This window comes from Sitophilus oryzae, unplaced genomic scaffold, assembly GCF_002938485.1.
Source record: "Sitophilus oryzae breed Bouriz unplaced genomic scaffold, Soryzae_2.0 scaffold_1576_pilon_pilon, whole genome shotgun sequence".
In the NCBI taxonomy this organism is placed as follows: Eukaryota; Metazoa; Arthropoda; class Insecta; order Coleoptera; family Curculionidae; genus Sitophilus; species Sitophilus oryzae.
In genome coordinates, this window is record NW_022146254.1 from 14,747,895 (window position 1) to 14,892,073 (window position 144,179).

General features: G+C 32.6%; 4 protein-coding genes across 26 annotated transcripts in view; 3 read left to right on the forward strand and 1 right to left on the reverse strand.

Annotated features, from left to right (window-relative positions):
- Positions 1–1,874: 1,874 nt before the first annotated feature.
- On the reverse strand, positions 1,875–6,237 carry LOC115879358. Its single transcript, XM_030896141.1, has 2 exons — positions 5,956–6,237; positions 1,875–2,220 (listed from the first exon to the last, which is right to left on the reverse strand). Exons 1-2 carry the CDS (start codon positions 6,137–6,139, stop codon positions 2,000–2,002), a joined length of 405 nt encoding a protein of 134 aa, XP_030752001.1. The 5' UTR covers positions 6,140–6,237; the 3' UTR covers positions 1,875–1,999.
- An 11,853-nt stretch (positions 6,238–18,090) lies between these two features.
- On the forward strand, positions 18,091–44,336 carry LOC115879062. The gene is made up of 7 exons (XM_030895700.1): positions 18,091–18,503; positions 26,519–26,723; positions 35,182–35,271; positions 37,974–38,084; positions 38,160–38,271; positions 40,324–40,458; positions 44,096–44,336. Exons 1-7 carry the CDS (start codon positions 18,356–18,358, stop codon positions 44,165–44,167), a joined length of 873 nt encoding a protein of 290 aa, XP_030751560.1. The 5' UTR covers positions 18,091–18,355; the 3' UTR covers positions 44,168–44,336.
- Positions 44,337–46,512: 2,176 nt separating this feature from the next.
- LOC115879061 (sialin-like) lies at positions 46,513–76,481 on the forward strand. Of its 2 annotated transcripts, none has more exons than XM_030895698.1 (10): positions 46,513–46,897; positions 58,444–58,694; positions 59,118–59,342; positions 59,638–59,722; positions 59,921–60,087; positions 60,700–60,852; positions 60,913–61,045; positions 66,156–66,311; positions 75,936–76,021; positions 76,302–76,481. In XM_030895698.1, exons 1-10 carry the CDS (start codon positions 46,828–46,830, stop codon positions 76,479–76,481), a joined length of 1,506 nt encoding a protein of 501 aa, XP_030751558.1. In that variant the 5' UTR covers positions 46,513–46,827. The 2 variants fall into 2 exon arrangements, with proteins under 2 accessions (XP_030751558.1, XP_030751559.1); XM_030895699.1 differs by having other exon boundaries at positions 75,936–76,017; positions 76,302–76,473.
- A 66,930-nt stretch (positions 76,482–143,411) lies between these two features.
- LOC115879279 (collagen alpha chain CG42342-like) overlaps positions 143,412–144,179 on the forward strand; it is a 616,867-nt gene continuing 616,099 nt past the window's right edge. For all 22 annotated transcript variants that reach the window (XM_030895995.1, XM_030896014.1, XM_030895999.1 and 19 more), the window contains exon 1: positions 143,412–143,945. In XM_030895995.1, the coding sequence (XP_030751855.1) occupies positions 143,609–143,945 (337 nt within the window). In that variant the 5' untranslated portion in view covers positions 143,412–143,608. The remainder of the gene's footprint in view (positions 143,946–144,179) is intronic.

Consider the following 144,179-nt stretch of genomic DNA (forward strand, 5'->3'; position numbering starts at 1 on the left):
TTACTTTTTGATTATACATGTTCCTATACCTAAAATCAATCGTTTTTAAGTCATTTAAGATTTAATTATGAAGGAATATGTTCAAGGTTGTCTTGAAAAAGAAAAAAAAATATTATTTTTTTTGCTGCACCCATGTCTACTAAATAATAACCATCACTTTTATAATAATATACAGGGTTGTTCACCACATACGACACGGAGTATTGTAGCTAAACAAATAGATTTTTGCAAATTGTAAGTTTTGGGTTCATTGAAGGACTATTAGAGCTACAATTTAAAAACATTTTAATAAGATACAGAGTGTCCCAAATAAATAAAAAATATCAAAGTTTTATTTTTAAAACGGAACACTCTGTAGATTATTATTATTTTTAGTTTCTACAATTAAAATAAAGGTAAATTTGATTAGGGTTTACCGCATTTTAATCTTACCGTTTTTGTAATATTAAGTTTTTGTCAAAATACAGTAATAATTTTAATGCTTCATTTCCCTAGACGTATTTAAGTTTTTAAAACCAAATATTGTACTGAAGTATTTCTATTTACTAAATTTTGTGTTGCAATAATAGAAATTATACTACCTTATACAGAGTGTCTAAAAAATTATTTTAAATAATTACTAGCTTTAAACGACAATAACTTGTTTATTTTAAATAGAACACTCTGTATATTTTATGAGAATTAGATGCACAATTTAATTGTCTATCAAATTGTATTATACCATGTTTTATCTATCTCTTCAAGTTTTCGTAGAAAATGCATTTTCTTATAATTTAGAGCTCATTTATTAATATACCCATGGAATATTGACATTTTAGTTTATTTTTAAAGATGTAACATATTTTTAAAGAGTACAGATACTAATATTGTCGATACAATTAGTTTAATCCATTAAAAAGAAAAAACTGTTTAAATATTTGTTATAGAGGACCAATTAATATGATTCCAGTATTCAAACAACATAATAATAATAGCTCCGAATACTAAAAAACTGACATTTTTTGACGAATGTTTATTTGTGACAACAGAGAAGTTCATTTTCATAACTTATTACTATATTGATTTTTCATTCAAATCCACATTTATTTAGAATAATTTATTAACTAACAAAATTAAGTATGTAATTAATGAATATTTGGGTGGAAATAATGATGGTATATTTAATTAATAGTATACTGTTTTACAAAGATTTAAATAGTTTTCTTTTTATATACAAAATTGAGCTAGTAATAATATAATTTTTAGCACCTATACATTTTGTACATTTGTTGCTTTAAAAACAGTCTAAAATGTCAATATTCCATGGGTATATTCATAAAAGAGGTCTAAATTATAAGAAAATGAATTTTCTCCGAAAACTTGAAGAGATAGATAAAAATGGTATAATTCAATTTTATAGACAATTAGATGGTACATCCGATTCTCTCAAAATATACAGAGTGTTCTATTTAAATTAAATGATAGTTTATTGCCGTTTAAAGCTAGAAATTATTTAAAATAAATTTTTAGACACTCTGTATGAGGTAATATTATTTTTATTATTTCAATGTAATAACTGATCAATAAACAAACTTCAGTAAATATTTAGCATTAAAAACTTTGATACCATTGGAGAAATGAAGCCTTAAAATTTTAACTGCAATTTCGCATAATCGAAAATATTTCAAAAACGGTAAGGGTTAAGAGTGATAAACGTTAATCAAATTTACATTTATTTTAAGCAAAGAAACTAAAAATGTAATAATATACAGGCTGTCCCATTTAAAAAATACAACTTTAATATTTTTTATTTATTTGGGACACTCTGTATCTTGTAAAATATTTTTAAATTGTAGCTCTAATAGTCCTTCAATGAACCCAAAACTTACAATTTGTAAAAATCTAAACGTTTAGCTGCAATGCTCCGTGTCGTATGTGGTGAACAACCCTATAGACACTGATTTCTTTATTCTTTATTTTTTTTACATTTCAATAATTAAATGAATACTACATCTATACTTTAACATTGTGGCACAATGAGACCTGAAATGGATGGAACAATTATAACGAGTAAACGGGGTATCAAACACTGGCGAAACCACATTAGAATGGCGTCCACACCCAGAATAGCCCAGATTCCATTAAAGGTTCCTACAAGGATGAACATAATTGCGTTTAGAATTGATGTTTGGATTGTTTTCAAATTTTCTCCAATAAATGACAGGATGCTCCAACAAAAGTCTAAAAATAAAATAAAAATATAAATACTTTTTTCAAGAGATTACTTATGGAAAAGAGGCCAAACTAACAAAAAATAATAAAAAAATTGTGTGTGCACTATGTGCGCATATATATAGTGAAACTTCTTACTAACAGTTATTAAATTGAAGTATTTAAAGAATATACCGGGTGGCCAACTAAAAATGGACGCCGGCTGTATGCAGAAACTACTTGTCGTACAACTTTGGGAAAAAATTCTAATAAGTAAATCGACTAGGAGAAATCGCTAGAAATTATTTTCAAGTGCGAAAAATGTCCGCTAGAGGGCCTTTCTCTGATAGCCAATCAGAAAACAGAGTTTTTCTCAAAAAAAGCAGGTGAACAGGTATTTTAAATATTACTATTGTAATCATCGAGAAAGTTGTAATTTTTTTGACATAGACTATTTTGCTCTATCTCATAAAATAAAGTGGTGGGGGAAGGTTAAACTTGCTTTTATTAAAATAAGGATAACTCTGGTTTAGGTTATCCGATTTAAACAAACTACGGCTCGTTTAAATGTGCCTTTCTTACTTAATGATCTTCAGTATAAATTTTGTTTCCATAATTTTTTTCGTGGCTGTTAGGAATTTTTGGAGCTTCTTGGATACCACCAGATACCACTTACTTTAGCAGATAGAGACGCTGGAGCGGCATATTTCCATGGCCAGCTGGGTCATCGGATTCAATATGCCTGGGTTTTAATTTATGGGGTCGAATCAAGGACGAACATGGATAAAAAACAATTAAATGGTATTAAAATATATGTTTTGATATTTTGACGTAACCAGTTTACCTCTTTTTGTTTCCTAGCCTTCTACTATAATTTTTAGACCATATAATACTAAGTGGCAGCCTAACATGATTTGTTCTTTTAATATCTCCGGTTAGAGAGAAGATAGAAACTTGCGGTTTGCGCTGATATTTTGGAAATTTTATGCTCTATTTAACGGTGTAAAGAAAAATATAGCCTCCTATTTAAATTTTTTATGCAAAACCGCAATATCTGTTATGATGTCAAACAGCGCCCTCTGGCTACCACGAAAAAAATTATGGAAACAAAATGTATACTGAAGATCATTAAGGAAGAAAAGCTCTTATAAACGAGCCCTAGTTTGTTTAAATCGGGTAACCCAAACCAAAATTCTCCATATCAAAAAAATTACAAATTTCTCGATGATTATAATAGTAATATTTAAAATACCTGTTAACCTGCAGATTTTTGAGAAAAACTCTGTTTTCTGATTGGCTATCAGAGGAACGCCCCCTAGCGGACATTTTTCACACTTGAAAATAATTTCCAGTGATTTCTCTTGGTCGATTTACTTATTTGAATTTTTTTCCCAAAGTTATACGATAATTAGTTGGCCACCCGGTATATATTTTTTTAGAATGCTTCTTATAAACTTCAAAAAAAAAATAAAGTTAATATAAAACCGTATACTATTCTAACTTTATAATTTTATGTTTTTTTTTAATTTTTATTAAAAAACGATAATTCTATCACTCGGCCGGATAGCCTGGCAACTGTGGCCATTAAACCAAAATATTACTACATCTATATCTCTGACTACTCCTAACTGCTACTAACCAATAATTTGTTTTGTGTGATCTGTGGTCTGTTTTTGTTTAAATGTTTTGTTCAATATTCATGTTGGGGGTTTATTTTTAAATTAATGCTAATCGTTAGGCAAACTCACACATAATCAAAATTGTCACTCTAAGCCTAAGCCTAAATTGTTTTACACAGGGGTAGATTTATCCCGAATCAGGTAGCTGTGGCAACACTGCCGCTATGGCTGTTCCTCTCGCGCATCACGGCCGTCTCGCATGCGCCTCGCGGCCTTGAGTTTTTACTCCCAACACGCGTAAAGAAGCTCCAGTTCAAGAATAATATACACGGTGAGTTTCCTACAATGTTCTCTATGAGTATCTCGGAAACTACTGAAGATAGAGAGTGTTAAATGGGGAAAGAATTGTAGTTTTGTGGGGTCATAAATATGCGCCTTTCAAATTTTTGAGAAAGTTCATGGCTTACTAGATATTTCGAAAAAAACAAATTTCGGCTATTTTAAAAATTATCCCTAATTCCATTATAATCTATTTTAGAAAAAAAGTTTTCAGATAAAAGTTGTAGATAATGACATCCTTAATGAGATCGTGTTCTCTGTTTCTTTCCAAAGCCTGTCATTTTTGACATATGACACACGCTTATTTTTTTTTAAATGGAAACCATAGTTGGCCCCGACTTCATAAAAAGCGCCATTTTTTAAGCTTTTTAGCGATATAAGCTATAATATGTTTTCTTCGAAAAATTAGTGAGTTATAGCCAATTCTTAACAATTTTAAACAATTTTACTTAGTTAGTCATGGAAACAAGTTCAATCGTCGTTGCTCTCAGAAATGTGAAACTGTCACATCCAAACTTTTTAAATTATAATAAACAAAAATTGTAAATATGAATTTTTCAAATGAAGAAAAGCGTGTAGATACTCGCGCATCAATAAAGTCGTTCCAACATGACTTTAATTTTGACCCCCCCCCTCCATAATGAAAGAAATGTTAAAAATTATTTATATCATAATTATGCAAACTGAAGGATAGGAAGAGGTGGACCAATTGCATGGGCCTTCTCCGATCACCTGACCTATCCATTTTAGATTTTTTTATGCGGTATGGTTAACAATAAGGTTTATAAAAAAACTTATGAATTAAGAGTCGTTTTGTGAGAATAGATAGTAATTCAGTTTTAAAAAGATGCAACTCAAAACAATAGCGGATTTTATGAATATTTTCTAAAATAACTTAAAGTGTATGTAGTGATATTATTTTTTTAAGTTTTAGTTTGTGTAATGTTAAAGAACCGTTTAATAATATATTCTGACTTTTTATAAGTTATAAATCACAACAGAATAAGAATGCCATGCAATCTAAGTGAAATTAGTCAAGAAAGATAAGAATTGGCTATAACTAAATTTAACTTTTCTAACATGTCTTGAAAACCGTTCTCTAAAAAACGTAAGTAACGTTCACAGGTCAACGTATCCTCGAAAATGTATCGTCAAGATAAGTTGAACTAATAATCCTACACGCTTTTCTTTATTTGAAAAATTCATATTTACAATTTTTGTCTATTTTAATTTACAAAGTTTGGATGTGACAGCTTCACATTTCTGAGAGCAAAGACGATTAAACTTGTTTCCATGGCTAAGTGAAATTGTTTAAAAATTATAAGAATTGGCTATAACTCAGTAATTTTTCGAAGAAAAGATATTGTAGCTTATATAGCTGAAAAGTTTAAAAAATTGCCCTTCTTATGAAGTCATGGCCAACTATGGTTTCCATTTAAAAAAACATATGTTTGTGTCATATGTCGGAGGACACAAAACGGAGGACACAATCTCATTAAGGATGTGATTATCTACAACTTTTATCTGAAAACCTTTTGTCGAAAATAGCTTATAATGGAATTAGGGACAATTTTTAAAATAGCCGAAATTTGTTTTTTTCGGAATATCTAGTAAGCCATGAACTTTTTCAAAAATCTGAAAGGCGCATATTTATGACCCCACAAAACTGCAATTCTTTCCCCATTTAACCGACTCTCTATCTCCCATAGATCCCCCCATACCTACCCATAGAGAACATCGTAGGAAACTCACCCTGTAGATGGTATTCTTCTAACTACCCTGTTGAAATATCGATTTTGTTTCTTACCTTGAAATGGTGCTGCAAGTACTTCAACTTCTATAGATCGTACCTGTCGGGATGATGCAACAGGATGCTGCAGCGATACTGACGAAGTTCTACGTCCACAGTTGACTAAACAAGTAAAAATGACGAATATTAAAAACAGTATTGTAATTGTTTTGAGTAAAGCACGGCTTGCTAGTTTTTCCATTTTTTTTCTCCGTTAAAATGCTTATTATAAATGGAGGAAATAGACAGAATCTTTTACCAATTAGCTTTTACTACTCTACTGTTATACGATATGGGAAATATTATTATTGCTTAACAGAGATTTTTTTAAAAAGGGTAATGTGTAGAATAATATATTCCTCAATTATATTTTAATGTTTATACAGGGTTGTTCACCACATACGACACGGAGTATTGCAGCTAAACGATTATATTTTTGCAAATTGTAAGCTTTGGGTTCGTTGAAGGATTAATAGAGCTACAATTTAAACATATTTTTAAAAGATACAGAGTGTCCCAAATAAATTAAAAATATCAAAGTTGTATTTTTTTCAATGGAACACCCTGTATATTTTATTACAATCAGATGCACAATTTAATTGTCCATCAAATTGTATTATTTAATTCTTTCTATCTCTTAAAGTTTTCGTAGAAAATACATTTTCTTATAATTTAGACTTCAATATCAATATACCCATGGAATATTGACATTTTCGATTATTTATTTATTTTATTGACAATATAGTTAATTTATTTCATTAAAAAATAAAAAAAAACTGTTTAAATATTTGTTAAAGAGGACCCATTAATATGATTCCAGTATTCAAACTACATTAATTGACTGTTTGCGTTGATTAATAATAATTGCTCCAAATACTAAAAACTGAATTTTGTATGTGTATTATTTATTTTGTATATGGATTCACATATATTATATGGTTAAAAGTAAATTTAATTTTTTGACGAATAATGCTTATTTATAACAACAGGGACGGTCATTTTCATAACTTATTATTATATTGATTTTTGATTAAAATCCACATTTATTTAGAATAATTTATTAACTAACACAATTAAGTATGTAATTAATTAATATTTGGGCGGAAATAATGGTGGTACATATAGGTATTTAATTAATGGTATACTCTTTTATAAAGAATTAAATAGTTTTCTTTTTGTATACAAATGGGCTAGTAATATTATCGTTTTTAGCACCTGTACATTTTGCACATTTGTTGCTTTAAAAACAATCTAAAATGTCAATATTCCATGGATATATTGATAATTGAGGTCTAAATTATAAGAAAATGTACTTTCTACGAAAACTTGAAGAGATGGGTATAATACAATTTGATAGACAATTAAATTGTACATCTGATTCTCCTAAAATATACACAGTGTTCCATTTAAATTAAGAAGTTGTTGCCGTTTAAAGCTAGTAATTATTTTAAATAAATTTTTAGACACTCTGTATAAGGTAGTATTATTTTTATTATTGCAACAGAATAATTGATTAGTAAATAAGCTTCAGTAAATATTTAGTATTAAAAACTTTGATACCTTTGGAGAAATGAAGCTTTATAATTTTCACTGCAATTTCACAAAATTGAAAATATTTCAAAAACGGTAAGATTTAAGTGTGATAAACCTTAATCAAATTTACCCTTAGTTTAGTCGTAGAAACTAAAAATGTAATAATATACAGGTAGTTCCGTTTAAAAAAATACAACTTTGATATTTTTTATTTATTTGGGACAACGAACCCAAAACTTACAATTTGTAAAAATCTAATCGTTTAGTTGCAATACTCCGTGTCGTATGTGGTGAACAACCCTGTATATAGTGGTCACATTTTTTCAAATAATGGAAAATTTCTTATTTCATTATTACCTTCAAGGGCCATAGCAACAAACCTTAAACAAAGAACTATAATTCCGGTTTATAGTATTCCGGAATGACGTTAATGAACTTTGTTTCTTGTTTGACTATACATCTGCCATTTCGTGACATGTCCATTCGGTCACATGTCCCTGTGACCGTCGACCCAATGTATTTTGATCACGCATACAATCTCTTGAGCGCTGCTATGCTGTCTGTAAACATGGCTCAATAGATGAACTACCATAGCATATTATTGATGCTGATTTTTCCGCCCTGTATAGTCCACGGGCGTACAATAACAAATTAAAACGGATTTTATTTAAATCCAGGCACGTTTTCAGATTTTCATATCGCCTGGTTTTAAATATGCCCAAAGCAGCTTCAAGTGCCACAGCAATATACCGTTTATTGCTGAACATAAAAAATATACATAAAATGCGCTATAATTTTCGTGACATAGAATATTTTATGTGATTCTAGTTGTCTTGCTTGTTGAGTGTTTGTTTAAAAAATTTAATTTTATTTAAACTGATTACTAAAAAAGGCTCTAAAATGTAAAATTAAAAAATTGGCGCAGGGAGGCACGTATAGCCGCCCATATATGTTAATAAAAAGTTGGTAGGCTGTTCTTTTAGTTTGAAAGTAAAGAAATTTTCCAATTTTTTTTATCTCAAAAACTGCGACTTTGTTGCAAATATTATTCATAATCTTAAATTGAAAAAAAAATCCGCGTTTCGTTAGCTACTGTAATTTTGGAGTTACGATTTTGTAAAATTTTTAACCCCCTCCCATACCCCCTCCCATACCCCCTTACCAACCCCCCACCCCCACCAAAAGCTAATGGCCAGATTCTCGGGTGCCACAGTATTTTTGTACCAAATTTGGTTAAAATCGGTTTAACGGTTTTTGAGTTATCGTGTTACAGACGGACAGACAGACAGACCGACGGACGGACAGGCAGGCAGGCAACGGACGGACGGACGGACGGGCGGGCCGGCAGGGCGAAAATATTAACCGAAGCGACCGAAAATATTAATTCACGGGCGATGAAATCGCTCGTGAATTAATATTTTCGGTCGACGATAAAATACAATTTTATCGTCTTGTATAAAAAATAACTATTACTCTCTGTAGCTACGAAACAAAGCAGAATCGGACCTATATTGATATAAAAAATAAATCTTATTTTTAGATGACGAATCTCCCCACGAGAGATAGCATATGTTTTGTGAAACACCCTGTGTAAATGACGTTTTCGACTACAATACTTAAAAATTACCATGATAATTTTCCACAGCAACAAAATCACCAATTAAAAGTTTTATTCGTACATCAAAAAATACCAAGTAAATAATTCTAACTTTTGCACGTTAGTTCGTAAGTGTAATTTCTCAGCAAGTCCGACAATTATTCTCGTATAATTAATTTTTGTTTGTTTTTCTACGTTATACAAGAACATTACGTAGCTATACATACAAGAAAGTTATGTAGCTATTTATATATAATTAATGATAATTTTAATTTTAAGATGTCATAAAAAACACTCAGTATTATTTTTTTGTCTTTTGTCTATACAGGCATATGTAGTTAAATAATATTGAAGAGTTACGAAAAAGACAGCCATGATCGAGCCGGCTTTCAATTTTCCGATGGAAAATCTTTCATTATTTTTAATAGCATCGTCTTCTTTTTATAGTACCATCTTTTAATGAAGGTTGGCAACAATCGCGGCGAAACACTGTCTGTCCTGTGCAGCTCGAAACAGTTCGTGTGAGTTCAGTCCAGTCCAGTCTCGTAAGTTTTTCAACCAAGAGTGCTTGCGTCTCCCAAGTCCTCTTCTGCCTTCTACCTTTCCATCTATAATCAACTTCAGAAGCTTTGCTCTGCTATTGCGCATGACATGGCCTATAGGTATGCTCTCTTTCGTTTTTTTTATATTTGTAAGTAATTCCCTTTCCTTGTTAAACCTCCCAAGAACCTCTTCATTGCGTACATGATCTGTACAGGGTATTTTCAAGGGTCTTCTGTAGATCCACATTTCAAAAGCTTCTAACCGTCTCATGGTTCATTTTAATCATCCATGTCTCACAGCCGTATAAGAGGATTGAGTATACATAACAATGGACAAAACGCAGACGTATGTTGATGTTGAGTGATCGGTTACATAATAGGTTTCTCATTTTGTTAAACATTGATCTAGCCTGTTCTATACGCGATGGAACTTCTAAGTCGGGATCAAGGTCCGATGTTAGCCAGGATCCCAGGTATTTGAACTTATTTATCGTGTCTACGCATTGTCCGTATACTCGTATGTTGGTTGGTGGAATATTTCTCCTACTAACGACCATTATCTTGGTTTTTGCCGTGTTTATTTTAAGGCCTAATGAATCTCCAACTATGTCGTTTAGGCGTTCTTGAAGAGCTTCGGGGTTGTCAGCGATAATCGCGGTGTCGTCTGCATACCTAAGGTTGTTAATTGGGACGCCATTTATTTTTAATATTATAGCATCATCTAAGCTAAGCAATTATTAAAGCAAGTGACTATATCTGTAATGGGTGTGAAATTCGTCTTTTCACAGAAGAAGCCAAAGAAGAATAATTGGCAAGAATAATTTTATTGTCAAAATGCGCATCCAAAATTTAAAGAAAATATTTGGGTGAATTGTTTTTTATTAATTTCATTTCTTTTATCATTTTATCATATAAGTTTTCACTATGAATTTTAATGGTAAAAAATTGTGCATATCTAAGGTCTTATAGCTTTGGAATTATTGGGAATTTTAATAATTTCCACCATGGTTATATGGAAGCCAAACCTGGGTGCCGTACCGCCGACACATGAACGCATTAAACAAGTTGCAGCAGACAACTCTTAAGAATCCGGTGGTTCCATCATGTCTCAAACGTATCGGTCCTTGAAAAAGCTAACTGCGAGAGTATTGAAGTCATGGTTACAAAATCCCGCTTAAGATGGGCCGGTCACGTATGCAGAATGTAAGAAAACCGCATACCAAAATATCTGCTATACGTGACAAAATATCTGCTATACGTGGTGAGCTTGTAGACGGTAAGAGGAGGCCGGGTGGACAACTCAAAAGGTACAAGGACATTTTCCATGATAACATAAAGGGGATTAACATGCAGAATGAGTGGGAAGAAGCAGATCACAACAGAACTCAATGGAGAAGAATTGTAAACTCAGTTAACAGCGACAACCAAAAAGTAAAGAGGCAACAAAGCAATGAGATTTTTGAATGTCTGGAGCGGTAGGCAGATAACATCACGTATCGGGCTTTTGTCACAGAAAAGCTCATGAAAGAAAACGCCTTGCGTGACCATTTTCTGATGCGTGTCAAATACTCGTCAGCGAGTAATGGCAGTATGTATGTATGTATGTATGTTTTATTACTTTGTCTGTTATTATTGATGTGTTGTGTCCCAGTATATTTCTTCCACTAGATTTCCTTATAAAGTCATGTTGAAAGTGAATAATACGACTTATTTCTCACTAAATATGTTTTTTTTATTTAGCCTTTTGATTATATTCTTATCTTATTAATAACTAATAAAAATAAGACGTTTCTTTATGCGTCTTTTAACTCTGAATTCTTCTTTGTTTCTCCTGAATATTGATTCCATTAATCAAATATTTGATCATTAAGTCCAAGAAATTTAGGATTTTTACTGAAGTATTTTTTTCATTGAGATATTATCTAATAATTAAGTTTTTTTATAGGAAATTCAAAGAATTAAAATGCGTATGAAAATAATTGTTCGAAACAAACGATACAAGCTTTGCATCCGTTCGATTGTTATTTGACTTTGATCCTGGGTTTTTCTCGAATAATAACCCAACTATTGTACGAGTATTATATCCAAATCATCCTAACAAAGTGTATTTTTAATAACAACATTTCCATGACTCACGATTCTTTGCGTGATAAAATTACTCTTTTTCGGTCGGGTTATCATTAGTTTTTAATTATTGTTAAAATTAAATATACCGACTGTCCATATACATTTAAATAAAAACTAAATTCGCGCGGGCATTTGTAAGCACATAAATTGGAAATAGGCATTTAACCGATACATAGATATATCTCAAGGACTTCCTGATCGCGTCCATTTCTGTTGTCTCTTTTTTCCATTTTAATGCGTTCATATGTTGGCGGTACGGCACCAAGATTTCGCTTCCATATAACATGGGGGGATTATTATTGCTCGGTACACTGCAAGTTTCGTTTTTGTGCTCAAGTCATGTTGTAGACAACCCTGTATTTTAATCTCCAGAATGCTCTTGAGGCGCTGCTAATCCTGTGCTGAATTTCAGAGTCGATATTGACCTTCTCCGAAATCAAACTGCCGAGGTAATTGAATTTTGCGACATACACACACCGGAAAAGTCTAGAGATATTACAATTTTATCCAGCCATCGTCAGTAATTTTATTATTTGCATTTCTGATATAATAAAATTAAAATAAACAAATAGTTTACAGGACGTATTGGAAATAAAAATGCGAAATTTACCCAATTTTTCAAATTTACCTTGATTTTTATTAAACTGAAAAAAATACACACATTTTTTTTTATTCTAAACTGTGAATTTAAATAAAAGATAAAACCATTTTTACTTAATAAAGGGTATGGCCTCCTCTACTGTTCATTACAGCCCTACATCGTCTCTTCATGCTCGTGATCAGGTTGTCGATCTCTTCTTGAGGTACAGCCTGCCACGCTGCATTCACGGCCCGAACCAGATCCCTAAGAGTTTCACGAGGCATACCTATTCTCAAAATTCTTCTTTGGACCGCGTCCCATACGTGTTCGATGGGGTTGAGGTCAGGAGATTGTGCCGGCCAGGGTAAGATGTTTAATTGATGAGCATTGATAAACTCACTTACCACTCTGGCTGTATGAGGCTGTGCATTGTCATGCATGAGAATGAAGTTTCTCCCAAAATCATTGGCATATGGTAACACGACAGGCTCAAGAATTAAATCACGATATGTGATTCCTGTTAGAAATCTTTCAAGAAAAACGAGATCGGTTTTTCGGTCTAACTGGACTCCTCCCCAGACCATAACTGTTCCACCTTGATAAGGGTGCACTTCCTGAACATGATCCAACCGAATAAGATTTCCCGGTTCTCTCCATATCCTAAGCCTTCTCGAATCCGGATGAATTCCAAAGCGTGACTCATCCGTGAAGAGAACATTGGCCCATTGCTCATTCGACCACTGAACATGCTCTTGAGCCCACAAATATCGTACCTCTCGATTTCCTCTCGTTAAGGGTTGAGCTCTCCAGGAGCGTCTGCTTCTTAAGTTGACCTCTCTTAATCTATTGCGAACAGGGTCAGGACTAAAGGTTACATTATGTGTTTCCAGGAGAATTAAACTAAGCTCTGGTGCTGTAAGAGTCGGTCGGCGTCGAGCATTTAATTGTAAACAATGATCTTGCTGAGGGGTAGTAATGCGATGTCGCCCTGTGTGCCTTTCAGCAACATCACCACTTTCACGGTAGCGTGCACTTAATCGCGATAATGCACTTTGCGTTGTATTTAATGCTCTAGCTACGTCGATTTGGCGCATTCCAGCTTCGAGCATACCCATGGCCCTTAGCATTTCGTCTCTGTTAAGATGTCTATGCTCCATAATGTCGTTTAATACTAAACAGAGTTATTTGAATGAATTCTAGCCATTTATCATAAAAACATAGCCAGTACAGGTTAAATTCGAACAATTGATGCTAGGTGCTTTTTATACATTTGACAAAAAATGCACAAGCACTTCTGCAAATATCCCAAATTTAGAAATAACTAGTGTGACTACTTCGTTTCAATCGAAGTAGAAAGAATCGGCCTACAAATATGTGGTTGTTTATTCAAAACATTTATTTTTAACTTTAATAAAATGATATCTCTAGATTTTTCCGGTGTGTGTATTTCAATAGTTCTTCTCCGAATTTTTTGCATTGTTGTGATCTTCAGGGGGAGTGCACATGATTTTAGTTTTATCGATGTGCAGCTTAAGGTCCAAAGCCTCGTATGCTCAGGTCGTATAAGCGTTCAACATTTCTGAAGAATTAGGTTTTTGGATGAAGGTCTTGCTATGCCTGTGCCTTTGTCTGTTTCTCCAGTAGCCATTCTGCTTTTTCATGATCCAGACTTTAACTGTACTAAAGATCATACATTTGGGGATTCACATTCGTTACTGGGTCTGGACTAAGATAGGATTCTGATGATCCTTGCCTTGCTAGTTCATCGGCTTTTCGTTGTCTTGAATGCCGTTCGGTATCCAGAATAATTTAATTCTGTTCTAAAAAACTTTATGGTGTTCCTTTGCATAAACGCACGACCATTGGTGATTTGAAAGATAGATATATGTATTTTTTTAGTTAGTTATATTCTTTTATTTCACAAAAATAACGTTTTTTTGCCGATACTACTTAGTCTCCTTTTAAGATACCATAAAATATCTAACCACAAAAATGTAATTAAATCTCTTAGGAAAAAAAAACAGTAATCAAATATTGTAATTAGATTTAGCGAGTATAATAAAAAAAATGTATGGATATATTTTGTTAGTTATTGAGGTAACCTCGTTGTGACACTGTTACGCTCCGATGTTTGTGCATAACGCGATGAAAATTGATAATTCACTTTGTAATTGTGAACGGAATTAAGTTTTTACAGTTTTCGGATTTTTATATATTGTGTAATAACGATCTCCTCTTGATTTTTTCTGCTTTTGAATATATGCTTCTATACAGGGTGTTTCGGTTGAAGTCAACCAAAGAATTAAGTTAGCATGGAAGAAACTCAGTCATATTCTAACCTAGAATGACACTTTATCTAAAGAAGGAAACATTTGACCAATATGTACTACCAGTCATGGAAAGAATTGTAGTATTGTGAGGTCAAAAATATACGCCTTTCTGATTTTTGAAAAAGTTTATGGCTTAATAGATATTTCGAAAAAAAAAACAAATTTCGGCTATTTTAAAAGTGCTCCTAATTCCATTATAATCTATTTTAGACAAAAAGTTTTCAGCTAAAAGTTGTAGATAAAACCATCTTTAATGAGATTGTGTTTTTTCACTGTAAAAGTTCTTCGTTTTTTTCTAAAGCCTGAAATTTTTGACAAATGACACAAACATGTTTTTAAATGGTAACACAAATAATTGCCCATAACTTCATAAAAAACGTCATTTTTAAAGCTTTCTGGCGATATAAGTTATAAAATGTTTTTGTTTGAAAAATTACTGAGTTATAGCCAATTCTTATCTTTTTAGACTAATTTCACTCATATTCAAAGTATTTCAAAGCGTTAATATGTTTGTCCTCACAAAACTGCAATTCTTTACCCATTTCACCGACTCTCTAGCTCCAGTAGTTTACGAGATAGTCATAGAGAACATCCTAGAAAACTCACCTTGTAGATATCACATATATCACTAAATATATTATGAGTTTTAAATACCTAAAACTCATAAATCTAAAAACCTCCCTAAAATTTTCTATAACCTAAATCTGCACGTTAAATTCATTTTTCAATAAATTCATCTCTTATGAGATGTTCAATAGATCATTTTTAGCATAGCAAATTGGCGTATCTCAATATTACCACAAAAATACCTTTTTCATATTATATATTCACTTAAAAATTGACCTTATCTCCAAAACAAGAATTAAAAAATAATTACAACTAGCTTTTCTGAAAAGTAGCAAAAATCAAGAGGCGTCCTTTCGACATAAATCCGATGAATTGTGTGCCACCTCCAATTTTTTGCTTAAAATTATTATTTAAGTGTATACTTTTGACTGATAAAAAAAGTACCAAATTCAATATACATATTTATATTATATCTGACAAGCATATTTTTTTCTACCGGTGGTGCATCATCGTTTTGGAAACAGGAAATCGTATACAAATTTTGAACAGTCCTGATATTAGCTCCCCTATTAATTTTACGGAGAATTCGTAAATAGGGTTTTTAAGGGTCAGCCGTATGCTGGATATACAAACTAAAACCGCCCATTCTTCTTGGTGAGACAATTCCGTTTGCGGAGGAAGTTAAGTATCTAGGATTAAACCTGGACAAAAAACATAGCTGGACCTCGCATCTGGAAAAAATTATCAAAAAAGGCTTGCTGTGCTCTATGGGCATGCCGCCGAATTTGTGGTAGAAACTGGGGATTAAACCCCAAAAATATGTACTGGCTATATGTGACAGCCATCAGACCTATTATCACGTATGGCGCAGTTGCCTGGTGGCAGAAAGCGGTGACTGGTGCCTTTCATTCTACGCCGTCAAAAGCTATGGAAACTCTACTCGACTTACCTCCTCTTCAAATTCTTTTGGAGAGAGAGGCAAGATGGGCTACATATAGGTTTCTAAATATGGCACGAGAGAGCCAAGGAACAATCATGTTCATACAAAACCGACTAGTAGACGAACTACAATCGGATGAGATTCTGGGAATGGTCTCGGATCTCACACCACCAATCCAACTCATGACGCGCACCTACAACGTCCTGTTTCCGAATAGGGACGAATGGGATAAGCCGAGAAACGGCTTATTACATGCGGAAATGTGTTGGTACACGGACGGATCCAAAAACGATAAAGGATCTGGCGCAGGAATTTACTGCCGCAGTCCAAAGACTGAGATCTACCACAGTCTTGGAAAATACACCACAATTTTCCAAGCTGAGCTCTATGCTATTGAAACCTGTGTGCAACTGCTGGTAGAACAGCAATACGCCGGAAAAACAATAAGCATATTTTCGGATAGTCAAGCCGCGTTAAAAGTACTTGAGGCAACAAAAAGCACGTCTATGACGATTCTTCATTGTAAGAAACTACTCAATATATTAGAAGATAGGAACAAAGTGTCGCTAATATGGATACCGGGACATGTCGGCCTAGAGGGAAATGAACGTGCTGATTCCCTCGCCAAAACTGGTGCAAGCTCGCCATTCGTGGGCCCAGAACTGACACTTAGCGTACCAAAAAATCTCGCAAGAGACAGGCTCTGTGAATGGGTTAGGGGTGCAACGTTTCGGGAGTTTTATGACAGTCTGGGAATGGAACATGCCAAGACAATCCTAGCAGGGCCATCCAAACGTAAAGCAGATGAACTCCTAAAGGCTGGTAGGAACGGAGTGCGTACGCTTACTGCAGTATGCAAGGGCCACTGCCGGCTGAGATCACACCTACAGAGGATGGGACTGGTGGAAGACGCCGAATGCCGACTCTGTATGGAAGATGACAAAACGATGAAGCACGTTATGTGTACTTGCTCCGCTGGGGGCACGACCAGATTTGAGGTGTTTGGCAAATCCACGCTAGACCTATCAGACCTAGAAAACATATCACCCTCAGACATAACGGGCTATGTTAAAAGGCTGGGTTTTGAGGGTGAACTTTAGTGATCTTTTTCTATTAAACAGCTTGTAGGAACTGAGCCACAATAGTCCCACCTGGGATCCACTCTTAGTCAAATAACATGCTGGATACAAATGCCTAATTTGAACAATTTTGAACAAGCCGATTTTAAGTAATTTAAAAAAAACTGCATATATTTTTAAATTAAAACTGAACAGGTAACAATGCTAAACCAGCTAAATGTCAACGTACCTTCTCACAACGTCGCTCTCAGGGGTCGGGTAAAGCGGGTGAAGGTCGGGTAAGGCTTAGCCCGATCTAAGTCGTGTTAAGCCACACCTAAAATTCAAAACAGACGTGCTTTGATTAAGGCTTGATTAAGGTCTGTAGAGCTTCAGCAAGCGAGCCAATTTGTTACAAAACCATATAAATTATATATCACTGTAATCACAAAACTTCAATCTATTTCCGTATTGTAACGGAATTTTAAATTATGTCTTTTTTTGCTTGAAAATTTAGTCCAAACATAAGGAATATTTTGTTGATGTTTGACAATCAAAATTTTAAAAATAAAGAAGTTGTCTAAAAATGTGCTACAATACGGATATAGTATAATCCTTTATCTTTAAAATTCCTGCTTTATTTATGTACATATACCTGGCCAGTTTTACATAAAACGTTAAATGCCGAACGCTTATTTTGCTACCTTTTCGGACAGTGTATGCTTTCGACTGATATAAAAAAGTACCAAATTCAAAGGGTGCTGTGTAGGACAAGCACCATTTTTTCTATAAAAATATTGCAAATTCAAAGAGGACAGTCTGTGTAGTACCCGCAGACTGAACCCTAACCCTGCTCCCACTCTATAAACAACTGAATTGTTGCAAATTCTACATAGAAGCCCGCCAGCCGGCTCGTAACCTTGTTTTACTTTTACTTAGACACGAACGAGGCACAGCCGACCAAGTACTCGTGTCCCCCTCGCGGTACTCGCTTTCCGTTGCATAAAGATAAAAAACATCGCAATCAAGTGTAAGAAAAAAGACGAAGAACTATGACGAGAAGAACGCGAGCGTACCAGTGAAAGTGGTTCCTCGATCTTCGGTCGATTCGTTTCCTCCTGTGGTCTTCCGGAAAGATTTCGACATGCGGAAGGACAGTTTGTTGGTGTCCGGTACTGCCGCGTTGTGCTTGTTTGTTTGTTGCTGGACCGTTTGTGACGCGGCGCTGGAACTGGACATTAGAGTACCTAGAGTGGCGGATTTTTTGAATAGGGTGTCCAATACTACTTTTGGTAAGAGTCTGTTGGTTTTGGTGTATGTTTATTTATTTACTTTTTACTGTGTTAATATAAGATTATACCGGATGGTGTATCGACGTTGGAAATAGGGTTTCCGGCACCGGAGCTGTTTTTCGGAGACGGAAATTTCGGTACCGCGCCTCTTAGGTACCGGATTTCCCGTTTTTTTCTGTACTTTCGGTACTGACTAATTTTTGTTCATTGGTGGTGCAGTTCATCAATCAGAAAGCAAGGGATGGTTTTTCAAATTAAAATGGAGTTATTAAGTAATCAGTCATGAGAGAATTAACATGAACACAAGTAAAGAAAAAAGTACCTGTCTAGGTAACTTAAATTTCACATCAAACAACATAAACCAACTTAACTGAATTTGAGACAAAAGCCCTAAAATATTGAATTAAAAATGCAAATATCTATTAAAACATAACATAATCAATATTAAATGAACTTCAGAAGAGAAAAGAAGCAAGAACAATATTATTTAGAAGAGTTTGATTTCGATCGCTAGAAAGTATCAAAAGACTTTCTCACGTAACAATTTCTTAACAAATTCTTTGATGGCCAAAAAGATCTGAACCCTAATTGGTAGTATTAATTCGAGTTTCCAGAAACGTACTAAAATATTTTCGTTCAACCATTTTGGAGTTCGTCAATTAGCAAGCAAGATGGTTCTCAAAAGTAAAACCGATAAAAATTTGAGTTTCAAATGAAAGAATATCAAATTATTAAGTCATGATCAGTAAACATGAACACAAATAGGTACCTTAAAAATCACATCAAACAACATCAACCAACCTCGAAACCAACTTACAACTTAACAGTTAATATGGGAGCCAATATTTGGACAATTCAAAATTTGCATCGAATTTCTTAGGTTCCCAATGACGATGCACCACCCGGTAAAGATCAGAGAGATGGTAGAGATTACCAGTGAAAAAAAATGAACAAAAATATATCACCCATGCAATCTAGAGACTTTTTTTATTTCCTATATTCAAAAAAGTCTCTAAATTGCAATAAAATGTATAGTTATGCCCTGTTTGTCCCCAAATTAAATAAAAAGATATAAATTTATATTATTTAGTTAACAAATCTAGAGCAGTTGTGTTCTGTTCAGTGGGTATCATAGTTTATCTAAGTTATTCACTGAATTTACTGTTAATGTAATAAACTTATGTTTGAAGTAATATTAATGTAATTTTATTATCGATCAACCAAATAAAATTTCAATTGTTTTCGCTATATTTATTACTAATAAATAATTCATCCGTAACAAAAATCTGAAATTGATACATTATCGAACTACTTAGATATTTACTTGTAATCTAATTGAAAAATTTTGGTAAGTCATAGAAAAACATTTGTCTAAGTGTATGGCGTTTCTAGTTTTTAGCCTTATTAATATGATGAGATCCTGAACTTCATTCTGAGGTTCAAGCTACTAAACTAGTACTTATTTTTAAACAAATATAGAGGGTGTCTTAAGCAAGTGCAACTATTTCTAAAGGTAGTATATTTCGACACCAGAAACACGGTTATGAGGTTTTTTCACGAAAAAATTTTGAAAATTTGGAAATTTTTGATAAAATGTTTGTATTTTCTTTTAGTTTTTAGTTTAAAAAAAACTTATATCTTGATAATAAGGCAACATAGGTAGTACATTAAATTTACAGGAAAGAAAACCCAGAAACGATCCAGTGGTTCTCAAAATTTAAGCAAAAACTCTTTTTTTTTAAATTTTCAAAGTAGAATAACTCGGTTATTTTGGATTTATTTAAAAAACGGTAAAGAGAAAATATATTTCTTTTATCGAGATCTACCACCCCTGAAAGTATTTGCGCTTATTTAAGACTCACCCTGTATATAAAAAAGGCAATCGAATTTCAAAACTGTCAAAAATATAAACTATACTGTATATTCAGAAAACTAAGCACTAATCGATTTTATAAGGATTAAATACCGCATGTTTGAAGAAAACGGCGCCCAATTAGCGTGAAAATGACGATTGATGACATTCTTTTTACATAAAATAAAACAGCGCTCTTTATTTCCAAGCCATCTCTGACGCTGTTTCTTCGATTATGAGGTATTAAAAATAGAAGAAAATATGTCGCATCTAAAATTCATGCTTGAAGAACCCTATTATTCAGCAGTTTAGCCATGATATCTTTGTAAAAGGTTGAGTTCATGGACAATAATTATTGATGAGAGTTGCTTAATGCAATTAAAAATAAATACTAATTAATATACTTTGTCAGTTTTTGTTTTGTCTTATTTTAAGTATCTTGCAGAAGATAATTTCTTGCTGGCTATGACTACGCTCCCTGCGTCTATACAGGGTGAGTCTTAAATAAGTCCAAATATTTTTAGGGGTGGTATATTTCGACCCCAGGAACACGTCTATGAAGTTTTTTTTCGCAAAAAAGATGTTGAAAATCGTGCATTTTCTTTTAAATTTCCCTGTATATTTTTCGAGGACTTTTTAGAACTACCTGTTCATCGCAAATTTTCCTAATCTCTGATTTTATTCTTCATCTAAGGATATTATCATAGTTACAGCTTTTCTCTATGGTTACTCAAAGTGATGCAAATACAGAAAAAATCCGGTGGCTCTCAAAATTTTTCCAAAAAATATATATTTTTTTTAATTTTCAAATTTAAATAACTCGGTTATTTTGGACTTATTTGAAAAATGGTATAGATAAAATATGTTTCTTTAATCGAGATCTACCAGCCCTGAAAATATTTGCACTTATTTAAGACTCGCCCTGTATTAGTCGCTATTTATAGTCAAAGTGAAGTCAGAACTATTTATTTTCCAGTAAATCTACTTATTAAATACTAAACAATTATAACTAGAAAATATAACAAGCTATGTTTTTAAATGTATATTGAATATAATATAATACTTGATCCTAAATTAATCAATATAGCTACTGCCAATTGCTGTAAAATAGGTATTCTAAATTACTTTTTTTTAAACACAACATTTTATCTGCATGGAAAACATTATTGTAAAATTAACCATGTACATTTTGCATTAGTATTTGGAGCAACGTCAACTGAAAGGCACGATATTTTCAGAAAAATAGCCCATAATATTGAAAGTTAATTATTTAAAATAATTCTGAATAAATAATATCTGTAGTAAGAAGTAAATTTGTGAGAAATATGAATGTATGAAGCCCACCTCCTCAGTTATAATAAAAATACAGTAGATATGAAACTATTAATAACTTTTATGAAATTTTTGTGATAAAGTGGTATGAGTGTGTTCCCCAACTAAAAAATGATTGAATTCAAATTTGTTCCTATTTATCCAGATATTCTTCTTCGAAATATACCGCCTTCTTTTAACTGATGAGGTATTTTACCTCATCTTTTTTTTTTATAGAGGAGGAGGAAATCTTGCATAAGACGGAGTGTCAGATTCCTACTGACTAAAACCACCTCCCCTTCTCTACGACACCTCACGCCGGTACCGCTTTCACATTTCTTCGACGTGAGGACTGTCTACGTATTTCTACGTGCTTCTTCCTCTTTAGTTTTTATGATTCCTCTTATCACTGTATAGGCCAGAGTCCAGTTTTTTTTCTCCTCCTTTCAGGCTATTCATCATAGTTTCTGCTGTAAAAGGAATGTTCATAGCTATATAGTACTGATGTCTTAGCACCGACCATCTTGGACATTCGAACAAGGTATGTTGAGCATCATCTAACTCGTTACAGTATACACAGTGGTTTGTTGGTGATTTCATTCGATTAAATAGATAACTTTTGAAACACCCATGGCCCGACAGGGCCTGGGTGGTATAATAATCTACTTCACCATATGGCCTCTCTATCCATTCTCTAATATTAGGAATTAAACTATACGTCCACCTTCCATACTTGCCGTTGACCCATTCTTCTTGCCATTTTATCCATAGTCTATTTCGAGCTTCAGTTTTCAAAGTTCCTTGGTAGGTTTCAACTCGTTCTTGAACCAAGAGATGCATTGGGGGTATACCCGTTATAACGCGAACAGCCTCTGCAGAAATGGTTCTGTAGGCACTGCTGACTCTTATAGCCGCTGTACGCTGTATACTGTTTATTTTCTGCCTATATTTATTATTTTCCATTGCCTTGTACCATACAGGTGCAGCATATAGAAGTTGAGAGTGAATGACCCCCACTAGAACCCTTCTCTTAGAAGCTCTTGGTCCAGCGGCATTTTTACCTCATCTATTTAACTTAAAATACTTTTGTCTTTTTCTGTACAACTGAAGTATCTCTATACATATCTGATGGAAGTATGTAACTTCCAAACATAAGTAAATCTTTATTAGAATAAATAACAAAAATTTGCTTTGGTCTCTAAAGTATTAAAAGGTTTAGAGTTATATTATAAAGGTTTATTCAAACAATAATCACTTTTTATTGTTCAGTCTATCTTTAGATTGCTTCTAAGAGCTGCTGATGAAAACTGAATATTATGTTCTTTCTGCCTTATTATTTCTTTCTCTAGACAATAATGGATTGCGGTTATTCCCACCTGTAATTGAGATATCTTTGTAAAGGCTTACGTGGACCTGAAACAAGGAATGGCTTTCCTTGTTTCAGGTCTATTATTCCATTCCAACGTCTTCTGGCATTTTTGAGCTAGCTGTATACTACTTACTATATTCATAAAGACTTTGTGTCTGTTGCATCTATAAGTATTCCTAATTTCTGCTTTTAGTTCATCGATTAGCTTCCTCATCACATCTGCGCGACTGTCATTAAATTATTGTTTTAACTATTAAATTATAGCTAGAAAATTATCATTAAAACATATAGTTTGTTTCGAAATTTGTTTTAATATTGTTTATTACTTGGGTCTTTTGTCGTATTTACTCTATCTACTATTTTACGGTCTCTTTTGGTTATTCCCATCATATTTCGTTCCATTGCGATCCGCAGTTCCCTTATGATGTCCGTTTTAAGTGTCCAGGTTTCACATGCATAGGCCATGACTGGTAGTAGGTACACATGGGTCGAATCGTTGAATGTTTTCTTCTTTATAGAGAGTTTTTATATAAGGCCTGTCAATACATTGTTTCGCTGGGGCTTCTATTATTGCCAGGTTATATCGTGTCGAAGCCTTCTCGAAGTCTATAAAGGTTATGATTAGTGGAAGTTCGTATTCTTTTGTTTGGCTGATAGTTTCTGTTAGAGTATGAATGTAATCAATCGTGCTGAAGCCGCTTGTTCTCGAAGTTGTACAGCGTCTAGGTAATAGAGTCGTCCACAGAGTCAAATTCCTAAAATGGCAATCGGCTGGACACCTGGCAAAAAGAAAATACAACAAATGGACTACAAAAATTACAGCATGGTACCCACGAAGAATTAAAAGACCTAGAAGAACCTGAGATGGGACCATGATATTAGGAAATTAGCCGGAATATCTTGGGCCCGCATAGCCAACAATACCAACCATGGACCCAACTACAAGGAGAGTATCTAAATATGAGGGAGGCTACACCATAATTGGAAATGGTTGAATAAGCTGAAAAGGATGATGATTATGATTGTTTATTATATATTCTTCATGTTGTATTATAAAAATATTTATTTTGACTTACCTATTTAAGATTAATTCAAGGATTTCTTTATTATGTTACAATAGTTGTTTGCGTATATAAAATTACAGCATTTTTATTTCCTAATGCATAAAATATGTAGAGCTGTATACATTTTGATCACATATTTTTACTCTCCCTATTAAAATGTTATAAATCTTCTAAAATTTACATATAACTACTGTATTTCCTGAAGATTGGCTGTTGTTTATGTAGAAGAATTCCAATTAACATTCAATGCAACGAAGATATTATGTAAATCATAAAAAAATAACAATTACGAAACATCACGTGGGACGACTATCTAGAATACAAAGTTGATAAAATGCAAAAATGTGTGCCATTCTTCTTCTTGCAAAAGAACGCAGTAAATATGATGACGTTATTTGTAGAATGATGTAAATAAAACAAATGATACTTTTGAAATTTTAAAATATACAAGGTTACAATTTGAAAAGTATGTGGGATATATCTTAGACAAGACTGTAGAGATTGTAGATATAGAGAAGCTTGACAAATTAGGCAGAGAAAGTACTCTTGAGTGCCAGCTCACCAAGGGATAGAAGGTAATGAAAAAACAAACGATCTCGCTAGAAAAAGAGCAGACACTCTACTAACTGGACCAGAACCGTTCTGATTTCCGAATGGAAACTAACTTAAAGTAGAACTCAAGAGCCTGGAAGATTCCTCGAATGGAAATCCTCCAATGGTCTAAGACACTCGAAGAAATTGCTCAGGATCAACGACCGAGAAAAGTCGAAGATATTCTTGATTTAAGAAGGAAGGCTTAAGAAAATGTCAAAACTAATAGTTATCTAAAATGTTGCTTACTTTAGAAACCCATATCTCAAAGACTAATGGTACGATTGAAGATTTTACTGTGAGATTGGAAAGAGTCTTTTGTCTTTTTCTGTACAACTGAAGTATCTCTATACATATCTGATGGAAGTATGTAACTTCCAAACATAAGTAAATCTTTATAAGAATAAATAACAAAAAAATGCTTTGGACTCTAAAGTATTAAAAGATTTAGGGGTTCAAACAATAATCACTTTTTATTGTTCAGTCTATCTTTAGATTGCTTCTGAGAGCTGCTGATGAAAACTGAATATTATGTTCTTTCTGCCTTATTGAAGGAATATATGGGAAGCAATGAGCTTCTCAACGATTGTGCCACACAAGGTTGTTGTGATAAGGTAGGTTTGCACAAAAAAATAGGGTTTTACCCTCAATAGGGTAACAGGGTAAGCCAAAATAGTTTTTCATTTTAATTCCCACTCCAACCCTTTTTGTCTTATATATTACGTCATTTTTTTGATGGTGTTAAGTATTATCTGTCTAAAAGATATTCCTGATAGCTAACCCTAAGAAATATTATTATTTGAGAGATCCCTTACATCAGAAGTGGGATGTTTTTGTGTAGGGTGTACGAATTTGCCATAGTAAATTCTCGTACTTTTGGGGCAAAAATCAGTGCAGTAATTATGCCGCAAGGTAAAAGGAAAAATTCCTTTACGTCCATTTCATCTGGTACTAACACCACTGTTCAACATGTTCGCCTTAAAATTTTAATTTTTTTTGTTACTTTTTATAGATACTCTATTATTTTTTATTGTACCTTGACTTCAATAATTAATCCATTTACGTAAAACTAGTTAATAAGTGTCGTTTAGATTTAATAATTAAACACATTCCAAGTCCAAGGAATCAATAACATAGTACATATCCGTTTAAATGTAATGCAGGTCAATAATTTAGTTAATTAATAATTACGTAATTATTAATTTATTACGTACATAGATTCTTCTTTCTCTAAAGTAGTTTCCGTAAAGACGGGCTTTGCTAAATAAAATATACAGGGTGTTCCAATATTCCGTAGACATAGATCTACTATACGTATTTTTGAAATCAAAATAAGTTAATTGGATAGAATTTGCCTTTATACAAAAGTGCTTTGTTGGTCTGTTAGAGTGCAACAATAAAAAATAAGCCCATACGTTTATTAATTTAAAGTTTATGAAGCTAATTGTCAATCATTATTTGTGACACTGGTTGTGACAATCATTATTTGTGACACAATCTACATTTTAGCCAACTAGATTATCGCCCCTACTAGGAAAACATTTTTAAGAAAAAACAGTCCTCGACGACACTCTCCATATAATACGACAGCGATCTTCATTTATAGATAGATTTTCTTCATAGCCATCGCTGACGCCGTTTTTTCGATCATATTGTACCTATAAACTGTCAACTACATAACGTCATGTTTGTTATTAACAATTATTACTTGAAAACAGTTGCGAAAAAATAAATTAAAAGCTTTTCAGAGAAGAGTTTTTTTTTATAAAAATTGTTTATAAAAATATGTTTTTTTTGCAATGTATATTAAGAATCTTCTTTTTTTTAGGTATTATACGGGGTGGTGTAAATTTAGTTGGTAGAGCAGTAGACAGAGTGATAAACACTTTTGGCCGAGTAGAAGACAGATTGCGAGCTTTGTTAGAAGAGTTCAGAGGAATTATACTTAGAGGTATTCCCGAACTTAACATACCTGTATTGGATCCTCTGCACGTCAACAGGATCAACTTTGACGTCAATCATGATGCTGCCAAGTAAGTTATTATCATACTGTCATAATATATTAGGCTAAATCTTTGAATAAGAAGACTAAGGAAGGAGCATATCAAAAATCTTAGGTACACCGCGATGGGCCTCAAATATGGCTGACTTAAATTCCGGTTTATCAGTGTCGTTCTAATTTTATTTTAAAAATGTAAAACTATGATGTAGGTTAGACGTGGGGTAGACTCAATAATTTGTTGTTTTATTTTACGTTGTGAATAAATGTTGGTAGTTATTAAAATTGTTATAAAAATATAAAATTCTAATAAAAACAGATAAGTTATAATAATTATTTATTAACACAAACATCCGATACGCTACTGAAGCAGGTAAATCAAATTGACGTATCTAAATTCTTTGACATCTGATCTTTGACAAGTAGTAAATAAAAGCAAAAATGCAAGAAAAAATATATAATTAGTTAATTTAAGTGAATTTCATAAATGATCGGTTTATTACACGTATGTATATTATATAGTCACTTACTAGCGAAAAGTTGTTCCATTATTTCACTCGATTTTTGCCGAAATCTACCGCACGCTACACAACCAACTATTTTTCGATAAATCGCGATAGTGTCACTGTTAATTTAAGTTCTGCCACAATTTCCATCTAGATTTACTGCCTTTATACAACTATCAGTAGTAGAATAAATAATAAATAACATAAAATAAGCTCCGTAAAGACTGACAAATCCACAAAATTTCAAATCAAATTCAAATGTGTCAAATGAATCGTCAAACAGAACTGTCCCCACAAGGATCCCCACCCTAGAGTGCTTTTTCCGCCCACCATGCATGAATACATGGATAGCATTATGCTCCTTCCTTAGTCTTCTTATTCAAAGGGCTAAATCATAATTAATCATCTCTCCAGAGATATATTTTATTTTCTGTTTTTACATTTTCTTATACAGGGTGTCCCAGAAATAAGTGCAAGTATTTTAAGGCGTGGTAGATCTTGATAAAAGAAACATATTTTCTCTTTATCGTTTTTCAAATAAGTCCAAAATAACGGAGTTATTTTACTTTGAAAATTTCCAAAAAAAAATATTTTTTGCTCAAATTTTGCGAACCACTGGCTCTTTTCTGGATTTTCTTTCTTGCAAATTTAATCTACTACCTATGTTGCCATATTATCAACAAATTATGTTTTTTAACTAAAAAATAAAAACAAATCCAAAAATTTTTTCAAAAAATTCCGAATTTCCAAATTTTTTTTCACGAAAAAAAACCTCATAAGCGTGTTTCTGGGGTTGAGCTATACTACTAGTTAAAATACTTGCACTTATTTCTGGGATACCTTGTATATTTTTTTGTAATGTAAATTAAAAATAAAGAATTTCAAAAACAATTAAAACATTTAGGTATGTAGAATGTAGAATGAGTGGGAGGGGGTTAATCATCGCGACCTTAAAAGTCTATTGCAACCCATTTTGTCGAGGAGTGGACATTTAACTCCTCCGAGAATATACACCCTTTCACGGTTGGGGTTTGGTGTTGTCCCGAATCTATATTAGAGGTTGTAATAGTAATAGAGACAATTGTAGAGTAATAGAGAAAGTTGGATATATAATTTTCTCTATTACCTCTTTGGATTTGAGGCCAATTCCTATTGTGAGGACGTCACCATGGCTCTTCTCCCTCGAGTTGATGACTTGCCAACTCGATGTCCTTACATTGGAGCTCGGATAAAGATGGCGATACGTCCCTGTTTGCTTCTCGTTGTCGAGGTTTGACAAATTTTATGTCAATTTTTAGTAAATAACGTTTGCAGATTAACTTTACAGTCTTTACACACGTATTAACAGTCATCTTTGACGCCGTTTCTTCTTCTCTAAGTTTAAGAATTGGCTAAGAATTAAATTGTTATTGTGAATAATAATATATTCTCTAGCTATGTATATCTTTGTAAAAAAAATAATATGCAGAAATCTGATGATAATTGAAAGAAACTTGATGTGATAAAAAAAGTGTAATAGATGTAAAAATATACTATGATCCAATAGTAGTTAATGGTACATATAAATTGTCAAGGTGTAATACAGCAATAAATTATTGATTTATGTAAATAAAAAAATATATAACAATCAGCAATATTATCATACACACACTTTTTATTATTATTATTAATAAGATATCCTTATTATAAAAGTATTAAATCATTTACTTCTAATTAGAATTATGTTTGCCAAATAATTGAGAATTATAAAAAAGAGAGTGGATAAATTTAAGACATTGCTTTGAGGGGACATTATTTATAGTAGATATTATTACAGCATTACAGTCAAATTTAGTTTTTTTACCATTTTAACCTTGTTATTTTTTTTTGAAGCCTGTATTTTTCCCAAATTAACTTTTTTAGATACATATAACGAATACCAATAGTTAATTGCAAGAATACAAGCCAAAATGTATAGTTAACTTGCATAAAACAACTTGTTTCGATGTCTAGTTACCCCATTGCAAAGTTGACAGAATATTTATTATTATTATTTTGTATTTTATTCTGTAAACTTTACCCATTGTGTGAGCCTAACAAGAATATGCAAGTGCAAACCACATGGCCATATTTCAGGAAAATATTTTAACTTCTACATGGTAGCTCAAAAAAGGGTGAGTCGATCGGGATGGTTTTTTTAAACGGAACATCCTATATAATATTTCTTTGTTAGATGGAAAATTGAAAAATGAACATTTTTTAATGTTTAGCGGTTTTTTACAGTTTTTACCGGTTCCATTAAAAAAGGAAAAAAAATTATTTTATATTTTAGAAAGTTTGGCATAGAATTTTGAAGAAATCTGTATGGTTTAAGATTACGATATTTATAACAAAGTAAGTACAGACCACCTATATTAAATACCTAGTATAGTTTTGATTTCACGACAATTCTTCTATTTTTAATATTTTTTTTAAAAAGATTGAAAAAGATATTTTTATTTATTAATATTTCTGAAACAATCAAAACATCTTTAATAATATCTTAGGATTATGTAAAGTGATCAGAAAGGAAGCCAAAAATGCATTAAAATACAGGGTATTCAATTTTAAAACAATCATGCCGATCCACTCACACTTTTTTGAGTGGATAACAAAAAATATCTCCAAATCCTTCTAAATAAGGTTAACAATGAAAGCCAAAGACTGGGTTTAAAACTAAATACTAGAAAAACGTGGGATCCGGATCAGGAATGCAATGCAGGATCGAACAAGCAAGATCTACTTTTCTGAAACTTCGAAGATTTCTCACAGATAGGAACTTGAACTTCGGCCTTAGATACAGAATGGTGAAGTGCTATGTCTGGTCCGTTTTGTTATAGGGTGTGGAAGCATGGACAAGATGAAGTTTTAACTATCACAAGATGATTTTTTTTAGAATTTAGAATGAGTGGGAGGGGGGTTAATCACTTCGACCTTACAGATCCATTGTGTCCCCCTTTCTTGAATCATAACTCATCATACAGTCCCAGGGCTTTGACAAAAGCCAGTATCTGGGACGGTTTTATAGAGGGTAGTTCTCCATCTCCAATATCAATCGTACCAAAATTCATGGCACGAATGGTTGTCGTCTCGGCGCACTCAGTGATGAGGTGTACTGGTGTTTCACCATCTTCCCCACAGAATCTGCATTCGCCGTTTCTTCTTAGTTTCAATCTACTGAGGTGTTCATTGAGGAGACAGTGTCCTGTTAAAAACCCCGTGACAATCCGAAGATTGTTCTTACTCAGACCCAGGAAGATCTGTGATTTTTCTTGATCATAAGCCCTCAGAAACTTCTTCGAGTGTCTTAGACCATTGCAAGATTTCCATTCCAGGTTGCGGATGGAATCTTCCAAGTTCTTGAGTTCCGCCTTGAGTTGGTTACCACTTGGAAAGCAGAACGGTTCTGGTCCAGTTAGTGGAGTGTTCGCTCCTTTCCTAGCTAGATTATTTGCTTTTTCATTGCCTTCTATCCCTTGGTGAGCAGGCACCCAGTGTAGGAGGACTTTGTTTTCTTTGCCTAATTTATTCAGCTTCTCTATGCATTCTTTGACCAATTTCGAATTGATTGATACTGAGTTGATCGCCTTTAACGCTGCTTAACTATCAGATAAGATAGCTATTTCTTGTTTCCGATAGTTCCTATCTAAGATAAGTTGTACGCATCTCTCGATAGCGTAGATTTCTGTCTGTAGGATACTAGGGTAAGTGCCCATTGGTTCGGAGTAATTAGCTCTCGGCCCAAACACTCCGATCCCTGTTCCCGTATTGGTTTTGGAAGCATCAGTATACCAAGTTATGGTATGGTCTTGTAACTGCTGGGCAAGCGTTTCGCTGTTCCAATCCTTCTTATTGCTCAACTACATTGACATGTTTGTCAAAGTTGTACGTTCTTGGCATATCGTCCACTGGGAGTTGCAGGAGTGGTATTTCCTTTTTGAGGGTGTTCCAAGCCCCTGATCTGACAATTCTCCCAGTACTAATTCCGTTAGTGACCATTCTAATCATTGTCGCATTGGCATATCTACCAATGACAATGTGCAGTGGTGTTAGATCTAGAATGACCTCCATTGCTGCTGTTGGACAGGTTCTCATGGCTCCTGTGATGCAAACACATGCTAGTCTCTGGACTTTGCATAGGTTTAGCCTTGCCGTCCGTTGCTCTAGTTTTTTGTACCAGGCAACTGCTCCATAAGTAATCATGGGTCTTACTATCATGGTATACATCCAGCGCAAAATGTTAGGAGAGCAGCCCCATCTATTTCCGGCCAGTCTTCTGCATATCATGAGAGCCTTTATGGCTTTGCTTGTAGTATCACAAGATGATAGTTAAAACGCACCGAATCAGGAACATAAGAATAATATAATAAAATCCTCTAAACGTCATATAGTAATAATGAAATAAAATTATCTAAATTTAAGGATTATAAATTATACTTTTATTATATTCATTACCTAGTAATTATATCTAAAAATATTGACATATCTATAAATAAATATTGATAGTCCAGTTTTAATGATTAATGAATGAATCACTGGATTCGAACAAAATATTATTAATTGCCCAATTATTATTATAAATATTCAGTTTTAAATAAAATTCGCTAAATATTCTATTATTTACCGCTAATATACACTAGTTAATATTATTTTAGAATAATATATCAAGCAGTCATTGGAGAGAATGTGACATAACCACATTTGCGTATAAAATTTAGATTGCTTAACCTTGATGAAAAAAATCCTAAAAATATGATAGTTTTTTATGATATGTAAGCTGCCCTGTTAAAGTGTATTGTTGTAGATATACATTATGCAGGTAGCGATTATTATTGATTAGATATAATAATTTTTACCAACCAGAATTGCATTTTATTCCTGATAAAATAATCTCATTTTTTTGTAAATTATACAAACATTTAAGAATTATTTTTCCTCTAATTAATTTTAGTAATGTCAGGCACTGTCCCTATTCCTACAAACTTATTCTTCCTAAAGTAAATACTAATTTTTATTGCTTTGGGATATTGATTTCTCCCATGATAGAAACAATTTATTGATTGGGTATAATCTTTGATAATTTTCAATCTGTTGCCGCTAACAAGGGTAACAAAGCTTGCCTAAGTATAGTAAAAATGCATTTTTTTGAAAACTTAAAATAAATATATCTGGTTTTTGACAGTTATCAATTGAGCATATGGTGTAAAAACATTAATTAAACTGTCAGGGTTAGAAATATAAAAGTAATAAAATGAGCTAATAAGTTGTGTGCCATATTTGTCATGGTAAACATGTATGTATTATTATTTATTACTAATTTATGCTGAATTAGTTAATAAATAATAAATTCCTTCTTAAATATTATTAATCATAGTAGGACTTTAACTCTTAAGTTTAAATTTAAATTTTCGTATATACAGGGTGGCGCCTCTCATACGCCGCGGAAGCTCCAAGGAGAACGGTAGTTTATATCGAAATGAAATTTTCGCAGCATATGTAGGTTCATTGAAAGCATTTTATAAAAATATATAGAATTATACAGGGTGTTTCCAAAAAAAGTTACACATCAAAGTTGTGTTTTTTCTAATGGAACACCCTATATATTAATTGATTTTCGGATTTTAGGAAAAAAATAAAGGTGAGTTTTATTGAAAAAGCATATACCTAAAATCTAAGGATTTTGACATATTTCACATTTTGTGAAAATAAAGAGTAAATTTTAAATTTAGATAACAGCTACCTAAATTTTAGTTGACCTTGTATAGCCCAATATTTAATTACAGTAAACATTGTATGTTAAACCAAATTGAAATTTGACCCGAAAAGTTATACAGGGTCAAAGACAGAAACAAAATTAATATGGAACATTGGACACTTTTAAAAGCAAGTTACTCCTTTATTTTAAATAGAACACCCAGTATATTTTTCCGGTGTTCAATGGGGAATTTATGTATCTTTAAAATATTATTAAGGCTGCCTACCCCTCAGACAAAGATTTTCCCAGATATTTTAATTTTTATGATTTTGCGTCAGTAAATCTTTAATATTTGAACAAATCTAGGTGGCTGTGTGATATACCTTTTGTTAATTTAACAAGAATTAAAGATTGTAGAGTAAAATACACAAGGGACAATAAAAAGATACGCCTTTAAAACATATTTTAGATATTACAGAATTAAAACTAGATATAAACCTATAATTATGCGACAAAAATTAGCTAGATGAAATCAAATGCTCAAAATGCTTCCCTTCCTGTTTACTGCATAAAATGATTGTCTTTTCAAAAGGATCTTTACATTTTAAAAGGCATATGTAGAGTTCTACCTCGAAAAGCAGTTACAATAATTTCTCTCATGTTGTCGACACTAATTGGTCGAGTTTTGTAAACACTGTCTTTAACATATCCCCATCTCCGCGGCGTATGAGAGGCGCCACTCTGTATTATTAATATATTATGAATGTAGTACCTTTAAATAAGCATATGTATTGGATTACTAAAAGCATTAAGTGCATGTGATACTTTTAATAAATTTTTAAAAATGAAGTGCATAATCTAAAGGATGCGTCCTGGACTGGATAATGTACTTGAAAAACACATGTCTATGTTGCACTATTGAAGAGTTTTCCATGAATTTTCACATTTATTAAAAAAATGAGCAATTTGAGATATCTTTTTTTTTCTGGAGATGTAAAATACCTTTACGTACGGAGTATGGGACTCAATCTCTCCTTAAGCTGCCTGAAGGACACTACCCACTAAACATCACCCCCTCGCTCCTGCCACGTCTACCTGGACCCGCTGGACGCATCTCCTCAAGTAGACGCCGGACTGTTCTTTTTGTTTCATTACCCCTGCTCTTCGCTGTATTTTGCCTCTAGTACATTTTGGGCCAGTTTTGAGATGACTTCAAAGTTTTCTCTTCTTTCTGTTACCGATTTTAAGCAGGTATCTGAGGAGATGTTGCCACCAATCGTCATGGGTGCCTCACATCTTTTCTGTTCCCATCTTGGACAAGCAAACATTGTGTGTTCTGGAGTATCATTGGGTTCAGCACAGTATCGGCATTCCGCGACTTCCCTCTTTCCAATTTTACACAGGTAACTCCCAAAATTTCCGTGACCACTCAATATTTGAGTAAGATAGAAGTTTGCCTCTCCATGCTTTCTTTTAATCCACATATTTATATTTGGGATGAGCTTATATGTCCATCTTCCTTTTTGCGATACTTCCCATTCTGCCTGCCACTGCTGCACTGAGCGGTTTCTCTCCATCTCTCTGCTTGCCCTGGTTTGTACTTCACCCTTGAGAAAGAGTCGTTCTGTTTCTCTTGAGAGAAGATGCAGGGGCACCCGACCCGATATCACCAAGGCTGCCTCAGTTGAAGTTGTCCGGTACGCCGAGCAGACCCTCAAAGCCATGACTCTCTGTGCACCTTCAAGTCTTTTTTTATTTACGTGCATATTGGTTGCTTCGTTCCACACAGGTGCTCCATACATAATAATATTCTGGCACGCATATGCACGCATATTGAAATATCTTACATGCCGCGAAAAATGGTGGTGTTGCTTATTATGAATTTTTAAACTAAAGAAAAATAAAATTACTTAGGTAGTTATTAAAATTTTGAAACAAAATTGTAAATAGAAAAAAAACTGTAAACATCTCGTATTTCTTCTAGTAAGTGTTCTTATTGGATTCCATTAATGAAACTTGGATTCCATTAATGAAGCTCGAATTTCAGACACTCTGTACAAATACGTAAAATGCTTTCGGAAATTATTTTGCAAGTGAAAAAAAACCTTCATTTATTTGAAATGAACAAAAATGTATTGTTGTTATTGAATGTAAAAAAAACATAGCAAATGACAGATATTAAATATTACGTGATGTTCAAAGAGACATTACGACACGTCGAAGGAAATGAAGTCTGTTATGTCGATGCTAATATTTTCTTTTGCTTTTTTTAGGTTAAAAGGGAAAGCGGAGAATTTGACGATAAAACACATATCGAAGTTTCAAGTGGACAAGGAAAAATTTACGGACTTGGGAAGTTTCAGGTAAATTGTTCAAAAAATAAAAAAAAATTATATATTTTTTATAAAATGGTATTTTACCATTGACCGAAAAGATTAATTCACGAGCGATGGAATTAATTTCGGGAGACGAAAATGCAATTTTATCGTCGTGTATAAAACAATATTTTTTCCATAGCGAGTTACGTTTTAAAAAAATTCAGAAATTATTATTTCAAAGAATTTATTACGAGTAGAAAAAATATTTTGCTGGGTTGGCGTTGGTTTCTATGTAATTTGACAAATAAATAAAGCTGTCTCTTTAGTTGCCAGTTTTGAGTCAGTATTTTTTAATTCTCATTCGTGTCGATTGCTGATTGAATTGGAACCAGAACTGGCTCAAAACGAAATAAGTAAATTACCAACAGATATTCAGGCTGAGGCGACAAATGCCGTATCCAAACTACTTCCATTTAAATCCCGAATAACTTATAAAAAGGAATACAAACATTTTCAAAAATGTGCTTATTATTAAATGCTTAAGTGTAGAGGAATGGGAATCCCCCTAATAAATGAGGACACCCTGTACACCCTATTTTTTGCGAACGACCAGATAGTCCTAGCCCAAGATCACGACGACCTTGAATATATGGCAAGGAAGCTGATAGAGGAGTATAAGATATGGGGGTTGGAGGTAAATATCACCAAAATTGAATGTATGACTGTAGGGGGGCCGTGCTAAAAAACTGTGACAAATATAAATATCTTGGCTTAAAAATAATAATAATAATAATAATAATAATAATCGTCTTTATTGAAGAAAAAAAGATGTGTAACATTACATATATTATTACACATCATGCAACAAGGCAGGAGGGCAATATCTATGTTGAATGGTGTACTGTGGGATATCAATGAAACTCTAAAGCTAATAAGAAGAACATATATAATACGGTAGTGAAAAGAATAATAACTTACGGAAGCGAAGTATGGCAGTTGAAAAGCAGAACAGAGAACATGTTATTAGCGACCAAAATGGATTACTGGAGGAGATCTGCTGGAAAATCGAAAAGAGAACAAATAACCAACGACAGAATAAGAAAGATTATGGGAGCAGAACACACAATTGTGGACGACATAAGAACAAAACAATTCATATGATTTGGTCATGTGCAACGAATGCCCGATCGCAGAATACCAAAACAAATTTTACTGTGGACACCTCGAGGCAGAAATAAAAGAGGAAGGCCGCGACGAAGCTGGCGGGAGGGTGTGGATAAAGAACTAGAAAATAGAGAAATACCTGATGATCTCTGGCTAAATAGAGAGGAGGTTAGGTGATAGAGTAGGTAGGTAATAGAGTGGAGGTTAGGTTTCAAAATAAAGGGTAGTTTGCTTCATAAACGTTGGGTCAAAAGTCAACCATTAGGGAGATATCGCGGTACAAAGATGGCGGAAAAATAATGTTTTTATTTTTTATCTTGAAAACGAATAGAGATAGACTAATGAAATTTTATGGAAGCATTACTGTTATAAAAACACACTTTCTGGTAATTTTATCACTTTTTTAAAATAAGTGGAAGGGGTTGAAATAAATTACCTCTATCATTCTTGTTAACGAAATTTACAGAAAAATCTTATCAAATACATGCAAAAAAAATAATTTTGATAGTTTAGTTTGCTTAGAAACTTTTTTATAGCTTGAGTTTTTTTTTGATAAAACTGACCGATTTGAAATTAAAAAATAAAATGTAAAACATTACATGTCAGGACAAAAAACATTTTTAGATAAAGAATCTAGTGGGTTGCTGTGAAACAGTTTTATTTCGTAATAATATCGTTACATTTTCTTCTGAACGATAACCTCTTAAAAATTATTTACCAAGACAATTTTTAATTCTGTAAGTAATAATTCATGAAAGTACAAAATAATATCGTTAAAAAAATAAAAATGTTTTTTGTCCTGACATGTAATGCTTTGCATTTTATTTTTTAATTTCAAATCGGCGAGTTTTATAAAAAAAACAAGAAATAAAAAAGTTTCTAAACAAACTAAACTATCCAAATTATTTTTTTTGCATGTGTTTGATAATATTTTTCTTTAAATTTCGTTAACAAGTATGATAGGGGTAGTTTATTTCAACCCCTTCCACTTATTTTAAAAAAGTGAGAAAATTATCAGAAAGTGTGTTTTCATAACAGTAATGCTTCCATAAAATTTCATTAGTCTATCTCTTTTCGTTTTCAAGATAAAAAATAAAAACATTATTTTTCCGCCATCTTTGTATCGCGATATCTCCCTAATGGTTGACTTTTCACCCAACGTTTATGAAGCAAACTACCCTTTCTTTTGAACAAGGAATCACCCCCTGAAGTTTTTCGCATTTGTTTTGAAACACCCTGTATATATAATGACATTTTTCATCAATACGATGAAACAAAAATTGCTGAACTATCGCATATTTAATTAGAAAAAAACAAGAAGAAGAAGAAGTTAGAAGTTGTTATTATTAGTTATTGATCTCCCCTGTAGACGTACGTGCGAACATGGCTGGTACTACAGCATAAGACAATTTTTGGATGAAAACTCGTCGAGACTGATTCTCTGTACCTTTATATTCTTGGTTCATTTGTAGTTTTTTAGGACATTTGAAAAGAAAGTTAAAAAAAGTTGCAAAAAGAAATACTGACTCACTTATGAAATGAAAACTTTAATCAGAAAAATAATCTTTTTAAAACTATTTCAGATTCAAGCTGGATCTAAATCTGACGTTTCCCTACATCAAAGTGACCGGAAAGTATAAAGTCGACGGAAAAGTTGGCAAGAACTTCGTCATTTACGGAGACGGGCCCTTTTGGTAAGACCATTTCCTACACGTATTACATATACGATCTTTAATACATATTATGAAACGGTAAAATTACGTTTCCAGGTTGAACCTAATTGGTCTGAAATTGGGAACGTCCACCATCTTGAAGTTTACTTTGCCCGCCAAGCTGAGAGTGGAGAAGTTGAGCATCGATATCAAGTTGGCAAAGTTGGAGGTAAATAAATAAAGCTTGTATATTGAATGGAACTATTAATCTTGTTTGTGTAGAAATTGGTATTAGTATTATTAGATTAATGTTCACTGTAACGTAATAATATTAATCTACGACAATGTATGTCATTATGTATATAATTTAACATTGTCATTTGGATGTTATTATGGCTTTCATAATAGCACTAGTGATATTATGAATTCATAATAACACGCAATTTTAAAATAAGAAACAAGCAAAAAAAGGTACCTAAATACGTTTATTTATTGTAAACATTAATTATAACATTAGTACAACTGATTAAATTAATTCCAGACGATGACAGGTAAGTTGAATTTTCAGAAAGTAAATTTATTTCCTGAGTGCTTGAACTTGTCGAAGACCCATCATTGCCAGAAATGTTACCCAAAATATTACATGACACTTTTTTTTATTTTCTTTGGAATTTTCTATATAGCTCCCTGCAATTGTGTTAGAGCGCCAACCACCATGTCTTTTAACAGTTAATAAATCCACTCCTGAATCTGCAAGCAACGACGCAGAAGATCTACGGAAACAATGTCCAGTGTATTGTTGTGGATTTGGAAGACTTAGGAACAATGCTATTTTATACGGCATTTTCCCTAAAGTATTAATGCCAACGGGTTGCTTAATACATTTTCCATTTCTGTACTCCACAAAAAATCGAGTATGCTCTGTGTTGCTTGGCCGCATAGCTATATATATCTTCGAACCATTTCCACTATATTTATTCCTTCAACATTCCCTTTCGTTATAAAAAAATCTCGTGATATCTTTGTTTTCGTAAATGGAATAATGACATGAATGCATTGACCTTCATCTTTAACATTTTGCAGCTGCAGATTTGTCAACTCGATACGCCGGCAGGCTCCCGCAAGTCCCACTATCAATGAAACTTTTGTCAGGAAATAAGTTTTATCATCGGCTTCCAACAAAAAACGAGTTATGTCTTCTTTTCTTCAAATTCTCGATTTTTTTTGACCGAAATCCTTCCGATTTTCTTTTTAGAAATGCAATTAAATGGACGTACTTACTGATATCTGTATTTTTCTTCACTGATATAACTGAACGTAGCATGGAATAATATACCCAAAGTGATGAAGCTTTCCTATGTTTTGAAAGACGTTCAAAATATGCCAGGAGAACCTTTTCGTTACTACTATTCTTGATTCCTTTCCCTTTACACCAATCTTCAAGTTTTACATAGGCTTGCTCGTACGTTTGTCTTGATTTTTCGGGAAGTAGGGAATCGACAACGTTTTGCGCAATGCCTTCAATATCCGAAGGGACACTTTCATAATCAGAATCACCCATATTAATATTATTTTTTGCTTTTTGCTAAAACTGAACGTTTAACACAAAATTGAACATCAATAATTGAGTTGTCAAAGTCAAAATGGAAACAAGTTGAAATATTAAATAAAACTGATTTAAAAAAAACGCGACGTGACATCTTTATCAACTCATGTCTTCTGTACTAAGTATTCAATAATACCGGGTGATTTTTAAAAGTGGCTATAACTTTTTTACTTTTTTGGATAAAAAAACGAGATTTGATATACACTTACTGGCACCAATAAACCTAAAAAATAAAAAAAAATCCTTAAATTTTAATATATTTTGTTCTAGTAGGCCAATGTTGATGATTTTTAAGCAATATAGAGCTAGATTATTTGACTTTTTAGTATTTCTTTCTAAATTAAAAATGAAAGTTTTCATCTGTCAAGTATACGGGGGAAAACAAAATGTTGTTTTTTGGTTCATCTCAATAGCTATACTTTTTGTTGAAGATTTCCGCTTTTGAAAAAGATACATTTTGCTTTTGGTCCAAGGGTCCTAGTCAACAGACCTATGAATCTAGAAGACCTATGGATCATAACACTGACATAAATTAATCTCGTTTTTTTATCTAGTAAAAAGTTTTGATAATATTGAAAAATAATTGAAAATGACAAAATCAAATAATTTTATTTTATTACTTAAAAAAACTTTCATCTATAATAACTATTTTTTGATTACTTATTTATATTTTAGAATTACTTCAGTAACCTTCTGAACGACAAGGAAGTTGGTGATTTAGTTAACAAAGCCATTTCTAGGATGGCGCCAGAAGCTTTGGACATATTATGGCCTGGAATCAAACCATCTGTTGAAGAACAAATCAAAAAGGTATAAAACATTCATAAAAATTAAAGTAAATATATAAACCCAGATCACAGATTATACAGATTATAAACTTCGTTTTTTCTTAATTGTTTTTCGTGGTTCCAATTTTCAGAATCGGGCGCTAGTTAGGTTACTAGTTTGCGCATATATGCACGCCCACTTATGGCCTCTAAAATTGTGCACAGCGCCTGACCGGCCCAGTTATTTAGAGAGATATCTGAAAACCGAATAGCGTCATGCAGTATTTATGCGTACCTTATTTTGACAGTTACGATATGCGCGAGTCAATTTTTAACGCAACGCCCGCTAATAACGTTACCGCCTGACGTAATTTGCGGATCAATTACACCACGCTATTTCTAAATAACGTTTAAAATTGCTTAAATGGGCATGTGCGGGTATTTGACAACCGGGGCCGGCCGGCGAGATCTTTTATTTTAGGTTATGTTTGAATTGTTTTGAATTATTACTTTAGTTTTATTAGGTTATTTGATATTTAAGTAGCTGGGATTAGTTTTAATTAAATAAATATGGCCCAAAATATGGATTCCACCTCTTCCAATATTAAAGCCTATAAAAAGGCTTAGGTTTACATCAAATGACGATTTAGCCCTTCTAAGAGAATTTGTAGCCATAAACCCACTGGCAGACGTTGAACAATAAAGCACTGGAAGTATATAAGCACTTTAGCCCTTTAGTTTTAAAATAGTAAACAAAACAATTTCAAAGTTTTAAATTCAAAGTTAGGTTAAGTTTAAATAGCGGACGCGACGCGAACAGAATTCTTTCCGATCCGATAACTGTAAATGAAGAGAGTTAATACCACCTCACGTAAAGGAAATAACACCTGGCGTTATTAACGTCCATGCACGCTATTCGGTTTAGCGATATCTCTCTATTACGCTGTTTATTGTTATTTTACGCGAGTTTATTTTTGCGCACAGGAAATTTTACTCGTTTGTTCATCGTCATAAAAAACAATTTTCGTACCACGAATTAGGGATAAAATTTTTATCTGTATACATATAGTATACCTAATCTATGCCCAGAGTTTAAAGCCAATTTTAAAATATTTATTAAGGCTTCAATAGAGTAATTTTTTCAACATATTAAATATTTAAATCAAAAATAATGCATAAAAAATATTGGAGGAAAATATACGCCAATACCGTATTAGCTTCTAAATCGCTTCTTATTGCTCTTTAATATCTGTTTTGTATTTGCATTGGGGAGATTGACCTAAGCTTTTTTTAAGAAGCAAGTTTGCACGTTGAAGAAGTAATAGATAGATATTTGAAATATTCTTTGTATCTGTGATTTATTTGTATGGCCTGAAAGATTTTTTTTGAACATGTGTATTTTTTTCTGATACTAAAGAATATTTTCTTACATATGATATTTGGTGGCTTAAAGCCGGTCCTACACGATACTTCCAGCGTTGGTTCCAAACGTTGGCAAACGCCTTCCAACGTTGGACACATGAACATTTGCCACATCGTGTAGGAGACACACTTGTCATTTGCAATATTGTTGAAGTCTATGCCACACGTGTAGGACTGGCTATAGGTTTTGACAATATTGCAATTCACAAGTGTGTCTCCTACACAATGTGGCAAATGTTCATGTGTCCAACGTTGGAAAGTGTGACACATCGTGTGGGATCAGCTTAAATGTTTTAACTTTTGTTCAAAGCGGTACGGATTAAGCTACTTACCCCTACAGAGATACAAAAGATTTTAAGTTATTTTTTTGTAATTATATTTTTATAAATTTATACAGGGTTGTTCACCACATACGACACGGAGTATTGTAGCTAAATGATTAGATTTTTATAAATTGTAAGTTTTGGGTTTGTTGAAGGACTATTAGAGCTACAATTTAAAAATATTTTTACAAGATACAGAGTGTCCCAAATAAATAAATATCAAAGTTGTATTTTCTTAAATGGAACACCCTGTATATTATTACATTTTTAGTTTCTACGATTAAAATAAAGGTAAAGTTGATTAAGGTTTATTACACTTAAACCTTACCGTTTTTAAAATATTTTCAATTTTGTGAAATTGCAGTAAAAATTTTAAAGCTTCATTTCTCCAAGGGTGTCAAAGTTTTTAATACTAAATATTTACTGAAGTCTATTTATTGATCAGTTATTGTGTTGCAATAATAAAAATAATACCACCTCATACAGAGTGTCTAAAAATTTATTTTAAATTATTTCAAGCTTTAAACGTCAATAACTTGTTTAATTTAAATGGAACACCCTGTATATTTTAGGAGAATCAGATGCAGAATTTTATTGTCTATCAAATTGTATTATACCACTTTTTACCTATCCCTTCAAGATTTCGTAGAAAATGCATTTTCTTATAATTTAGACCTCATTTATCAATATACCCATGGAATATTGACATTTTAGATTGTTTTTAAAGCAACAAATGTACCAAATGTACAGGCTATTAATATTATCGTTTTTAGCAAAATGATAATATTACTTGCCCATTTGTATGCAAAAAGAAAACTATTTAAATCTTTATAAAAGAGTATACCATTAATTAAATATACCACCATTATTTCCGCCCAAATGCTAATTAATACATACTTAATTATGTTTGTTAATAAATTATTCTAAATAAAAAATGTGGATTTGAATCAGAAATCAATATAATAATAAGTTATAAAAATGCATGTCTCTGTTGTTATAAATAAGCATTTGTCAGTGTGTTACTTTTTACCACACTGTCTAATACACATACAAAATTCAGTTTTTTAGTATTTGGAGCAATTATTATTAATCAACGCAAACAGCCAATTAATGTAGTTTGAATACTGGAATCATAAAATTGGTCCTCTTTAACAAATATTTAAACAGTTTTTTTTTACTTCTTAATGAAATAAACAAACTATATCGACAATATTAGTATCTGTACTCTTTAAAAATTTGGTACATCTTTAAAAATAATCTAAAATGTCAGTATTAAATGGGTATATTGATAAATGTGTTTTAAATTCCAAGAAATTGCATTTTCTACAGAAACTTGAAGAGATAGGTAAAAAAGGTATAATACAATTTGATAGATAATTAAATTGTGCATCTGATTCTCATAAAATATACAGAGTGTTCCATTTAAATTAAACAAGTTATTGCCGTTTAAAGCTAGTAATTATTTAAAATAAAATTTTAGACACTCTGTATAAGGTAGTATAATTTTTATTATTGCAACACAATAAGTGATCAATAAATAAACTTCAGTAAATATTTAGTATTAAAAACTTTGATACCCTTGGAGAAATGAAGCCTTAAAATTTTGACTGCAATTTCACAAAATTGAAAATATTTCAAAAACGGTGAGATTAAAGTGCGGTAAACCTTAATCAAATTTACCTTTATTTTAATCGTAGAAATTAAAAATGTAATAATATACAGAGTGTTCCATTTAAAAAAATACAACTTTGATATTTTTTATTTATTTGGGACACTCTGTATGTCGTAAAAATATTTTTAAAATGTAGCTCTAATAGTCCTTCAACCAACCCAAAACTTACAATTTGTAAAAATCTAATCGTTTAGCTACAATAGTCCGTGCCGTATGTGGTGAACAACCCTATATATCTTATTATGTGTTTTTTCCCTTTTTAGTATATAAACCACATCCTGGAGAATGCCACAGTAGTCAATTTTGCAAAGAGGCTTTTCAATGTCATCGTCTAAACTTAAGGACTACATCAATAAGTCTTTTCGCAGGGTGTTTAAGAAGTACGATAGAACAATCGATTTTTGTGTTATTATTTATTTTATTTGTACTTGTCTTGTACAAGGAATAAGCTATGTAAATATTCTCTTAGGTTTATACAGAAATATATAGGTTAGTTTAAATAAATTAATGTGTTTTACTTAATATTTACTTATAATAACAATATTTACGCACTAGTATACTAATGTGTGTCAGGGATAATGCAGGTTAAATCAAAGAATATCAATAATCCTTTTGCAATAAACAATAATATATGCTGGTACACTGTGTGCATATTAATTAAATATGTAGTTTATAGTACTGCAATTAGTGCCTGAAATAATAGGTAATGATAAGTACTAATAAGGTAGGTAGATCATTAACCTATATTTAATTTGGACCAATGTGTATATTTTATTTTACTTATTTATATTTCAATGGTAAAAATAACTGTTTTTGGTATATGTGTTACGGTTAAGGTCCGATGTCCGGTTAATGTCAACATTACCAGTGACCTTTTTAAGTAAAAACGTACACTGAAAAAAATAATTTGTGAATTTAATAACAATATGGATGTTCTTGCCACCGATTATTATAGTAAATTTACCATCCGTTCTTTAGTTTTACAACTCGTTTGTAAAATCGCTGTATGGCTAATTTCTGGCATGTATGTAAATACAAAAACTAGCGTGTACCAGCGACTTCGTTCGCGTCGATTTAATCATTTGTATTGGTGATGATAAAAAGCAAAACAAGAATTTCCATTAACATACAAACTGGATAAAATTTTCTCACATTTATGTCAGCATGAAAAAAAAACAATATGGCGATATTATTATATAACTTGGTAATATTTGAGGGGTAGTTTCATCTCGTTGGAATTTGGCTTTCGAAAAATCCGTTTGCCAAAAATAAGCTTTTTACGTCAAGCAGTTTAAGCAGAATCGTGGTTTAGAAATTACCCAACTTAATAAACCAAATAAATTATGCTTGTTCAAGCGTTTTCCCGAAAGACTAACCGTTTTTAAAAACAAATATTGTAATTTGTAATATTTGAGGGGCGTTTTCACCCTCTTGGAATCTGAGATTCGAGAAACCCCTCCTTATCGAACCTCTACACCCCACAGTCAATCCGTTTACCAAAAATCAGCTTTAAACGTCAAGCAGTTTAAGCAGAATCGTGATTACTCAATGGTCATATTTTAAGAAATATCCTGTATAAATTTATAAAAAATCTTAAAAAATGTAAAACACCGAAATAAAATATACGTGTTTAAGAGTTTTTCCGAAAAACTCACCGGTTTTTAAATAAAAAATATTTTAATATTTGAGGGATAGTTTTACCCCCTTAGAATTCGAGTTTCGAAAAATCCCTTCTTATCGAACCTCTACACCCTAAAGTCAATCTGTATTCCAAAAATCAGCTTTTTACGTCAAGCTTAAAGCGCTTGGATCGTGATTAATCAATGACCAGATTTTTCGAAACACCCTGTATACATTTTTAAAAAATCTTAAAATATGTAAAAAAAGAAAATAAAATATACGTGTTTAAGCGTTTTTTCGGAAACTTGGCAGTTTTTTAAATAAAAAATATTGTAATATTTGAGGGGTAGTAGTTTCACCCTCTTGGAACTGAAATTTCGAAAAATCCCTTCTTATCGAACCTCTACACCCTAAAATCAACCTGTATGCCAAAATTGAGCTTCTTACGTTGAGTGGTTTGAGCAGGACCGTGATTAATCAGTATGTCAGTCACTTAAGGATTATATAAAATTAGTAGGTATATATTAGTATACATTGTTATCAGTTAGTACTTGTTAATTTTAAGGTTTAACTTAATATAATGTCATTTTAACAGAACGTCAACGGTTTCTTGTAGATGTATCTGTTTTAAAAAAAGTAAAGTGTTCTCGAATAGTTGAATTTAAATATTTTAAGTAGTTTTTTTCTTTATTCTTTGAATTTTTTTGCTTCCGACGACGGAAAGAGATAAACTTTCCGAAACGTTATGCATTTTTTTTTCTTTGTTAGGCAAATTTGTATAACTGTAAACATAACTTCTGACAAGCAGTGTCCCTTTAGGTTTAACGCAGAAGTGTTTACAAAAAACAACTATTTTATTTTGTAGATTTTCTTGCAGTGCAGTGGCGAAATACCCATAAAGGATTTTTTGGAAAAATAAAGGCTTATACCATAATATATATTACCATAAAATATTCTGGTAAAACCGTAAAACAGTTGATAAAAATACAGTAAACTTTTAAGTACCGAATTTAAGTACCAATTAAAAAACACTTTACGCTTTCGTCCACATACACTTCCCTGTGTTCTAAGTGAATGAATTCAGCTCCGCTTTATATCACCTAAGATACTTTATTTCCTTTATCCTACACCAGGCTCCCACTCGAGAAGCCCATCCGTAATAACTTCAATTACCTTATAAAACTCAAACTGAACTAGGCTATTACTCAGTTAACTGGTCCTTATATGGCTTTAAATAGTGCCAGCGTAAAGAATAAATAAAATTCTGGACTGTGAATATACAAAGAAACACAAAGGTGGGTTTGAAATATGACGGTGAACAAATGGAACTGGAAAAATATGTGAAAAATAAAAAGTTAATGGTGTTCGGGTTAGGATGGCGTCGAAATTGAGTCCTTTGAAGCGAGGTAGTGTTCAGTTACAAAAAGCGGCAAAGGTGGTAAACGGTAAGTTCGTTAAAGAAAATCCTTATTTAATTTCGTTTTCATGCATTTTTTTATTGTATAGCGAAGGTTATTAACCGCGTAGCCGTTGATCTTTATGCCGTCGTCTGTGTCCTTTAAGGCACTGTCAAAAATGGCCTCCGAATACAAATTAAAGAGGAGAGGCGACAAGACACAACCCTGTCTTACACCCTTCTCTATTGGAAAACTAGAGGTGGTTTCATTTCCTACCTTCACCGATGCTATCTGGTTTAAGTAAAGCTTTTTTATGAATGCCAGGTCGTTCCTGTCCACCATTTTCTCCTCTAGAAGTTTTATAAGTTCCGAGTGGTTGACACAGTCGAAGGCTTTCTGGTAATCTATGAAGCACACGCATACATTCTTTCGCTGGTCTCGACACTTCTGAAGAAGAACACTCAGACTGAATAATGCTTCCCTTGTGCCAAATCCCTGTCTAAACCCAAACTGTGTGGTGCTGATCTCCTTTTCACATCTGTTGTATATTCTTCCGTGAATTATTTTTGTGAAGAGCTTTAAGACCTGGCTCATTAAGCTGATCATTCTAAACTGGTCACAGTGGTCAGCATTGGGTTTTTTTGGTAAGGGTACGAACACCGAGTGTAGCCAGTCCTGTGGTATTTGACTCGACTCATATATGTTGTTGAACATTTGCACCAAGACTTCAATGTTTTCCTCGTCCAGCAGTTTTATTATTTCTATATAAATCTCATCTGGTCCTGCTGCTTTTCCCTGTTTTCCCTGTTTAATGGCCTTTATGATTTCTGACTTTAGTATTTTGGGTGCGGTTTCGCCAGCGCAATTATCCGTAAAGATTCTCTGTTCATTTTCGCGGAATAGTTGTTCGGTGTATTCTTTCCAGTGGTTCAGTAGGCTGCTAATGTCAGTTATGAGTTCGTTACTGTCATCTTTTATACTATTTGACTTGTAATGTTTTGTACGTCCTGTTGTTTCTTTTACGAGCTTGTGTATATTGAAGTGGTCATGCTTTTCTTCCATTGTCTCGATCTCAGTGCACTTATCTTCCATCCACTGCTCCTTAGCTCTGCGTATTTCCCTTCTGATTTGTTTATCAATTTCTTTGTACTTGGTTTGATCCCTATTCTTACACAGACCGCGCTCAGCCATCAGCGACAAAATCTCGTCAGTCATCCATCTCCTCCTTTTGTATGTAGGTGGTCCAACTATGTTATTTGTAGTGGTGACTATTGCGTTCTTCAAACGGTCCCATGTTTTTCCGACATCATCCGGTGGTTGAGGCAGGGTCCTGATTTTGGCAATTTCCCTATTTATTTCCTCCTTTGCTTCCGCTCTTATCTCAGCTTTCTTTAATTTGTTCATGTCGACTTTCTTTCTCGGCGCCCGTCTTAATTTCTTTAGTCTTACTTTTAGTGTTCCTATTACCGGGTTGTGGTCCGATCCAATATCGGTCCCTGGATATGTTTTTACTCCACTTAATCCATTTCTATATCTTTGGCTGATTAATAGAAAGTCTATTTGGTTCCTGACGACATAATCTGGTGTGTGTTGCGGTGACTGCCAGGTGTATAGCCTTCTTGGGGGAAGTTTAAACCATGTGTTTGCGATGATCAGTTTTTCTTCTTGGCAAAACTGAACTAACGTGTCACCTCTTTCATTGCGTTCTCCTAAGCCATACTCCCCGACCACGTCTGTCACGCGGCCTTGACCGACTTTGGCGTTAAAGTCACCCATAACCACCAGGATCTCCCTCTTCTTCACCAGTTTCATTAGTTCTTTTATTTCCTTATATAGTTGTTTTACTTCGTTTTCTGGCCTGTCTGTCGTTGGAGCGTAAATCTGTATGATGTTAAGATCTACGGGATCAGCCTTGAGCTGCAGGAGGGCTGACCTATCCGAATATGCCACAAAATTCTTTACCTTGTTGTTCACGTTTTTATTGACTATGAATCCAACCCCATTAAAGCGGTTAGGTTGATTGTTTCCGGAGTAGTATAGTGTTGCTTTTTCGGTTGTACATTGGCCGCTGTTCGGCCATCTGATTTCGCTAAGGCCCATTATATCTACCTTACAGCGTTCCATTTCTTGTGTTAAATTATCCAGCTTACCAGCCACATACAGGCTTCTTACATTCCAGGTTCCCAGCTTAAGACCTGGAGATGTGTCCACTTTCGGGTGGGTCCTAGCATTTTTTTCGTGGGTATTCTTAGCACCCCTTGGCTATTGAAAGCCTGCCACGGACTAGGGGCCATCATCTGTTGTACTTCTGCCATGGTTGTCATTCTTGGAATCATAGTGCAGTAGTTTTCCAGGGCTTTCTGCACCGCTGTTCAAACGCCGTTCCAATGGTTCCCATCGCGCCGTTTGATGCCCGTTGCGCAGCCGTTTAGTTTCCATAACACATGCCTGTGCACAGTTCTGAGATGCCAGCTGCCACACCTCAGTGCTTTTATTGTATAAGGTATATTAATTAAAAATGAAGTTATTGAACCAAACAAAAAAATAAAAATCTTAGAGAGATCCAATCAAAAATCGACTCTGTATGTATAGTTCTTGGAAAACAATTATTATCTCATTTATAAGAGCATTCAGTAATTTATAAATGTGAAGACAACATAAAGTCATTAATGAAACAAAACAACAAAAAAGTGACAGGATGTATTCCGGAAAGTTTCCTCCTTAGTTTCGGAGTTACAGGGTGTAGAAGTTTCATTTTTATTACGATTTTTTCAAAATAATTTCTGAAGTAACGTCAACATTTGGATGAAAATTGGTGTCTGGGAGTTTTTTGACATGAGAAATTTTACTTTGATGTCAATATGACTTCTAGTTGTAGAGGGTGCCACCTACACATTTTTTAACTGGTTTACAGGGTAATAACTTTTCGTCCATACCTGTATAAAACTACTGAGTAAAAGATATACATTTGCGACGTTTTTACGTAAAAAAGATCTCTTGGTAAAAATCGTGTAATGGTTCTAAAGATATTTAGAATCGAAATTATCAATACTATAATTATTATCATGTCTAATAAATATTTAGTCAGACTGCAATCATAAATTTGAAATGATTTTGTGTCAAAAGTTCAACAGAAACTGGTTCATTTTTTCGAAGAAAGATTTATGATTAATTTAAAAAAATAAAAAAAAGTGCTCAAATTTATAATTTCTGTCAAATAACTATCTACTCAACATGTTATTTTTTGTCAATAATGACATGTAATGACTATTTCCATTCTAAATATCTTGAGAACGGTTGCTCGTAGCGATTTTTTTACGTAAAAAATCACGGAAATGTATATTTTTTTCACTCAGTAGTTTTATACAGGTACGGACGAAAAGTTATTACTCTTCAAAATAGTTAAAACACATGTAGGTGGCGCCTCCTACAAATAGGAGTCATATTGACATCAAAATCAAATTTCTAATATCAAAAAACTCGCAGACATCAATTTTAATGCAAATATATATATTACTTCAGAAATTACTTGGAAAAAATCGAAATAAAAATGAAACTTCTACATCTTGTATCTCTGAAACTAAGTATTTTTAGGTATACATTTATACAAAGTTTTTCACTTATTTTTATCTGCTGAATATGCTGCCGAAGTTTTCGAAATACAGTTCGGACCACTCCGTATATTTTATAATTCGTATAGTATTAGAGGATGTTACTCTTTTGAACGTTAAAAGATTATTTTTCTCAACCACCAACTTAAGACTCGGATGCAAAAAAACGCAACAGAGAAATTTTTCGTCAAATTTAAAGTGTTATATATTTTTTATTTCCAGCCATATTTGCATGATTTTTTTAACAAACTGTATATAAATATATTAACTTTAATTCGTAAACTCAGTTTTTGGCATATTTGGCAATTTGGCATATTATACAGGGTTAATCGAAGGGTTGATTTTTTTACCTTAACTTTAAAACACCCTGTGTGACAATTTCGTGTGTAAATTTTCCTAAAATATCATTTTACGGTTAGAACCATGAATCCTAAGCATTTTGTTTTTTGATTCATGTCAACTCATCTTTTGGTTAATTTTTAAGAGCGAAATGAGCCTGCCATCATCAATTTGCAATTTTTTCAATTATCATTACTTTTTTATGTAATTTTTTAATATGACCAGGTAGCTTTTCGTGACCATTGTTGCAATTTCATATTAACAGCTATATTTTGTGTACTTATGATTCGACAAACTGTTAATAGATTCACATTTTTGCCTCGAACCTTCTGTTGTTTCAGTTTATACTATAATTAGATATAATTTAGTGGCATTATAGATTAATGAAAATTCCATTTAATATGTTTTGTCATGCAAGACTGCAACAAAGTTTATATTTTACATCTTATAAGTAAATGAATTTTAGAGCAAATTGGATCAAGACAAGTGTTAGCAGCATTCGTGTTAACTGGTTTTGTACTTTGCGGTGTAGTAGAGCAAAGCGCTTCTGTAGCTTTAAGAGCTAACAGTACTTCCAGTTACTCAGCTGCAGAATTTGCTGAATATGTCGAGAACACCAGTTATATAACAAGGTACTGCCAGCCACCCGAAGAAAGAAACGACAATGACAGCACCTACAGTACGTTACATGTTGTACGCCATATTCCTCACGAGGGAAAGTGTCAAGCGTGGTATCACACAGCTTGTGTAAATATAAGCAAGAAACAGTTGAATCAGATTGAAGCTGTAAAATTTCTAATTACTTGGTTGTGCACAGAATGCAAAAGTTCTTTGAAAAGAGTCTGGGAGGAGAACAGAAGTAGGGATGAAATATGCTTAAAATTGGAAAGTTTGGAGAAAAAGATAGAAAACTTAGATAAATCAAAGCCAGCGACATATGCTGAAATTTCTAAACGCAATAGTGTGAAGGAGCACGAAGATAAATATGTTTGTCATGAAAAGACATTATTTATAAAGCCTAAAAAGCAGCAAACTAAAGAGCAAACAATGAGAGATGTTAAACAACAAATTAACCCCACAATAGCTAATGCACCCATTAAATTCTATAATTACACTAAAAGTGGATTTGTAATCATGAAGAGTGATAATCCAACGAACTTAGAAAAACTAAAGTGTCATGTACAGAGCAAGTTGGAAAATAATTATGTGGTTGAGGTCAAAAAGCAATACAATCCTCAATTAATAATAACTGGCCTACCCAAAGAATACAAAGAGCCTGACGAACTTCTAGCAGATCTGAAAATATTGAACAGTCAGATTATAGACAGGAGTGACAAGATGAAAATAATGTTTGCAAGGCAGTCAAGAAAAACGAAGAAATGGAGTGTAATTGTTGAGACATCCGGAACAACTTTTAAAAAACTTGTTAATGTTAGACTAGATTTGGGATGGAGTTACTGCCATATTTATGAAAATTTGAAGTTGCTCAGATGTTACAAATGTGGAGTTTTTGGACATAGGATGGCTGAGTGTCGCGAAGTTCAAAGATGTAGCTACTGTGCGGGTAATCATGAGCGCCCTAAATGTGATTTTAAGGAAAAAAAGTGCGTCAATTGTGTATATGTGAATGAACATTTTGATGCAACACACACATATCACCATGATAGTGAAAGTCAAGAGGAATGTCCGATACTCGCAAAAAAGTGCCGGATTGCCAGAGAAAAAATAAACTATAACGCCACCTTAGACTAATTGAAAAAACATTATTGATTTGTTTTGTTGTTGTTATTATTGATATTGTCAACTATGAATATATTGAATGAGTTGGATGATGGTGTTGGCGTGGAGGACGAGCTGATGGCGGAAGGGGTGAGTGATGTTGCAGCATTTTTTAACGGTGAAAATAAACTGAACTTATTACACTTAAATATTCGAAGTTTAAAAAAGCATTTTGACGAATTTATTTTATACCTTCATGAAATCAAAACAGAAAATATCGATTTAATGATTTTATCTGAGACCTGGAACGTTGATGAGATTAAAGATTTTTCCATTAAAGGTTTTAAAACATTCTCTAATGACTCAAGACAAAATAAAAACGATGGAGTAGTTTTATATATAAGGGATACATTAGTTTCAAATGTAGAATATATTAAGCTTTCGGAAACAATTATATTAAGGGTTACTTTTAAAATTAAACAACACTGGTTTGGAGTAAATGGAATTTATAGACCCCCATCTACAAACATAGTAAATTTCCTAAATGATTACGATCAATTCCTTCGTTCCATTAATCAAAAAAACTTCAATGAAATACTTGTTGGCGATATGAATATCGATATATCAAACGATTTAGATAATAATGTAAACCAATACAAAAATATTCTGGCATTGTACGGTTACATATTATGCATAAATAGACCAACAAGAGTGACTCAAACATCGCAAACAGTAATTGATCATATATTTGTACGAAATAATATTCTAAAAAATAAATCTATGTTCCTGAGACCACTAGTTTTCGAGGACTCTTTGACTGACCATTATGCCATTGGGTTATCAATAGAATTACAACGCTATATTAAGGAAAACCCAAGAGAATCTGAAATTTATAAAAGGGTAAATTTTCATAATCTAATGCATTTACTGTCTACTGAAAATTGGGATAGTGTTTTTTACGAGATTTCTGATGTGGAAAAGTGTTATTCACAATTTATTTATTTGATTAAGGATTTTATTAATAGATCGACCTCAGTTTGCAAAAAATCAAACAAACATCGTAAAATAAAACCCTGGATCACGGTTGGCATTATTAATTCGATTCGTAATAGAGACAAAATGAAAAAAGATTTACGTAGGGACTCTTCGGCCGAAAAACAAGATGCATACAAGAAATATCGAAATTTGGTAACAAGAATAATTAGAGAAACTAAAAATCAATATTATAAAAATAAAATTAAAAAAGCTGACAAAAATGTTAAATTAATCTGGTCTACAATTAACGAGGCTACAAATAATATCACAAAAAATAAGGCACCTATCGCAAAAATTAGAAATTACGACGGAGAATATATTGAAAATAAACATGAATTGAGCAATATATTTAATGTTTTTTTTGCTAGCGTTGGAAAAGAAATGAACGCAAATTTTAAGAAACAGTTGGCAGTTGGTGCGCCGAATACATCAAATATAGAAAAATCATTCTATTTAGGCCCGGTTTCGGAGGCCGAACTAGTAGAATGTATTTCTACTTTAAAACCGGCTCATCAGCAGGACATGATGATATATCGTGGAATTTATAAAAATGGCTCACTTATATATCATAAAACCTTTAGCACACATAATAAATTTAGCTATATCAACTTCTAATATTCCATTGGATTGGAAATATGCTATCGTCACTCCAATTTTTAAAGGCGGAGATCCACTAGACATGTCCAATTATAGACCGATATCCTTGATTAGTAACAATGCAAAACTATTTGAGAAATGTATAAAACAAAAACTAGTGAAATATTTAGAAGCTAATAATATTATTTTTGATAAACAGTATGGCTTTCGAAGCGGAAAAAGTACTCAAGATACTATATTTTGTTTGACAAGTTCAATATTGCAAAATTTCAATTCAAATAAAAAAAGTTGTGTGGCAAAAGTGGCAGTATTTTTAGATATTGTCAAAGCATTTGACACCGTTTCTCATGCAAAGTTGCTAAATAAACTGGAAAATATTGGTGTACGAGGCGCGCCACTAGCACTTTTTAGGAACTACCTTTCTAATAGAAAACAAAAAGTAAAAATTGGAAACATACTTAGCGACCCTCAACCTATAACAACGGGAGTACCACAAGGCACAACTTTAGGACCGATATTGTTTTTAATATATATCAACGGAATAAAAGATGTGGCCACAAATGGCAGTATAATTGCATTTTAGATAATATTGTATTATTTGTAAATATAATTTTTCGAACATTGATACTTGCAAAATATACATATAAATTTTGTGAATTCAAATAATAATACATCACTATTAGTAGATATTGAATGTTTTTTGTTAAATTAGATCGATTTTCAAACCCCAAAATTTAAAATATATTTACATTTTACCCATTATCTTATGTACCTCTACATTATTTGTACATTGTAAAACATTTGCTGCATTTGTCTAGTTAATAATATATGCCAAAATTGTCCAAAAAATTCTATTTAAAAATAAATAGAATTTCTTATGCTAAATACCTCGGAATAAATGTAGATCAGCACGTGAGATGGAAGGAACATATTGATTTAGTCAAGAAAAAAATAAGAAGTATGTTCCATAAGTTTTATCAAATGAGGGAATTTTTGGAAAAGAATCTTTTGATTACTCTGTATTATAGCCTTGTGGAATCTATTCTCAGATATTGTATTATTGTTTGGGGATCAAGCTTTAATAACATTATAAAAAGTCTTGAAGTTTGCCAGAAAAAAATACTAAAAATAATCTTAAAAAGGAACAATGGATATCCAACCGAAAATCTAGTTTTAGAGGCTGAGGTATTAGATTTGAGATGTCTATATGCTCATTCTATTGTGATGTACCTCTATAATAAACCCGAATTACGGAGTGTACAAAATCATAACTATCTCACAAGAGCGGTAAGTAGTAAAACTCTCAGCGTTCCATGTTTTCACAGATCTCACGTACAGAGAACAGTACTTTATTTTGCACCTAAATGTTTAATGTAATTCCATATAACGTACGTATAATTAACCAGCAGAGAAAATTTAAGATTCTTTCAAAAAAATACATAACTGATAATAAAAGCGCGGTACACAAAATACTTGCATTGAACTAAAAATAAGTTTTAAAATTCATGTAACATATAATATAATTATATAAAATAAAAAAAAAATAAAATAAAACATATAAAATGTACATCCCGCTGGCCTCTCTCATCCCCGCCAATTGCCGCTCATTATTTGGGACACTTGTGCTTGTTTTATGTTTGTTTTAGTGCAGGAAATTTATGCACACTGGGTTTTTGAGTTTTTTTTTGTTTCGATTGTTGTAGTTTCAGTTTCAGTTTGCGTATTTATTGTTTTTTTTTCTTTCTATTGCACCTATGATTCATTTATTTAATAGTTATTACTTATTTGTTAGAGTGTCTAGCACACACAGCAATTGAATTTGCTAGGTGCTATGAAAAAAAAAGTAAAAGTATCTATCACAGCATTTTTGATACATCGGTGTCCGAAAATTACCAGAAATAAGTTGTTATAAAAATTTTCACATTCAAAGAAACATTCGAAGTTTTTCCTATATTTAGGTTTATTATATTATTTTTTTAGTATAAACTTGACTTATTATTATGCAGGTGTAAGAATAGTTAAAGAATTTTTTTTTTGTTTTTTTTTAGCACTGGAAAATTTAAATGCAAATAGATATTACGAAAAAAATAGCTTTAATTAATGTGAATTTTGTTTCAGTGGCCAATATACCCAGAACTTGTAAGTTGTAACAGAATACTGATATGAGTATTATCAAAGTCTAATTAACTATACCATATTTAAAGATAAAATAGTTGTTTAATGTATTTGAAGTAAATGAGCATAAATAGGTACTTAATTTAAAAATAGGGTCAAATTCTTAATTTAAATATTGTTTTGGTATCAGAACATAATTATTTTTTCTCTGAGGTCTTAACTATTCGCACAATTCATTTTTCAGTTTTTATTTTAATACTAAGTCAGGTAAAAATAAGGAAACTATAATCTGTTCATGTGTTTACTGAATTGCTACACTTAATAATAATTCTTTGTTCAAAATATGCCATCGAAAAACGCAGTCTCAATAGCATTTGAAATAATAAAAGATAAATTCTATTTGGGCCGTTGTAACAGAAGTTACACAAAAAAGTAATACGTCTTAAGTATTTTTATTTTATTTAAAATATACCTTTAAGGAAACAATTTACAAAAATACGCTTTGAAATCCTCAATTATGCTGTGTTCACACTATGCAGTGTCTACTGAATGCCTAAACATTTTAGATTGAGATGCGTTAGAGAGACACATGAAAGATGATTCTCAAACATAACCAGATAATTCTAAAAACTTTTCAATATGGGCTGCTTCGACTCTCGCCTGGCCACTATACGTAGTTAAATATAATATATATACAAAACATGAATTAATTTTTTGCCTGGTATTTTAGTTGAATTGATATTTCCGGAAATCTTTTCTTAAAGACTTTTTATATGAATATTTTAAGTAGATTTTTTAAGACGACTTAGATAATATATGTATATTTGCTGAGATATAATTATTGATATTTTTTAAGTTTTCTAATTATTTATCTAATTGTAATAAAGTGGGAAATCACAGGTATTTTATTATTACAGGTACAGGTAAATTATACCAGACCACAGGGTGGTAGACTTCACGTAGATATATGTCACTAATTTTGATATGTGAATGTTCAATGGTGCCAATAGGGTCAAAACATTTTTACGATTTTTGATAAACTGCGTTGCTGCTGAGTATTGTTGACAAGGAATGTTCCACCATCTTAAAAGACTAATTGACGTGTCTGATTATATTTCCGAAAAAAATATTTTAAATTGCTGAAAACAAAATAAGAATTACACAAAGTAGGAACTGTAGTTTACTGATTTCTGTATTAAATATTAATTTTTGACAAATTTTATGTCAATTTTTAATAAGCGACATCATTTCAAATACTATTATTACGTTTTTAATTGTAATCAACTCAAGAATATGTAGGAATAACCTACTAGCATTGAATAAGGCAATGTGCAGTGCAATTTATTTAACTAATAATTTGTACAACTTAAACACAATAATCAGCAGGAACAAATTGACCTGACATCTACCACATAATGCACATAGTAGACTAATGAGGCAAACTGGAATTGTAAAACTATTGAACTTCTAAATTTTTACCACGCATTTAGTTCATTAAACCTTTATATTATATATTTTTTTTGTAAAAATTGTAAATTAGTGATTTTCCTCGAATTTGCTTATTTAAAAAAAACAGGTCTGTCTTAGTTTTGGCTTATTTTCTACTTATATAAGGACTGAAAAGTTATGTTCATAAGCCACAAAATGTGAATCTCATTTCATAGATATTTGATGTCATCCATTAAGTATACATCATAAGGGATTTTTTGGATTATTTGGTATATTTGACTACTTGATTTATGTTTTATATAAAAAACATTATTAATTGTAAAATATAAAAATATATTAGTTAAAAAAATAATGTAAAGTAGTTATAATTCTTACTAATACTTCAAAGTTCACTACTTTTTAAGTTAAATAATTATATGTAGTAAATAATAATTAAAACATATTAAGTAAGAATCGATAATGGATTGTACTAGAAAGTTTAAAATTAATAATATAAGTTATTATTTAAGACAATCATGTGTGATAGAAGACAATGCAAATATAAATTAATAATTTTCAAAATGAAATCAAATATTTAAGAAAATCTTTCCCTTAGATGTACACTTGGATTATGACACATAGTTGTATTTAATTTGTTGTTAAGACAATATATGAAACTTTTTTCGTTGGATGAAATGAATAAATAAATAAATAAATAAATTTTACATCTTATAAGTAAATGAATTTTAGAGCAAATTGGATCAAGACAAGTGTTAGCAGCATTCGTGTTAACTGGTTTTGTACTCTGCGGTGTAGTAGAGCAAAGCGCTTCTGTAGCTTTAAGAGCTAACAGTACTTCCAGTTACTCAGCTGCAGAATTTGCTGAATATGTCGAGAACACCAGTTATATAACAAGGTACTGCCAGCCACCCGAAGAAAGAAACGACAATGACAGCACCTACAGTACGTTACATGTTGTACGCCATATTCCTCACATAGAGGTATGTAACATTTTTCATACCTAATAATTACTTTAGAATAGATATTTTATTTTGATCTCATTTTCATTTTTATCAATTAACTTTCTTACCAATCCAAAAATCCCAATTTTCTGCTCTTTTTTTGCCTTTTTTTATTTCCTGTTTGATCAATCAAGCCTTTTTTATTAGGTTTAGCATCCCCTCTATCATTTTGGTAGTCTTTTTCGTGTTTTCTTTCACCTTTGTTTGTTTTTGCCAATTTGGCCAATCTGGTATTCTCTCTATATGTCTCTCTCAACATTTTCATCTGTTTTGTCATCTATTTTCCTTACTTTATATCTTACCATTCTCTATTTTGTATGCTTTGGTCCTTGACTTCTTCTCTTCTCATTCTGCCAATATTTCCATTTTACTGATACCAGTTACTAGTAATGCTTTCTGTAGATTCCAATGACGAGAACTGATGAAACTGAAGCAGTACTACGTCAAGCGTTCATGTGGGGTACCCTGATGTCTCCTTTAGCTGCCAGTCGAATAGCTGCTAGAGTTGGAGCCGAAAGATTATATGGAGTAAGCGTTTTAGGAACTGGAGTAGTGGCAGTTTTGGTACCAGCTAGTTGGTTGACAGCTGGACATGTCACTATACGATTCGTGCAAGGGATATTTATGGTTAGTATCATAGGTTAGTATTTAGGTATAATAAGCTAGTAGTAAGTCTAATCTGTTGTCTGAGGGACTATGGATTTAAGACTAATGGGGCTAAAATGACAAAGCTGGAAGACAAAGGTAACAGGCATATTTTAAAGGTCTAAAATGGACTTTAACAAAAAAAATATAATTATAATAATGATTATAATTATTAATAGATTAACACTTTCGATCAGAACGACGTTAGAACTATCAAATGGCAATCTAAAATTTAATTTCTTTTTTTAAAAGGTTAAAATTAAGTTTTCTCTTTTAGGGTGCTACATGGCCAGCTGCACATATGCTTGCTGTAACATGGATTGAAAACAAGGATCTCAGTGGATTTGTCTCTCTATATGCTGGTAAGTCTTTTGTTAATTTAAATAAAATTTTTGCATCTCAATTTTGGTGACAGTCTTTTTAGACATAAATCTCTTTATCCATCATCCTCTATAATAAATAACGTAGCCTATATCATGCTTTTTAGTTATACATATAGAAATAGAATGCTTCTCTCAGATAAAAATTATGTGTTTCCATAAAGTGATGTTCTTTTATAGCTGTAAATTTAGGATATTCGGTGGTGGGAATCCTTGGTACCCTTTTAGTACGTAAACTTGGAAGAGACTGGCTCAGCTATGTCATATCTGGACTTGCTTGTGTTTGGTACTTTTTATGGTGGAGATTTGTCGAAGAATCTTTGCATCCCAATAGGCCAAAACGAGACGTAAGTTACAAACTAAAAGTATATACAGGATGTTTCCGGATTGTCTTTGCAAGAGGAAAAACTTTTTTATTATTGACATTTTGAGAAAAATGCATTCTTCATTAAAATTTTTGCTTGTCTTGAACTGGTCAATCCCGTTTATACTTTACAAAATTTCCATACGGTTTTAGAGAAAATTAAAAAACATGAAAATATAGCTGTCCTAAAAATCAAAACGCGTTTCTGTGGTAATATAATTCCGATTTCATTCTTAGATAGATTGTTATTGATAGAATTTTAATAAACGCCATATTTTTTGCTGTTACAAAATTTTAAAGACGCACAAAATAATGAAAATAGTTATGTTGAACCTAGCAGTCTCTCGTAATTTCGATCTGCTTGGATCGTTATAATCTATAATTTGTCCAATAATATCTATGAAGCACTAATTATTACGTTATATTTCATGTTAGTTTTCCAAAAGGGGGGGCTTTGTATAATTTTACTTATTTTTGAAGTTCTGCCTTTATTACACTTACATAAATATTTTTTTAAAATTTCTTCATAAATTGTACCATTTTAAAATATAATAACAATATAAATATATCAAAAAGACTAACAAGCTTGTTCTAGGAACATAGGAACTTGCCATGGAGGAAACTTCTAGCTTCAAAACCAGCATGGGCTTGCGGAGTGGCTGTGGTGGGTAGTCAATGGGCAGATGCCACGCTTATGTTGGGCGTAACAAAGTACCTGAAATTGGTGTACGGATTTTCAATCGAATATGTAAATAAAAAGAGATATCTTTATATAACTTAATGATCTTTAAAAGAGACTTTATTTCAGGAAGATATCTTGCAATCCATGCCTCACATAGGACATTTCTTCGCAGCCATTGCTTTCGGCGTTGTTGTAGACCATGTCAGAGAATCTGGAATAGTGTCCACGACCACTGCTAGAAAACTGTTTGTTTATATGTGTAAGTTATTAAGTTATTTAAACAATGAAAGGGCAAAAATATAGTTATTAAATTTATAATTAATAATTCTTAATACAATTTTTTTAAGTATGATTTTTAAACATTTTCTAGGTGTGAAAAAGTAATTTTTGATAAAACATTAAAAATATAATAATGATTGAATAACGGTTGAAGTACAGGGTGTGTCAAATTCAACGCTTAAATGGAAACACCCTTTTCTATAGGAGATAGACAAAAACTAATATCGGTGTCTGGAGCTCAATTTTTGTCAAAAACATGATGGTGAAAACCGCATATCGATATCTGTTACTGTTTCGGAGTTACGGGGTGTTTTCAAAAATATGCATTTTTAACAAATCGCTGTAACTTTTTTGCTATGGAAAATTATGTATTTTTATGAAAACATTTCCCAAGCACCTTTTTACGTAAAATTTAATGGTTTAAGTATAATTTTTTTAAAATTAATAATTTAAGAATTATCAACAGAAAATTTGATTTTTTATATGGGACACCCTGTATATTTTTAATCTATTGAAAATAATTTAAAATTACCTTTCCAAAAATATAGCATACTTGATATCTTGCTCGAATCCTCTTCGAGATATAAAAATTCGCCGGCTTTAAATAAGTAGGCTTTGAAGGGCACCGGCTGTAATGCAAAAAAATTCTAGCTGTGAGCATCAATTAAAACGAATATTAAACGAAATAATATTTGCTATGAGAGATGCATTGAATTTTATAACCATTTAAAATATATTTAACCAACATCAACACATTTAAACTATATCTAATAACAATAAAAATAAATAGCAAACCAAGACATGAGATTTTGCTACAGGTGTTCGACATATCGACCGTCTTCTGTTATGGACAGATGGGGCAGTTTTTGAGCATTTCTCGCGGAATTCATTAACTCAGTAGATGTGAAAAATACCCTCTCATAACTGCTAAGTATTTCTAAATCTTGTCTAGATTATACGGAAGAATAAGGATCCTTTATTCTTCCGCAAATATATCCATAGGATTAGATCCATGGGCACTAAGTCAGGCGGCGTCGACGGCCAACGGCTGGGATCTTGGTTAGCTATTCAATTATTCTTGAAATTGGCTGCAAAAATTTGCTGATAACTTCAGCGTTCAGAGGCGGTGCGTCGTCTTGCTAGAAAAATATGTTTTCGAGTTCCATTAAGGGCATATCATCAATAAGGGGTCCAAAGCATACTAGTTAACAGTGGCAAACTTTTAAAAATTCTGTATTTCGAAGGGGATTATAACAAAATATCAAGTGTGCTATATTTTTGGAAAGGTAATTTTGAATTCTTTTCAGTTAATTAAAAATATAGAGGGTGTCCCAAATAATATATCAATTTTTCTGTTGATAACTCTTAAATTATTAATTTTAAAAAAATTATACTTACACCATTAAATTTTACGTAAAAAGGTGCTTTGGAAATGGTTTCATAGATATACAAAATTTTCCATAGCAAAAAAGGTACAGCGATTTGTTAAAAATGCACATTTTTGAAAAACACCCCGTAACACCGAAACGGTAACAGATATTGATGTGCGGTTTTTACCATCATGTTTTTGATGAAATTTGAGCTCCAGACACCGATATTAGTTTTCGTCTATCTCCTATAGAAAAGGGTGTTTCCATTTAAAAGCGTCGAATTTGACCCACCCTGTACAGGGTGGCACCTCTTATACGACGCGGAGGCTTCAAGGAGAACGACAGTTTCTATTGAAATGAAATTTTGTAAGCATAATTAGGTTACTTCAGAGCACTTTTTAAAAATATAGAAAATTCTACAGGGTGTCCTCAAAAAAAGTTACATATAAAAGTTGTGTTTTTTGTAATCGAACATCTTATATATTAATTGATTTTTGGAATCTAGGAGAAAAATTAAGGTGAGTTTTATTAGAAAAGTATATGACTAAAATGTAAAGTTCTTGACTTATTTGACATTTTTTAAAACTGAAGCACAATTTTAAATTTCAATAAAAGTTACCTAAATAGGAATTTACCCGGTATAGTCTAGTATGTAGTTAAAATAACTAATGTATTTTAAATTAAATTAAAACTTGACCCTAAAAGTTATACAGGGTGAGACAAAATTAATATTGAGCATTGGTCACCTCTAAAAGCAATAAGTTACACTTTTATTTTGAATTTTGAAAAGAGAATAATTTTATGTAGTGAATAGGAAAAGAAGCATTTTGTACATTTGATTTCGTCTCGGATTTCGTTTAGCTATTGTTTTCACTCTACGTTTTTATACATATCTAGTTTGAATTCTGTAATAATGAAAATATGTCTTAAACATGAATATTTTATTTCCGTTGTATTGTATTTTACTCTTTTTTTATTCTACTTTACATTCTTTAATTTTTGTTAAGTTAACAAAAGCTATATAATAGTCATTCTAGACTTTTTTAAATAATAAAGATCTACTGACGCAAAATCACAAAAATTAAATTAACGAGAAAAATCTTTGTCTGGGGGGTAGGCAGCCGTAATAATATTTTGAAGATATATGAATTTTCCATTGAACACCGGAATATTATACTGGGTGTTCTACTTAAAACAATTGAGTAACTTGCTTATAAAAATGTGACCAATATTCAATATTAATTTTGTCTAACCCTGTATAACATTTCGGGCCAAATTTTAATTTGTTTTAAAGCATAATAGTTCTTTTAACTACACATTAAGCTTTACCGGGCAAACTCCAATTTAGGCATTTTTTTTATTGAAATATAAACTTTTATTGAAATAACAAAACATTGTTCTTTATTTTTAGAAAATGTTAAATATGTCAAAAACCTTACATTTCAGTCATATACTTCTCTAATAAAACTCACCTATTTTTCTCCTAGAATTCGAATATCAATTAATATACAGGGTTGTTCACCACATACGACACGGAGTATTGTAGCTAAACGATTAGATTTTTACAAATTGTAAGTGTTGGGTTCGTTGAAGGACTATTAGAGCTACAATCTAAAAATATTTTTACAAGATACAGAGTGTCCCAAATAAGTAAAAAATATTATAGTTGTATTTTTATAAACAGAACACCCTGTATATTATTCTATTTTTGGATTCTACGATTGAAATAAAGGTAAATTTGATTAAGGTTTATAACACTTAAACCTTACGGTTTTTGAAATATTTTCAATTTTATGAAATTGCAGTAAAAAATTTAAGGCTTTATTTCTCCAAGAGTATCAAAGTTTTTAATATTAAATATTTACTGAAGATTATTTATTGATCAGATATTGTGTTGCAGTAATAAAAACTTTACTACATTATACAGAGTGTCCAAAAATTTATATTAAATAATTACTAGCTTTAAACGGCAATAACTTGTTTAATTTAAATGAAACATCCTATATATTTTACGTGAATCAGATGCACAATGTAATTGTCTATCAAATTGTATTATACCATTTTTACCCATCTCTTCAAGTTTTCGTAGAAAATGCATTTTCTTATAATTTAGACCTCATTTATCACTATACCCATGGAATATTGACATTTCAGCTTATTTTTAAAGATGTAACAAATTTTCAAAGGGTACAGATACTAATATTGTCGATATAGTTCGCTTATTTAATTAAAAAATAAAAAAAAACTGTTTAAATATTTTTTGTTAGAGGACCAATTAATATGATCTTAGTATTCAAACTACATTAATTGACTATTTTCGTTGTAGTAATACTTGCTCCAAATAGTAAAAAAAAATAATTTTGTGTGGGTATTAGGCAGTGTGGTAAAAAGTAACACCTTATAAATTTTATTTCATTTATTGAATGCTTATTTATAAAAATAGAGACATTCATTTTCATAACTTATTATTATATTGATTTCTGAGCCAAATCCACATTTATTTAGAATAATTTATTAATTAAAACAATTTAAAATATGTAATTAACTAATTTTTAGTGTTTTTGGTAGGAAATAATGGTGGTATATTTAATTGGTATACTCTTTTACAAAGATTTAAATAGTTTTTTGTATACCAATGGGCTTGCAATATTTACCACCAGTACATTTTGTACATATTATGGTGCTATAAAAAAATATGAAATGTCAATATTCCATGGGTATAGTGATAAATGAGGTCTAAATTATAAGAAAATGCATTTTCTACGAAAACTTGAAGAGATGGGTAAAAATGGTATAATACAATTTGATAGACAATTACATTGTGCATCTGATTCACGTAAAATATATAGGATGTTTCATTTAAATTAAACAAGTTATTGCCGTTTAAAGCTAGTAATTATTTAATATAAATTTTTGGACACTCTGTATAAGGTAGTAAAATTTTTATAATTGCAACACAATATCTGATCAATAAATAATCTTCAGTAAATATTTAGTATTAAAAACTTTGATACCCTGGGAGAAATAAAGCCTTAAAATTTTTAATGCAATTTCATAAAAGTGAAAATATTTCAAAAACGGTAAGGTTTAAGTGTAATAAACCTTAATCAAATTTACCTTTATTTCAATCGTAAAATCCAAAAATAGAATAATATACAGAGTGTTCCATTTAAAAAAATACAACTATAATATTTTTTACTTGTTTGGGACACTCTGTATCTTGTAAAAATATTTTTAAATTGTAGCTCTAATAGACCTTCAACCAACCCAAAACTTACAATTTGTAAAAATCTAATCGTTTAGCTACAATACTCCGTGTCGTATGTGGTGAACAACCCAGTATACAAAAAACACAACTTTGATATGTAACTTTTTTGGGGGATATCCTGTAGAACTCTCTGTATTTTTAAAAAGTACTCTGAATTAACCTACATATGTTCACAAAATTTCATTTCAATACAAACTGTCGTTCTCCTTGGAGCCTCCGCGTCGTATGAGAGGCGCCACTCTGTATTTGTTACAGTGAAAGTCAGAAATCCAGTAACTGAAATATGCATTTTTAACAGGACATTGTCACAAGTTTGAACATCCTGTACCTTTAAAACAAAGCATTTTTATTTTTCATGAGAAATCAATTCCTGAAATTTGGCCGTCCATTTTTCGAACACCTTGTAGAAATTACTAGAAAACGACATTTTCAAAAACGTTAATTATTTGCAGCTCACTTTCCGCCAGCTGCCCTGATGTTTATACTCGGTTACACTGGGTGCGATCCTGCCGCTCCAGCCGCACTATACGTAGCTGCCCTAGCAATGACAGCTGCTACACCGGCAGGAGTGTTTTCCAGCGCTGCGGATATTGCACCTAATTTTGCAGGTTGGCTACAGCTATTTTGCATATTGTAGTTGTAATTTAAATTTTAGAATGTATTAGTGGTTAGTTCCCAAATTTTGTTGTGCTGTTTTGTTAATAGCACCGTACGCATACCCCTAGTAGATTATACACAGAACATACATTAAATAATTCGGTTTATTTCGATGTACAGGGTGGTCGAAATTTGTCTGTTTTAACAGGGAAACCCCATTTCCTGACTAGATACTAGAGCAAAACCGACATAGATGTCATGGGCTCGATTTCTGAGACACGTTTAATGGCTTAAACCGCTTGTTGATATTTTCACTGCCAACTGAGATACGGGGTCTTTTTGATTTTTTTACTATTTTGAAAATTGCCCATAACTTTTTTAATTCGCGGAATAATAAAATTCTGTAAAGACGTTCTTAAGGCACTTTTTAAGCACAATCCAGTGGCGTAGTCAGTCTTTTTCTATACTTGCTCTTTTTGTCAGAAATAATAAAAAATATAATTATTTAAATGAAAATCATAGTTGGCTATAAACTTACAAAAATGCTGATGTTTAACCCTTTGCAACGATATAAAGTTATGGGTATTTATTTCTAACAATGAGAGAAATATTAGGGTTCTTTATCTTTGTATCGAAGCGGGCATTGATTTTGTGTTGGCCTAGTTGCCTAATTATTTTTTATCGCAATTTCATATTCTATATTATTATTTATCTAAAAAATTAAAGACTTTTGAAAAAATAAATCAACATTATATATTAAGTTTTACCAATTACAATTAAAAGGCCATTAAATGAAGAATTTAGAGAGAATCGGATTGGAACAAGGGACCCCGTATCTTGGCCTGCTAGGTCCTGTGATTTAACTTCTTTCTAATTTTTTATGGGGAAAATTAAAAGACCTTATATATAAGGGAAAAACCATTGGGACGAGAGAAGAATTGCAGAAGGCTACTAGGCAAGCTTTTGGACTTCCACCAGTTCGCCTAATAGATCGCTGTAACTCTGTGCGCAAAAGACGTTTATTATGTATTCAACAAGGAGGTGCTCAGTTTGAACATCTTAGATGATTTTTTTAGAAAACTATATTCGTCACTAAAAAATACGTTTTTTAGCTTTGTTCTTTGTTTATTTTATCGATTTCAATTGTAATTACTAAAACTAATATAGAATGTTAATTTACCTTTTCAAAAGTCTCTAATTATGCAGATAAATAATAATATAGAATATTAAATTGCGATAAAATAATTAGACAACTAGGTCAACACAAAATCAAGGCATACTTCGATACAAAGATAAAAAACCTAATATTTATCTCATTCTTAGAAATAGGTACCCATAACTTTATATCGTTCGAAATGGTTAAACGTCAGCATGGGCAACGGCCCAGCTACGTCGAAACACCGGTTCCCATTAGAACACCGAAGTTAAGCGACGTAAGACGATGCTAGTGGATGGACGGGTGACCGGTTCGAAACTTTGCATCGTGCTGTTGTCCAAAAGGGAAAAGTGTAAAATCTATTGATACACACTGCTCATTCACGCCGGTTCAAGGCCGGATGAGATCGGATATCTCGTGAGAAAGAGTTAATTTAGACACTTCCTAAGTCGGTAGGCCATTGACCATGATATGGCCGAGGACCGCGGTTCGGATTCCGCGTAAACAAGTAGGTCCCGTCCAGTTTAGCCATTGCAGCAGAAAGGAGACGTTAACTTGAACCTCAAAACGTCAGCATTTTTTTAAGTTCATAGCCAACTATGATTTCCATTTAAAAATTATATTTTTTATTATTTCTGACAAGAAAAGCAAGCATAGAAAAAAACTCACTACGACACTGGATTGTGCTTAAAAAAGTGCCTTAAGAACGTCTTTCCAGAATTTCATTATTCCACGAATTAAAAAAGTTATGGGCAATTTTCAAAATGGTAAAAAAAATAAAAAGACCCCGTATCTCAGTTGGCAGTGAAAATATCAACAGGCTGTTTAGGCCATTAAACGTGCCTCAGAAATCGAAACCAATTTTACACTCAGAAGGCAGTCGCTGACAAACCCTGAAAAAATCAGCTTGCCCGCAATTTTTTTTTTCACTCTCTATACGGCAATACAATTTTACTGGATTATTAACATTTCGTATGAATTAGTGTCCCAAAATTCTTTGTTTCGGAAATACAGGGAGTAGAAGTTTCATTTTTATTTCGATGTTTTCAGAATTAATGTCAATATTTGGATGGAAATTGGTGTCTGGGAAGTTTGATGATCGATGCCAATACGACACCTACTTGTTGGGGCGTCATCTATATATTTTTTAACTGTTTTGAAGAGTAATAACTTTTCGTCTGTACCTGTATTTTTATACAGGTACCATTGGGACGTAGTATTTTTATACTGAGTGAAAAAATATATATTTCCGCCGTTTTTTACGTAAAAAAGGTCTTTTGGTAAAAATCGTTATAACTAACCGTTCTCAAGATATATGGAATGAAAATTATCAATGCATATATTGTTATTGACAAAAAAATAGGCATGCTGACTACAGTATGTTTCCGGTTTGTCTTTACAAGAGGAAAAACTTTTTTATTATTGACATTTAGAGAAAAACGTATTCTTTATAAACATTTTTGCTGAATTAAATCGAAAAATGCGGAAATGGCACTCTCGGTATTTTTTTACTTTATTTGATAGAAAATAACACTCTGAATATAGAATGACATATCATATGTCAACTCTTGACAATTTCGCATTTGGTTTATTTGAAATTATAACTTGCGGTTCGTAACTTTCGTTTCGTAACTTCTGTAAAATGTAGTTCGTTCGAAAATTTGATTCGAAATACCAAGTGTGTGGTATCAAATTATTCGTAAAAAAATGCTTTTTCTAAATATGCTAATGAGCCACCGTCGTTCGATTTGAAAAAATTGAGATATGATTAAAAATACGATTTGGGCATTTTTTAACCGGCAAGAACAAGACACTAAAAACATTGGACGATCAAATCTATTTTTCCACGGCTCCTTGATTAAGAATTAGTGTTTTTAACGTAGCCATGGCACTCTAGATTGGAAATTAAAATACGATTTTTTATTAAACAAAACTGTAAAAAGTTGACATATGATATGTTATTCTATTCAGAATGTCATTTTCTATCGAATAAAGTAAAAAAAATGAGGGTGCCATTTAAAAATCAAGAGTTGAAGTCATTTCCGGGGAAACAGGAAGTGACCAAAAACAATCGAATACGTCAATCAATCCTAATTTATGTCATATACTAACATACCAAATCTCGTTTTTTTATCAGAAAAAATTAAAAAGTTATAGGGGTGAGTCACTTTTGAGACGCACCCGGTATACAGGGTTGTTCACCACATACGACACGGAGTATTGTAGCTAAACGATGAGATTTTTACAAATTGTAAGTTTTGGGTTCGATGAAGGACTATTAGAGGTACAATTTAAAAATAATTTTACAAGATACAGAGTGTCCCAAATAAGTAGAAAATATCAAAGTTGTATTTTTTTAAATGGAACACCCTGTATATTATTACATTTTTAGTTTCTACGATTAAAATAAAGGTAAATTTGATTAAGGTTTATTATACTTAAACCTTACCGTTTTTGAAATATTTTCAATTTTGTGAAATTGCAGTAAAAATTTTAAGGCTTCATTTCTCCAAGGGTATCAAAGTTTTAATACTAAATATTTACTGAAGTTTATTTACTGATCAGTTATTGTGTTGCAATAATAAAAATAATACTACCTTATACAGAGTGTCTAAAAATTTATTTTAAATAATTATTAGCTTCAAACGGCAATAACTTGTTTAATTTAAATGGAACACCCTGTATATTTTACGAGAATCAGATGCACAATTTAATTGTCTATCAAATTGTATTGTTCCATTTTTACCCATCTCTTCAAGTTTTCATAGAAAATGCATTTTCTTATAAATTAGACCTCATTTATCACTATACCCATGAACTATTGACATTTTAGATTATTTTTAAAGATGTACCAAATTTTTAAAGAGTACAGATACTAATATTGTCGATATAATTCGTTTATTTCATTAAAAAATAAAAAAAACTGTTTAAATATTTGTTAAAGAGGACCAATTAATATGATTCCAGTATTCAAACTACATTAACTGACTGTTTGCGTTAATTAATAATAATTGCTCCAAATACTAAAAAACTGAATTTTGTTTGGGTATTAGACAGTGTGATAAAAAGTAACACCTTAAAAATGATATTTCATTTTTTAATAAATGCTTATTTATAACAACAGAGACTTTAATTTGATAACTTATTATTATATTGATTTCTGACTCAAATCCACATTTATTTATAATAATTTATTAACGAAAACAATTAAGTATGTAATTAATTAGTATATGGGCGGAAATAATGGTGTTATATTTAATTAATGGTATACTCTTTTATAAAGATTTAAATAGTTTTCTTTTTGCATACAAATGGGCTAGTAATATTATCGTTTTGCTAAAAACGATAATATTACTAGCTTTTTTCTTTACTATTTTTGTTACTAAATATTTGTGGTTTTGTTTGTTTTATTTATTTAATAAATGTTTTTATACTTTAATTAGAATAGTTTTTTTTATATTTCCAATTACATATTGCTTGTTTGTCGCAGAATATAAATTCTTTAAATTTTTGAGATTAAGATTAAAATATATAATTGATTTAAATATAAAAAGGGCGCACCAAAGAATGCTGCACGTAGGCGCCAGATACCCCAGAAACGGACCTGTTAAGTCTTGACAATGTCCTGAAGATTTTTTCTATGTATTTATCATAGATAAAGCAAGAGAAACCGTCAAATTCATGCAATACGTTGTTATCTTTATGAACTCTTTGTTTAAATAGATTAATCGCCTTAAATTGTGCTCTAAATTTGTCCAGATCCCGAAACTGCTGAAATCTGAACAAATATGCAAATAAATCTGGCAAGAGCCGTATTTTGTCTGTGAAGTGGTAGTTGCGCTCTAGCCCGGCGTCTGTCACGAAATATTGCATGTGATAAATTAAAATCCTCGACTGAATAATGACCAGTTTTATCATCTCCGCAGTTTCAGTCTCTGTAGGCACTTCACGCGGTGAATTTTGCAACAGTATCTGAATCCCGTTCCGGAAAAGGGGTATAGCTTTAGGCCGACCGCCCACGCTGAGACTGTTTTGGGGCCAACGTTGAAAATTTGAAAACCAGTTGAACTTGCAACTGTTTTGCAACATCGGTAGCGCATGTCAGTGTGAAGCCGCACACGAATCGATTTGAACGGGACCAGTTTGCTTCAGGTTTCAGTCACAAATCTGTTGTTCGCGACCATTCCCTGCGGTCGCTGTTGCGTTGCGAAGTTGCCTGCTTTTAAGCGATTTGGATTCCTTGGAACGTGGTTATTTTATATATATCAATATGGCTGATCAAGAACTGAACATAAAATTCGTCGGAGAGGTTGAGAAACACGAAGAACTCTATAACTATAAACTTCCTGGTTACTCAAGGAAAGACGTTACAGAGAAGGCATGGCAACGAGTGTCTGCTGAGGTGAATATGTCAGGTATGTATGTATGTATGTATGTCCGGTTTTACAGCGTCCTTCGTCGCCCTCCGGTCTCCATGCACCACCTCCGCCTATTGTCCCAATCTCCTGGTAGTAGGTTCCTTTCCGACATGGCTCTGTCGATTCCTTGATTCCAGGAGAGTTTAGGTCGGTCTCGTTTACGTCTGTCTGTAGGGGTCCACTGCAACACTTGTTTTGGTATTCTATCGTTAGCCATTCGTTGTACATGGCCGTACCACTGCAGTTGCTTTTATTGTATATTTTGTACAATGTTACCCTCCACCTTCATTTTTTCACGTATTCTCTCGTTCCTAATTCTGTCTAAACGGGAGATTCGGGTTGATCTTCGCCAGAAGTCCATTTCGGTCGACAACAACTTCTTTTTATGTTTTTCGCTTAACTGCCATACCTCAGAGCCATATAACATTCATTACGCTTTTCAGAATCGCGTTATAATTTTTTTTTCAGTGATCCGAGGTATCCCTAGACCAAAGCACCGAGTTCAGCGCTCCTATCACCTTTCTGCCTTTACCAATCCGTTCTTCGATTTCCTTTTCGCATCTCCATTTGCTTGCGATTTTTACTTTTAAGTACATATATTCTTCCCAAGCTTCAATTTTTATATTGTTATTTAATTTTAGGTCTTCCAAATCGCCACCAACACACATATATCTTGTTTTCTTCTTGTTTCTTCTTGCTCCAGTCCCCATTTCTCGTACTCCTCTAGCAGATTTCAGTTATTTATAAATATATTGTTTGATTTCAGCTGCTGAGTGCAAAGAGAAATGGCGCAACCTCCGCACCGTTTTCATGCGGAAAATGAAGCCTTCACCAAGTGGATCTGGAGCAAAGAAAAAGGCGTACTATTTGGAAACAGCCATGCAATTTTGTTTGCCATTCATGAAGACATTGGCACCTCTCACATCCGGAAATTTGCCGTCAGTACCACTGTCCTCAACCGATGACGATGTTGGAGCATTTGAAGACGCAGAAATATCTTGCGGCACTGATATGGATATTTCCCATCCTGTGCAATCCTCACAAATATCACCTACACATAGTTCTTCAGAACCACCCCAAAAATATGCACATTTATCACCATGTATTCCAGTAAAAAGAAAATCAACAGCGATCAATAAATCATCAGCAGCAAACGCAGACGAATCGGTGGCCGAATATTTCAAAGCTAAAACAGCAAAAATGCAACAGACTGAGGCAGAGACTAGGTCACAGAAAATAGACAGGCATGAGGCTCTCAAAATGTTCCTTCTTAGTATGTTACCGGAACTGGAAGAATTGAGTGATTCGCAAATTAAATGTTTTAAACGTCGAGCCTTATCTCTTATTGATGAAATATCCGCTTCGTCCCAGACATAGCACCAGACATCAAAAATGCTCCCACCAGTCTGATGCTTCATCAGCTCAGAACTCGCACTAAATGTTAACACTGCAGTCTGTGCCCTAACCAGACCCAAGACTCTCAAAAGTAATTTTATAGAACAATAAATTTTGTTTCTCCCGCATCCCCAGAAGGCGCAAAAGACATTAAAAAAAAAGTGCAGATTTAAAATTTATATACAAAGATGACATGATAACCTCTGTGTTGAATACCGTCTATGGTCTAGTTGATAAAATGTTGGTGATCCGTCAAGTTATTTTTAAATTATGATTTAAATAATTATTAATTCAGATATTCGTGATTTGTCGGAAAGTTCAGTGATTTGTGTTTATAGTTCCTCTTTTTATTAGTTTATGCATTTTTATATTTACAGTCGATCATCGTTTTCGTGTTAGATACTTTCGCGTGTGATACCTTTTTTTAATAAAGACATTTTAGATATTTTAGAAGTAATAAATTTATGAGTCAAATAAAAAAAATTGGCGCGGGGAGGCACGTATAGCTGCCCATACTAAAATATGCTAATAAAAAGTTGGTAGGCAGTTTTTTTAGTTTCAAAGTAAAGGAGTTTTTCCAATTTTGGTCCGCGGTTATTTCCCCTATCCGCCACCTGGGGTCGCGTCCGATGGGAGTTTGGAGTTCTCCACACGAATTTTCTCAAAAACGGACTACGGAAACACGGAATATCTCAAAAACTGCGACTTTGACTGATTTTGATGTTATTGCAAATTTTGTTGCAAATATTATTCCTAATCTTAAATTGAAAACCGCGTTTCGCTAGATACTGTAATTTTGGAGTTACGATTTTTTTAAATTTTTAACCCCCTCTCATACCCCCTTACCAACCCCCCATCCCCACCAAAAACTAATGACCAGATTCTCGGGTGCCACAGTATTTTTGTGCCAAATTTGGTTAAAATCGGTTTAGCGGTTTTTGAGTTATCGTGTTACAGACGGACAGACAGACAGACACCATGAAAATATTTTGTATTTAGGTCATTTATAAGTGTCGTTGAGTTAGCTGAACAAAAATTACAATTTACTAAATCTGCCAAGAATTTGGGATTACTTATAGATTATAATCTTCGCTTTGAGAAACATGTCTCTCAATGTATCAGAAGGTCTTACATCTCTTTAAAAATGTTATAGGTATCCGCATCGAAAGTTACTTTCGGAAACTTTAAAGATAAAGTTAGCTGAAGTACTTGTCTTATCCCATTTCAACTACTGTGACGTTATATATGGACCATGTCTGGAAAAAATTGACATTAACAGAATAGAGAAGCTACAAAAAAACTGCCTACGTTTTATTTATGGTATAAGAAAATATGATCCCATTTCGCATAAGTTAAAAGAAGCTAAGTGGTTGAATATGAAAAACAGACGTAAGATGCATTCATTGGTTTTATTTCATGGAGTTATTTCTAAGAAGTGTCCCCCATACTTGGTGAATAAAATAAAATTCAGAACAGATGTGCACAACTTAAATCTTAGATTTAAGGGACTTATTACTCCACCACTTCACAAAACAGCATTGTTCACTAGATGTTTCTCATTTAATATTTCCAAGCTTTACAACTGTTTACCAGCAGAAATGATAAACCTTCAGAGTGATGCATTTAAAAATAAACTTAAAAAACATTTTCTGGATAGTTCTCCTCCCTCTTAGTTTTTTTTTACCTCAGAATTATTTTAGTATAAATACTTTTCTTTGTGTTTATTTCCTTGAATTTCATACTAAATTTTCTTAGTCATAGGATTACTATATAATTTACTTATATTTGTAGATAAGTTACAGTAAAATAATTTAGCCACATAACACACATTTATGCTAGCTGATATTGTGATCTGACAGGAACTGAATTTAAACCAGTTTTAATTGTCTTCAGTTCCTTTTTTGCATGTTTTTTTTAATGTTATTTTTTATTTGTAAATTACATTTGTTGTAAATCATATTCATGCAAAATAAAGTATTATTATTATTATTATTATATGTCCACGCCATTTTTGATTAAAAAAATCGTATTTTATATTTCAATCTAGAGTGCCATGGCTGTGTTAGATTAGAAACACTATTTTTTAATCAGGGAGCCTTGGAAAAATATATTTGATCGTCTAATGTTTTTTGTGTCTTATCCTGGTCGGTTAAAATTGTCCAAATCGTATTTTTAACCGTATCTTAATTTTTTGAAATTGAACAAGGGTGGCTTATTAGTATTTGGAAAAAGCATTGTTTTACGAATTATTTAGTACCACACACTTGGTATTTCGAGTCAATTGTACTTATGAACCGCATGTAATAATTTGAAATAAACCATATGCGAAAATGTCAAAAGTTGACATATGATATGTCATTCTATACAAAGTGTCATTTTCTATCGAATAAAGTAAAAATATACTGAGGGTGCCATTTAAAAATCAAAAGTTGTAGTCATTTCCGGTGAAAGAAGAAGTGACCGAAAACAACTGAATACATGAATCAATCCTATATAATTTATATCTTATACCTACTAACATACCAAATCTCTTTTTATTATCTGAAAAAATAAAAAAGTTATAGGGGTGACGCACCCGGTATATTTTATTGTATATTTGATATTGATATTAAGTATCTAACAATAGCCATAATGACGAAAAAAAACTTAAAACCCCTTTTTTCTAGGAACTGTCTTTGGATTATGCCAAACTGTCGGTGCTGCAGGATTGCTGGCTGCCAACTATGTTGTTTCTGAAGGTCTCCACGGGTCGGTAAGCATCATAATTATTATTTTTTATTTTTTAGAATTTAACAGTCCATATTAAAATTTGTATGCAATACTTCAGTAGACGTAGACATATAAACTGGCATTTTAGTTCAAGATTGATCGTAACATAGACAGCTTCTCATGAGCTATTTAACGCTCTTGTTCAATTTATAACAAAATATAAATAATTTATTATATTATAATTATTAATACAAGTTTTTAGTGTTAATTATAAACTTACAACTATAGGAATCTTTTGAACTATTTATTTTTTCCAACTCTAGTTTGCTGGCTGGTGGAGATTGGTATTCGGTGCATCTACCGCCATTTTGCTTTCTACAGCAGCGTTTTTTATGATCTGTGGTAGCGGTTCAGTCCAGGACTGGAACGATAGTCAAAAAGAAAATCCAATAGAACTAGAAGATGTAGAAGAACCATCTAGATTAGATTCAGTTTTAGAGTGATAATAATTAAAATTATAAAAAGTTATTTTTTAATTATTTCTTGTTAATTTAATAAATAAAATTTATATTGTTATTGTCTTGTAAATCATTTATAATTACACATTAACAGTTTTACTAAGTACAAGAGTTGACTAAATCTGCTAAATCAACAAAATAAAAAGTTATTTTTGGTAAACACCACTGCGTTGAAACCAAAAAAAACCTCTCAAGCTGGTTGCCACAGCTTAACAGGATTTTATTGCTAGTTCAAAGTTACAAAGAAATAAGAAAGAACTATTTAAAATATCTAAATAAAGGTATTGAAGAACACTATAATTTTTAGCAGATATATTATATACCGTTGACGATCTACGTTCTATTCACCAGAATTATTTTTTTTTCATTTTATACGTATATTCTTTGAACAGTAGTTAAAAAGCCAGACATTTTTCAAGAAATGAATCAGCCACAAAAGTATAGAGATTAATTGAAAAAATCAGTTATGATCATTCTCAATTTTACAAGTTATACTTGTGGTTATATCAACGGTTATACCCCTTTTATACCGTGCTTTAGAACGTCTGGTGTTTTGTTACATTTTTCATTAAAAAGTTCCTTCGCCAGAATGTCAAGAAGTATTAATCTCCGTCTTCCACTTTTTCCTTTTTACGAAAACGATTTTATGGTTATATATTTTACAATTAATTACAATATTTGAGAATTGAGTAACTTTCACGCAAAAACTACTTAATGGATTTTAATAAAACTTTACCAATAAAAAATATACCGAGTGCGTCTCAAAAGTGGCTCACCCCTATAACTTATTAGTCTTTCAGATGAAAAAAACGAGATTTGGTATTTTAGTGTATCTACATATATAAAATGCTAATGTTTATCTGTGTCGTCTCTACTGAAGTAACGACTTGCTCTCCAAAGTTGCTTTTTTACTAAAAGATAGATGTAGAATGTAGAATGTTTAGGAGGGGAGTTAGTCACCGCGACCTTAAAGATCTATTGTGTGTTCCCCTTTCTTGAGCTATAACGAGTTATAACTCATCATACAGTCTCAAGGCTTTAACAATAGCCAGTATCTGAGACGGCTCCATAGAGGCCAGCTCTCCATCCTTGACATCAGCCGTACCAAAGTTCATTGCACGAATGGTCGTCGTCTCGGCGCACTAAATAGTAGTTGGCTCTCTCTTCATCTCCTTCCGTGTAGCTTCCGTCAGGTTTCTTAAGTGCCATGTTGGGGATGGGCCCACTCTTGGCCATAGCTTTGTGTAGTCTAGCTGCATAAGTAGTTGAAGTGATGTTTTCGCAAAAGGATCTGAAGTCAGACCGTTTTGCCCTTCTAATCTCCTTATTATACTCAGTTAATTTCTCGGTGTAGAGCTGCCATTCGCCGCTGTGTTTGGCTCTGTTGAAGAGTCGTCGGACCTCCGACCTAAGGTTGGCCAGCTTCTTGTTGTTACTTTTTTGTATGCCCTTACTTGTGGGGCAACTAGATTCATATGCATCCAATATTGCACCACTGACTTCCCTTGCGTACCATTCTAGATACAGGTGGTTCCTAGCCCTACCTGCATCTATTTGGTCCAGGTTCTCTACGAGATTGGTATGGTATAGTTCTTCTTGGATTCCTTCGAGTTTCCGTTTGGAGTATGATTCCTCCTAATTTGAACTCGATGATTCTGTGATCTGATAGGGAAGGTTCCGTTGATACCCTCCAATCTTTCACGTAACTAGTTACACTAGCACTCCCGATTGTTAAATCTAATACTTCCGCCCGCGTTTTTGTCACAAACGTGGGAGTGTTCCCTATATTGAGAACTTTAAGATTGAATGCTAAGAGGAATTCTAGTAAACACTCATCTCTAGTGTTAGTATTAGTGCTTCTCCATACCTCATTGTGCGTATTGGAGTCACATCCCAATAGCAGAGGTAGTCACAGTTGGCTGCAGAATCGCGCGTGCTCCACTACTTCCGGAGGCGGTGTCTGCCCATCACCCGGAAAGTATGCAGAGGCAATCACGATATTTTTGCTATAATCCTCGATATTTAGTTGAACCATGATTGGAACAAGATCTCGGGTTGTAAATTCTGAAACACATGTGTAGTTAATGTTGTTTCTTATAAGAATACAAGCTCGGGGAAATTCCTGCTTGTTATCATATATTACACTGGAATTTTTTCCAGACAGCCCCTTAATTTGTCCCTGATATACCCAGGGTTCCTGGGCTAGTACCATTGCATGTTGGTTTTTCTCAAAGAGTCTTGCGATTGTGGTAGAAGACCCCTTTGCATGGTGCAAGTTTATCTGGGATATCCCATGCATCATGTTTCTATCGAACCAAACCAAACGGTAGCTTGTGTCGCTTGTTGGGTCTAGAGGTAGACTCCCGACCCTTACTAAAGGAGGTGATAGCTTGTGTACCACTTGTGGAGGCTAGCCTCTCCTGTAGTTCCCTTTGGGTTAGTCCCTTGGAACTTCCATTCATAATGTTCCCAGTGTTACTAGGGGGTTTCCCCACAGCTTCACCGGTGGTGTTATTATGATCGTCCGATTTCATAGTGTTCCCACGAGTCGCTAGGGATAGTCGGTCCACTTCTACAGAGCCCCGCATGTAGAAGTAAGGGGTAAATACAATGGGGTGCCCCCTGATGCCCCAAGGTTGAGACCAGTAAAGGCTAGTCCTCTTTCTAGCCACGCATCCCTTTGACTTGGTCCCGCCATCGTAGGATTTAGGTTTTTGGTGAGAGTTTTTTCCTCTTGGTCCGGGCGGTTAACATATACGTATTACTTTTTACAAATATACTCAGCCTAATCTCCAAAAAGTGAAGCCCAAACAGTGAAAGAACAATATGGAATTCTGCATAAGTCTATTTCACCCGGATATTCATTTAACTGAGCATGCCTCACCTGAAGAAGTTTTCATTGGTCGATGTTTTTAAAGGGAAGTGGTTCACTGACATTTCCCCTAACCTTCAATTTGATTTATATTTTTATTATTTATAACACATTATCATGGAGTTGGAAAAATATAAAAAAATAGTTGGAAACAATAAACTAAACAAAATCACTCTTTTACGCGCACAAATAAAAAGTAATACAAACAGAACTAAAACAACAATCAATCGGAGTTTGGCGCAATCGCAGTTCAATCCATATCCGGGTGAAATACACTTATGCAGTTTTAATATGGAGCTGGGTTATGTTGTCTTTTTCTTACGGCACAGAAATTGCACACGGGGTTAAATAGGGAACCCTGAGTATATTTGTAAAAAGTAATACGTATATGGCGGTTAAGCCAAGACCCCCACACCCTCTACCCGCGAGATTTGACCACAGTCAGTAGAGGGTGCCTAGTATGACGGATAGGGGTAGCCCCGTCCGGCATCGTTATATGTCTTGGTGCAATTCCCTGGCCACGACACTACAGCTAGGGACAAGACGATGAGTGAGATACTTCTTAGACCAAGCCAGGTGCTAGGGGGATTCCCTCCAGCACCTGACAAGGAGGTTCCCCACCAACGACAAGGTCTTGCATCTCCTAGGGGAAGAAAAGATAGATAATTGGCTCTTCTAAAAACTGTCGTCGCCGGATTTTTTGTTTTTCATTTAATTAAAAAAATAAAAGGTATATTATATTAATAAAATTCGAATTTTATGCGGATGAAGCCACAGAAAAAAAATAAGTAATAAAATAGAGACAAAAGAATTTACAATTCACATCCATTATAGTCAGTGGCGTTTATGGTGGCGTTAGCCTAAAAATATTTCAGTGCCGGACACCAGCACCAAATTTGGCACACGCTTTCTAGAGGTAATAAGGCTTCAAAAATTGCCGAGAGACAATCTCTCGCATCTCCGGATCATCCTTTGATGACGTCATCAAAATGGCGGACCAAATTTTTAGCATGAAATTGGATTATCACTTGTAACTTTGTTAATATTTAACCGATTTTAAGTTTTAATAGATCATTTTAAAGCTTGAATAATTTGCTAAAAAAAACTATATTCCGTTTTTTTTTGTAGGAGGGGTAGTTTCCCCGCATCCCTTAAAATTGGAATAAATAAATGAAAAATGACGGTTTTATTCTAAACAAATTGAAACGTTAAAACAACAAAACAAAAAAATTTGTTTATTACGTATACTACTCTTAATTTTAACTATTTTTTGCCCCCCCTCCCCCATCGACACATCCCCTATTAGTAGGTAGACCAAAAACTAAAAAATTGTCCGAATTAATCCAGACGTATGGAAACTCTACGATTACTTTTTATACAGGGTGTCCCAGAAATAAGTGCAAATATTTTAACTGGTACTATAGTTCAACCCCAGAAACACGCCCATGAGGTTTTTTCCGTGAAAAAAAAAATTGAAACTCTAAATTTTTTGGAAATTTTTTTAGTTTTTAGTTAAAAAACATAATTTCTTGATAATATGACAACATAGGTATTAGATTAAATTTATAAGAAAGAAAATCCAGAAAAGATCCAGTGGTTCTCAAAATTTTAGCAAAAAATCATTTTTTTTTTAAATTTCCAAAATAACATAACTTTGTTATTTTGCACTTATTTGAAAAGCGATAAAGAGAAAATATATGTTTCTTTTATCGAGATCTACCACCCTTTAAAATATTTGCACTTATTGCTGGGACTCTGTATAGTAAAGTTTGTTTATATTATTTGTATTAGGTTTTTAGTATCTGTGCATTGCAAATTTGGCGAAATATACAGGGTGGTCCGAACTATATTCCGGAAACTTCGGCAGCATATTCTGCAGATTAAAATAAGTAACAAAGTTCTTATAGATGTAAGTCCTAAAATGCTTAGTTTCTGAGATACAGGGTATAGAAATATCATCTTTATTTCGATTATTTCCAAATAATTTCTGAAGTAAACTCAATATTTGGATGAAAATTGGTGTCTGGGAGTTTTTTCACATTGAGAAATTTTGATGTCAATATGACTCCTACTTGTAGAGAGCGTCAACTACATATCTTTTAACTGGTTGGAAAAGTTATAACTTTTCGTCCGTACATGTATAAAACAACTGAGTACAAAAATATTTGTGATTTTCAACAGAAACTGTTTTATCATCATTTTTTCGAAGGAAAATTTATCATTAACTTAAAAAGAAATAAAAAGTCCCCAAATTTCAGTGAAATACTTAACTATTTACTCAGTATGTTTATTTGTCCGTGTCCAGCGTCCAGCGTCCAGCGTCCAGCGTCCAGCGTCCAGCGTCCAGCGTCCAGCGTCCAGCGTCCAGCGTCCGCGTCCAGCGTCCAGCGTCTAGCGATCCCGTCCAGCGATCCCGTCCAGCGTCCGCGTCCAGCCTCCGCATCCAGCGTCAGCGTGCAGCGTCCGCGTGCAGCGTCCAACTTTGATGTGTTACTTTTTTTGGAGACACCCTGTATAATTCTATATATTTTTATAAAATGCTTTCAGTTAACCTACGTATGCTGCCAAAATTTCATTTCGATATAAACTACCGTTCTTCTTGGAGCTTCCGCGGCGTATGAGTGGCGCCACCCTGTACATTCGTTTTGTAGAGAAAGTTTTGTTTATTTATATTATTAGTTTGAGGTTCTTAGTTACTGTGCATTTCAGATTTAGCGAAAAATTAGTTACTAAAATACCTGCCATCACACTTTTGTTGAACTTATTTAATTTCGCACACCGTTCGAGACACAAACTTTACATTTTGTTTGAGAGACTTACACGCCAGTCTGAATATAATAATTGGTTTTATTCATTGGTTCATGTAAATGCAAATTAGGCCATCTGAAGAGACGGAACGCCGCATTCGAGTGGTTCCGACGCACACAGTACTCGTATTCATTTCTCATTAACGGTCTTCTATTTGCGGTTATTATCATACCAAATGCCGCACCTTCAATAAAAAGCACTTCTTTCAGATACGAATAACATTTCAAGTTTAATATGATCAAAAATTTTTGTGATTTTCTAGCAAACTACATTAATTTATAAGAAAAATTGTCCCAGATTCTAAATTGTCTTATAAATTACGTTAATGTTTCTGTTTTCCAAAGAAAAAACGACACCGACAAATTTCGACCCGTTAATTAAACGCGGAGACGTCTTGCGGAAACGGCCCATTATTTACGTAACGCTCGGTATTATAAAGGGTATTGTTGTCACATTGTCATTAAAACACCCAACTTAACACGACAAAGAGGTACTTAAACCGTGCCTTTATTGTAACTTTAACAGCAGTAATGGCGGGCTATACGTTATTATATGAAAATTCCTTAGTGTCTTTATCTCTTTGAGGTTTTTGTGCCTATTAAACATTTAAAGCGACTTATTATTAGATACAGGCGCAAAAATGGAGTCCCTTATTAACATTTTTCTCTTCAATATCCATAATTTAACGGAAAAAGAAAGAAAATTACATATACTATGTAATGATTCATAGCTATTTGTTTAATAGATATCAAATTGTTCATACGGAAAACAGGCAATCTACTAAAAATAAAATTCTGAGAGGTGTGCCTCAAGGAACCATATTGGGCCCATTACTTTTTAATATTTATGCAGCACAAGTTTCTACGGAAGTGGTTACATCTAAAACATACTTTTACGCAGACGACACAGTTAAGTTATTCATTCTATCCTAATGACATAGATAATGCTAATAAAGTCTTAAATAGTGATGTAGATAAATTGGTTAAAGCTTCCAGTAAACATGACTTAATTATTAATCCTAATAAATCTTCAGTGTTAATTTTTGGTTATAAACGCTAAGAAGTACAAAGTAAATTAAAGATAATGGTTGACAATAAAGAATTAAGTGCTGTGTCGTGTGCTAAGAATCTGGGAGTTGAACGGGATGTGGATCTTAGATTTAAAAAACATACTGCAAAGCTACTTCAGAGAGCATATTGTAACCTTAAGATGCTTTACCCCCATCGTAAAATACTTGATATACCAACTAAAATAATATATATATAATTACCGATACATTAGTTCTTAGTCATTTTAATTATTGTGATGTATTGTATGGGCCTTGTTTAGACGTTAGAGATACCGCCAGAATAGAAAAAGTTCAGAAATCTTGTTTGCGTTATATATATGGTATTCGGAAATATGATAGAATATCTCATAAACTTAAGGAGACAAAATGGATGAACATTGCAACTAGGCGTAGACTGCACTCTCTGACTCTGTTCCATTCAATTATAATAAATAAAAGTCCACCTTACCTTTATGAAAAAATACAGTTTCGTACTGCTATTCACAATTTGAATTTGAGGCAGAGGGGTCTCATTTCACCCACTCCGCACCGATCTGCATTGTTTGAACGATCTTTTACATTTAATATTTATAGTATGTACAACAATCTAGATGTTAAGTGTAAGAACTGCTCTTTGGGTGAATTTAAGATAAAAGCAAGAAAAATACTTTCTGAATATTGATTAGGTTGCATGTTGCGTGTGGTGCTGTTTTTTCTATCTGATTTTTGTGGGAAATTTTAGATTGCCTTTAGTTGTTTTTGTTTTTATTATATTTAAATTATTATTTTTATATTACTTTTTTTTTAACTTTGAGGCTGGAACTTGATCAGCAACTGTTGTTTTTCCAGCCTTTTTGTAGTTTGTAAGATTATATTGTTGTTTTTTGTATGATAATGTTTTTTAAACTCATCTGTATAAATTTGTTGCCATTGTATATATACAAACTTCAATAAATATATTATTATTATTATTATTATTATTACTATTACATATAAAGGGCAGCATAGCAGAACCACAGATTAGGTATACTATATGTATACAGATAAAAATCTTATCCCTAATTCGTGGTACAAAAATTGTTTTTTTATGACGATGTGCAAACGAGTAAAATTTCCTGTGCGCAAAAATAAACTCGCATAAAATAACAATAAACAGCGTAATAGAGAGATATCGCTAAACCGAATAGCGTGCATGGACGTCTTCGAGCAGCATCGAATTTCGTGGCGGTGCAGAGCGCCGACTTCGTTTCACGAACACTCGATCTCTGCGTGTGGTTATTTTATATCTGTTATTTTTTAAAAGCAGTAACGGTTGCGTTATGTTATTTCTAAATAATTGTTATAAAATAACAGATAGTTAAATAACAACCCATCACTAGTTTACTAGGTATTTTAAAACTAAAGTTTTTAAAACAGTGGGTTTAGGACGACAAATTCTCTTAGAAGGGCTAAGTTGTCATCTGCTGTAAACCTAAGCCTCTTTATAGGTTCTTTAATATTGGAAGAGGTGGAATCCATATTTTGGACCATATTTATTTAATTAAAACTAATCCCAGCTACTTAAATATCAAATGACCTAAAAAAACTAAAGTACTAATTCAAAACAATTCAAACATAACCTAAAATAAAAGATCTCGCCGGCCGGCCCCGGTTGTCAAATACCTGCACATGCCCATTTAAGCAATTTTTAAACGTTATTTAGAAATAGCGTTTGGTGTAATTGATCAACGTGCAAATAACGTCAGGCGGTAATTTTATTAGCGGGTGTTAGGTTAAAAATTGACTCGCGCATATCGTAACCATGATAAGGTACGCGTAAATACTGCATGACGCTATTTGGTTTTCCGATATCTCTCTAATAACTGTGCCGGTCAGGCGCTGTGCACAATTTTAGAGGCCATAAGTGGGCGTGCTATCTGCGCAAACTAGTAACCTAACTAGTGCCCGATTCCGAAAATTGGAACCACGAAAAACAATAAAGAAAAAACAAAGTTTATAATCTGTATAATATGTGGCAGAACATTACAAACGTTTTCATTGAGGGAAATTAACTACATGCAAATTGGAGGAGTTTGTTTTTCACGCCGAAGGAAATACCTTGTTGATGTCAAGAATTTACGTTAGACACGATGACTTTGCCTTTCCTTCAGGCAAAACAATTTGTTCATATATCGCTCTTCCACAAAAAATGCGCGCAGTGAGATGAAATCTTAGAATACGTTCGCAAAAAATATTTTCACTCAAATTTCTTACATACCTATTTTATTTTACAAAATTTTAATAAATTTGATTAACATAACCTATAGCTGGTTAAATACATTACAAATAAACTTTTTTTTAACTATTTTACAATATATTTTTATTTTTCCGAATATCTTCGAAATATTCGGATATTTTTAAATTGCACTTAAATTGCACAAATTGCATTGCAGTTTGTCAGTAAGAAATACCTAACAGTTGTACTGCATTTAGTTTTTTTTTCAATCATCATACGAAAAACATTTCTATTTGTGTTGTGAAATCATAAAAATTTAAAAAAAAATGAAGAAAGACTTTAATTTTTGTTTTTGCTGTAATAATTCTCACAGTAGAACCACTGTATTCATTCCATTTTGTGGTGGAAGGAGATGTAATTTTAAACAAAAATGCAAAGCTTCTGAAAAATCAAGGGAACATTTTAAATAACGCTATACATTTTTACGACTTTCAATTAATGTTTTTCCTTCAATAATGTTATGCAAACTCAGGGGATACCTGTTTATTTTTTGTTGGTTTAAGATTAATAGTGCTTGTTTTCGAGTTTACCACAAGCATAGCTATAGAAAATATAAAGGGGATCTACATATATAAAATGCTAATGTTTATCTGTGTCGTCTCTACTGAAGTAACGACTTGCTCTAGAAGGTTGCTTTTTTTACTAAAAAAAAGGTAGCTAATTGGCTCTTCTAAAAACTGTCGTCGCGGGATTTTTTGTTTTTCATTTAATTAAAAAATAAAAATAAAGAGTTTTTTTTTCCTGATGTTATGGCGGATGCGCCAGGCTTCAACTAGTTATCACAGAACAGATACAAATTTTTTTGTATCTTTATGTATAAGATTTGTATCTGTTCTGTATAGTTATTCTCTAAAGTGTTTAGAATGATTGCATAATAACTTTCAGGTTAACAATATTTCTTCAAAAATTGGCGCCGGGAGGCACGTATAGCCGCCCATACTAAAATAATGTTAATAAAAAGTTGGTAGGCAGTTCTTTTAGTTTCAAAATAAACTAATTTTTCCAATTTTTTTTATCTCAAAAACTGCGACTTTGACTGATTTTGATGTTATTACAAATTTTGTTGCAAATATTATTCCTAATCTTAAATTGAAACCCCCTTACCAACTCCCTACCCCCACCAAAAACTAATAAATAATAGCCAGATTCTCGTGTGCCACAGTATTTTTGTGCCAAATTTGGTTAAAATCGGTTTAGCGGTTTTTGAGTTATCGTGTTACAGATAGACGGACAGACGGACAGACGGACAGACGGACAGACGGACAGACGGACAGACGGACAGACGGACAGACGGACAGACGGACAGACGGACAGACGGACAGGCGGACAGACGGACAGACGGACAGACGGACAGACGGACAGACGGACGAGACGGACAGACGGACAGACGGACAGACGGACAGACGGACAGACGGACAGACGGACAGACGGACAGACGGACAGACGGACAGACGGACAGACGGACAGACGGACAGACGGACAGACGGACAGACGGACAGACGGACAGACGGACAGACGGACAGACGGACAGACGGACAGACGGACCGACGGACCGACGGACAGACGGACAGACGGACAGACGGACAGACGGACACCATGAAAATATTTTGTATTTATGTCATTTATGACCCAAAAAAACTTAAAAACACTAATTAATAATTTAAAAAAAAAAACGATCTTTAGCCTACCATACCTGTTGGTATGGTCGGCTAAAAAAGTCTTATTGGTATTTCTCCACTGTAAGAAAATCTACAAAATAAAATAGTTATTTTTTTGTAAACACGCTGCGTTAATCCAACAGAGACTAATTGTCAGCAATGGTTTACTAATAAATAAATTTGCGTAACGGACAAAAAAATTATTAACGTTTCGGGAAGTATATCTCTTCCTGTTGTCGGAAGCAAAAAAACACAAAAAACAAAGAAAAAAGCTATTTAGAATATCTAAATGCAACTATTCGAGAACAATTTAGTTTTTTTTCAAACAAATAGGTGCATCTATAAAAACCGTTAAAATCATTTTTTAATTTACAAGTCAAAAAATGACAGTTAATTTTTTTTGACAGTTTTTCTTTAATTTTTGTTCTGTTAATTTTAACGGAACGTTACTAGAAGCTGCCTCCTAGTCCCCCCCCCCTAGTTGCGTCACTGTCGAAATACCAAATGTGTGCCTAATCTAACCTAACCTAAAATAATAATCTAAATCTAACCTAACCAAATTATTCGTGAAAAAATGCTTCTAAATATGTTAATGAGAAACACCCGTTCCAATTGAAAAATTGCGTTATGATTAAAAATACGATTTGGGCATCTTTTAACCGGCCAGGACAAGACACGAGAAACATCTAGAACGAGAAACAAAATCTATGTTTCCAATACTCCTTGAATAAAAATTAGTATTTTTAACCCAGCCATGACACTCCAGATTGAAGTTTGACACTGTCGCTTTAAAATATAATTTTTTAAGGCGATAATGTCAAAAGTTGACATATGATATGTCATTCTATTCAAAGTGTCATTTCCGAAGAAACAGGAAGTAACCGAAAATAATTGAATACGTCAATGATTATGTCATATACTAACGTACCAAATTAACGTCCTGATTTATGTCATATACTAACCTACCAAATCTTGTTTATTTATCTGAAAAAAATTAAGAATTTATACGATTTAGCCACTTTTGAGTAACACCCGGTATATATAAAATCAGCGGTAAAGTTAATTACTTCAGGAAAAAACAAAATCTTGATTAGTACGAGTCTTTCGTTACAGATCATTAAAGTAGACAAGAAACATCACTAAAAGCACCTCAAATTCTCCTACGAAACCTTAATTACCATTCTATTCCTCACATATACCGTATCTAATCTAACTTTTCCGTATCTAATACGCATCACGAGGCGTAAAACACCGATAAAAATCATCGTATCGCACATTTCCATTTATAAGGCTCCATCTCGATGTCTATACTCTTCTTAATATCTTTGAAGCCTGAGTATAGTAGATATTTCCGATTTTATCGATAGCCACTATCTATTCAATGAATCGACAGATGATTTCCTTGTATCGTATTTCATTTTAACGAACACATTTTCTGATTATGTAATTATACAGGGTAGTCCAAACTGTATTCTGGAAACTTCGGCAGCATATTATATTCTGCAGATAAAAATAAGTAAAAAAGTTCGTATAAATATATGTCCTAAAACGCTTAGTTTCTGAGGTGTAGAAGTTTCATTTTTTATTTCAATTTTTTCGAAATAATTTCTGTAAGTAACGTCAATACTTGGATGAAATTTGGTGTCTGGTAGTTCTTAGACCTGAGAAATTTGATTTGATGTTAATATGACTAGTACTTGCAGAGAGCGCCACCTACATATTTTTTAACCGGTAAAAACTACTGAGTAAAAAATATACTAAAAAAATCTCTTGGTAAAAACTGCTACGAGTAATGGTTCTCGAGATACTGGGAATTGAAATTATCAATACCTGTCATCACTGACATAAATTAAACATGTTGACCAAATAGTTATTAGACTGAAATCATAAATTTGAAATGTTTTTGTGCCAAAAGTTCAACAGAAACTGTTTTATCATCATTTTTTTGAAGAAAAAATTATGAGATATATATGACATTTTTTACGTAAAAAATCACGGAAATGTATATTTTTCCGGCTGTAGTTTTATACAGGTACGGACGAAAAGTTATTACTCTTCAAAACTGTTAAAACCATAGACTTAAAATAAAATATAGACTACACTATTTACATCTTAACGCGGTCAAACAATCTTTTTTGTAAACATGTTTACCTCTGGGTACAGTCGACCGAGCCTTCCTCATCCAGCCTATGTTGTCACGTCTTTACTATTATCAATATTTTTTTTCTTGTTATACACATATATTCAGATATTAATACTACATTTTAATAAAGTAGGTTTTAATATTCCATAGATGTATTAAATAGTCCTTATACTACTAAATTATAAGTCGGATACTATTTAAAAAGGATAGGTTCTTTACAATATGACAACACCGATTAGAGGCGAGGTCGCCTATTCATTCATTTATTACCTTGTAGAACGTGTCGCACGTGTGCGGTAAAGCTTTGTTGCCGCTATCTCCCCGGATGGATTAAAGCATTTTCTTAGCTTGTAGTCCTTAAGTGTTTATTTTGTTTACTTTTTCTGTTCAAGAACTATAAAATATGGTTCGCCAGTGCCAAATTTGCAAGATATTTGACTTAAATAATCCATTTAAGTTTTGAAACGACTTTCTACCGGTAGGCAACTTTCAATTTACCCATTAGGAGTCAGTGGCGTTGTTGTAGAAAGGCGCTTATTTAGATAATATTTTAGTAAAATGTAAAATCTGAATTTTTTCTCTTACATAATCATTTATATAAAGGCTTTTGTAGCAAAATCATAATTATTATAACCCTGTTAATAATTAATAATGTTTTTATTAAAAATATATTCCGGTTTATTCTAAAATTATCTTCAGAATCTAAAATAACATACAAGAATTTTTAAATGATATTACATTATGGAACAATAATTTTTAATATACCGGGTTCGTCTCAAAAGTGGCTCACCCCTATAACTTTATTATTTTTTCAGATAAAAAAAACAGATTTGTATGTTAGTAGGCATATGACATAAATTAGGATTGATTGACGTATTCAATTGTTTTTGGTCTCTTCCTGTTTCACCGGAAATGTTTACATTTTTTGATTTTTAAAGGCACCCTCGGTATATTGCTACTTTATTCGATAAAAAATGACACTCCGAATAAAATGCGATATATCATGTCAACTTTTGACATTGCCGCTTAAAAACAAATCGTATTTTAAATTTCAATCCAGGGTGCCATGGTGTTGTTAAAAACACTAAGTTTTAATCAAGAAGCCTTGGAAAAATAGTTTTGATCGTCTAATAGTAAATAATAGTTTCGTGTCTTGTCTATTGTCTAGGCCGGTTAAAATGTGTACGAATCGTATTTTTAATCATATGTCAATTTTTTCAAATTGAATAAGGGTGACTCATTAGCATATTTGGAAAAAGCATTTCTTTATGAATAGATATATTGATACCAAACACTTGGTATTTCGAGTCAAATTGTCGTTATGAACTGCGTGTTACAATTACAATTAAACCATATGCGAAAATGTCAAAAGTTGACATATGATATGGCATTCTATTCAGAGTGTCATTTTCTATCGAATAAAGTAGAAATATACCGAGGGTGCCATTTAAAAATTTAAAGTTATAGTCATTTCCGGTGAAACAGGAAGTGACCAAAACAATTAAATGCGTCAATCAATCCTAATTTATGTTATTTACTAGCATACTAAATCTTGTTTTTTTATTTGAAAAAATAAAAAAATTATGGGGATGAGCCACTTTTGGGACGCACCCGGTATAATAAAGACAGTACAGAGTTAAATAAATGTAGTTTTTCATTTTATCTACTTCTTATCACCTTCCTTGCTTTAATGGAACAGATTTATGTTTTCTCTAATTTACATAAATAAGACATCACTTAATCAGAAAACAAAATTACAACAATCATAATTTTTTTTTCTCCCTGTCGCCGATTCTATTATATCTGTAGAATAGATCCTATTTTGATTAATATTAGGGGTTGTAAATGTTTGACTAAAATTAACATTTTTTTTAATAATTTCAAAAATTACGTAATTTCGATTATGAAATTTCTTCTATAACATGTATTTTATTATTTTTATCCTTTTTGGACTCTAAGACGTTTTTTCTAAACCTTTATTTAAAAAAAAAACTCTCTAAATCTTAATAAAATATAAAAAAGTTTAAATACGATATATTTTTAATTTAATTATAGCTTCATTAAAATAAAAAATTACCCGGCTATGGTACGGAGAGTTCAGGTGTACTGAGGAACAAAAGACAGTGTTGCATTCCTCGTCAGTGTCGTCAGGGAACGACCGTTACGACGGAGACAACATATCTATCGCTCGTGTCGCACTCGTTAGAGCCAAAAACAATAACACAACAATAACAAGACAGTGTCTGACCGCATGTTCCAGCTATTTATGAATGAGATGCTCAGTCTATATTTTATTTTAAGTCTATGGTTAAAACTCATGTAGGTGGCGTCATATATTGATATCAAAATTGAATTTCTCATGTAAAAAAACCCCCAGATACCAATTTTCATCCAAATATTGACGTTACTTCAGAAATTATCTGAAAAAACTCGAAATAAAAATGAAACTTCTACACCATGTACTTATCACCACAACTACGCTTAATTCTTAATTCTGTAGTATAGAGTGTCCCATTTTTGTGGGTTCTATGGAGTTTTTCGTTTATGATATACAAAGAAGTGTTTTTTTACATCACTGTTCTAGAATATGATCGAAAAAAAATGGCGTCAGCGATGGCTATGAAATGAAGATCGCTGATGTCATTTTATATCTCAAATTACATGGGGAATGTCATCGATCGTCATTTTCACGACAACTGGACGCCGTTGTTTTATACATTCTACATTCTACAACATACCAAATCTCGTTTTTTTTATCTGAAAAAATAGAAAAGTTATAGGGGTGAGCCACTTTTGAGACGCACCCGGTATAGATTAGATTAGATTCTTAGAGGTGGCTTTCGGCCTGATCCACTGCGACCTTCTCAGATCTATTGTGGTCCTCTTCTGATCCTTAGATTACATTCTCCAGTCCTATCCTTTTCACAAAGTTTAGCAACTTGGAGACTGAACTCTCCATGTAGCTCCTTGGCAATGGCCTATCATTGCCTATTACCGGGAACCGCACATTTGCCAGGCTTTCACACCGACATAAAATGTGTTCTGACGTTTCTTCTTCAGATTGGCAGAACCTACACATAGCTTCGTCTGTCAATCCCATCAGCTTTAGATGCCTATTTAGCTTACAATGCCCTGTTAGTAGACCTACTTTATTGACCTACATATGACTGTCTTTCTGTCCTTGCTTATCAAGTCTACCGTGAATTTTGGCGAATGTTCTACAATGAGCCTTTTCGCCTGTCTCTGCCCTGGTGAGTTTCTCCACCATTCTAGAGATTTGTTGGCCATCCATCGTTCCGTGGCCATTCTCGTGACCGCCTTTGCAACGTCGCAGAAGGGTTCTGGGCCTATGAATGGCATTGATGAGCCTTGCTTGGCCCTTTCATCTGCCTTTTCGTTACCCTTGTGACCCTCGTGCCCTGGCACCCAGGCCAACGTAACAGTGCTACGTTCGCCCAAAGTATTCAGAGCACGCACACAGTCCCACACTAGTCTAGAATTGACGTCCGCGGAGCTGAGTGCCTTTAGCGCCGCTTGGCTGTCTGTAAAGATGGCCACAGAACGATTTGTTCTTTGTTGCCCTATTATATACCACCGGTATACTTTAACAGAAAGTATGAATATATTGTTTATTTTCAATGAAAATGTGTTCTCAACTCTCTAAAGCAAAAAAAAATGATACCTTGTCAAATAAATGTTTATCCGCCATGCGAAGTAAAAGAATCGTAGCAAAACAAAGATAGAAAATAAATAAAATCGGGATACAGCTGAGGAAGATATCGAAGACCGAAGACACGCATATCTTAAACTAAACAAACAGCAAGGTAAGAGCGCTTTTTGAATAAGGAATTTTTTGATTTTATTCCTATGTCAAGACGGGTTAAACCTTGTTCCTTTTTAAGGATAAAGTGTGGCGTCTTTAAATTTACATATTTACATAACTTTACAGTAAGGATTCCCTGGAAAAGGCGAGAGAGCTTTAGGAGTACAGTATTTTGTGTTACAAGGACTTACAGATAGATATAAATAACTCTTCTACGAGCTCTTCTATATTTGGTAAAATAGTTTTACTTATACTGAGTGACCAACGATGATTGAAATAGTTGGCAATATTGTGTTATACTATGTTTTTTTTCAGCTAACATTTCGACAGACGATGACAGAAAAAAAGCAGATGACGTCCATACCAATCTATTTATTTCATTAAAAAAATTCTATAATATTTTTTAAGTTAACTATGGATGTGTTTATACAGGGTGAGTTTTCTAGGATGATTCTAGGATTTCTCTATGGGTATCTCGGAAACTACTGAAGATAGAGAGTAGGCTAAATGGGGAAAGAATTGCAGTTTTGTGGAGTCATAAATATGCGCCTTTCAGATTTTTGAAAACATTCATGGCTCACTAGATATTTTGAAAAAAACAAATTTCGGCTATTTTAAAAATTGTCCCTAATTCCATTATGATCTATTTTAGACAAAAAGTTTTCAGATAAAAGTTGTAGATAATCACATCCTTAATGAGATTGTGCTCTCAGTTTTTTTTTCAAAAGCCTATCATTTTTGACATATAACACAAACATATGTTTTTTTTTAAATGGAAACCATAGTTGGCCATGACTTCATAAAAAGCGCAATTTTTGAATATTTTCAGCGATATAAGCTATAATATGTTTTTTCGAGTTATAGCCAATTCTTATCATTTTTAAACAATTTCACTTAGTTAGCCATGGAAACAAGTTCAATCGTCGTCGCTCCTAGAAATGTGAAACTGTTACATCCAAACTTTGTATATTAAAATAAACAAAAATTGTAAATATGAATTTTTCAAATAAAGAAAAACGTGTAGGATTATTGGTTCAACTTTTCTTGGCCACACACTTTCGAGAGTAATATGTTGATCGGTGAACGTTACGTTTTTTAGAGAATGGTTTTCAAGACATGTTAGAAAAGTTAAATTTAGATACTTGCGCATCAATAGAGTGATTCCAACATGACTTTCATCACCGTTGGATTGGGACTTCTCATGTTAATAATTTAAAAAATGACATTAGTCTGCAATATGTAAAGAGAACTCATTTTGGCAGATGTCTTTTTAATTAGTTATTATTAAGAATGTATTAGATTAATTCTTGTTGTTCATTATGATTCCATAGATATAAATATAGATTAATTAATTCGTTATTAATAAATTCTTTTTATCTACGTCAGTAAGTTAGGCTTTAAACTTACGCATTTTGAGTGAGTTAAGAGCTTCTTAACTCACGCATTTTCATTACCGGACTCCTTGTTTAGATGACTACCAAAGAGAAAAAATATTTTGTAAAACATTTATTTTGCACTAAATACAAATAAACTGTTCTATTGACAATAATTATAAAAACATGAAAACTTATTTATTATAAATGTTAATGATACAGTTTGAACAATCTTTCAAGTAAATGCCTGATGAAGCATATATATTCATTTTAGTCCCTATAACATAGGATACAACATTTTAATGAACAATGCTTTCTATAAAATCAATATAATGAAAAACATACGAAATAATATACATGTACTGATTTCTTTCGAAAATCGACAACTATGAAACTATGAACCCTTCCCGGACACAAACGGTACATTGTGAGACAGGAAATTGTAGAGTGAAACAAGCCCTATAACATAGGATACAACATTTTAATGAACAGTGCTTTCCATAAAATCAATAAAATGAAAAATATACGAAATAATATACATGTACTGATTTCTTTCGAAAATCGACAACTATGAAACTATGAACCCTTCCCGGACACAAACGGTACATTCTGAGACAGGAAATTGTAGAGTGAAACAAACCCTATAACATAGGATACAACATTTTAATGAACAGTGCTTTCCATAGTTGTGTACTTTTCGGTGTACCTGTTTTGAAAAGTAATAATTTTTCGTCCGTACCTGTATAAAAGTACTGAGTGAAAAAATATACATTTTCGTGATTTTTTACGTAAAAAATGTCTCTTGATAAAAATCTTCAACATAAAAATAATGTTTTACTATTTCAGTTAAAGACAAAAACCATATCAAATTCTATTTGTTATAGCCGTATTACTATTTGATATCCTTTTAAAGTATTTCTCTCACGATCCCTTTTCCATATATCAGTGCATTCAATCGAATAACACTACGTGAATATCTCTGGCCCGCGTTATCTAATCCCCTTTTATTTTTTCCTTTTCTCTTTTGTGCTCTTGTGGCGGTGTTACATGCAGAACTCGACTAGCGTAAAGAAAGATAATACGAGATGCGGCGAACACGTATGAATAATAAAAAATAGTGTGTTTTACGCTAGCGCTCTGTTGCATTATATTATTTATATGAAATTTTAGTAGGTTTTCTGAGAGGGTTGCTAAAATGCAGACGCTGTTTTACTAGAATAATATGCGAGATGCAAAAACGTAAAGTATATACCTATAGTAGGGTGTTTAAAAAAGAAGATTCGCGTCTGGAGTTACATCAAGCTTCATGGACCTATATCCAGGTTCCAATTCTGCTAGATCTATACAGGGTGGTCCGAACTGTATTCCGGAAACTTCAACAACATATTCTGAAGATAAAAATAAGTAAAAAAGTTCGTATACATTTATGTCCTAAAATGCTTAGTTTCAGAGATACAGGGTGTAGAAGTTTCATTTTTATTTCGAGTTTTTTCAAATAATTTCTGAAATAATGTCAATATTTGGATGAAAATTGGTGTCTGGGAGTTTTTTGACAGGAAAAAATTGATTTTGATGTCAATATGAATCCTATTTGAAGGGGCTGCCACTTTACATGTGTTTTAACTGTTTTGAAAAGTAATAACTTTTTGTTCGTACCTGTATAAAACTACCGAGTGAAAAATTATACATTTCCATGATTTTTTACGTAAAAAATGTCTCTTGATAAAAATCGCTACGAGCAACCGTTCTCAAGATAATTTAGAATGGAAATAGTCAATACATGTCATTATTGACAAAAAAATAAACACGTTGATTAGATAGTTATTTGACTGAAATCTGTGAAATAATAAATTTGGAAACTTTTGATTTTTTTAAATTAATCATAAATTTTTCTGCAAAAAAAATGATGAATGTTGTGTATTCGCTATACATCATTTTTTTTACAGCATTCACCTTCTAATAGAATCATATCAATTATTCTCTCTGATGTAGGAATTGTTTTCATTTTCGGCAAATTTCTGATATTTTTTGTGTGTGTGTGTTTTTACTGACACAAAATGATAACTGGTTGTTAGAGTTGAACTAATTAGACAGTAAATTTCAATTTAAGTTGGTCTTATTGAAATTAAAAAAAATGTTCTTCGTTTTTAGAAAATGTCAAGTAAGTAAAAAATCTTACATTTTAGTCATATACTTCTCTAATAAAACTCATCTTTATTTTTCTCCTAGAATCCGAAAATCAATTAATACCTAGTATATTATATGTTCCACAAAAAAACACATTTTTGATGTGTAACTTTTTTTTGGGGACACCCTGTAGAACTCTCTATATTTTTAAAATGTGCTCTGAATTAAGCTACATATGCTCACAAAATTTCATTTCAATACAATAAACTGTCGTTCTAATTGGAGCCTCCGCGTCAGAAAGGAGGCTTCAATGTATATCACCCTGTATGAGTAGCATGAGAGGCGCCACCCTGTATATCTATGAAAATAGTTTGAAAATGTGTGCTGCTATTGCTCGCATATTTTACAAAATGTATTTTAAAAAACTATATTTTTTTGAAAAGAATTTCTTAAAATGAAGAATAATAAACATTATTATTTAATAAATTATATTATTTTATAAAAGAAATATAAAACAATATTATTAAAACACACTGTAATAACTCATAACATTCATTTTTACAAATATACGCATAAAAATCATAATTTTTGTCTATGATCATTTATTATAGTCATTTAAACGCATGTATACAATTATTTTGAACAATTTATTTCATAAACTACACATAAAACACCAAAGAACGAATTAACAAATATAAATTTTAATAATAAATTATTTTTTTCATCCAAGTTAAGCTTAAACATTAATGAAAAATTAGTCTAAACCCTGCCTTAGCTCTTTCCACTCTGCTAGCATGCGGCGCAACGCTTGGAAATTTTGAAAAGTTGGCCGTGGATGGCTCGGTTGCTAGGACAACTGAAACAAAAAAACTATCAACGTCGAAAAAAGTTCATGTCATGTTTTTCTTACCAACAAGTTGAATATTTTACTTTACTGCGCTTAAATTCATTTTAAAACGTGTTTTATAGCGTAAAATAGTGTTTTCTCGTGTTATTGGACTGATTTTAAGGTGCAAAAGTGATTTCGGCAAACCTTCAGGTAAGTTTTAGCTTGTTTTTAATATTTTTCTGTGCGAATTTGTTTATATTGTTTCCGATTTATTAAACGGTATTTTTGTGCAGTGTATTTTTAGTAAGAGTATTAAATTAAATTAATATGAAATTGGGGTGTATAGTACCTAGTGTTTAAAAATACCGAAACCAAATAATATTAAACGAATAAATAATACGTATTATTTTAGATATATGTAATCTGTGGATAAATATGATATAACTATATTTTCTAAAATTCTATTAGGGATATCTTTTGGGTGTCAATTGAACTTACATCCTACTAACTCTGTTTTTATACGGAGTATACCAAATCGGGTTGTACAATGTACAGGGTGGCGCCTCTCATACGCCGCGGAAGCTCCAAGGAGAACGGTAGTTTATATCGAAATAAAATTTTGGCAGCATCTGTAGGTTAACTAAAAGCATTTTATAAAAATATATAGAATTATACAGGGTGTCCCCAAAAAAAGTTATACATTAAAATTGTGTTTTTTCTAATAAAACATCCTATATATTAATTGATTTTCTGATTCTAGAAAAAAAAAGGTGAGTTTTATTAAAGAAGCATATAACTACAATCTAAGGATTTTGACATATTTCACATTTTGTGAAAATGAAGGGTAAATTTTAAATTTCGATAACAGCTACCTAAATTTTAGTTGACCTTGTATAGCGTGATATTTAATTACAGTAACAATTGTAAGTTAAACCAAATTGAAATTTGACCAGAAAAGTTATACAGGGTGAGACAAAATTAATATGGAACATTAGTCACTTTTAAAAGCAAGTTACTCCTTTATTTTAAATAGAACACCCAGTATATTTTTCCGGTGTTCAAAGGGGAATTTATATATCTTAAAAATATTATTAAGGTTGCCTACCCCTCAGACAAAGATTTTCACAGATACTTTAATTATTATGATTTTCCGTCAGTAAATCTTTATTATTTGAAAAATCTAGTGTGGCTGTGTGATATACCTTTTGTTAATTTAAGAAAGATTAAAGATTGTAGAGTAAAATTCTCAAGGGTAATAAAAAGATACACGTTTAAAACATATTTTAATTATTACAGAATTAAAACTAGATATAAACCTGTAATTATGCGACAAAAATTAGCTAGATGAAATCGAATGCACAAAATGCTTCCTTTCCTGTTAACAGCATAAAATTATTGTCTTTTCAAAAGGATCTTTTCATTTTAAAAGGCATATGTGGAGTTCTATCTCGAAAAGCAGCTACAATAATTTCTCTCATGTTGTCGACAATAGGTGGTCGAGTTTTTTAAACACTGTCTTTAACATATCCCCATAAAAAAACAGACTAGATAAAATCAGGAGCATTTAAGGATTCGATTAATTATCATATCAATTCTCTTTAAATTATCGAATCATATCAATTCTCTTTGATGTAGGATAAGATTGCATTTTCGGCAAATTTTTGAGATTTTTTTTGTTTTAACTGACACAAAACGATAACTAGTTGTTAAAGTTGAACTAATTAGACAGCTATGTTGAAGTATCGTCAGACATATCACAGCTACCCCTATATTTTATCAAATAAGCAAGATCTATTCACACTAAATGATGAAAATGAAAATATCTAAGATTTTTATCGTATCTAATAACTTTTAAAGGTGACGAATGTTCAATATTAATTTTGCCTCACCCTATATTACCCGATAGTTATTTTAACTACATATTAGGCTATACCGGGTAAATTTCAATTTAGGTTGGTTTTATTGAAATTTAAAAATCGTTCTTCATTTTTAGAAAATGTCAAATAAGTAAAATCTTACATTTTAGTCATATACTCTAATAAAACTCACCTTTATTTTTCTCCTAGAATCCGAAAATCAATTAATAACTATATTATATTTTCCATTACAAAAACACATCTTTGATGTGTAACTTTTTTTGGGGACACCCTGTAGAACTTTCTCTATTTGTAAAATGTGCTCTGAATTAAGCTACATATGCTCACAAAATTTCATTTCAATACAAACTGTTTTCTGCGTCAGAAAGGAGGCTCCAATGTATATCACCCTGTATGTCTAGAATGAGAGGCGCCACCCTGTATATCTATGAAAATAGTTTGAAAATGTATGCTGCTATTGCTCGCATATTTTACAAAATGTATTTTAGAAACTATATTTTTTTGAAAAGAATTTCATAAAATCAAGAATAATAAACAATATTATTTAATAAATTATATTATACTAGCGTGTACCAGCGACTTCGTTCGCGTCGAATTAATCATTTGTAATGGTGATGATAAAGCAAAGCAAGAATTTCCATTAACATACAAACTGGATAAAACACCCGGTACACCCAACTTTTGTATTTTTAACATTTTGAGTAAAATGGATTCCTTATAAAAATGTTTGCTTGTTCTAAAATGGTTCATCCCGTTTATGTTTTTTAAAATTTCCATACTGTTTTCTGAACAATTAAAAAAATATGAAAATATAGTTGATTTTTTCCCTTGAAAGTCCTAAAATTCAAAACGCGTTTCTATGATAATATTATTTCGTTTTCAATTTTTGATAAATCGTTATTATTAATGTTGATTAACATCATATATATTACTAGCGTGTACCAGCGACTTCGTTCGCGTCGAATTAATCATTTGTAATGGTGATGATAAAGCAAAGCAAGAATTTCCATTAACATACAAACTGGATAAATTTTTCTCACATTTATGTCAGCATGAGAAAAAACAATATGGCGATATTATTATATAACTTGGTAATATTTGAGGGGTAGTTTCATCTCGTTGGAATTTGACTTTCGAAAAATCCGTTTGCCAAAAATAAGCTTTTTACGTCAAGCAGTTTAAGCAGAATCGTGGTTAAGAAATTACCCAACTTTTTTGACCACCCTGTATGATTTTTTAAAAAATTTCAAAATATGTAAAAAACCAAATAAATTATGCTTGTCCAAGCGTTTTTCCGTAAGACTAACCGTTTTTTAAATAACAAATATTGTGATATTTGAGGGGCGTTTTCACCCTCTTGGAATTCGAGATTCGAGAAACCCCTCCTTATCGAACCTCTAAACACCCCACAGTCAATCCGTTTGCCAAAAATCAGCTTTAAACGTCAAGCAGTTTAAGCAGAATCGTGATTACTCAATGGTCATATTTTATGAAACACCCTGTATAAATTTATAAAAAATCTTAAAATATGTAAAACAACAAAATAAAATATACGTGTTTAAGAGTTTTTCCGAAAAACTCACCGGTTTTTAAATAAAAAATATTTTAATATTTGAGGGATAGTTTCACCCCCTTAGAATTCGAGTTTTGAAAAATCCTTTCTTATAGATCCTCTACACCCTAAAGTCAATCTGTTTTCCAAAAATCAGGTTTTTACGTCAAGCGCTTTAAGCAGGATCGTGATTAATCAATGACCAGATTTTTCGAAACACCCTGTATTCAATTTTAAAAGATCTTAAAATATGTAAAAAAACAAAATAAAATATACGTGTTTAAGCGTATTCTCGGAAACTTGACCGTTTTTTAAATAAAAAAATATTGTAATATTTGAGGAGTGGTTTCACCCTCTTGGAACTGGAATTCCGAAAAATCCCTTCTTATCGAACCTCTACACCCTAGAATCCACCTGTATGCCAAAATTGAGCTTCTTACGTTGAGTGATTTGAGCAGGATCGTGATTAATCAGTATGTCAGTCACTTAAGGATTTTATATATTAGTATAGATTATAAAAGAAATATAAAACAATATTATTAAAACAAATTTTAGTAACTCGCAACTTTAATTTTTACAAATATACGCATAAAAATCAATAATTTTTGTCTATGATCATTTATTATAGTCATTTAAACGCATGTCTACAATTATTTTGAACAATTTATTTCATAAAATACACATAAAACACCAAAGAACGAATTAACAAATATAAATTTCAATAATAAATCATTTCATTCATCCAAGTCAAGCTTAAACATTAATGAAAAATTAGTCTAAACCCTGCCTTAGCTCTTTCCACTGCTAGCACGCGGCGCAACTATCTCTATATCTCTGGGCGCAACGCTTGGAAATTTTGAAAAGTTGGCCATGGATGGCTCGGTTGCTAGGACAACTGAAACAAAAAAACTATCCACGTCAAAAAAACGTTCATGTCATGTTTTTCTTAGCAACAAGTCGAATCTTTTAATTTACTGTGCTTAAATTAATTTTAGAACGTGTTTTATAGCTTAAATAGTGTTTTCTCGTGTTATTGGACTGATTTTAAGGTGCAAAAGTGATTTCGGCAGACTTTCCGGTAAGTTTAAACTTGTTTTTAATATTTTTCTGTGTGAATTTATTTATATTGTTTCTGATTTATTAAACGGGATTTTTGTACAGTGTATTTCTAGTATGAGTATTAAATTAAATCAATCTGAAATTGGGTGTATAGGAGTGTTTAAAAATGCCGGAACCAAATATTATTAAACAAATAAATAAACGTATTTTTTTAGGTATCTGTGGATAAATATGATATTACTATATTTTCTAAAATTCTATTAGGGATATCTTTTAGGTGTCATTTGAACTTATATTTTACTAACTCTGTTTTTATATAGAGTGTATCAAACAAGGCTGTATGTATAGAATTCTACCACATATTATAAAGTTAAATACAGATTTAGTTTGTTTTGATTATGTTATTATATCAGATTGAAAGCTATTATGATACGGGGGTCAATTTTAATAATATATTTTCAATTTTCTATAATATTTCTTGATAGGGATATGACTATGACATACAGGGTGATGGTCACGGCCATGGCCCGTTATATAGACGTTTACGGAGAACTGGTGATAGGATTTTTTTAAAAATTTGGATTTGTCCATAAAGGCACCTGCTCCACCTGTCTAAATTATTTTCAGCATTACAGTGTTGCCGCTTCATACTAAAAGTGGTAACATATACTACTTAGCGTGAATAATCCTATATTTAGTATTTCAAAGCTAAATAATATTGTAACTGCTATACAGTATAATTGTACAATATGATCGAAAAAAAACGGCGTCAGCGATGGCTATGAAATGGACATCGCTGTCATTTTATATGTAAAATTATATGGGAAATGTCATCGATCGTTATCTCCAAGCCCAATGGACGCCGTTTTTTTCGATCATACGGTATTATGTGTTAAATTATATTATGTTACTTTCTAAATAAACAGTATTATTATTCGAAACAATAAAGTAACTATATGTTTGTTTTTAGCTGTTCTGTTCAATATCATCATAACACAGTATTTTTTAAACCATTGTTTCTATTAGCTCTGAAACTAGATAGTTTTTTACTATTTCCAGGCGCACATATACACTCTATTGACCTACTTACAGAATTTAAGCCAGAAGAACACTTGAGACCGGCTCTTTTATCTACAGTGAGAAAAAAGAAAGCATAAATATGCCGCCACTTGAAAACATTAAAAAAACAGTCTCCACTAACAGTAGACCTGTTTCTGGAATAAATTTGAATTTGAGAAAGATATTTTTTAATATTATATGGATAAATTGATATTTTTACTATCTTAGTTTAACTGTGTGTAGGTATTAGAATTTTAAAATTTTCTTATTGTTAACTGTTTTTTTAAAGAGTAAAACAAATCATTGTCCAAGTATACCCGGTGTTTCTCAAAAGTGGCTCACGCCTATAAATTTTTTATTTTTTCAGATAAAAAATCGAGATTTGATAAGTTAGATCATGATACTATATGACATAAATCAGGATTTATTGACGTACTCTTCCTGTTTCACCGGATATGGCTACAACTTTTGATTTTTAAATGACACCCTCGATATTTTTTACTTTATTTGACAGAAAACGACACTCTGAATAGAATGACATATCATATGTCAACTTTTGACATTTTCGCATATAGTTTATTTGAAATTGTAACATGCGGTTCATAACAAATTGATTCGAAATACCTACCAGATGTATGGTACCAATGTTTTCGTAAAAAATGAATTTTTCAAGTATGCTAATGATCTATCCTCGTTCCATTTGAAAAAATTGAGATATAATTAAAAATACGATTTTAGTTTTAATCATATATTTTTTTATTCATTTTTCCAAGGCTTCCAAAAATTAATGTTTTTAATACAGCCAAGGTACTCTAGATTAAAATTTAAAATACGATTTTTTAAGCGAAAATGTCAAAAGTTGACATATGATATGTCATTTTATTGAAAGCGTCATTTTCTAACGAATAAAGTAAAAAAATACCGAGCGTGCCATTCAAAAATCAAATGTTGTAGTCATTTCCGGTGAAACAGGAGGTGGAAAATAATTGAATACGTCAGTTAATCCTAATTTAGGACATTATGCTAAACCTACCAAATCTCATTTTTTTATCTGAAAAAATAAAAAGTTCTAGGCGTGAGTCACTTTTGGAAAACACCCGGTACACGTATCTTTTTTATTATTAACATTTTGAGTAAAATGGATTTTTTATAAAAAAAAATTTGCTGGTTCTAAAATAGTTCATCCCGTTTATCCTTTTTCAAATTTCCATACCATTTTCTGGAAAAATAAATTGGCTGAAAACATTTGCTGATAACTTCAGCGTTCTATGGCAGTGCCTCGTCTTGCTGGAAAAATATGTTTTCCAGTTCCATTAAGGGGCAAATCATCAATAAGGGGTCCAAAGACTCCAAAGCCTACTAGTTAAAAGTGGCGAACTTTTAAAAATTCTGTATTTCGACGGGGACTATAAAAATATCAAGTGTGCTATATTTTTTGAAAGATAATTTTAAGTCCTATGCTATTAATTAAAAATATACAGGGTGCCCCAAATAAAAAATAATTTTTTCTGTTGATAACTCTTTAATAATTCGTTTTAAAAAAATTATACTTAAACCATTAAATTCTACGTAAAAAGGTGCTTTGGAGATGTTTTCATAAAAATACATAATTTTCCATAGCAAAAAAGTTACAGCGATTTATTAGAGATATCGAGGTGCGGTTTTCACCATTAGTTTTCGTCTAGGTATCTAATATATATTTTTATATATTGTATATCGTTCGTCTATTCTAAACCACAAAATAAAAATTAAGGTAGTTAGCTATAATGGAAAGTTGAAACTAGTACAATGACGTAGAGAATAAAATATAAAAACTCTTAACTAAGTATTAAAACCCCCCCATTTTAATTAAATTAATTTTTCTGCAGTCTCTTATATACCTACATCACACCAAAATAACTTCATTATTCATGTAACACATAAAAAATAATGTAGTAAACTAAGTTCTAAAATACAGGCATTAATTCCGCTCGTCCTGCATTCGTACGCTACGTTAAACAAGCCAACTCGCGCCACAGCAGCAACAGCAGAACCCAAACAAGCAGGAAGTTTGCAATTTGCCTGCTCTTCACACAGCAATCGGCTTAAAAGAATCGACTACGTGTCGTATGTGAACTTGTTACGTAATCTGTTTGAAATGTGTGTGAACTATAAAAAAATGCTTAACTAAAGCTAAATTACTTCTAATTTTGGCATATATAGGGTGGTCCGCACTGTATTCCGGAAATTTTGGCAGCATATTCTGCAGATAAAAATAAGTAAAAAAGTTCGTATAAATGTATGTCCTAAAATGCTTAGTTTGGGAGATGCAGGGTGTAGAAGTTTCATTTTTATTTCAATTTTTTCCAAATCATTTTTGAAGTAATGTCAATATTTGGATGAAAATTTGGGTCCGGGAGTTTTTTGATATGAAAAATTTGATTTTGATGTCAATATGACTCTTTTTTGTAGGGGGCGTCACCTACATGTGTTTTAACTGTTTTGAAGAGTAATAACTTTTCGTCCGTACCTGTATAAAACTACTGAGTAGAAAAATATCAATTTCCGTGATTTTTTACTTAAAAAATGTCTCTTGGTAAAAATCGTTACGAACAACCGTTCTGAAGATATTTAGAAAGGAAATAGTCAATATATGTCATTATTAACAAAAAATAAACACGTCGAGTAGTTAGGTAGTTATTTGATCTGAAATTATAAATTTGGGAAATTTTATTTTTTTAAATTAATCATAAATAAATTTACGAAAAAACGATGATAAAACAATTTTTGTTGAACTGTTGGCACAAAAACATTTCAAATTTAGGATTTCAGTCTAATAACTATTTAGTCAACTCATGTTTAATTTATGTCGATGATAGGTATTGATAATTTCGATTCCAAATATCTCGAGAACCATTACTCGTAGCGATTTTTACCAAGAGATCTTTTTTACGTAAAAAACGTCGTGAATGTATATTTTTTTACTCGGCAGTTATATACAGGTACAGACGAAAAGTTATTACTCCTCAAACTAGTTTAAAAATATGTAGGTGGCGCCTTCTATAAGTAGGAGTCATATTGAAATCAAAATCAAATTTCCCATGTCAAAAAACTTCCAGTTACCAATTTTCATCCAAATATTGACGTTAGGTACTTCATAAATTATTTGGAAAAAAATGGAAATAAAAAATGAAACTTCTACACCCAATATCTCCGAAACTAAGCATTTTGACACATACATTTATACAAACTTTTTTAATTTACTTATTTTTATCTGCAGAATACGCTGTCGAAGTTCCCGGAATACAGTTCAGACCACCCTGTATATGTATTGTAACATTTTTCATAATCAAATAAAACTTAAAAAATTACGCTTTTTATAAAGTCATGATGACCAATAATTATGGATTCCGTTTAAAAAAAAATGTTTGTATCATATGTCAAAAATGACAGGCTTTTGAAAGAAACGAAGAACACAGTCTCATTAAGGATGTGGTTATCTACAACTTTTATCTGAAAACTTTTTGTCTAAGAAAGATAATAATGGAATTAGGGAGCATTTTTAACATATCCGAAATTTGTTTTTTTCGAAATATCTAGTGAGCCATAAACATTTTCAAAAATCCGAAAGGCGTATATATTTGTCCTCACAAAACTGCAATTCTTTCCCCATTTAACCGATTCTGTAGGTCCAGTAGTTTCCGAGATACCGATAGAGAACATCGTAGAAAACTCACTCCGTATATTTCAATATCTTTCTAGTTTTAAATATGTGATTTTCTGTTCAATAATGTCTATTGTCTACTATGTCAGTGATTTGCAGTGCATAAAATATCGTTTTATCTACGTCGTGTGTTAAGAAGTTCTTAACTCACGCATTTTGAGTGAGTTAAGAGCTTCTCTCACGCATTTTCATTACCGCACTCCTTGTTTAGATGACTACCAAAGAGAAAAAAATATTTTGTAAAACATTTATTTTGCACTAAATTGGAAAAATATGTTATGAGTACCTTTTCATTTCCATAGTTGTGTGCTTTTTTTTCGGTGCACCATTTTTCATACTTATACAGTATGTATATTCATACTTCTGTTTCGATCTTGCTGGAAGCAATCCAGAAATGGCTCTGAATGCCTCTTCTTCAATGTCAGAGGGAATACTTTCCGATTCGCTCATTTTTTAAACTAGTGACATCAGTATTATTTACTGTCATATTGACATTGCCATGCATGTGGTGTTATTTGAACAAAGATATTAAGGTAACTGATTTTTAGGATAGCTATATAGTTACGTACAATAATTTTTAAAATTTATTGTGTGTTTTTATAGTTGGACGTAGATAAAATATTGTACAGGGTGAGTCAACGATAGAGTAAAGTCCATTATCTCATTTGTTTCGAGGTTTACAAAAAAATGTTTAATATAAAAGTTATAGGGAAGGTTAAGATACACATTTTAAAATTATTACAGAGTATATAGGGTGCTTCAAAAAAGTGTGGCGGATATAACATATGTTTTTAAAGGCAATAGCCTATTTTTTATTTTATTTTTAGATTCTGCGTAAAATTTTATAACTTTTTTATATATAATGTTATATACCTAAAATTAACAGTTTTTGAAATATTTAAATTTGTTTAAACAAATGTTAAATTGCAGTGTGGTAAAAAAATGCCAGTAGTACCATTGTTTCTGAAGTTGGAATACCAAAACTTGGTATGATAGTTCTATAGAGATTAAAAAGAAGATATATGTTAAGATATTTTAGTTAAATGCTACAGGGTGTTCAAAATATATTTATGAATTTCAACTACTTAAAATTAAGAAATTTCAATTTTTTTAAATAGTACACCCTATATATTATCATTTTTTCTGATAGATTTTACAAAACTCTTCAACTTTTATAAGTATGTCATATACCTATTTTTATTAGTTCGCGATTTATTCCAGTTTTTTCTATTTTTACCCATATTTTTAATGCAATTGCGCTATAACATAGTTGCCATGACAAAAAGTAATAATTATCACAATTTCATGTCCGTTAAGCAAGTTAAGAACAAAATTTGAATTTTAGTTTAATTTGTTGTAATAAGTATAAATGGTAGAGATAATAGTTACAGATTTTCTTCAAATGAATTAATCAATGTGACTGATATACACGGACAAGCCTAGAAAACCACATTTTTTGGTTCAGTACTACATATTATATAGTACTTTGCTAACTACTATAAGAATAGATGTATGTTATCTAGAAAACATCTTCAGTGTGTAATGGGACGGTTTCGCGGCAATAGTAAATTGGCTTTACCAAATTTATAAACCAGAATTACTACGAGAAAAAAATTTACTGTATGTCGAAGAAAATTCCTATATCAGTAGTCTTTAGCAATTAGGTAATCTAGTATTACGCTAATCTGTGGCTATTCGCCTCGACGAAAAATCCCAAGTGTCATTTATCATAATATAGAAATACACAAGAAATTCACTACTGCAATTTAGTCTATTTGAGTAAAGTTAATTAATTTTAACTTATACCAGGAATTGTAACTAATTATGAAGCTACTTGTTAAAGGTTTTGTTTTGTCATGGCAACTATGATTTTATAGAGTAATTGTATTAAAAATATGGGTAAAAATAGAAAAAATGGGAATAAATCGCAAACAATTAAAAATAGGTATATGACATACTTAATAAAAGTTGAAGAGTTTTGTAAAATCTATCAGAAAAAATGATAATATATAGGGTGTCCCATTTAAAAAAATTGAGATTTTTTAATTTTAAGTAGTTGAAATTCAGAAAAATATTCACTCGAAACGCTAAAAGTACTTGGAAGAAAATTATAATAAATCGAAAAAAATTTAAGATTTTAACACCCTGTAGCTACGAAACAAAACAGAATCGGACCTATATTGATATGAAAAATATATCTTATTTTTACCTGAGGAATCTCCCCACGGGAGATGACATATGTTTTTTGAAACACTCTGTATATAGTTTTGACAGTTTCGGAAACTGTGGTTTTACTATTTTGACTACTCTTTTATGCCCATCTCTGTCGAAATAGCGCCCTAAAAATAATATTTTCCTTCCAAAATGCACTCCGCATTTCCGAAGCAAATGTGTGTTCTCGACTACCACGACATCCATTCATTTCGCATTACCAGGGCGCACAGAAACTGTTCAAAAAAAAGCTGCCTGACTTTCTTTTGCACCTTACTTTTCTTCTTAGACCATTGAAGCAAGTAGACCTAAAGTAACATAATTACCTTAATTAGTTTTTAACAACCGTTAGTTATTGGCATTACTTGCCTTTGTATTTTTTAATTATTACCAGTACTCTACCATTGTTTTTTTTTCTGTAATTTCTTCAATTTTTTTTTAACTGAGTTTACAATTCTCCATTGCGTTCATTACGTTTTGAGTTGTCCACCCGGTTTCCTCTTGCCACAAGGCTCAGTACTAGGCCCTATTCTGTTTCTTCTTTTTATTAACGACATTGCTAACATAAAAATCAGTGGTAAAATATGTCTTTTTGCGTACGACACTAGCTGCACTTGGAGCAACAAGGACGTCACGGCACTTCATAGGATTATATCAAATGACTTAATCACCATTAAATCTTGGTGCGATTCGAACCTCCTGAGTCTCAACATTTCTAAAACTAAAGCTTTGTCGTATAAAAACTCGCTGCAGCCTTTTGTACTTAACAAAACCACCGTTAACGTCGTAAAATCTGTAAAATTCTTAGGGCTTGTTGTAGACAATTAGTGTTGCATTTAAAAAAAACATATGTTATAGCCGCCACACTTTTTTGAAGCACCTTGTATACTCTATAATAATTATAAAATGTGTATCTTAACTATCCCTATAACTTTTATATTATACATTTTTTTGTAAACCTTGAAACAAATGAGATAATGGACTTTACTCTATCGTTGACTCACCCTGTACAATACACGCGAGTTAACTCCATTAAGATACTTGTGTGGTTACACAACTCGTGCTACGCACTCGTTGTGCAACTTTCACACGCGTATCTTAATGATGCTGTTAACTCACTTGTATCGTAAATATCTATTCCATGTTCTGAAACAAAATTACTCTGTGTAGACAAAGTAGATTGTAGACATCCTTTATTATAAACTCACCCTGTACACATGTCGTTATTAAAAATCATTAAAAATATGTAAGGCTACCCTTATAAAAAATATAATGGAAAAAAATATGGAAAAAGGGAGTTTATTGGGAACTTGACTCGGGCTGGTAATGACCGTAATCCAATCAGCGCTGGACTGGCCAAATTGGGATCCTGTGGGAAAATTGAATTCCCCCAAGTCAAACTTCCGTTTTGGGCGAGATCGCATATTGTGAGCGGAATGGGGAAAGTTGTGTTTTATCGGGTTGCAGCCGGGGGTCGGGATAATGGAAACTGGGATAATATCGGAAAATACCAATTTAATATTTAATGTAAATTAGTTTTAATTTATCAGAAATGGGCAGAGAAGGTTGTTTGTTGGTATACAATATTGTCAGAAACTAAAATTAAAGTTGAGTTTCGAACAAGAATTAAAAAAGAATATGTTTATTATTATATGGGCTGTTCATACTTTACCCAATTATTATATGGGCTGTTCATACTTTTACATATGTTAGTCCTAGACATATCGTGTGGTGCATCGGAATGCGGGACATAGGAAATCTCTTGTTAATTTTGAAAAGGTCAAAATTATATCCTCAGATGATTGATGCAAATGTTGTATTAGTTTTTTTTAAGAGGCGCTAAAGCTGTACTTTTATGTAGAATTTCGTTTCTATACTATCTTTATAAATAAGGAAGTACCGTATGATCGAAAAAAAACGGCGTCCAGTTGGCTGGGAAATGACGATCGATGACATTTCCCATATAATTTTACATATAAAATGACAGCGATCTTCACTTCATAGCCATCGTTGACGCCGTTTTTTCTCGATCATACGGTATTTTCCCTTAATATATAAATTGGTTAGGTTGGGTTAGGAGACATACCAAATTGTCATAATACCATTAGGGCGCTTAAGCAATATTTAATTATGTTCTACTAATTCATGAAAGTTTGTGTCTTTATTTTTGCTGTAAATTCCACAAATCATGCACTATACCGGGTGCATCTTAAAATTGGTTCACCCCCTATAACTTTTTTATTTTTTCATTTAAAAAAACGAGATTTGGTACATTAGTTGCGGCGATTTTTTAAAAGGTTAGGAAAAATTATAAAAAAAGATGGTAAAAATTAAAAAGAAAACCGCAGCGTACGGCTGCTCTTTGTCTGGTGAACAATAGGTGTAGGTTCATTTAATTATTTTTGCATATTGTTGGGCACCACTTAATTTAAGCCAAGTTAAGGTGATATTTAAAAAATTAAGAAAATTACCACAGGCTAAAGATGTTCAGTAATGATATATCTCCAATTAAAACAACAAAATTTAATAAAAAACTATGTACATTTATTAATAATTAAATAACTCCAGTTTGAAAGTGAATTAAAAAGTCATTTATAAAAAACAATAAATTAATATTATATTGATATAGCGAAACTTAAATTAAATATTACTAAATATAAATCATCAAACGTAATCGTTTGTTTAAGTTTCATCAAAAAAGAGGTTTCAATATAAGGTAAGTTTCAGTAGAAAGTTAAGAAAAAGGCAAAAAGATTCTAAAGCAAAACGTAAATGAGTACTTAGCTTTTGCTCTGAAGCTGTAGTCAATCAGTGTTGATTTGGTGTCGTACTGGGGCCCATATCCATTACGTAACTGCTTCAAACCATCAGAAAACTTGTAAATTTGCGGAAAAAGGGAAATCTCGTCAATTTCACACCAGCCTCCAACAGGGAACCTTCACGGAACCATTCAGAAAAACCCAAAAATGTTCAAAATCTTCGGCTCAAAAAAAACTACTGCTAAATCTTCTTAAAAAAACTCGTCCAAAAAATTACTCCAAAAAATTACTCCAGAAAACTCCCAAAATGTCAAATCTTCCCCTTAAGTTGGTAAGGGACACACCTATAATAAATGATTTTTTCTCTAAGTATATGAAAGAAAGTAAAAGAAAAAAATATAACTTACTCGTAGGGCTATTCTCCGCCACAAACGATGTACAAAAAAACTTCTCTGGGAAGGTGAAAACCACCCTGGGACTTCTCACCAGTGGTCGAAATGGAAGTATCGAAAAATCCGAATAAAACGTTAAAATTCTGCCAGAGATTATCTTTTGAAGACAAAAAATCAACACACACCAAACTGTGCTCGAAATAAGGAAACTTCAGGAAAGTTATTAATAACATTTAAAGAAAAATTTAAATAATAATATAAATGGCAACCCTGCGCCACCACATTGAACGGCATTCACGGTACTACCAAAATTGCAGCGGTACCGACTAGGGATGGGCATTATTTGCTTAAATTCTGCTAGAGATGTAGCGCAAAAATAAGAAATTATTTTAGGCTGCTACATAGTATATGACATAAATTAGGATTGATTGGCGTATTCAATTGTTTTCGGTCACTTCCTGTTTCACTGGAAATGACTACAATAACTTTTGATTTTTAAATGGCACCCTCGGTATATTTTTACTTTATTCGATAGAAAATAACACTCTGACTTTTGAACAACTTTGTGCATATGGTTTATTTGAAATTATAACTTGCGGTTCGTAACGAAAATTTGACTCGTAATACCAAGTGTATTAAAATGCGCGTACTGCGCCACGGACGCGAGGCACGCGCGCACCGATTCGCCTCTATTGGTACATGTTTTCAAGTTGCGCGCGCTCCGCGCACAAACCATGCCGCAACCATCTCCAGTCGGTTTTTCGACGATTCGCTTTCTATGTTCGTTGTTCAATTGGGACGGCCGGTGAAGATACCGCACGCATTTATCAGTGACTATGTGTATTTTCTTTGAATAAATTACCTTTTTTTTGTGTTTTTCGTTGAATATTGTTTATTAATGGAGTGTTTAAAGATTCGCACTACTCATCGCTAAAATTCCGTAATTCTTCTCGGACGATAGAGACATGATTAACGACTAAACGAATGTTCGCGGGATTTCTATGGATCGCGGGATGTTCGTTAAAACAATAAAAGTAGCGCGCGGTCAACGCTCGGCGCGCGCTTTCGCGGCACAGCGCACCAATGTATACGTACCATAACACCAAAGGTTCTAACCCCCAACTGTAATTATCACATTGTAATAATCAATCTTTTACGCTTTTTTTGTCTTTGTAATTGGCTCCTGCACAGGACCGGCGGAAGGAAAATATTGAGACCGGGCGAGTACCCTATCTGGCGCCCCCCCCCTCCTTAACAGTTATTATAACTCTCTTTTTCCTTCAGTCCTATACTTTAACTACAAACTAAGCATATTTATGCTACTTTAACAATAAATTTTCACTTAAAGATACTTCAAAATTCTTCTCTTCGTTCAATCTTAGTCTGCGATTGTTGTTTTTTCTACACCGGTCTCGAAAGTGACTCACTCTTATAAATTTTTTATTTTTTTAGATAAAAGAACAAGTTTTGGTATGTTAGTATATGACATATATTAGGTTGGATTGACGTATTCAATGGTTTTAGTCACTTCCTGTTTGACCGGAAATGACTAAACCTTTTGATTTTTATATGCACCCTCGGTATATTTCTACTTTATTCCAAAAGAAAATGATATTCTGAGTAGAATGGCACATCATATGTCAACTTTTGACATTTGCTTAAAAAATCGTATTTTAAATTTTAATCTATAGTGCCAGGGCTGTGTTAAAAATAAACAAATTATAGGGGGAGAAACTTCTGAGACGCACTCGGTATATAGAAGAAATAGAATTCCAACTTCGGCAGTCTCGTTCTGGTATAAGTGATCTTCGAAAACATAACAGTATTTAATTGCAAGCAGTTGCATTATTTTTGTTATATTTTATTATTAAGAATTTAAGAAAATGTTTCTTTCTTTTCACAAACAATTACATATTTAGTGCAGAATCAGTATTATGATCAGACAGTTTTGTCGGCTGCAAAATGAGGATCAGCCAATTCATTTCTTTGTGAGAAATTTTTCTTTGTGTGAGAAAATTCTGCGATTTTGCTACCATTTTCAGTGTATTACTATATATTATATTCAATCCGGAACAATCAAAAACCACCAGAAGATTGATATCTTTCCCACTACTATTAATAAATTAATTTAATTAATGAGGCAAACTTATAAGTTTATTTTTTTGATAATAAGGATATCGGGATCCTCTTCAGCTTCTTGCGAATGAATATTTGCCGCATATCACTTTAGGGCATATCAGCCATTAATAACAAATAAAGGGTGTGGATAGTAGAAAAAGTGCAATTTTGAGCGGTCAGTCTAAAACTGTTAATTTTGCTGGCTCTTGACCCAAAACAGTTTGTTTAGAAATTTATAAAAACGAGAATTATAGAAAGAAGGATTATTTACAAAAATTTGTTAGCTTTTGAGTTATAAAAATGCCTCGAACAAATCCGATTTATATTTTTTTATTTAATTTTGTTTAATATTCTTCCACGAAAATGAATCCGCAAATCCCAGTTTCGGATAGAGCACTCAAAAAATATATAGAATTGAAGAAATCCAAACTATCCCAAAGCTTTCGTTCTAAAGATTTTTTGAGCATAATTTCAGTATGAGTTAATTATAATAGGATACATCATACATCTGGGATATAGTATAGTGTTTATAATGTTTAGTCAGATATTGTGATAAGTTTAGTCAGCTAATGTGTTAATGTGGAAATTGACAGTACCGATTAATTATTGAAATGAATATTCGTTACTATTTGTTTAGATTACTGTTTTTTAAATATTTTAGTTGCTGTCGTGGCGCCCCTCGTTTCTGGCGCCCCGGCTGCCCGTGTCGCCCGGCCCTTCCGCCGGCCCTGCTCCTGCAATAATAAAAGCACGAGAAGTGTATTTTTTGTATTTAAAAAATTTTTCACTTCAAGATCATTCGATTAAAACTGACGATATGTTTGTGTGTCTAGCGAAAGCACAGTTTTCCTTCAGTTCACAAACTGACAATCCCAAAACTGAAGATTGCATCGTTCTGCATTGTGTGGTGGCCTGACAAAGTTTGGATTGAGCCGGTGAACTGCATGTGAATAGGCACCTTTTCTTTGATGAAAGGATTTCACAAAAGAGTCTCACAATGTCCAAGCGAATATTTTTCACAAAGAACACGTAACTTGCAGCTTAAAAATATCGACAAAGCAAAAAATCCGAAGCTTTCATAAAAGTCAGTATATCTGAGACGGTTTTACAGAGGTTAGTTCTATATCTCAAATATCAGTTATACCGAAGTTTATGGCACGAATGGTTGTCGTCTCGGCGCACTTAGTGATGAGGTATTCTGGTGTTTCGCCATTTTCCTCACAGAATCTACATTCTACGTAGTTTCTCAGCTTAAATTTACTAAGGTGTTCATTGAGGAAACAGTGTTAAAAACCCCGTGGCAATCCGAAGATTGTTCTTTCTTAACTCAAGGAAAATCTTTCATTTTTTTCAGTCGTAAGCCCTGAGAAATTTTGCCGAGTGTTTTTGACCGTTTGAGGATTCCCATTCCAGGTTACGGATGGAGTCCTCCAGGTTCTTGAGTCCTGCTTTAAGTTGGTTTCCACTTGGGAAGCAGAACGGTTCTGCTCGTTTGCCTTTGTTGACGGTAGATCGTTTGCTTTTTCATTACCTTCTATCCCTTGTTGGGCTGGTACACAGAGTAGGAGGACTTAGTTTCTCTAGGCATTCTTTAACCAACTTCGAATTGCTGGATACTGACTTGATCGCATTTAAGGCTGCTTGACTATCGAATATTATGGCTATTTCTTGTTTCCGGTTCCTATATAAGATAAGTTGTACGCATCTTTCGACAGCATATAGTTCTGCGTGAAGGATGCCGGTGTAGGTGCCCATTGGTTCGCAGTATTTAGTTTTCGGCCCAAATACTCCTATCTCTAATCTCCTAATCACTTACTAAAATATAGAAAATGAACAGTCAAAATAACAGTTCTATTTCAACCTGCCTCTATCTCATTCTCTATTTTAATGAATACGTCTTTTACGTGAGAGAGTTTAATTTATTTTTTAAACGTACTGAAAATAAACACATCCAAAATTTCCCAACGGGATTCTTCACATACCACCAAAGCGTCCCACCAATAAAGTTTAATATAATATTAAGCGCAGTTAACAGTCGACCGTTCACGAATATAAAATCCGATATTATCATGAAAGCTGACTTTTATCGCTCCAAGACACTACATAGAAAGCAGATACCGATCTCGACGTCTCCGATTACTGTGATGATTAAAGAAACAACTTAATACAATGCGTCGAATTAACCGCTTTACCTGTTTTTGTTAAAACTTTTTTTTAAACATATAATGTCACATACAAATCTGCTTTACTTATTTCCTACGTATTTATTTTTTGTCAATCATATCATGTATTGACTATTTCCACTCTAAATATCTTGCGAACGGTTACTCTTAGCGATTTTTAACAAGAGACATTTTTTACGTAAAAAGTCACGAAAATGTATATTTTTTCACTTAGTAGTTTTATACAGGTTAAATAAATAAAGTTATTACTCTTCAAAACAGTTAAAACACATGTAGTTGGCGTCTCCTAGAAATAGGAGTCATATTGGCATGAAAATCAAATTTCTCATGTCAAAAAACTCCCATACACTAATTTTCATCCAAATATTGACGTTACTTCAGAAGTTATTTGGAAAAAATCGAAATAAAAATGAAACTTCTACACCCTGTATCTCCGAAACTGAACATTTTAGGACATACATTTATACGAGATTTTTTACTTATTTTTATATGCGGAATATGCTGCCAAAGTTTCCGGAATACAGTTTGGACAACCCTGTATACAGTGCTGTAAGCCAATAAATAAAAAAAGTTTCACATGATGCGTACTTTATCTGTGAGGCACTGTATATTTTAACAATCATACCTTAATATTTATTATATACCTTAATATTTATTACATTTTTTAATATACAGGGTGAGTCTTAAATAAGTGCAAATTTATGTGTTTTTTCAGGGCTGGCAGATCTCGATACAGTACATCTGCTGGATCTGTGTCTATGAATGCGGGCAAAAAACATTTAAATAAACAGCAATATATTTTATACGTCGATTTGACGAGTGCGTCACCGCAAATCGCTCCGCCCTCTCACTTTATTTGCTACTTGCAAATTTGTCGAATTTTTATTGATGGGACGCGTCGTCTAATTTTTTACGAAAAACATCGAGAAAATATCGTTTCCCCTCACGGATACCCCGGAGCTACAGAACGGACAGACGTACTGTACAAGAAATATAATTTATCTTTATACCATTTTTAAATAATTCCAAAATAACCAAGATATTTTACTTTGAAAATTAAAAAAAATGCTTTTTTGCTTAAATTTTGAGAATCACTATATACATTCAGGGTTTTCTTTCTTGTAAATTTAATGTTGCCATATTATGAAGATATTCTGTGTTTTAACTAAAAATTGAAAAAATTCAAAAAATCCCAAATTCTCAAAATAGATTTTTCGAGAAAAAAAACTCATACACGTGTTTGCGGGTCGAAATATACCCCTAAAAATATTTACACTTATTGAAGACTCATCGACTCCTATCTATAAACCTCAATATAACCTCTATTTAAAAACAGATGTTATCCTAAAACACCTTCCTTACTCGAAAGGTCCCACTGCAAACAGTCCCATTTCCACCTTAATCCTTAATCTAGTCCTAATTTCATACGAAACCAGGACCTCCTCTCCTGAACTAACTCCTCTTATATGCGCCGTTCTGTGTGCGTGAGTTTGTTATCTTCGGCCAGGTCAAAAGCCCCTTTCATGAATTATTAAACGGACTACGTCTCCGGGGATTACCCCCTTTTAAGCTTCGATGCTTCTAGTGGTTTAAATTGGCACTGTGTACTGATTTTATCCTAGTAATGTATATTTTTTACCACTGATAACACTGTTGTGTTTTTGCGTATACGATCACTTTTAATTTCAACTTTGATAATCATATACAGGGTGTCAAAAAATAGCGTATCTAATTAGCGATTCTACACATAAAAAAATAAAAAAGTTCCTATATAAATAAAAATGAAACTTCTACACCCTGTATTTCCGAAACTAAGCTAATTTTAGGATATATACATTTATATGAACTTTTTTAGAATATGCTGCCGAAGTTTCCGCATTACAGTTCGGACCACCCTGTATATTAAATAATAGTAATAATGAATATTAAGGTATGATTGTTAAAATATATAAAAAATATCTTATGAAATACAACTTATACACAAAAAATCTACTTAATATTCAAGTATTTTCTAACAAAAATTGCAAATCTCCGCACAGAGCATATAGTTTTCGCCATTGTAGTAGTACCTTTGATGCTCAAGTGCGATTTCTGCGCTTTGTTTGTCAGATGGAAAGATCTAGAAGAGTTGGCCTGATGATGGGGATAAATCCCTGGAAAACTGGGATGGCTTGGTTTGGTGAGGTTGTTTTTTAGTAGTTTATTAGTTTCCTTAGGTCTAAAGAAATTAATGCGGAAATTAGCACACTTGTAGGAGTTAGGCTTCTTTATGTTTTGCATACTATGTATATTTTATATAGAATCCTACCTGACTTTAAATTTCATCTACGGTTACATAGGTGAAGCAGGTTTGATTATTTAATGTTCTAAAACAATAATTAAACACATCATTAGATAATGTATTAGTATATATGAAAATAAAATGGGGAAAAGCTGCTGGCCTAGGGCATATACCGCCTGAAGTATTAAAACGCGTGGTGCTTAACAAACCTGACTATACACTGAAATTGTATAACTCTCTTGGGGTAGCTGCTATTTTTCCAGTAGAATGGAAGCTAGTAGATCTTGTTCTTTCCAAAAAATAATAAATTGCCTTTAGATAATTCTTTCTATAGACCTATCAGCTTACTGGATGTGGAAGGTAAGCTGTACGAACACCTAATACTTAACAGATTACAAATTGAATTGGACAGAACTGGTGGTCTTTCACGAAGACAATATGGATTTAGAAAAGGTCTACAGACAGATGCAATTAAAAAAGTTATAGAAATTGCCAAGCGCGCTGCAGGTTTTGCACATGCAAATAGAAAACTATGTTCTATGATTACACTTGATGTGAAAAACGCTTTTAATAGTGCACCGTGGAATAAAATCTTAAATGAGTTGAGAACTAGATATATCGATGAGCATCTTATACAATTAATATCATCATATCTAAGTGAAAGAAAAATAAAAATTGAATCTTGTGAGACCTACGATTGTGTCAATTTATGGTTGTGTTCCTCAAGGATCGGTCCTTGGTCCAACCTTGTGGAACATTCTGTATGATAGTTTGCTAGAGACCCGCATGCCAGATGGAATTACACTCGTTGGTTTTGCAGACGACATCGCCATGGTTGTAACAGCTAGTAGTGAGGAATCCTTGATGAATTTGACCGACACCGGACTAATACGAGTAACAAAGTGGATGAGGAGGCAAAACCTTCAACTTGCACCTCATAAAACTGAAGCAGTTCTACTAACGACCAAGAGAAAAATAGCTAGACTATATTTTAATGTAGAGCAAACAATAGTTAATCCAAGTACTCGTAGTGCCATTAAGTATCTTGGTGTATGGCTGGACTCAAAACTGACATTCGGGGTACATATTGACAAAACTGTTGTTAAAGCGCAGAAGACGATATCGGCATTGACTAGCCTCATAAGGAATATAAGGGGTCCCAAACCCTCCAAAAGGCGTATTCTGGCAAGTGTGGTACATTCGCAATTACTGTATGCAGCACCGGCATGGCATACTATAACGCAGAATAAAAACAACTGCAGAAACTTAATAAGAGTGCAGAGAACAATATGCATCAGAGTTTGCTGTGCATACAGAACAATATCTGGTGAAGGTGCTTGCGTTGTAGCTGGAATTCCTCAATAGAGCTTCTAATAAAGAAAGACACGCAACTTACTGTGGGTTGCCAAGGCAAGAACCCCGAAGTAAAATGATTATTGAGTGGCAAAATAAATGGGAAAATGGAAAACATGGCAGATGAACACATAAACTTATCCCAAACATTGAAAAGTGGATTACTAGAGGCTACGGAGAAGTAGACTACTACATAACGCAAGCGTTGTCGGGTCATGGGTGCTTTGGTAAATATCTGTTCGAAAAAAAAAGACCACACCTTAGTGTATATATTGTCATGCCGAAGATGACGCAGAACATACTCTATTTGAATGCCTTAGATATAAAAATAGCTTAGTTGGCGGGGAAAATGCCTGGGACAAAGTTACAATGATTATAAGACATATTATGGAAAATAAAGAGAAGGAGTCCCAGATGATGCAAAGCCTGATAGAAGAAGATTAAGGACAACGAACGTCCGGATTGAAGAAATGCGAAAGCGGATTCCAATGCGGTTCTGTGGCAGGGCAGAGGATGGTTTTTTTAGCCGGTAGGAATCCGGCACTACCCTTTTGAGGTGTCTTATGCAAGATTTGTTCCCTCCTCAACAAAAAAAAAACAAAAAAAAGATAATGTATTATTTTAGTAATATTGATAACATCTAATTTGCCACTTATTGATGTGCTAGAAAAGGTCTTCGGCAGAACTTAAACAATTAATAGTATTTCTTCAATTCTTATAAAGAAATTCCGATAAAATGGCTATAGAAATGTGAAAATTTTCCCGTAAATTCCACTCCAGAATGTAAATCAAGCTTACTGGCTTGATAAACCTTTACGATACGCGAGGGTGTCCTGTAAAATTTCAGCTGAAACGAGGGAGGAATAAAGTCAGGAGGAGCTCAGGGTCGCATCGGGATACTGGGGAAGAGGCGGTGCTGAATGTCAATCGGATCCTTATTGTTGCGGTTAGAGAAAATCGAACCGTTCCTGCCGGTTTAATCAGACGGTTTAGACGTTGAATGGCATGGTCGGTGTTAAAACGACAGTTTTGCTGTAGTTTCTATAAGAAAGGAAGACTTAAAGTATAGGCAGTGAAAATTTTAATCGGTTATTAAATGGTTCTCATTAAATTTCTATGATTAATCGTTGTTCATCGACTCTTACATTTGTCATTTGTGATAATCATCTCATATAAAGATTAATATACTAATTATACCCTTCATGTACAGAACATCGGACCTGCGGACAGTGATGGCCAAAAACGCGAAAAGTGGCAAAAAATAATTTCTTAACTTAATACTAGATTTTTAAAATTTATTTCTGTGAAATGAGGTTACCCAAGAATATACCGGGTGCGTCTCAGAAGTGGCTCACCTCTATAACTTTTTATTTTTTCAGATAAAAAAAAACAGATTTGGTATGTTAGTATATGGCATAAAATAGGATTAATTGACGTATTCAATTGTTTTTGGTCACTTCCTGTTTCACCGGAAATTACGACAACTTTTGATTTTTAAAAGGCACACTCGATATATTTCTACTTTATTGGATAGAAAATGACACTCTGAATAGAATGACATATCAAAGGTCAATTTTTGACATTCTCGAATATGGTTTATTTGAAATTGTAACATGCGGTTCATAACGGCAATTTGGCTCGAAATACTAAGTGTGTGGTATCAAATTATTCGTAAAAAAATGCTTTTTCCAAATATGCTAATGAGTCACCCTTGTTTCATTTGGAAAAATTAAGATATGATTAAAAATAAGATTTGGGCATATTTTAACCGGCCAGAACAACACACGAAAAACTTTAGACGATCAAATTTATTTTTCCAAGGCTCGTTGACTAAAAATTAATGTTTTTAACACAGCAATGGCACTCTAGATTGAAATTTCAAATACGATTTTTTTAAAGCGAAAATGTCAAAAGTTGACATAATATGATATGTCATTGTATTCAGAATGTCATTTTCTATCGAATAAAGTAGAAATATACCGAGGGTGCTATTTAAGAATCAAAAGTTGTAGTCATTTCCGGTGAAACAGGAAGTGACCAAAAAGAATTGAATACGTCAATCAATCCTAATTTATGTCATATACTATCATACCAAATCTCGTTTTTTTATCTGAAAAAACAAAAAAGTTATAGGGGTAAGCCACTTTCGAGACGCACCCGGTATATGATTTTTTAAATTCAGAAAATTGAATTATCTTTAATAATTATCTCAATAAATGCACTAGCGAGCAACTAAAATACTTAAATATTATTACGAAGCCACGATTTCAATATTATTTTAATGCGATCAACATGAACTGTAACCGGGACGGTGTGAAAAACATAGTGAAAATTTCTGATTTCTGCCGTATAGAGCGCTGCGGTCGGAATTTTTTGAAATCAACTGAAATGGACCAAGCCTATAGACCTATAGAGTAGTTTAACCTATTTTATACAAAATCATAAATCTCTTTAATCTTACGGTACTTTTTGATGCACTCGAAACACTCTATTTAAACAGAAAACGTACAAACAAACCAAAGGCGAAGAAGTAGTTTTATGTAAATACCGAAATCACCTTAAAATTGTAATCAGATTACTTCGTAAAACTGCCTTCGAACGATCGCTTATCGCAGCCTTTCTTTCTTTTTTGTTTCTTATAGGAATGTCCTTTTTTCGGTTAAATTATCGATATATTTACAGTAAAAAAGTTAGGACAGCACTTCAGGGACATAAAGAGCCATTATTACTACCCCTTTCCGGCCTTTCCTGTTCAAGACATTCTAATAAGGTTGCGATGAGTTTTTTACAACGGCTATTAAGCTATTTTGTACACTTCGGATTAAAAGAGGTTCTAAAAAGCACAATGTTTGACTGCAAGGTCTGCTAGTAAAAAATTTTAAGCTTAAAGTAGCACAACACAATTCATTTAAACCAAAAACTCGTAATACAAAACGACTGACTATGTTAGGAGATAAATAAATAAATTTGGAAACTTGACATTTTTTACAGCAAAGCTGAATCACCAGCGGGAAATTTAAATTCCAGTTAGTCAGTTCGGCTCCGAATATATCCATGGTTGGCAACAATGAATTTAAAAATCGCGCTCTCGATTACGTAACTAAAAGTTTAATTGCTATCGCTTATACCGGGTGTTGCATCGTCGGACGGGAGAGGAAATCCCATGTAAATTTTAATGGGGTCAATTATTGGCTTCCCTAATTATTTTAGAGAATAATTCTATTTAAGTTTATTGAAGAACACTAAAACCCATATTCAAAAGAATAACTTCAGATATTTTTGATTAGCCCTTTTACGAGTTATCGCCGATTTCTTTTTAAATATTTCTCCTTTCTTATGGCCCTGTATTTACTTATGAGCACCAGTCAAGGTAAAAGATAACTGTCAAATGAAGTTGTCATTTCAGAAATTTACCTATTTAGTGCTTTATTATTATTGAAAACTCATTCCTACATCGGAAATTAAAGTAAAATAAAGTAATCAATTACAAGGTTAATTATTATTAATTAATTAATTATAGTATTATTACAATATTCAATAACTTATTAATTTAGGTACTATTAAATTGTTAGAACTTTAGGATTTAAGAAGATGTTCAAATATTCCTCCATCGACTGCTAGACAATAACCCAGGCGATCATAAAATTCCCTTCTTACATTCGCTAGTTGGTAAACTGAAATTCTATTGCATTCGGTAGAAATAGCATTTTTTAACTCGTCTAGATTTGGGTATTTTTTATCCTTGTATATCCTGTATTTTAAATGGCCTCAGAGAAAGAAATCATTTGGCGAAATATCAGGAGACCTTGCTGGCCAATTTACTGTATGATTTAGGCCAATAACGTTTCCGTTAAAACTATTGCCTAAATATTCCCGAACAGCCAGGGTACTATGTGCCGGGCAGCCATCCATTTGGTACCAAACTTCCTGATTTTCCCTAGCGGAATCATGTAAAGCAGGTAAAATATGATTTTCGAGTAGTTCCAAATAATATTCTGCATTTAAATTTCGCGTAAGAAATAATGGCCCGATAATATTGTGTCCGAATATTCCTGCCCAAACATATACTTTCTGTGGATATTGCGTCCTTGTTTCGACAAACCTGTGTTGGTTTTCTTTGTTCCAATATCGATAATTTTGAACATTGGGTTCATTATTTAAGGTAAACGTGCATTCGTCAGTGAAACATATGTTTTTTAAAAATTCCCTATCCGTCTTTGCTCTTTCTATCATATCAAAACAAAACGCCTGCCGCCGTATTTCGTCCCTATCTCGTAGCTCTTGGTGCTTTTCATATTTGAAAGAATATTATTTATGTCGTTTCAAAATTCGAAACGCTGTAGTGTGATCTACTCCTATTTCATTCAAGTTTTCTTGTGCTGATCTTTCCATCGTTCTCTTCCACGCACAATAAAACTTCCAAGTCGGTATCATTTCTTGCATCTTCTCTTTGTTCCTACCTTGCTTCACATCTGCAGTTATTTATTAGGGTACCTTTGGTCTCAAATCTCTGGATATTCCTTGCGATTGTAGATTTTCCAGGTATCGGTCTATTCGGATACAGAGCAGCAAACATGTCCGACACCTTTTGATAACTATTTCCTTGATAATACCATTTAATCATCAATACTTTTTCTTCGGTAGTGTAATTCATGGCTAATATTTTCGATGTAGGTATGAGTTTTTAATAATAATAATAAAGCACTAAATAGATAAATTTCTGAAATGACAACTTCATTTGACAGTTATCTTTTACTTTGACTGGTGCTCATAAAAATAAATACAGGGCCATAAGATAGGAGAAATATTTAAAAAGAAATTGGCGATAACTCATAAACGGGCTAATCAAAAATATCTAAAGTTATTCTTTTGAATGTGGGTTTTAGTGCTCTTCAATAAACCTAAATAGAATTATTCTCTAAAATAATTAGTGAAGTCAATAATTGACCCCATTAAAATTTACATGGGATTTCCTATGTCCCGCTCGACGATGCAACACCCGGTATATGTTACGGCTAAAGTGGCTACTTAGCTATTTTGCAAAAAGCGCTGTTTTTTTGTTGATTAGGTGTCAGTTTGTGGTGTTGGTTTTGCTATTTGTTTGCAAAATAGCTGGCTAGTTTGAAAACTAGCCAAGTATCCATTTTAGCAGTAACATATATACTTATATCGATTTGGTAATTTTAGAAGTGTGGTTTGAATTTTAACGTATAAAGCTTGATTTTCATGCATCCGTTGTTCGACGATACGTTGATACGATATTAATTTTATTGGTTGAATTTAAAGACTTTGATTGGTTAGAAACGGTTAACCAATCGAAGCCTTTAAATTCAACCAATAAAATTCATATCGTATCATCGTATCGTCGGACAACGGATCCATGAAAATCAAGCTTAAGACAAAGAATAATATAAATGACCAGTTGACTGACAGGGAGACAAAATCATAAGCGGCATACAGTGTTGCCGGTTTTTACGTTTGTAGGAAAATTTGTGAAGAAAAATAATAAACTATTTTAAAATCTTTCACGCATACCACTGAAATAAAGATAATATATCTAAACTAAATATAATCTTTGACATCTCTAGTAAAATGAGTAACTAATTGTGAAAAATAAGTTCCCAACCCTAGATGCAACATTTTCCATAAACGCCTATTTATGCGGTTTGAACTTTTGATGGAAAATCCGGCAATACCGCATAGAAGAAATGTATCAACCCAACTTTTATCTCTTTTTAATACATTTGATTTTCCGTTTTTTTTACGCGTTAAAATCCAGTCCACACTTATATGGGTCTACTATACTTTGAAGATATCGAAAATTTTAGAACATTCCTAAACTCACTTTTTTTGGTCCTGCTGTTGTTAAATAAAAACACGGAACATCTTAACTCGGCCTTTTCGAGATTTTATCTAAATAAGTTCGGGCAAACTACGGTCTTAGTAATGTTTCGGATTCTTGGCGTGGGGTGTCAAATTTATAGCCGTCATTTAACCGTCAAAGATATTCACGACTTTATTCGCCTCGTTCATTTGGATATTTTAGAAGAATATTTGTAGAAGAGATTTATCTGAATATATTCAAGAATGAAACACATACATATGTCCAAATATTCGTTAATTTCATTGATACAGGGTGTTTCAAAAAACATGTACCATCTCTCGTGGGGAGATTCCTCACGTAAAAATAAGATTTATTTTTCATTTCAACATAGGTCCGATTCTGCTTTGTATCGTAGCTACAGGGTGTTAAAGTCTTAATATTTTTTCGATTTATTATAATTTTCTTCCAAGTACCTACTCTTAGCGTTTCGAATGAAATTTTGAGGGTAAAAGTTACTATAAGTGCTATATATTTTAATGCTAAAAAAAGTGTCGATAGTGATTCATCAGGGACGTGCATATGGGTTATCACTAGAATATCTTTCAAAAAAAAAAACATGTGCGCCACTGACTTTTTTCTTTTGATATCAAAATTGTGTGGGCCGTTTAATGCCAATTAAAAGTTACTTCTTGATATTTTGTCGAATTCGGCCTCCTTGATGAGATAAACGCAATTTTATTACTCACAATTAATAAAATTAAAATAAAAGTAAAATTAATAAATTATATATTTTACCTAATTCTCTTATTAAATATTATTACTATTGGTCCAACCTATAGCAATTTCAAATAAAAAAATAATGGTATTTAAGATAATTACAAAAAACCTAATTTTAAAAAGTTTTAACATCCTGTAACTCTAAAACTATGCATTTTCATACCAATGTTAGTAGAATTTTTTTCATATGTTTTGATGAGGAATCAATGAGTACTTATTTCAAACTTTCGCAAGTTAATGATATTAAAATTTTTTACAGGTTGCTATTAGACTTGGAAGAAGGCAGATTAATAAAATTGCGTTTATCTCATCAAGGAGGCCGAAATCGACAAAATATCAAGAGACAACTTTTAATCGGGATTAAACTGCTTTTATAAAACATTTTTTTAGCTTTAAAATATGTCGCATTTACAGTAACTTTTACCCTCAAAATTTCATTCGAAACGATAAAAGTACTTGGAAGAAAATTATAATAAATCGAAAAAATATTAAAACTTTAACACCCTGTGGCTACGAAACAAAGCAGAATCGGACCTATGTTGATATGAAAAATAAATCTGCTTTATATGTAAGGAATCTCCCCACGAGAGATGGCACATGTTTTTTGAAACACCCTGTATATGTTTTTATTTTCATTTATGTTGGGCCAAAACAAATCAACTTACTGTTTTTATTCCACGCTGTTTTATTAAATAAATCTATAAATTAATGATAAAGGTATTAAATAAAATAATTATTTCTAAAAAACAAAACGAAAAATTTGTCAGATGCAGGGAAAATCCAATTAATTTATGAATTTGGCCGCCTATTTCAGGAGCCAAATGTTTTTAATTAAAATTTTATATTACAGTAAATTACAGATACGCTGGTGAAAATATGTGTGTATATTCTTATCGATTTAAATAAATATTTTAATAATTTCAAGTAATTATACAGGGTTGTTCACCACATACGACACGGAGTATTGTAGCTAAACGATGAGATTTTTACAAATTGTAAGTTTGGGGTTCGTTGAAGGACTATTAGAGGTACAATTTAAAAATAATTTTACAAGATACAGAGTGTCCCAAATAAGTAAAAAATATCAAAGTTGTATTTTTTTAAATGGACCACCCTGTATATTATTACATTTTTAGTTTCTACGATTAAAATAAAGGTAAATTTGATTAAGATTTATTACACTTAAACCTTACTTTTTTTACCCATCTCTTTAAGTTTCCGTTGAAAATGCATTTTCTTGTAATTTAGAACTTATTTATCAATATACCCATGGATTATTGACATTTTAGATTATTTTTAAAGAGTACAGATACTAATATTGTCGACATAATTCGTTTATTTCATTAAAAAATAAAAAAATTTGCATACAATGGGCTGTATTATCGTTTTTAGCAAAACGATAATATTACTAGTCTGTACATTTTGTACATTTGTTGCTTTAAAAACAATCTAAAATGTCAATATTTCATGGATATATTGATAAATGAGGTCTAAATTATAAGAAAATGCATTTTCTACGAAAACTTGAAGGGATAGGTAAAAAATGGTATAATACAATTTGATAGACAACTTAATTGTGCATCTGATTCTCCTAAAATATACAGGGCATTCTATTTAAATTAAAGAAGTTGTTGCCGTTTGAAGTTAATAATTATTTAAAGTAAATTTTTAGACACTCTCTATAAAGTAGTATTATTTTTATTATTGCAACACAATAACTGATCAATAAATAAACTTCATTAAATATTTAGTATTAAAAACATTGATACCCTTGGAGAAATAAAGCTTTAAAATTTTTACTGCAATTTCACAAAATTGAAAATATTTCAAAAACGTAATGTTTAAGTATAATAAACCTTAATCAAATTTACCTTTATTTTAATCGTAGAAACTAAAAATGTAATAATATACAGGGTGTTCCATTTAAAAAAATACAACTTTGATATTTTTTATTTATTTGGGACACTCTGTATCTTGTAAAAATATTTTTAAATTGTAGCTCTAATAGTCCTTCAACGAACCCCAAACTTACTATTTGTAAAAATCTCATCGTTTAGCTACAATACTCCGTGTCGTATGTGGTGAACAACCCTGTATATGTACATACGTGTTGCAGTATAAAGATTTAGAAAAACTACACTCCGATGCAAAAAAACGCAACGGATAATTTATTCGTCAAGTTAAACATTTTTTTTTTATTTTTAGCCCTATTTTCATGATTTTTTTAGCAAATTGTATATAAATCTATCAACTTTAATTCATAAACTCAAATTTTTATAAACTTTAGTATTTCGGCTTATTATACAGTGTTAATTGAAGGGTTGTTTTTTACCCTAACTTTTAAACACCCTGTGCAATAATTTCGTGAGTAACTTTTCACAAAATATTATTTTTTCGGTCAGAACCATGTCTCCTGAGCATTTTATTTTTTGATTCATGTCAACACATGCTAATTTGAACGATGGAAAGATCAGCACAAGGAAACTTGAGGATGAAATAGGAATAGATCAGACTACAGCGTTTCGAATTTTGAAACGACATAAATAATATTCCTTCAAATATGAAAAGCACCAAGAGCTACGAGATGGGGACGAAATACGGCGGCAGGCGTTTTGTTTTGATATGATGGAAAGAGCAAACACGGATAGGGAATTTTTAAAAAACATATGTTTCACTGACGAATGCACGTTTACCTTAAATAATGAACCCAATATTCAAAATTATCAATATTGGAACAAAGGAAACCAACACAGGTTTGTCGCAAAAGGACGCAATATCCCCAGAAAGTAAATGTTTGGGCAGGGATATTCGGACACAATATTATCGGGCCATTATTTCTTACGCGAAATTTAAATGCAGAATATTATTTGGAACTACTCGAAAATCATATTTTACCTGCTTTACATGATGCCGCTAGGGAAAATCAGGAAATTTGGTACCAAATGGATGGCTGCCCGGCACATAGAACCCTAGCTGTTCGGGAATATTTAGACAATAGTTCTTCAGTCTCCTGATATTTCGCCAAATGATTTCTTTCTCTGGGGCCATTTAAAAAACAGGATATACAAGAATAGAAAATACCCAAATCTAGGCGAGTTAAAAAACGCTATTTCTGCCGAATGCAATAGAATTTCAGTTTACCAATTAGCGAATGTAAGAAGAGAATTTTATGATCGCCTGGGTTATTGTCTAGCAGTCGATGGAGGAATATTTGAACGCCTTCTTAAATCCTATAGTTCCTAAACTAAGTTCCTGATTAATAAGTTATTGAATATTGTAATAATACTATAATTAACTTTGTAATTGATTACTTTATTTTACTTTAATTCATATTAATTTGTATTTATAAATACATCTTTAAGATTTCCGATGTAGGAATGAGTTTTCAATAATAATAAAGCACTAAATAGGTGAATTTCTGAAATGACAACTTCATTTGACAGTTATCTTTTACCTTGACTGGTGCTCATAAGTAAATACAGGGCCATAAGAAAGGAGAAATATTTAAAAAGAAATCGGCGATAACTCGTAAAGGAGCTAATCAAAAATATCTAAATTTATTCTTTTGAATGTGGGTTTTAGTGCTCTTCAATAAACCTAAATAGAATTATTCTCTAAAATAATTAGGGAAGCCAATAATTGACCCCGTCCGACGATGCAACACCCGGTATAGACGGAAGTAAGAAGAAGTTGCACTTCAAATATGCGCACGTAGTGCACACATAATTTTTTTTGGTATTAACTCTCTTAAAACCAAATCACAGATTTATTTTTTTCACAAAAGATTGCATTGAATTTAACGTATAGAAAAGCATACCTTTACTAAGAGTTACTACTAAATTGCAGCGACGCACTAGAGTAAGCTTTCTGTATTTTATTACAGAAATAAATAGGATACTCTTGCACATTGAAAAAATATCCCGCATCACAGAACACTACGAACAGGTAATATATCCGCCGTCAAACCAATTTAACGCATTCCTGCCTTTATCAGCGTTATAGGCGGTAGCATTTGGAAAATTAGTAAACATAAACAAAACGAAGCTTTCGACGTTTCTGGCATTCCGAGGTTGAGGAATTACCGTGGAGACTGTAATCATTGTTTGTGATGAAAGAGAAACTATAATGTCTTATTTCTTCAAGAAAAATATTGTTAAAGATACTTTCGAAAAAGTGGTTAGTGTTGACCGAGGTGTTAACCAATATCAACATTTTGTCAAACCATTTATAATTAATAAAACAAATTGGTTATATTAACCCTCAGATGCAAAAAAACGCAACGGAGAATTTTTTCGTCATTTTGTGTCAACGATACAGGCTTGGTTTTAATAAATATTAGTAACACTAACAGAACTAAGGATATAAAAAAATAACTGAAATAACTAATTGTACAAGACATAATACCACAGTTTAAAGTATATACAGGGTGTTTCAAAACAAATGCGAAAAACTGTAGGGGGTGATTCCTTGTTCAAAATAAAGGGTAGTTTGCTTTATAAACGTTGGCCCAAAAGTCAACCATTAGGGAGATATCGCGGTACAAAGATGGCGGAATTTTAATGTTTTTATTTTTTATCTTGAAAACGAAAAGAGATATTATGATATGATATATAAATGAAATTTTATGGAAGCATTACTGTTATAAAAACACACTTTCAGGTAATTTTTTTACTTTTTTAAAATGAGTGGAAGGGGTTGAAATAAACTACCCCTATCATTCTTGTTAACGAAATTTAAAGAAAAATCTTATCAAACACATGCAAATGCTTTAATTTGGATAGTTTAGTTTGTTTAGAAACTTTTATACCTCTTGTGTTTTTTTTTGATAAAACTCACCGATTGGAAATTAAAAATAAAATGTAAAGCATTACATGTCAGGACAAAACCATTTTTAGATTAAGAATCTAGTGATAATAACGATAATAATAATCATCTAGATAATAACGTATTGCAGTAGAGTAATGTCAAATAAAATAATATTAGGAACATCCTAAAAAGTAACAGCGGCCGACTAGATTTTTTCCTAAAAAAATTACAGCAGCCCACTAGATTCTTTATCAGAAAATGTTTGACATGTCCTGACATGTAATGCTTTACATTTTATTTTTTAATTTCAAATCGGTGAGTTTTATCGAAAAAATACAAGAGATAAAAAAGTTTCTAAACAAACTAAACTATCCAAATTAATTTTTTTGCATGTGTTTGATAAGATTTTTCTTTAAATTTCGTTAACAAGAATGATAGGGGTGGTTTATTTCAACCCCTTCCACTCATTTTAAAAAAGTGAAAAATTTACCAGAAGGTGTGTTTTCATAACAGTAATGCTTCCATAAAATTTTATTAATCTATCTCTTTTCGTTTTCAAGATAAAAAATAAAAACATTATTTTTCCGCCATCTTTGTACCGCAATATCTCCCTAATGGTTGACTTTTGACCCAACGTTTATGAAGCAAATTACCCTTTATTTTGAACAAGGAATCACCCCCTGAAGTTTTTCGCATTTGTTTTGAAACACCCTGTATAATACTTTGTATTTGACTAGACGTCGATTCTTAAGGTGGGTATTCACTTGCAACAAAACACTCCGAACGAACGTACGTTGCGCCGAACCGAACCGAACGCGCCAAACATTTTTCGAAGCTTGTCGGTAAACGGGATTTGCTCAAAAGAATTTGTTCGTTGGCCGGTGTTCAGTGGATACGGCAGTTTTGAACGTTCGTTGTGTTTGTGGTGCTTTTAAACTGTGCCTAGCTATGGAGTGGAACAGAGAAAAGTGTTTAGAGTTAATTGATGAGTTTGAGAAGCAGCCTATTTTATGGGACCCGACAAATAGGACATATTATAACAAAGTAAAGAAGCATGATGCTTGAGTGGCAATTGCTAATAATATAGGGTGCACCGCAACTAGAACCTACTAAGCATATTAGATTCTCAAAATCCTCTAAAAAAGGCCATATTTTGACGGCGCAAAAAGAGGCGTCTTGCCCACATTTTTCGTTCTTTCCTTTTTTTTTCTCTTTTTTGTTACCCGCTAATGCCTCTATAATTAAAAAAAAACACCAGCTGCTATGGTAATATCAGATGCATCCATGTCGACAAACACACTAACACTGATTACTGGCGGGAACGCAGCGAACACCGCAAACAGGCGGAACGCTCCGCGCAAAATATTTTGTTGCACGTCGTTCAGAGTGCGCCCGGAAAATGTTTTGTTGCAGATTGTTTGGAGTGCGCGGCGCGTTTGGTTCGTTCGGAGTGTTTTGTTGCAAGTGAATACCCACCTTTACATATGAGGCTGCAAATATACTGTGTTATTTTTTCTCATTCTTCTTCAAGGGCCAAGCGAATATTCATAATTTCGGCCATCTTCAACAAGATCAATTACTTTTGCGCAATCTTCGACACTAAGAACTATATTAAATCGTACGCAACATTAAACACCACAGCCACCTCGTCATTATGAAGAATAACATCAAAAACTAACGATAATTGAAAAAATTGCAAAATGTTTATGGAAAGTTCATTTATGCTCTTAAAAATTAACCAAGGGATGTGTTGACATGAGTCAAAAAGCAAAATATTCAGGAGACATGGTTCTGACCGAAAAATAATGTTTTAGAAAAATTTCATCACGAAATTATGGCACAGGGTGTTTTAAGGATAGGGTAAAAAACAACTCTTCGATTAACCCTGTATAATAAATCAAATACTAAAGTTTATAATAAACTGAGGTTACGAATTAAAATCGAAATATTTATATACAGCTTGCTAAAAAAATTAAGGAAATAGGTATAAAAATAAAAAAAATATAATATTTTAAACCCTAGACCAAAAATTTTTCTGTTGCATTTGTGCATCTCAGTGTATTTACTCTTTTTGTTAACTCGTAAGTTGACTTGGTTATCAATTTTTTCATATTTTTTATTCTAATATTGGGCAACGGCATAGCTACCTCGAAACACCGGTTCCCATTCGAACACCGAAGTTAAGCGACGTAAGGCGATACTGGTGGATGGACGGGTGACCGGTTCGAAACTCTGTGTCGTGCTGTTGTTCAAGGGAAAAGTGTAAAATCTATTGATATACACTGCTCATTCACGCCGGTTCGAGTCCGGATGAAAATCGGATATCCCGTGAGTAAGAGTTGATTTAGACACTTCCTAAGTCGGTAGGCCTTTGACCATGATATGGCCGAGGACCGCGGTTCGGATTCCGCGTAAGCAAAGTAGGCCCCGTCCAGATTAGCCCTGGCATCAAAAAGGAGACGTTAACTGAAATCTTTACTTTATTCTAATATTGAAAGGTTTTAACCTAAAATCAATTTTTAAATAAAAATACAACAATAAAAAAATAATTTTCTATTGATATTTTACAATAAAGTACCGAAAATAAGAAAAGAGCGAATATTTTAGAATTATTCAGAAAATCACGTTACGTCAAAGCCAAAACTTGTAATCTCGTAGACATGCGGAATTTTCTCGGTTTAGCAAGAAAATTCTTCTGCCATTTATCAGTTTTCTTTATGCTATTTTTCTCGCTTTCGTTTTTTCTTGTTAAAGTGATGATTCGAATAACGTGAGCTGTGTTCGATAATCACCCACAGTGAAATTAAATATGTTCTTGTCTTTAATTTACAAATTTTACACTAACAACTTATTGGTCAGATATATTCTTGAGTTATAACAAGTTATAACTCATCATACAGTCTTAGTGCTATGACAAAAACCAGTATTTGAGACGGCTTCACAGAGGCCAGCTCTTCGACATCAGCCGTACCAATGTTTATGGGACGAATGGTTGTCGTCTCGGCGCACTCAGCAATAAGGTGTTCTGGTTTTTTCCCATTTTCCCCACAGAATCTACATTCGCCGTTGTTTTTCAGCTTCAATCTACTGAGGTGTTCGTTGAGGAGACAGTGTCCTGTTAGAAACTTCGTCATAATCCGAATATTGTTTTTACTTAAATCAAGGAAAATCTTTGATTTTTCTCGGTCGTAAGTTCTAAGGAACTTTTTCGAGTGTCTTAGACCGTTGGATGATTCCCATTCCAAGTTAAGGATGGAGTCTTCCAGGTTCTTCAGTTTCTCTTTAAATTGGTTTCCGCTTAGCAAGCAGAACGGTTCTGATCCAGTTAGAGGAGTGTTCGTTCCTTTTCTAGCTAGATCGTTTGCTTTTTCATTGCCTTCTATCACTGGGTGAGCGGGTACCCAGAGTAGGATGCTTTTATTTTCTTTGCCTAATTTGTCCAGTTTCTCTAAGCACTCTTTGACCAACTTCGAATTGATGGTTACTATTATATTAATTGGTGGTTACCATATTGAAGAAATTTTCATTCTTTGATTGCTAAGGAAGTTATAGTTGTTGGATATAAACCAGCTTTATCTATTTCCAATAAGGTTCCTTGTGGAGAACCCGCGAGCTTCCGTCCACTTTATGTTGGGCTGCATGGAAAACACATCTACATCTGACTTGTCCTATATTTGTCGTAATGGGAAAGTGTATTGGTTTTATTTAATATGTGCTTTGTATAAGGCATCTTCAGCATCCGACGAAATAACCATATTTCAAAGGCTTCAATTTTCCTTATTCTAGTCTCTTTCAGGATCCATCAGGATTCCATTCCATATAAGAGCACAGAACAATATATTCAATGTTAGATCTATTGCAAAAGATTTGGGCTTGCTCTATCCTTTATTCTCCACATCCTGATACAAATCCTCACTAATTGTTCTATGTCATTTAGGTTTACTTTTTTTTAGATATTGTGAATGATAAACTAAAAACATTAAAAAATCAACGTAAACTAAAAAGTATAAAGTGTAATTGAAACCACTAATTGCAAATGTTAGCAAATTAATGTGTTTACGTTTTATGGAAATAACTCTACAAAATGGGTATTAAAGAAAGCAAAACATTTCACGATATTCCTCTACCTTAAGTAAGTATTCCATCTCGGATAGCGTGACAAGATATCATTTTTCAGTTTGACAAATATTGTTCGAGAAATAGGAGAGCCTGGAACACGGAACGCAGCCTCACATCTGACGGTATTGCCTAGTGCAATCTGGCAAATATTCGCCACCGCTGTCATTGGGGCTGTCGTCGCTCGCGAAGAAAAGCGATATTAAGCAGAGGGGTCGGTTTTGGGAAATTGCAGCTAATATTGAATTCGAGAGCGGAGTTTACCAAGTTTCGGTTTTCTAATCGATTTATCACTCCTAAAACTGCCACTGAAACAATGTTGACTTTTATTGTGCAGATAAAAACTTGCAGTTCTGTTTGTACTTTATACAGAAACTAAAGTAGCTAAAAGTAGCTCAAATAATAAGAAGTAGCTGAAAAGTTATAGTAGCTAATAATAAGAAAATATTTAATTTTTAAAGAGAAATACAAAAAAAAATCAGATAAGGCGCGTTTTGTTGCAGTATGAAGCATAATATGACGGGTTTTGCTACAGCAAGATATTTGCATCTTAACTTGAAATTATTAGGTAAGCTATTTTATTAAAAAAAGGGATTTGAAATGGATAAAACGTCAATAGTAATATTATACTTCTGTAAAAATACTATGAAAAAATGCAGGAAATTCCAACAATAATGACAATAAAAAGCCAACATAAGTGGATAAGACGGATTTTACTGCAGTAACGTAATTTCTAGTGTATTTTATATAGGAATAGATGATTTTTGCGGCAGTTTGGAACTTGGGACTATATTGATGTAAATTTTAGGGTCCACTATTAATATATTGTCGCGTCGGATAAACTGCTAACTCCATTACCCCTAATTTTACAGGAGACCAAAAAAACGGTACAAAAAAATATTTACACATGCAGGAAATATATTCATGCGTTAATATGATAAAGAGATAAGAATTGTATTTGCTGGGGAACAATAAAACTCAATATATATTTCGTGTTACTTTATTTTTTTACAATAGGGAGACAGCAGATATTCGTCTTGCAGAAATAAGAAATAAAAATGTATTTCTGGAGATAGCAGATTTATTGTTTGAAATTTTGAAAATGGAATTGAATATTACCCAAACATATTTAGAAATAATCAATTAAATTAAAAAAAATATGATATTCATAACCATATATTTATAATATCGTGGCGTCGGCGTCGGTCTGGCATCAACATACACAAGTCCAAAAACGAATAATTTTTTAATACATTTTTAATGAACTAAAATAGCGCCATTTTGGACTTAATGAATATGAAAGTAATTTACAAATTAAACTTATAGTTTTTAGAAGATATGGTAGGTTTTCCTGGATATTGCTGAATATTTTGGAAAAAATCTAGTCAAATGATATTACATTAGCCACTTGTAAATTTGTCGAAATTTTATTGACAAGATACTTAGCCTAATTTTTTACGAGAGTTTATTAAATTTTTATTATTTTTTTCCTTAACTTTTTTAATTTTTAAAGATTATATCTCATTTACGTGGAAAAACGGTGAAAGAAATAAAATTGATTAGGTATTATTAATTCATTTAATTCTAACACTCATTTAATTCTGCTGTTAATTCATAGCAGCTCTGTCTTTGTTTTATGTTATGTTGAGTAGGTCCCTTATGAATTTCTACGGAAGACCTGATAAAAGATTCAAAGAAAATAAATAGGAAGATAGGTAACCTTAATCTAATTCAACTCATGGTAATCAGTATGCTATTTTTGATTTTTTGAGATTTGTTGCTATTAAAAGAAAGATTAAAAAATCAAAATACATGTTTTCTACCTAAAGAAATTGACAATTTTCTACCTAGAGAAAATTACGCTGCCAAATAATTTTCTGTAGCTCTATACTTGACATAATGTTTTATGCCAAGTCTATAATAATTAAAAGTAAATTAACAAAAAAAATAATTTTAAAACACTAATTTTTATTAGGTTTTTATTTATTACATTTGAAGTTGACAGATTTGTTAATTTAGTGTCAAAATATCCCTGTTACCAATAAAATTAATTTTTTAAATCTTCTTTAGAACTTTTTTGACAAATACTTACTTTTCTTTTTACTTACGTATCCGGTTTATAGTTTGTTAGCCCAGTAATAGGCTACGTCCAATGCTAGCCAGCCATAGGTCGTCGAGGGTAGTGGGGGCAGGCAGGACATTGAAGAATATGTTCCATCTCCTGAAAGGCGCCGCAGTTGCATTTTTCATCACTTCTGTCCAGCAAACCCCATTTGATCAGATTGGATTTTACTGGGGCCACTCCAGTTCTGATACGGTTGAGCATTCTCCAGGTTTTCGAGTCGCTAGAAACACCATTTGGTGCACTGAGAGAAAAAACGTTGTAAAATAAAAAAAAATGCTAATGAATCAAATAAAATCAAACATATTTTGGCCTCATTAATGGTCATAATTGAATTAATAAGACATCTATTGATTTTATGCATATTATACTCGTACATATAAAACATACATGATCATTGTCATTGTTAGTGGTATAATAGATTTAAAATAAAAATGCTGCCTATTTGATTTAAATAAATATATATTTGTTTATTAGTGTTTTCCTTTTGTTTTTCAAATACATTCCTTTTATTTCAAGCCTTTCTCTTTATATTTTGAAGTGATTTTTAATGATTTATTAATATGTGACTTTGTTTAAAGCTTGAGTCGATTTTAATCGAATAGGATCAGTACTAACAATTTAAATGAAATGAATATCAATCAGTAAAATACCTTTATTTCGAAATTAATCTTTTGGTGATAAGTTGGTAAATACAATTGTGTTAAATGTCTTCCAAAATAAAAAATAATAGATACAATCGGCTCACGGATATTCACCGGTATCCCGGTGAATTTTGTCTAGTGACGAATGGTTTTTGTAATGTCCTGGAATTGATCTGCCTTTATTAGATTCCTTCAAAGGTCACAGAGATTCTGAAAAAAGAAAGCAACGTTTAGTTAGGTTAGGTTAGGTTGATTATTCTAAACAACTACTAAAACAACACATTACCTGTAAACAATACAATTCTCCTTTTTGTCACTAACAACTGTCATACAAAATAAATACCATTGTACTACATTGCATTCAAAATAATAGAACGCGACAAAAATCATATAAAAACGTGTGGTTGATCGGGCTTATCGCGTCAATCTCGCCAAACACCATCTTTCGATGTCCATCTCGAATGACTTTCTATTGGAAAGAATTAATCACGTGGCAATATCCTACCAGAAATGTATTTAAACTGTTAGCAATTCTTATAGAAATAAAATACTCTCGTGCTTAAAAAAATTATTATAAGGACGCCTTATTGGAATAAATAGAGACGCAACACAAAAATAATAAGGCTATGCCAGTTTATTTTGAACGTGGTTCTTTTAAAACATATAGGGTTATAATTACTTTAAAAGGACTAAATATTAGATATCCGATAAATAGTATTCACTTTATTTCGAATGCTTTAATTTTTATTTTGTATAGAAAACAATATTATATTATCAGCAATCGTTTATGAAACAAATAATTAGGTAAATCGAATTCCATAGAACGAGTTAATTATTTTAACGTGATTTATTGTGCATTTTACAATGCATTTTTTTTCTGAGTGTGGGTCATCTCTAAGTGGGTAGTGGGAGGGAGGTTCATACAGGGGGTTGCTTAGTAAACAGCGCAGCGTCTGGATTTAAGTCTACTTGGGCCGTACTCTTGGCCAAAAATTGAGTGACGAACATCAAAGGTTTGTTTTAGTTTCTCAGTGTGTTCATGAGCTTTCCGGCGTAAATCGGGGATTGTAAAATCTGCGATAAACTTTGACAAATAACAAAATGTATTTGAGACGATTTTATAGAGGTTAGTTCTCCATCTCCGATATCAGTCGTACCCAAGTGTATGGCACCAAAGTATGGCACGAATGGTTGTCGTCTCGGCGTACTCAGTGATGAAGAGTTCCAGGTGTTTCTCCATTTTTTCCCTCATTTCCCCGTTGCGAAGAAAATTCACATTTGTCAATTGATTTATACTTATTTGGAAATTATTTGGAATTGCAGCCTTAATCTATCAAATTGTCATCTTTCGTATTGGGTATGTTTCATATGATTTTATAAAAACATCCAAATTAAACTATTTAGTTAGATTCAAATTTGTTTGAGAGTCAGAAAATTATTTCTCATTAGAAATATCCTACATCACAACTTGACAACTATCCTACTTTCATTCAACTCCACCCAACGAATAACAAAATATAATTACAAGTACAATCACTTTAAAAGAATGTTTTAACTATATATGATCTAATCTAACTGAAACTGTTTATGTATGTCGTGTTTCCACGTTTCTATGAAATTTAACAGTAAATGTTTTAAATTCACCGTCACCCTATGAAAGGGCTGATTACTCACCCTTGACGTAATAACGTTATTTTTACCGGAATGATTCATAACTCGAACGGATAATAACTTCCAAGGGTTAATAAAAGTATTCGCCTAGCGTGTGGCACCAATAATGATGACGGTTATAAATTTTTAGAAATAGTTTGTTTTTAGAGAAATTTACAACTCTATTTTTAAAAATATCACTTCGATGTATGTGACACAACACAAAATTGGGAAGTTTTCGAAAAAAAAATCAATATAAGCTTATTTGTGTAAGTATAAGAAACATTTTATTCCTTGCTTTATTTTCACGGTCATTGCCTTGAATTTATTTTTGAATACCCGATTTAAATAAAAAAAATTCTAAATTAATCACACAGCATAAGCGCAGCGCTGCCAAATTTAGATGTTTTGCAGGGTAAATAAAAAATAAGACACTTTTATTTTATGTGTTGTTTTGGTAAATTAATTTTATGATTATGATGATATAAATAAATATTTTCGGTTATTCTATTAGCTTAGCAAATTTGTATCCAGATGGTTGCATTGAGTTCTTAATAACTGTGTATTTTTTTACTGTAAAAAGCTACGTTGACACGGGTAGTGAAGCACGATCGTGGTCCACACTTTCGTGGACCACGCCTCATGTCAACAGTAGATTCGTGAAAGAAGAATCGAAACGAATGAATACGAAAGACGCCACGATCGTGAATAAGCAAATGAAACGTGTTAGATATTTCACGAATCAAATCGATAGTAAATGAGAAGTCGCAGAGAAAGTTGAGGTAAAAAAGGCATTTTAGAAACATTAGAAAATATTGATTGACTTCCGATCATAATCTTTGTTGCAAAAAAAAGTTCGAATGTTTAATTGTTACATTTTTTTTAAATATATTTTAGTATATGATTATAAAAATTAACTTCATGTGCATAACAAAACCATAATTAAAATAAATATAAATTGAATTTTTATATACAGTAATGACACTCGCAAGTAAATTAGAAATATGTCTGATCAAAAGACGTAAAATAGTAAATATTGGCAAACTCTGTGACTCTGTGAATAGATATTGACATGAATGCCACAATTAATTACTTTCACTCGTCTTTTAATGTCGTAATATTTGGCACATTAGTGTACAATTTTCCACGAAAGGAACTTTATAGAAGACTGGCACGTTTGCCGTGTAAACAGCCTACGATCGCTGGACGATTTTCGTTTTTCACGAATGGCTTTTTGGTATTTTCGTAGCTCAAGAAAGTGTGAGACACTAGCGTGCTTCGCTACCCGTGTCAGCCTGGCTTAATGCTACTTTTTAGAGTAATGATATATAAAACAACCCCAGAGTTCCCAACTGGCAAAGGAGTACGACAGGGAGACGCGATATCCCCAGAGCTGTTTACAGCAATATTAGAAGAAATCTTCCGTCAACTGGACTAAACCAACAAAGGATTAAAAATAGATGGAGAATATCTTAACCATCAAAGATTCGCTGATGACATAGTCCTAATTACCAATAGTCTTGAAGAACTACAAGCACAAATTAATGAACTAAATTCAGCCAGAAATAAAGCGGGTCTCAAAATGAATTTAGCAAAAACTAAAGTAATGTACAACGCACTAGTGGAAAGAAAATACATTCTAATAAATAACACAACACAGGAAATAGTAGAATAATATACATATTTGGGACAACTAATACACAGCTCGGGATATCTACTACCAGAAATCAACAGAAGAATTAAGTTACCATGGAGTACTTATGGAAGAAACTCAATCATGTTCAAATCTAGAATGCCACTGTCTAAAGAAGAAAACATTCGACCAATCTGTACTGCCAGTCATGACCTATGTATGCGAAACCTGGACATTTAAACTGACAAACGGGCAATACTGTCATCCACAGGGTCAAATCCCTAAAATTGCTATGGGCAGGACACATGGCAAGAAAAACAGACAACAGATGGACCACAAAAATTATAGATAGCATGGTACCCACAGGGAATTAAGAAACCCAGAGCAAGACCGAACCTGAGATGGGACCATGGTATTAGGAAATTAGCAAGGATAACTTGGGTCCGCATAGCCATCAATAGTCAACAATACAACTACAAAGAGAGTATATGAGGGAAGCTACACCATAATGATTGGAAATGCTTGAATAAGTTGAAAATGATGATGATGAATGCTACTTTTTACAGTCCACCAAACCAAACCAAACTAATAATCGTGAAAAGAATAAAACCATCAAAACTTACATACATTGTGTCAATTTTAAAACTTCCCACCCTTAATAGATTTCTTGCAGTTAAAATTATGAAAAATCGGAAAGATACGTCAATTTTATTTGTGACGGGGACACTTTAAATTAATATTTTTAGCCCTTTTCTTTCAACCCCCTAGGAGTGATAGATGTCACCTTTAAAATCTTAAATGGGAATGGGTGTCAAGTGGCACATCGTTTTAAAGGGCGTTTAATTCTCTTTTTAGTGGTATCCTTCTTTGTTGCTTTTTGTCCAGAGGTTTCCGAATAATCCTCTGTTTCAAACCTGCAGAAACAATTAAATATGTCTGCATTGAGATTTTGGTTTTCAGGCTAGTTAAATGATTGAAATGGATCTCCTTGTAGTACAAATAATGATTAGAATATTAGGTTACATCACTTACGCCCTATCTTATAAGTTGTTTAAAATGTTGTCTGGACGCCGTTTTTTTTTTCGATCATACGGTATAAAGAAGCGTTCCCTTTAAAAACATGCAAAATTATTGTTTGTTGAGAGTACAAGGAGTCCAAAAAATATTTGAACACGGGCCCGCGACTTCTTCGCTACGTCACTGAATCCAAAGATTGTTCTTACTTAATTTAAGGAAAATCTTTTTTTGATTTTTCTCGGTTGTAACTCCTGGAAAATTTCTTCAAGTGTCTTAGATCGTTTGAAGATTCCCATTCCATGCTGTGTTCCATATTCTTAAGTTCTGCTTTAAGTTGGATTCTATTTGGGAAGCAGAACCGATCTCTTAGCGGAGTGTTCGCTCCTAGAGCATTTGCTTTAGCATTACCTTTTATCCATTGGTGGGCTAGCACCCAGAGTAAGAGGACTATATTCTTTGCTTAACCTGTTCAGCTTCTCTAGGTATTCCTTGGTCAACATTGAATTGATGGTTACACAGTTGGTCGCTTTTCATGCTGCTTGACAATCGGATAAGATGGCTATTTCTTCTTTCCGCTAGTTCCTATCCTCGTTCCTATCTAAGATAAGTATCATTGGGTGTAAATAAACTACTTATTTGTGCTGTAAAATAAGTGAGATATAGGTAATCCAAAATCAACGAAATATTTTGGTCCTTCGAGCCCTCAAGCGCGTCCCTTTCGTCTTCCCCCGTTCCCGCTTCGCCCTTTTGCGCTGCGTGCGATCCGCGCTCGTCGCGACTCGCAACCGGCTCCCAAACTTCTCTAAAATCGCGGCGCCCGCTTCAGTCGCATCTCCACTACCGCACGGAGAACGTACGAACGTAACGCCGCCAAACGTAACGACACTATCGATATATTTTACGCGCGCGACATTTCTTCCGAAAATTTTTCTCGATCCGAATTTTTTTACAATTTTTTTACCTTAAAAAAATGAGCAAGTCGAACCGGTTCCTCCTAATCTAGTCGCGCGTACCGTCCCCATGGTTTCGGGCCCTTTAACCGGCCACCCTCAGGGGTGCAAGGAACCACCACCTCTACGCCGGTGGTTCGCCTGTTTGTCGCAAATCTGTCTGGCTGTGTGTGTGTTATGTATGTGCGCGTTGTCCTACAACCTTTTGGAGCAGAGCAGTGTGTTACGTATGAAAGTGGAGAAGTTGGAGACGCGGGTTGCAGTACTGGAGGAGAAAGTTGGACCGGACGCTGATGTCTATTTGGAGAAAGTGAGGAGGGTGACTGTGGAAAATTTGAGGGGCAGGGTGGTGCGGGACCTGGCTGCCAGGGTTAGGAGGGAGACGCCGGAGTGTTTATGTCCAGCAGGTGAGTCCAGTTTGTTTTGGTGATGTTGGAGTCCATCCAGATGTAGGCTTTAGGCTGGTTATAGGAAGAAATTTTCGACTCAAATGTGAAATTATTGGTGCGGAATAAAAATATCTTAATATTTTTCAAAATATTATTTTCACATCATTCACTATTAGATATCATCAACAACATTTTTTGTGCTTATTATAGTAGCTAAAATATATCTACTATCCAGAACTTCGGTTGAGTATG

Bases quoted from the DNA above. Each gene is read 5' to 3' on its own strand.
- LOC115879061 (XM_030895698.1), top strand. From the start codon at position 46,828: ATGGCGTCGAAATTGAGTCCTTTGAAGCGAGGTAGTGTTCAGTTACAA. The intron at 46,898-58,443 runs GTAAGTTCGTTA...AATGAATTTTAG, and splicing joins AGCGGCAAAGGTGGTAAACG to AGCAAATTGGATCAAGACAA. The intron at 76,022-76,301 runs GTAAGCATCATA...TTCCAACTCTAG, and splicing joins CTGAAGGTCTCCACGGGTCG to TTTGCTGGCTGGTGGAGATT.
- LOC115879358 (XM_030896141.1), bottom strand. From the start codon at position 6,139: ATGGAAAAACTAGCAAGCCGTGCTTTACTCAAAACAATTACAATACTG. The intron at 2,221-5,955 runs GTAAGAAACAAA...TTTTATTTTTAG, and splicing joins ACTTGCAGCACCATTTCAAG to ACTTTTGTTGGAGCATCCTG.
- LOC115879062 (XM_030895700.1), top strand. From the start codon at position 18,356: ATGCGGAAGGACAGTTTGTTGGTGTCCGGTACTGCCGCGTTGTGCTTG. The intron at 38,272-40,323 runs GTAAATAAATAA...TTTATATTTTAG, and splicing joins TCAAGTTGGCAAAGTTGGAG to AATTACTTCAGTAACCTTCT. The intron at 40,459-44,095 runs GTATAAAACATT...TTCCCTTTTTAG, and splicing joins TTGAAGAACAAATCAAAAAG to TATATAAACCACATCCTGGA.